General features: G+C 35.6%; 4 protein-coding genes and 1 long non-coding RNA gene across 6 annotated transcripts; 3 read left to right on the top strand and 2 right to left on the bottom strand.

Annotated features, from left to right (window-relative positions):
- Positions 1–6,613: 6,613 nt before the first annotated feature.
- On the top strand, positions 6,614–16,181 carry LOC128240157 (uncharacterized). The gene is made up of 4 exons (XR_008262061.1): positions 6,614–6,692; positions 13,166–13,227; positions 13,512–13,619; positions 14,069–16,181. It is a non-coding gene; the product is annotated as an uncharacterized LOC128240157 (long non-coding RNA).
- A 17,220-nt stretch (positions 16,182–33,401) lies between these two features.
- On the bottom strand, positions 33,402–71,217 carry LOC128241608 (solute carrier family 15 member 1-like). Of its 2 annotated transcripts, none has more exons than XM_052958619.1 (23): positions 71,132–71,217; positions 62,696–62,800; positions 62,091–62,131; positions 60,718–60,790; positions 59,668–59,809; positions 58,898–58,975; positions 57,511–57,610; positions 56,898–56,988; positions 51,611–51,688; positions 50,727–50,809; positions 50,057–50,140; positions 48,069–48,158; positions 46,539–46,583; positions 44,595–44,719; positions 43,380–43,461; positions 42,011–42,127; positions 40,929–41,096; positions 40,401–40,447; positions 38,907–39,050; positions 38,412–38,526; positions 38,024–38,155; positions 37,148–37,255; positions 33,402–36,355 (listed from the first exon to the last, which is right to left on the bottom strand). In XM_052958619.1, exons 2-23 carry the CDS (start codon positions 62,757–62,759, stop codon positions 36,116–36,118), a joined length of 2,247 nt encoding a protein of 748 aa, XP_052814579.1. In that variant the 5' UTR covers positions 62,760–62,800; positions 71,132–71,217; the 3' UTR covers positions 33,402–36,115. The 2 variants fall into 2 exon arrangements, with proteins under 2 accessions (XP_052814579.1, XP_052814578.1); XM_052958618.1 differs by having other exon boundaries at positions 71,107–71,201.
- Positions 71,218–71,262: 45 nt separating this feature from the next.
- LOC128240739 (armadillo repeat-containing protein 8-like) lies at positions 71,263–92,408 on the top strand. The gene is made up of 19 exons (XM_052957552.1): positions 71,263–71,399; positions 72,998–73,071; positions 73,533–73,604; positions 74,357–74,499; positions 75,001–75,098; positions 75,759–75,851; positions 76,605–76,761; positions 77,044–77,195; positions 77,928–78,131; positions 79,244–79,330; positions 80,001–80,165; positions 81,463–81,549; positions 82,594–82,686; positions 86,798–86,947; positions 87,428–87,523; positions 88,484–88,579; positions 88,948–89,020; positions 89,790–89,883; positions 90,599–92,408. The coding sequence occupies exons 1-19, from the start codon at positions 71,382–71,384 to the stop codon at positions 90,627–90,629; spliced, it is 1,983 nt and encodes a 660-aa protein (XP_052813512.1). The 5' UTR covers positions 71,263–71,381; the 3' UTR covers positions 90,630–92,408.
- A 758-nt stretch (positions 92,409–93,166) lies between these two features.
- LOC128241859 (uridylate-specific endoribonuclease D-like) lies at positions 93,167–96,682 on the top strand. Its single transcript, XM_052958968.1, has 5 exons — positions 93,167–93,209; positions 93,425–93,575; positions 93,955–94,157; positions 95,327–95,550; positions 96,385–96,682. The coding sequence occupies exons 1-5, from the start codon at positions 93,167–93,169 to the stop codon at positions 96,610–96,612; spliced, it is 849 nt and encodes a 282-aa protein (XP_052814928.1). The 3' UTR covers positions 96,613–96,682.
- A 2,273-nt stretch (positions 96,683–98,955) lies between these two features.
- LOC128241619 (serine-rich adhesin for platelets-like) lies at positions 98,956–117,948 on the bottom strand. Its single transcript, XM_052958633.1, has 10 exons — positions 117,823–117,948; positions 114,359–115,495; positions 112,080–112,201; positions 111,183–111,247; positions 110,352–110,524; positions 108,486–108,672; positions 104,631–104,807; positions 104,109–104,259; positions 103,102–103,257; positions 98,956–99,386 (listed from the first exon to the last, which is right to left on the bottom strand). Exons 1-10 carry the CDS (start codon positions 117,833–117,835, stop codon positions 99,330–99,332), a joined length of 2,238 nt encoding a protein of 745 aa, XP_052814593.1. The 5' UTR covers positions 117,836–117,948; the 3' UTR covers positions 98,956–99,329.
- Positions 117,949–126,018: the final 8,070 nt, after the last annotated feature.

Consider the following 126,018-nt stretch of genomic DNA (forward strand, 5'->3'; position numbering starts at 1 on the left):
TTTGGAAACAATTTTGTCGAAGTGTTTGATGAAACTAATCACTTTATCAAACTCGGGTTATAAAACGAAGGCGGTGCTCTTTAAGCGACATAGACTGCCCTTTGTGTCATTTAAAATGGTGTAGTAAAAAAAGTTATCTTTGTTTAAAGTGTTCATTTTAAGTAGAATGTTGCCTTCCAGTAGATGATTTATTTACGATGGTCACTTATTCTAAGGTCGCTACCTCAAAGTATTTGGACAGGCACGGTTTGATTTCGAGGTTCCCGAACATATTCGTTTCAACCGGGAACCAGTATGAGAGCGGCGACTTAGCCATGCCTTGCTACATGTGAACAAGATTTCGTTCTTTTAAACATTGCATCGGACCATCTTTTTCTCCTTCTATGTTCTGACACTTCTCAGCTTCTATGGTTTAGTTAATTGATATATATTTGAACATAAAGGTTAGTCCAAAAAGCTTTAAAATAACACAGCAATTACAATGAACGTTTTTGCTATTGCGCAATGTTCACAGTCATGTGAAGGATACACAACACACCAAGGTCATGGCCGCTGCCTTGACCTCTTCCATATATCTTCCTATGCCCAAGATATAAACCTGAAATACATGGTCAAGCAATATATTAAAAGAACAATTAGCAACTAGCATGGGTTCAAAGTATTTTTCGTCTGGAGATCGTTTATACTCCGTAATGCATGCTCGTATTAGGATCCAGTATATTAATCTTTAAAAAGGCCACTTCATTTACTACTTTCATGAAGTTGCCAGTGGAGTTATGCTAATGAAGACGCATAGCATGATTTCTAGATATCCTCAAGAACGAATATCCATGTCACGAGCAACACATACTTTTACCCCTTTTTCTATTTGGTCAACGATGAAAATAGTGTTTTTTTCAGCATATACAATTATTTATAAGAATAAACGCTAATGATCGTCACAATAACACAGATTGTTTGCATTTTTATTACAATCTGTTTCGTCAGTCGATCACTTTTGTAGCAGGGAATGATATACATTCTAATTTATTCGCTCACCTTTTTCGTATTTTTTATTTATTTAAATTACCTTTATAATCCATGTCAAATGCCACACATTGTATGTTGTTCTCAAATTGTTATTCCTGTTATATTGCTAATTGGGGCAGGGACAAGGGCAATAGCATATGCTTAAAGCATTTTACCAGAACAATTAGTGTTATCGACCCTAAATATCAGTGAGTAAGTTTAACCTTAGGTTGTCTCATTTACAGTTCATAATTGTTTGGCTTTATAAACTTGTAATTGTAATATAATGTGTAGTTTTTATTAATAAAACGTAGCCTTCCGACCGAAATAGTAAAATCAATTCCACTCAGGGCTTACCTGGATAGAGTAGCGACTTTCGAACGGGGAAATATTTATCGTTTGCGTACAAGGCCATGTTGGAAACGTTTCCGGGAAAACACTAAGCTGCCAGGTCGAACGACTGATTGAAAAACATGTATCCGAAAACTGTATGTAGGCTTCCATGTTTACTCTTACGGTTTCTAGTCTGAATTTGGGAAAGTAAAATGTATTCATATAAACTTCCATCTAATAGGGTATCGGGTGGTGATGTCTATAAATAGGCAACTATCAGTATCACAGTAAATCTGATGTCCATTCTGATTTTGTAAATGAAGTCAGCGTATTTTGGTAAGCCACAAAATCACATATGTAAGAGCCCTTGATTTACCCGGGTGATTGCCTTAACTCACCCCAATCAAGGTTCGTAATATATATATTCTTAAGCCAAGAGCTAAACCGGATAGACGCATGGTATTAGCTCAGTCAAGGTCTTTGGTGTCCGCTCTGAAATCCTGAATTCAGTTGGTAGGCCGCATGGGCCAACAACAATTAAGGTCCTTGATAGCCGTTTTGAAGTTCTAAAATTACTGGGGTGACAGCCTTGGCACACATCAGTCAAGGCCTCTGATATCCCTTCCGGGGTGCGGTAACCGCATGGATTTACAACTGTCTAGGCCCTCGGTGTCCTTTCTTAAGTCTTAAAATTAGCCAGTTGAACGCCTTGGTTCACCTCAGTCAGTTTTCTTTCCATTTCTGTTCTGAAGTCATTAACTAACCCGGATGACAACCTTTGGCTTAACCCTGTGAAGTTCCTTTCAAATTGTTCTTTCACCCCGAACGTAGCCAACTAGCCAAGGTATGTTCGTTTGTTTAGCCCTGAATGTAGACAGAGTATTGCAGACCACTGCCAATGTTCCTTCATTATGTCCTGATTTATTTCACGGTCTTACGCTCCATCGTATGCTATCAATAATGTTGAAAAGGCCATTGCGCTACCCTTTTATCAGTTGTGAAACAATGAATATTTTGCTAATGTGTCAAGTATAACTAATGTCCTAAAGGTATTCCAGTATGAATAGTTATCTCCAGTCCAAACCTTGCTCAGTAAAGCATGGCTAGATTATTTCATAAAAAAGGCCAGTCACCCATATTGTACTAAGTAGAGTTATTACGAAACACGAAATGCTGTTTGTTCTCTTGTAAGTAAAGTAATACGTATAGTTTAAAGTTGCGGTTTAGTTTTAAAGTCGGTTTAAACATGTACTTGTAGGCTCGCTGATACTCGCTTACCTCACTTTCATAGTGTAATCGTACATGCCATTCTAAACGTGTACACTATACACATACTTGGATGACTTCGTGCACAAAAAGAAGTACACACGTACACGTACCCGTACAAGTTGTGTTTCGCAGCTTCTTTATTTATTTTCTGGTCCTTAACAATTATTAGCTGTGTCTTATACCTAAATTAATATATAAGTAGATAGCCATGTATATCGGGCGCATATTCTATATTCGAAAAGATAGATAAGAGCTCGATATTAAAAAATACCACTTTGATGTAAAAGCACATGAGTTGATTCGGGGAATAAACATTTAAGATTATACCGCGTCTTTGAGGAGTAAGGAGGCTGAAATTGGCGAGGTTACTCACCATTGTCTATCACGTGATCCGCATATAACATAATTGACGGCATAAACACCATAAATCGTGCGGTACCAGGGGCGTAGCCAGGCTTTACTAAATGTTACGCACGAAAGGGGGAGGGTGTGGGACGAAGAATATCCCTGTAGCCGGTGGTTGGGTTCTGGGGGCCTTCCCAGGAAAAAAAATGAAAAATGGAACTTACATGTTGAGCTCTGAGGTGTATTTTGAGGGATTTATAGGTTCGAGGCTGCCCACTTTGTAGTTACCAAGTGATTGATTTAGACTCAGTAAGCTATCTAGCACAGAGAAGCAATGCTTACTTTAGCTGATCTTCCTTTTATTCTGATATCAATTTTTAGCCATTTTTAGCCATATTTTTTTCATTTTTCAAATTGATGTTACGTACATGCGTAAGTGCGTAGCGCTGGCTACGCCCCTGGGTAGATAGCGAACTGTAGACACTGAAAAAGCAATAAGCCACACCGGCTATAATTTTTAGCCTCCTCACTCCTCAAGGCTCATTCTCTATCGAGATATCAACTTGCTTGCATGCGAAATTTACGAAAAGACGTTTACTATGCGAGAGAACTTGCTACGGTATAAGAGAACGATGCATGGCGACATAACGTAATCAGACGCTTCGAGCGGAGGGGAGGAAAAGAACGACAATAATGAAAAAGAAAACAGCGAAGGAGACGATACGGCGCACTCCTCCGAGGGCGAGCAAGATGACCTGTGGGGGCTTTTTATAGATTCTGCTTTTAAAAAGCGTCAAACGGAATACAGAGACCAAGTGCAAGAATCTCTGGAGATCGAGAGTGTCCAGTTAGATGATGCTAGGAAACGCGCTTTCAACGATAAAAAAAAGTAAATACCGGAACTTTTATCGTCACTATTCTGTGGATCGAAGCTTTTCAGGCGGATCCTATTTATAAAACAATACGGCACCGACCTACATTTGCTTGAAGACTGCGGCAGTGAGGAGACCTGGAACTACGCTACTAAAAAGAGACAGTACCTGTTTGAAAATGTTCTAAAGCGGCTTAAACCTCCTGAGGATACCGCTCCGCTGGCACAGCGAGGAGGAGGGGAAGTGGCGCGGAACAAACCGGATGACCCTGAGCAAGGAGTCGAGTGATGGGTAGTAAACGAAATGGAGAGAATAAGAAACGCGCTCAAAATTTGCATCATTGGGCGTCGTTATTCAAACAGCTTTCACTAACCTTTTTATCTACCGCTGTTCATATTTTGGAAAAAATAAATATGTTTTGAACAATCAGTGTTTGTTTCTCCTTTTTGTTCCTTCTCCTCTGATTTATAGGAGAATCAGGACAACAAGAAACTAAGTGAAGACCATAAATAGTTTTGTGCAAACAAATATAGTATAAGCAATTCATTAAATTATAAAGATCAGAAAAATTATCAGTTTTACCTTATATTTTGACCGTAGACAATTTGATGTGAAATCCGCTGCCTAAAGATACAGTATAGCACTATATTTAAGAAATTAAATATGTTTTGAACAGTCAGTGTAACCATCGTTAGGATGAATAACTCATCTCCGTATTCTGCACCACGCTATAGCAGTAATTTCCCTTTTTTCGTAAAGTCAAATAATGAACTGTTATTATTATTGGTTGTCCGGTTAGCGCAGTGGTTAGTTAGCGCACTAGCTTCTCACCAAGGCGACCGGGTTCGATTCTCGACCTAGGCGCATGTGAGTTTGGTTAGTGGTCACAAAGCCGGACAAGTTGGTTTTCTCTGGGTACTCTGGTTTCCCCCACAACACAAGACCACACTCTCGCGCAACATCGTGCCAACGAGAGTGTCTAAGTATAAGTAAGCATACCTTTCTTAACAACCGTTGTAAAATATATAATGTTTAAATCAACTATTATCATCGGATCGCGTGTCATAACTTTTCAGCCCATTAAGAGTGGTCACGATGACAATGCATTAAAAATTATTAATGGAATTGTAATATAGATACAATTTTAGAAAATTGGCGCGTTTTTTTACGGGGGGGAGTGGAAGTATACTATACTACACTCAGGTAAGGCAGGTAAGGTAATATGGAAGTTAAATATGAGTGAATGTTAAAGGTAGTTTTAACATGATCAAAACTCCTTATAGACTGAAACATCCATCATGTTTGGTACGTACAAGTACGTAGGAAGTATATTATTGAATTTAGTCTTAATGGCGCACAATATAGGTGGATGAAATAAAAACAAAAAGATACTTTTCATGCATTTTAATGTTTAACTCATTTGACTTTATTGATAAAAAAGGATATGATCTGAATACACATAAAAAAGTATCAGCGATATTTTGGCGCTTTTTAATTGGGGAATTTGTGGCCACGTACCTATTAATTGAAAACCACAAAACTATATTATATATATAAAACAATATCTGCACACAAATCATATGTTTTGTTTGTTTGTTTTTTTATTATAAAAGCCCTTGAGTTAAACACAATAGAGCATTATAATAAAAACAGGGTCAAGCCCAGGAACCAAATATTTAACAAGATGACCTTGACCTTGCCAATGTTAATTTTGCAATACCTGGCAGACACCAAACGACACACAACGTCAACAAGGGCGGGTTACATAAACATTAAAACGCCGTTTTAGGTAATAAGCAAGAATAAATCACAAACAGATAAAACGTTTCCATTGAAGATATCGCTTTGCTGAGTAAATGGTTAGCAATGCTTCTTAAACTTTAGCCTTTGCTTGAAGATGTCACCACCCCCATCACTCCACCCTCCTCTTTAAAATGCCGGATTATGGCCCATTTCTGGCGGTATTCCGGATGCCGAGGTACGCAAGATTACATAATGTTTATTAATAGCTCTGTAAACGAAATTACGTATATTAATAACGAAATATTGCAAAAGAATGGACAGTTCCTGCTTAGTTCAAACCTTTCCGCAGCACATTTCGCCTCAATTGAAAACTTGTGACAAGCATTCCGAGTAAACTACAGAACTGTTCGGCATAATGAAGGTACCAAAATACAGGGAAAATTTGGCATATGAACATGGGCGATGCAAGGAAATTTGATTTTTTAACCACGAAGAGAAAAAGAACAAAATTACCTACAGTCTCACTGGGCGCTGACATGTTTTAGTACCTGGTATCAAAACAAAGTACACGTGATCACCGCCTCTGTATATTATCAAAGGGGCTGTCATAGAAAATTGCTAATTCTAAATATATGTTAATGAAAACATAAATGTTTGAACAATGAAGCGAAAAATATATATTGTATGACAATTTCATAACTTGGCCATTATTTAAGATGGGAAAAATAACGACACGTGTACAATACTTTATAAATGGTTGTGATTTAATGTACGTGCGCTGAAGAAATTGTGTATGTTATATCGTATAAACATCGAAAGAGAGGAAAGTTATGTTCACCATTTGAAAGCTAATCCATTTTCAGACACGATTACTGTCCAAGGTTAAACCTTGCATAAACATGTTTACATTATGTTGAGGGTAAGGCACGTCAACCAAGTATTGGGTGTTGATTGCAATCTCGCTGCAGTATGAAAAAAATCAACCCATAAGCTATATAAATAGTGGGTAGTCTGTCGAAACAAGAAAAGAAATGTGTTGTAAAGAAATGACTACAAAAGGATGGGTTTTTTTATTGTATTTTTAGTTCTGCCTTCTTCGAACGCCAGACAATGGACAAAGTGGTAAGGTAATCGTTTTTCCTTATCGCTGTCATTGAGTTGTTTAACTTAGAGTCCTCTTATGTTTTAGTTTTGTATGTATAACCAAACGGTTTCCCTTTTTGACATTTTAACAACCTGAATGATAAAAATGCAAGTACAAAATGCAACAAAAGAAGTGTGTGTATGTAAGCTTATATACTCGCACTCGGGCATTGCGCATTCGGCGAGTGATCCGATAAGATTGTTAGTCGTTTTATGTTTTTGGAGCATAGTGCACAGACAGAATGTAACCTTGGTTAGAGCTACCCTGGTTCTTTAACGTGCACCAGTGTCTAGCACTGTCACCCGGGACCCCCGTTGAACGTTCCTCCCGGATGACGATTAGTATTTGTTTAGTGGTGCGGCGGGGAATCGAACCTGCGACCCCTGGAGTATCAGTCAAGTGTGTTACCACTTGACCACGGATCCGCCACATGCAACAAAACTGAAAGTATAATCGAAGTATAATCTTAATTTAGAACGCACAACCTTATTACGAAAATTAAATATCACGTGACTTTCTGAATACCTAAAATTCTATGTAGCTTTAAATACTTATGATCTACATTTTTTAAAGAAGTTTTTGGTTTAAACAGTTTTCCCGGTAATATAGTAATAGGACTTATTTATCATTATTTTAAAACATGATATCGAAATTGCAGAAAATATACAGTTATTATAATAGTATAAAAATATTTTGGTTTTAGTGGGGTGCGAACCCACACAGGTGAAGTATAGGAAAATAGATACTTTAAAACCTGATCCACTAGACAACGAGGATTTCGATATATGATAGCGAAATTTTAACATTCTAAGGATACATTCATAACATCACGTGATAATGTAAATCAACCAATCACGCAACAACAAAGCATGGAAATTGTGGTCTTCAAAGACAACATCTGCTGAAGGGTTCCATCTTTTATCATCGTAGTTTTAACACTCCTAATGATTTACCACACTTTATTTTGCGAACCTTTCTACGATTTTTCACTAAACAACATTGATGCTATACTCCGCCCACTTATCTGCCTCATTAGCATATAGTAAGTCAGTGGACCAGTTCGGAATTTCGTTGGTATTTCCCATACATTTCTTTTAAATAAAGCATCGTGTGGACCTCGGGAATTTATCAGTTATGATATGAGACTCTAACATAGTTATACATTCACTTTTATTTTTTCTCTAATTATTTGAATTCTAAGTGGCACTGAGGCTTTAACAATAAAAGCCAATAGGGAGACGCAAATCAGCAGAAAATACTACTACGTAAAAGTTAGTGTTTATTAATGGTCTTCGAAGCAATTAAGTCGGCACACTAACTTTCTTAGTGCACGTATAGCGGGAAAAGCTCTAATGCCTTTATATTATTTAGTGCAAATGCGCGAAGTTTTAGATAACTAAATTAATAAAAACCAATTCGTGAATAAATATAAATTTGGCGGTTGCACGGTTTTCGTTTTTAAACGATAATTTGGCAATTGTAATCTGTTAAATGAGGTTTTGGTTGTCGGAGCAATAGAAGAGCAAAACAAATCGGAAAACTAATATATGCATAACCATGCTTTTTTGTTGCGTGCAAGTGCGAGAACCTTATCTTATCTTATCTTATCTTATCTTATCTTATCTTATCTTATCATCATCATCATCATCATCATCATCATCATCATCATCATCATCATCATCATCATCATCATCGTCAGCATCATCATCATCATCATCAGCAGCAGCAGCAGCAGCAGCAGCAGCAGCAACAACAACAGCACCAACAGCACCATCATCATCATCATCATCATCATCATCTATATCACATATTTCATATTCAAATATCATAGCTAGTAATTTTTGCTTTTAAATAACAGTCGATTTATTTCTTTTCAAAGAACTTGTTAACCAAACGAAAAACTACTCAATCTGCACAATCATTTACCACTATAAATCCATCATCTGAATCATATACGTGCTTCCCTAAACTTGCAAACTTTGTGTACAAATATTTTACGAAATTCAATACAAATTGTTTTCATTCAGCTAACAATTGGTTTGTCGAGTCATCGTAGCGGGTGGGGGGGGGGGGCACCCGGCGCCCTTCCCCCTAATCACGTTAATTTTTATTATAATATATGAGAATAAAAGGAATCAAACACGCCCAAAATGCACCATTTATGACAATAAATTGCAAAAATATCTTGGGGGAGTACCCACCTGCCAACACTTTAAACCAAATAAATTTCAGCTCAATCGGAGGGGCGCAAGTCAAATGCCCCCTCTTATGTCAAATCCTAGAATCGCCCCTGAATAGGGACATAAATTGTAAGTGACTGTATATTTTCTAACTACATAGAGATGAATTTTCAAATACATGCCGTTTCAAAATGTGGTCCTATATTAATTTTCTCACCTTAACATGTTGATAATTTCTCTGTGTTGCTAAAAATCAAATCAAAACTTATTTTTAAGTTTCATCTGCTGATATCATCATTTTGTGGTGACCTCGAATGTGTGAATTATTTTGCAACATTAGCATTTGTTTTCCTTATTTCCTTACTGATCTGCTGAGTTAAAGTACAAATGTATCATTACTATTTTTACGCGGGTGGAAACAAAAACAACTTGTTTACTTCATGACATCATGAAAGCAAATCTATGTTTTTTGCTTGTTTTTGTTCTGTTAAAATAAAACCTTCCTTTTAGCCATAAATGGCTCCTTTGCACCAGGGTTTTTATATATCAGCCACGCACGCAGTTTATGTTTTCATCTTAGATATCAGACACACAGAAGATTAACAAAGGCAAGAAATAAATCATAAATGTGCATTTTGAGCTTTCAAGGTTAAGATTATATATAGAACGGGTCTGTAATGCATACGAGAAGAGTTGTGTTTTTTTTTTTTGCTGAGTTATTGTGCAAACAAACAATTGCGACCTTTATCCAAATTGTTTATTTTTAATCTTTTCTTTTAAAGAAAGGTGTTGTTTTTACATGGTGAATACTTAGTAAATTAGCAATATCATTTATACAAATGTTAGTAATTTTGTTTCATAATCTATCAAGGAAATATTATTTCATATCTACTAGTACCTTCAAACTTGACCAACTAATTTTGCCTCAAGTGTTACAAAATAATAAACATTTAAATGTACATGTACAAAATTCAAAACATTTTTATTATAATTTATATGCTTTGTGGTGATTTAAAGACATTTATAAACAGTAGAAAAACAATCTTTCACTGTTTCAAACATATTGATTTTTTTTACTGTTTGAAATTTCAGCCAGCTCTCAAATAAATATTGAATGCCAGTGCTAAGAGGGCTGGGACACAATTTGAACAACTTCATTACCAAAATAATGTAACCTTTGTATACAAATTATCGCACATAGGTTATGGCATGGTGCCATCCTCTTTATTTAGATTGTCAGAAAATGTGAATGCATCTCTGAGTGAGTAGCTCAATTGGTGAAGAACTCGCCCTGTTAGCAAAGGCCCGGTCCCGGGTTCCAGCCCTGCAATTGTCGTACATTTTTCTGTCCCAATTGTACTTCAATGGATAATTCAAATTCTGACAATAAATAATGACAATTTAGCAGGTGGAGCTATGATCCTATTCATTTCATGTATTTTCATTTCTCAGTGATTGAATTTAAAGCTGCACTCTCACAGATTTACCGTTTTTACATTATTTTTTTTTGCCTTGGAAAGAGCAACTTTTGCGTAAATATCTGCATACCAATGATAAAAGATTGCTGATAAAAGATCTGATCGGGAATTTTACCCGGGGTTGGCTGGACCAAAAGTCAAAGTCCCCACTATTCCCCGGACCTGGGGGGGGGGGGGGTGGTTACATTTGACTGGTGCATTAATGTTTTATGTTTTTAAAACGTTACTAACGGTTTAAGAAAAATGAATAAAAAATCATTTTTTTGAAAAAAGATATAAAAATCTGCGATCAAATTTTTTGTCAGCAGTCTTACATAACTTGTTTCCATGCATTTACACAAAAATTGGCTCGTTAAAAGACAAAAATAAGAAAGTTGTCAAAACGTTTAATCTGTGGGAGTGCAACTTTAAGGGACACCAGATTGTACAGTTGCAAGAAAAAAGAAATAGTGAAAACCTTTGCTAATGGCGCAATATTGCTTCTTTCGCTGTTTTTTTGTGTTTTACCAATTTAAAATTAACTGTTTGTGTACCATATAAATACCTGTTGATTTAAATGTATTGTCAGTATATGAGCCTGTTCTTATCAAGTCACTTTTACATGCTAAATATTCACAATATGAACTGGGAAATAATACATTTGCTGATTTTTGGACCATCTGGTGTCTAGCCTTTCATAAACCATCTAGCTGCCAATGTGAATTTTAGATACATATTGTAAAGTTTTTTTGATAATTGTACTCGGAAATTATTGATTTTCATCACATTCAGATATATATATCTGTATGAAATATTATCTGTCATGACTAATTAATTGCAATAGATATTTACACCCAAGGATTGATATTTCAGCCATTTTGGTTCTATTAAAGGGAATTAAACTAATATAAAATCATTTCCTTATTCCCAGGAGACTTAAGACAGCTTTTTCTTTTAACAGTTAATTTTCCCAATATCAGCATTTTCACGACACAAAATTATCCAAAATGTCTATGGTCTTTTTCCCATATTGGGCAGAAAAAGCCCTGTTACTTAATAATGTTTTAGGCAAAATGTAATTCAAGGGACATTTTCATACACTTGAGATCTGTTTTAGTAACGATACAAAAATAAGCTGATTCTTTCATCTAATACAAAAACTAAATAATGTCTAAACTAAACTGTCAAATGTGAGGTTGCATCTGTAAACTTCACCTTTGTTTAGGAAATCTGTGAATATAACTTTCACCACCCAGAACAATAAGTATCAATATAAAAAGTAAAAAAAAATTCTAGTTACTATTTCCTCATGTCAGGGACAATTCAATTAAAAAATCAATGGAAAAAACTGTTAAATACTATCATGTTGTTGTTTTTTCTAACTTTTAATAATATTTATTCCCTGTGGTCGGTCGGTTTGTTGGTCGGTCCGTTGCAACTTTGTCCGGAGCAAAACTTAAAAACTACTGGATGGAATTGGATTAAACTTCGTACAATGGTAGAGCATAATGAGAGGAAGTGCCGTGTACAATAACCATAACTCTATTCTTGCTTAATACTGAGTGATTGTCCTTTGTTACTTTTTTGGTCTGGAGTATAACTTGAAAAGTACTGGATGGAATTCATTGGAACTTCATACAATGGTAAAGCACAATGAGAGGAAGTGCAGTGTTCAAAAACCATAACTCTACTTTAGCTAATTACTGAGTTATTGCCTTTTATTTGTTTTGTTTTTTGCTGTCAATTTTTTTTCCAGACATTAACTTGCAAACTACTATATGGAATTTATTGAAACTTCATACAATGGTAAAGCGCAATGAGAGGAAGTGCAGTGCATAAGAACCATAACTCTATTTTAGCTAATGACAGAGTTATGCCCTTTAATACTTTTTTCTTGTCCCGAGCATAACTTGAAATCTATTGGATGAAATTTAATAACGCTTCATACAGTGATAGATCATGATGAAAGGAAGTGCAGTGTATAGGAACCTCAATTCTATTTCAGCTAATTACAGAGTTACTGCCCTTTGTTATTTTTTCTAGTCCGGAGCATAACTTGAAAACTATTGGATGGAATTTAATAAAACTTCATACAGTGATAGATCATAACGAGAGGAGGTGCAGTGTATAGGAACCGCAATTCTATTTGAGCCAATTACAGAGTTATTGCCCTTTGTTACTTTTTTCTTGTCCGGAGCATAACTTGAAATCTATTGGATGGAATGTAATCAAACTTTATACAATGGTACAGCACAATGAGAAGGAGTTCAGTGTACATGAATCATTACACTATTTTAGCAAATTACAATGACAATAGTCCATAAAATAAAGTTGTCATTTATAGGTTGGCTTTCCAGATAGTTGACTGCAATTTCATATCAGGGCGGCGTTCGGAGGTATTAATCACCTTCAGTGATGGCTCTAGTTACCTTCCAGGTGGCCCCGCAGTGCCGGATGAATGCGGTGGTTTTGTCTTTGCACAAAATATAGCGGGGAATGGGCCTACCAAGAGTCCCTGGGGTGCGGGGGCATTTGGCAGGGATTTTACCATTTGTTCGTCCCTGCAGGGCGGAGATTTTAGCCGGGGTCGGTTTGACCAGAAGTCAAAGTCCCGGCTATTCCCCGGACCTGGGGGGGGATGGTTACAATTGACTGGTGCATAAATGCCAGCTTCACCAACCCAACTCGAAGCCTTTAGTGAATGTCCTTATGAAAATAAGATTTTTAGTAATTACATCAACCAGGTATAGTGGACATTTTTTAGTAATCCAATTCCTTAATAACTTATTAATAATTTGTTATTTTTTGCAACAGGTTGGAGATGGGGATGGTGACAGACCAGCCAGCCGAACTCAAATTGGATTAGATATCATGTGGTAAATTATTAGTATTTCACAATCACTTTATGAAAATGTATCCAAACAGTAGCGAGTTTGAATCTTTTAAGTTTATCTTTTCTGTTTGTTTCATTCCTAAATAACATTGTTTCATGCTGGTTGTAAATTATTTCCGGTCACGGCCATGAGATTATATCATTTTCTAATGAACTATTTTGTTTGCTTTTTTTTATAAATTTCAGGTTTTTGACTTATCCCTCAATACTTCTTAATACATTTCAACATTCTGTAAAAGCACAAATGTTTTGGTTCTTTTTTTATAGCCACCTGGTTGCTGAAGCTCGACAGGACCTTTATGGACAAAAAATCCTGTTCAAGATAGTTCTGTCTGGAATTCCATACCACCTCCAGAGAATGGAAAATGTCTTCAAGTAAGAAGAGATTCTAAGCAAGTGCATTTCTGACTCCTCCAAAATGCTTCTGTGTAGTCAATTACCTTGGAGTTGTTTAATACTCATTGCAAAATATTCAAACATAATATATTTCATCTATTTTGTCTTGATCTTTGAATCCATCAAATTACACTATGACTATCATTATGTGACTATATCAACGTTGACGTCATTTGATGTTGACGTCATTTCCTGTTCATTATATTATACATACAACCTGATGAAGGTGAATGGCCGAAACGTTGTTTCATAAATAAATAATTTGTGTTGAAGTTGGACTTCTTTAATTATCACCATATGTGACTATATCAAATTTATGACTACATAAAGAAGTGTGTATGCCTCAAATGATTGTTAACTAGTATACCTTCACAGTAGTAGTTAGTACTTTTATTCTGTCAAAAACATTGCATTTATGTTATTTGCAGATTCTGATGTGCCAGCAGCCTGAAGTGGTCAAACAATTTGAAACTGGATGCATCACAGAATCCCATATTTCAAGAGAATGCAGATGTTAGTCACCCCTGTCAAACTTGTTTGTGTGAATAATACAAAATGTGACATTTACAGCAAATATGTAATAATTGAGCAACGTATATACAATTGCAAAACTCTGTTCTGTTAATTTTGTGCCATATTTAGCATTTAAAACCAGATACTTTCAGTTTTTGCTGGTTTGTTCGGTTTCTTTTATTCATGATGACACAGTTCGGTGTATAGTAGTTATGGTGTTTTAACTGTCAATGAATCCAAGATCACTGTATGTTGTTGAACTGATATATATATGTTAAACATTGAAGATCCAGCTGTCAGTACAGAAAACATTGATTGTGCTTTAGAGAACACTGAATTTTATCAACATAATTTGACACTGTACATATTGCAAGCATTTTTTCATATCTATATAAATTAATAGTAGATAACTTTAGCCTTATTTTGTGCATATTAACATATGTGAATAATTTAATATCCTCATGATGTCATTCTGTATAAATTATATAATATAATCATTTTAATTGTTTCAATTATTTTCATATATAAATGGTTTTGGAACTGAAATTTGGTCTTGCTCTATTGGCTGGTACACTCAACAAATATAAAAAAATACATGAAATAGTGCTTTAATAGTGAGCTCAGCTAACAGTTTTTCACTGGGTTCTTATTTGGGTGTGTTCCAACAATATCACTGACTTGATTACTTTTATTGGATATTCTATATAGGTGCTAAATTTAGATTAATTTTTAATTTTAGCTCTGTTGAATGTTGATTGTAATTGCAATTTATCATTTCTTTTTAGATCACCCTGTGAGTTAAACATTATGTGAGGGTTAGAAATCATTTGCTTGTAATTACACCTTGATAAGTTTAATCTTTAATACACTGGGTCTTGAAAGTCCCATGATATGAACAATTGGTTTTGACTATTTTCATGCTGCATTTAGAATATACCTCATAAGAGGTCATTACATATTGGGCCTTTAAAAGTTAGAAAATTTTAACATTAATTTATTCATACAATTTTATTTCCCACCAGATGTAAAAAACAACAACTTTTTATCAAAAAGGTCACTGTTGGTGATCTGTAAAAAATACATGTGTTGCTGCATATTTAACTGTCACAGGTCTTTTGGTTTATACCTGATTTTAGCAAAGCTGTTTACAATATTCATTAATTGAAATTTAGATAATTTTGATCATTAGACATGATGTTTGTCAGATTTGTCATTGCAAACACAAATTATTTTAAAGTTTATTGAAAGCATCGTTAAGATAATTCTGTAATTAAAGCAGAATTGTATTTGCCCTTAAAATCTAAACAACACATTTGTTCATAATTAACATTTTGCAACTTTTTTGGCGGGGGTGTGGTGTATGTTTTTGTAACAAACAAATGAGAATATATTCTGTATTCTCACTGAGATATTTTGCAGACAATTTTCCAGAGCTGCTTGGCTACATATTGTTCATATACAATCATAATTATTAGTAATTGATTAAATGTTTTGCCATGTTTTACCATCATATTTAAATAGATTTTTGCCCATTCAATTCTAGTTAAAATTGTAATTACCCCTGCTTGTAATATACTTCAGTGCAACATTATTATTGATATGTGATCATTTTTAGCTTGACTATTCGATGAATAAGGAGAGCTATCCTAGTCACCAGAGTGTCAGGGTCAGCATTACCACTTATGTTAAAGTTTGCGTACCACCTCAAATATTTCAAATTCAATTTATGTAAATAGCTCAGCACATCATGTATTGCATTGAAATCTAATATAACAGTGATCAATGCATGTTTCTCCAAAACTTTTCAGTCTATACACCGAAAAGCGGCGGAATAGTCGAGCGAGCTGTCTCTGTGACAGCTCTTGTTTTTATTTATTTTCTGTTTGTAACATATTCCTCAAATGCGTTTGTGTACTTGATCTCAAATGCATAGTAGCTTTATTTAAGTTAATTAGGAAGAATAACTCTAAACTTCATATAAAATATAAAGTAATGCATTATATATAATGTATACACTATTATTGAAGATTGTTGCGTACCCCTGCGAAAAGCAGTTCCTGTTTTCAAGAACAGTTCTTGACAGTTCTTGAACAGATGGGAACAGTTCTTGAACTGTGTTTGAACTTAAGTGTTCTTGAATTGTTCTTAAAATGTCCATGAACACATTAAGAACATGCCAAGAACTTAAGTGTTCTTGAATTGTTCTTAAAATGTTCCGTGAACACATTAAGAACATTTCAAGAATTTGAAAGGTTCCTTTATTGTTTATTAAACAAACAATAATGAATGGATTAAGAACATTTCAAGAACTTGTTAGTGGATACTCACAGTACAAGAATTGATAGTGCCTTGAAAAGTTCTTAAATATTTATTGTTTTATATATGGAACATTTTAAGAACAGTTCACCCAGCCACAAAAGTCTCCTGCTTCATAGGAGTCCCCTACTTTTAATATGCTTCTTCTGTACTTAAATAGAACTTCTTAAAACAAGACCTGTGCTCCAAATGAAGTACCAGGGACTTCATGTGTACTTATTTGAACTGCAGGTGAAGCCCCCACCAACTTCTAATGAGCTTCTGAATATGTGTCAGTGTGCTTCATTTGAAGCACCAATGCTTCTAATGGGCTTCATTTTGATAGTATTTTGTACTAGAGACTTCAATGCTACTTCTCTCACTTTATATTTTTGTTTAAAAGATCAGCTGATACTTCATATGTGCTTCTGCAACTTAGCATTTATATAAATACAGGACATGTCTTTAAGGAGCTTCAAATGTGCTTTTGATACTCTGTCAAAGTTGTTATAAGTCATATCTGCTGACTTGGCAGATTAGTAACAATGAAAATACATTTTAAAAAAGACAACATATTTGAAACAATAAAGATTTACTTTGATAAAGATTTTACATTGTTAAATACAAATTCTGAAAAATATTTCCACATCACTAAATTTAAAATAAAGTACATATATATGTACAATTTATACATGTACAGTGGTCTATCGTCAAAATAAAGATCTTTCAAGTAAATTTAAAATTAGATGGACTATTGCATTTATGACGCAATTTACACACACTGAGTAGGGAAGATTGAATTTATCAATGATACACCTCGGTAATAATTAGGCTCATACTTTGAGCCAGACTTATGAATAGAACAAATAATACTCCCAGATGATTTTTCAGGAAATTCACCCGACTCAAAGACACAGTTAAATAATATTGTTATAAACGTCATATCCTTAGTAAATTTGATAAACTGGGCAAGTATAGCATTTGACCATGGAGCTTTATCTTCGGCAAGGACATTAATCGCTCGAAGAACTTTTTCTTCTTCGGTAAACTGTGTATTTGATGCATCATCTTCAAATTCGCTCCGATTTCCAAGCTAACGTAACATAAACGTTTCGAAAAGTGTTCAAACCAAGCACCAGGAGACATCTTATCGCTTATATTGCATTTTGTGGAGCCATTAAGTATTTAGGAGTAAAACTCCTTACACTTCTATCTTATCATGCCACAGGAGTCGAGATTGGTCCCAACCTGTGGGTTTGTGTAGTCTTATATCAGATAAACAGTCTTGCCTGAAACCAGGTTCTTAACCTGTTTGTTTAAAGCTGCACTCCCACAGACTGAATCATTTGGCAACTGTTTTTTATTGGAACGAGCCGATTTATCCGAAAATGCATGAAAACCAGTGATATAAGACTGCTGACAAAAATCATATCGCAGATTTTTATATTTAACTTGAAAAAATGATGTTTTATGCATATTTCTTAAACCGTTAGTAATGCTTTTATCCATAAAACATTAATTTTCGAACGGAAGTATGAAAATCTGCGATCTCATCTTTTATCAGCAGGGTAATATCACTGGTTTGCAGAAATTTACGTAAAAATTGGTTCATTCCAAGACAAAAACTAAAAAAGGTTTGCTAAACGGTAAATCTGTGAGAGTGCAGTTTTAAAACATAATCTTATTATCCGGTTTAGTCTGAATTGTGTAATTGACATTTACTTGGTATAAAATTTCATGCATGTTCTTGTCTTTATCTAACGGACCCTGATGTCCTGCATATTTGGCTCGCTTAATTGAAGCAGCAGTATTCATACCACGCTAAAAAACAGTACTCAAATTGGAGAGGGGTGGGTATTTGGTGGGCGTTACGCCCATTATCATGGGATGTTTGGCAGAATTTCACTGGTTAAATATTTTATAAAATAACTTTAAAAATATTCATTGTAGCGCCATCACGAATACAGAATGGACTATAATTTGATTATTTTCATAGGATTGTGGCAAAGTAAGAAAACGAAAGCCTACCATCGGAATGATCAACTTAGTACTATTTTATTCAAGTCATAATACAAGGGACCAACATTTTACCTCGTTACGTCGATGCTGGAACATGAGTCATCGTTTGGTCCAAATTGATGCATCAAGCTCATTTTTGATCAAATTCTGACAAAACAATAGTTTTGAACAAATATCTTTTCACAAATAGCGTAACCTAAGTTTATCATCTTATATTTTGTTTTTATTTGCAGCATAATCCGGGATTGTAATCATACTAATGCCCTTGTCAATTGTAACCACTGCCCCGTCCACCCCTCGCCCTCGTTCCAGGGGTATACCGGGGACAGCGGAGGCAACGGGCTGTGTTTTTACCTTTCAGGTGGCCTCGCAGTGCCTAGTGAATGTGGTTTTGCTTCATATTGAAAATAGTCGGGATTGGGCCTCACATAGGTATCCGGGGTTGCGGGGCCATTTGGCAGGGATTTTACCAGCAGTGTGTCCCTGCAGGTCGGGTATTTTACCCGGGTTTTGAGAGGCCGGAAGTCAATGTCCCCGCTATTCCGGACTTGGGGGGGGGGGGGGCGGTCATATACAATTGGCTGGTGCATAAAACATCTAAATAACCAAAGTACTCTGAAAAATACCCTTGTTCTTTTTGTTTTAATAAGCACATGTCATTGCATTTCCTGTGATAATAAAAACAAAATTTAGTCTATGTTATATGGAGTCTGATGTTTGAAGATGCCTGTGTAAGTGATCATTTTTTACAAATCCAAAATCAATCCTAAGTATTTCAAACTAAATACAGTTGCAAATGATGTAAAAGTGATTCAGGTAGATTTATATCAGTCATTTCAAACTTTTTCCTAAAAGCAGGGTTATTTCTTATTATGAATGATCGTCATATTAAAGTACGTTTTAATTATATAAGAAATTAGATTTATCCTTATAATGTTTGTACTAAACACGGATGAATAAATAGTATGTATTCCGACATTTTCCCGATGTCCATTAGAGGTTCAGTTCAAGATGGCATTAAAATGGGTTTAAGGGCAATTATATTGAACAATCTTTCTTATTTGTATTGAATATAAGGAAAACTTTATTTTTCGCTCTTCGCTCGCTTCAGTTTTATGAAAACTGACAATTTTTTTATTTATTTTTTTCACTCGCTCGATCCAATTTTTTGGGGCAAAAATCCGAGGAACGAAACATTAATTTGGTGTGGCCTTATTGTAGCTAGACATTCCAAGGAGCGTACCTGAAGCATTTTGAACTGTACGCCCGTACACTTGAGCGAGATGTCAACATGTGAAGGTATTTCTTTATTTTGGTCTGAATATGTTATATGTGGTGGGGAAGGGTGGTGTCCCCTGCCTAAGGATTCTTTTTTTCTGTTAGATCTAGACCTTCGCAAGCTCGAATTTTAAGCAACTATTGCTATGTGTGTTTCCCGTTTCGATTGTTATCGAATCGGACTCGAATAGCTTGTAAGACATGTATCAAAAGACATTAAAGAACACATGTTGTTGTTATTTTATTTTTTATTTCATTCGTACAATATTAAAATACATACATGTTACCAGGTTAAACTTTACACGAGTGTAACATATTGAAGCAGCAGTATCATTCAAACCGTATCATAACAAAATCGTCTTTCATTAATATCTGCTCAAAGCAAACGAAAGGCATTGAATAGGAAGTGTAGTTAAATAAAAATAAAAACTCAGTAGTAATATATATTAATCAATGATTAATCAAATTTAAATGTATAACTACACAATGTCAATGGGTCTTAATGCAAACTTGTATTGTTGCTGGTTTGTTTAAGTCTTTCAATTATGAGTTACTGAACACCACTCTTACATTTGAACTACTCAATATTTCAATATTCTTTACTCAGATGCTTGGTTGCATATTAAATTAAATCTATTAAGATCCAAGCGCGCGCGCGTGTGCGTGTGTGTGTGTTCTATTGTGTTTTAATGGAGCCTGACCTTTCAAATAAACCTTGAAACCATGGCAATTGTATTTAATTTTGTATATTTATATATCACATAATAATTATGTTAAAAAGCATGTTCAGTCGAACCCCGTTGGCTCGAATTTGCGTGCCTTGAACACCTCGTTGTCTCAAACTGGATGTAAATGACCGATTTCTTCATACTTAAGGTAAACATTCCCGCTTGACTCGAATTTTGCGATGCTCGGGGTGTTTTCGCCGTTCCCTAGGGATCGAGCCAACGGGGTTCCAATGTATTTTATTTCAGAAAAATAAGATTATACAACTGAAAAAGTTGAAAATACCATACTCACAGTTAGTTTATGATTACTATTGGCAATTTTCCTAGCATGCAATTGTTAATTATCTAAAATATATTATGTTCAAATTTATCCAGGAATGGCACTAATTCAAAAGTACTATTGTAAATATATATATATTCTTCTATATGTTGATTTTAATAGGTTTTCAGAGATCTTCTGTGTCTTATATGTCATCATCATCATCATCATCATCATCATCATCATCATCATCATCAAAAACGCATCCTCCATATTTAATATTGATCAGGTTGTGGTGCATTCACTAGTGGAATGCGCGTGCGACAGTCGTGCGATTATGGCCCAACAGTCATGGGTGACTCGTGTGTGGCTCGCACATCCGTCTCACGACTATATAGCATGGCCCGGTCTGTTGCATGCCATTTAATCGCGAGATTTTTTTCAGTAGAAATAAGTTCTGTGTCGCCATACAATCGTAATGACATTTCCATGTCCATCCTCCTGGTAAAGGTCTGCAGCGTGGAGGCCTGTAAAGCGATCACGCAGGAAGTATGAGATGCTGTTGTCATCGCAGGTTCAGGTTCAGGAGAACCCGATCGGCTCCCTTACAGGTCGCCCCTCAGCGTGCCGTTGTTGAATATTCCGGCGTCAGATGCGGATCCGTCTGCGCCAACGTCCGCCCACAGGAACGTTAAGTTGCCGTCAACCACTCACAGCAGGACTATTGAGAAGTACTCTTTGTAATTGAAGTGCCTGATGCCGGTGTTCTAATGTGCCACGATGGCCACATGTTTGCCATCGATGGCCCCACAGAAATTCGGAACCGGTCTACCTATTGATGCCCTCCATCACGCATCGTCTCACCAACGCACTCATTACCGATGGCCTAGGCAACCTCCGATTATGTTGTGGGGGACACGGACACGGGGCCAGGTTGTGAGAACTGTTCCCTGAAGCCATATAGCGCGGGGTGATGGCCATCTTCAGCCCAGGCTCGAGAGGGGTGCGGCGGCTTCAAAGTGAACCATCACAAAATTTGACAATTTTGCATTGACATTCTTAAAGCTTTTAAATAAATTGCGACTACATAATTGGCTTGGTTGTTTTTTGAGTGTTTAGCTCGTCATTTTTACAAAAAGTCTAAAAAAACTGAACAACTATTAATGCTATAAAAAACAATTCCACAACTTGTCAGTATGTTGGGCTCCCAAAATTCAAATATTGGAGGCACTATTTTCACCTTTTATAAACAATAACAAAAGGTTTGAAAATGTTAATATGTTTATTTCGTTTCCAGTTACACAAATATCGGTGAGTTTTAGTTGCCATAAAACTTGCAAATCCAATGTGCATCTGGCCCAGTTTATTAAAGTGCAGACACATTTCTAGCATGAAGCAGGAAAGGAAGGCAGTATGAGGAAACAAAAACCACCATCCTTTGATACAGAGCGCGTTTCTTGTTTTTATCTATCTAAACATTTGTGAAACCATTCTGATCTGGTAATCCCAAAGCTTTGTACCATGTTCATTGCTCATTACCATTTATCTCAGGTGACCATAACAACGATCGAATAACCAGGTGTTCTCAAAAGACAAGCCATTAATAGTAGTGAAACAAACTTCAAATGAAGCAAAGGGCTTAACTTCTTTCTAGTGAAGGAAACTAAAACGTGTTGTTTTTTTTAAAAAACAGGAATACAAATACAAACTGTATTCACAAACGCAGTAACTGTGCGTTTTTTTTTTTAACAAAACATACTTCCTTGTCTTTATAGAAAACCAAATTCAATGAGGCCACGATTTCGCTTGCCATAATCGTTTTAATTCATAGGCAATTGTTTGTACATCCCACGTTTGAAAGTGCATGGGTGTAACATGTTTAGATAACCGACTTAACCAATTGTATTCTGATGTATAATATTAACTTGTATGCAAGGCTAGAAACAAACTATTTGTTTGCCATTTTGCCTGAGATTTAAATCCCAGATTCTGCTAAGATGTTTATAATAATAATAATAATAATAATAATAATAATAATAATAATAATAATAATCATTTAAATTATAAAGTTAATTATAATCATCATTCGTTTCGTACTTTTATTGTATATACATGTATATATTTTTTGCATTGAAAATGTGTAGAAAAATTGTTGTGCATAAAGCCAGAAAGTGGTTATACTTTTAATAATAATAATAATAATAATAATAATAATAATAATAATATAATAATAATGTACTTATACATATAAGTGATACATATCATGGTAACAAATATAGTTGCTATTAAATATGCACATGTAAATAACATTTTTTATCGATGACAAGTTTTGTTTTATTGTTCTCTATTTTGTTCCAAGACATCCTATTCTATATAGCCGTTTTACATTGCATTGAGTGATGTGATAGTTTGGAGTTCGAACATTCAACTACCTTCTACCTACCTACTGTCGAATGCACGAAAAAACGTGACTTTAAGTGTGTTTGTCACGTAGATACAAATGTGTACATGCATTAAACTACTTCAGGGTGTGATTTCTTCACATGTGTACCTTTAAATCATACAACAAGACAAAAACTGAATCCCCAACTACCAACTGGTTGATCCCCAACTACCAACTGGTTGGTAGTCGGATTTTTGCGAATAACCAACTGTAAATGTTCGAATATCCATAGGCGAATTTACAAAACATACACATCACAAAGATGTATCTGTGTACATGCATAAAAAACATTGGGCGTGTGATTTCTTGACATGTGTACCTTTTATCCATAAAATAAGACACCATCTGAATTCCCAGCTACCAACTGGCAACTCATCGATTTTGCCATTGTTTTCGGCCCAACTTTATAACCTACTGTTAAGTAAGGAAGATTGCATTTATCAATGATATACCTCGGTAATTATTAGGCTCATACTTTGAGCCAGACTTATGAATAGGACAAATAATACTTTCAGACCATCTATCAGGAAATTCACTCGACTCAAAGACACAGTTAAATAATCGAGTTATAAACGGTAATGTCAAACCCATAGTAAATTTGATAAACTGGGCAAGTATAACATCTGGCCCTGGAGCTTTATCTACGGCAAGAGCGTTAATAGTTTGAAGAACTTCTTTTTCTTCGGTAAACGGTGTATTTGATGCATCATCTACAATTCCCCCGATTTCCCAGCTCATTTTCTATTCCACTGTGGACATTAAAATTTACATAAACGTTTCGAAAAGTGCTACCAAGCACCAGGAGACATCTTATCGCTTATATTGCATTGTGTAGAGCCATTAAGTATTTAAGAGTAAATCTCCCTCCTCAGGCTTCTGAGTATTGATAACAGAACCAATTAGCTTTTTTACCTTATCAGATCATGCCCCAGGAGTCGGGATTCGTCCCAACCTGTGTACTTGTGTAGTCTCATATCAGATAAACAGTCTTGTCTGAAACCTGTTTGTTTAATGCTGCACTCTCACAGATTTAACCATTAGGCAACTTTTTTGTTCTGTTGTCACGAGCCAGTTTTAATGAAAAACAGTGATATAAGGCTGCGGACAAAAATCAGATCGCAGATTTTTATATTTAAGTTACGGAAATATGAACTCTGCGATCTGATCTTTTGTCAGCAGGGTTATATCACTGGTTTGCAGAAATTTACGCAAAAACTGGTTCATTCCAAGACAAAAACTAAAAAAAGTTGTCAAAACGGTACATATGTGAGAAGGCAGTTTTAAAACATAATCTCATTATCCGGTTCAGTCTGAATTGTGTATTTGACATTTACTTGGTATAAAATTTAATACATGTTCTTGTCTTAATCTAATGGACCCTGGTGTCCTGCATATTTGGCTCGCTTAATTAAAGCAGTATTCATACCACGCTAAACAGCAGTACTGAAATTGGAGGGGGAGGGGGGGGGGGGAGCGTTACGCCCATCATCATGGGATGTTAAGTAGAAATTTACTGGTTAAATATTTTATAAAATAGCTTTAAAAATATCCATTGTAGCGCCATCACGAATGCTGGATGGAATATAAATCCAGAAGATTTTGGCAAAAAAACATAGCTTACCATTGTTAGTTTTGTAGCAAAGATAACTAAATATGTTTGAGTTTCGGACCGTAATGAGCATATAGTTTTGTAAGTAAAAAAATCAAAACCTATCTTGGGACATCATAACCGATTTCTTCATGAAGCAACACATTTTGAAGAAGCTAAAAGATGAAACTACTTCAAATTAAGAACACATTGAGGACTTCATAACCCATTTCTTTATGAAGCAACACATATTGAAGAAGTTACAAGATGAAATTACTTTCAATTAAGAACACATTGAGGACTTCATAACTGATTTCTTCATTGAGCAACACATTTTTAAGAAGCTATAAGATGAAATACTTCAAATTAAGAACACATTGAAGACTTCATAACCCATTTCTTCATGGAGCAACACATTTTAAAGAAGCTACAAGATGAAATTACTTCAAAGAAAGAACACTTTAGGGACTTCAAAACCCATTTCTTCATGGGGCAACACATTTTGAAGGAGTTACAAGATGAAACTACTTAAATAAAGAACACTTTGGATATTTAAAACCAATTTCTTCATGGAGCAACATTATGAAGAAGCTACAAGATGAAACTACTTCAAATAAAGAACACTTTGGGGACTTCATAACCGATTTCTTCATGGAGCAACACATTTTGAAGAAGCTGAAAGATGAAATTACTTCAAATTAAGAACACATTGAAGACTTCATAACCGATTTCTTCATGGAGCAACACATTTTGAAGAAGCTACAAGATGAAATTACTTCAAATTAAGAACACACTGAGGACTTCATAACTCATTTCTTCATGGAGCAACACATTATAAAGAGCTACAAGATGAAATTACTTCAAATTAAGAACACATTGAGGACTTCATAACCCATTTCTTCATGGAGCAACACATTATAAAGAGCTACAAGATGAAATTACTTCAAATTAAGAACACATTGAAGACTTCATAACCCATTTCTTCATGGAGCAACACATATTGAAGAAGCTACAAGATGAAATTACTTCAAATTAAGAACACATTGAGGACTTCATAACCCATTTCTTCATGGAGCAACACATTATAAAGAGCTACAAGATGAAATTACTTCAAATTAAGAACACATTGAGGACTTCATAACCCATTTCTTCATGGAGCAACACATTATAAAGAGCTACAAGATGAAATTACTTCAAATTAAGAACACATTGAAGACTTCATAACCCATTTCTTCATGGAGCAACACATATTGAAGAAGCTACAAGATGAAATTACTTCAAATTAAGAACACATTGAGGACTTCATAACCCATTTCTTTATGGAGCAACACATTTTGAAGAAGCTACAAAATGAAATTACTTCAAATTAAGAACACATTGAGGACTTCATAACCCATTTCTTCATGGAGCAACACATTATAAAGAAGCTACAAGATGAAATTACTCCAAAAAAAAGAACACTTTAGGGATTTCAAAACCCATTTCTTCATGGAGCAACAAAGTTTGAAGAAGTTACAAGATGACACTACTTAAATAAAGAACACTTTGGATATTTTAAAACCAATTTCTTCATGGAGTAACATTATGAAGAAGCTACAAGATGAAACTACTTCAAATAAAGAACACTTGGGGGACTTCATAACCGATTTCTTCATGGAGCAACACATTTTTATGAAGCTACAAGATGAAATTACTTCAAAGAAAGAACACTTTAGGGACTTCAAAACCCATTTCTTCATGGAGCAACACATTTTAAAGAAGCTACAAGATGAAATTACTTCAAAGAAAGAACACTTTAGGGACTTCAAAACCCATTTCTTCATGGGGCAACACATTTTGAAGGAGTTACAAGATGAAACTACTTAAATAAAGAACACTTTGGATATTTAAAACCAATTTCTTCATGGAGCAACATTATGAAGAAGCTACAAGATGAAATTACTTCAAATAAAGAACACTTTGGGGACTTCATAACCGATTTCTTCATGGAGCAACACATTTTGAAGAAGCTGAAAGATGAAATTACTTCAAATTAAGAACACATTGAAGACTTCATAACCCATTTCTTCATGGAGCAACACATTTTGAAGAAGCTACAAGATGAAATTACTTCAAATTAAGAACACATTGAGGACTTCATAACCCATTTCTTCATGGAGCAACACATTATAAAGAGCTACAAGATGAAATTACTTCAAATTAAGAACACATTGAGGACTTCATAACCCATTTCTTCATGGAGCAACACATTATAAAGAGCTACAAGATGAAATTACTTCAAATTAAGAACACATTGAAGACTTCATAACCCATTTCTTCATGGAGCAACACATATTGAAGAAGCTACAAGATGAAATTACTTCAAATTAAGAACACATTGAGGACTTCATAACCCATTTCTTCATGGAGCAACACATTTTGAAGAAGCTACATGATGAAATTACTTCAAATTAAGAACACATTGAGGACTTCATAACCCATTTCTTCATGGAGCAACACATTATAAAGAAGCTACAAGATGAAATTACTCCAAAAAAAGAACACTTTAGGGATTTCAAAACCCATTTCTTCATGGAGCAACAAAGTTTGAAGAAGTCACAAGATGACACTACTTAAATAAAGAACACTTTGGATATTTTAAAACCAATTTCTTCATGGAGTAACATTATGAAGAAGCTACATGATGAAACTACTTCAAATAAAGAACACTTGGGGGACTTCATAACCGATTTCTTCATGGAGCAACACATTTTTAAGAAGATACAAGATGAAATTACTTCAAAGAAAGAACACTTTAGGGACTTCAAAACCCCTTTCTTCATGGAGCAACACATTTTAAAAAAGCTACAAGATGAAATTACTTCAAAGAAAGAACACTTTAGGGACTTCAAAACCCATTTCTTCATGGGGCAACACATTTTGAAGGAGTTACAAGATGAAACTACTTAAATAAAGAACACTTTGGATATTTAAAACCAATTTCTTCATGGAGCAACATTATGAAGAAGCTACAAGATGAAACTACTTCAAATAAAGAACACTTTGGGGACTTCATAACCGATTTCTTCATGGAGCAACACATTTTGAAATAGCTGAAAGATGAAATTACTTCAAATTAAGAACACATTGAAGACTTCATAACCCATTTCTTCATGGAGCAACACATTTTGAAGAAGCTACAAGATGAAATTACTTCAAATTAAGAACACATTGAGGACTTCATAACCCATTTCTTCATGGAGCAACACATTATAAAGAGCTACAAGATGAAATTACTTCAAATTAAGAACACATTGAGGACTTCATAACCCATTTCTTCATGAAGCAACACATTATAAAGAGCTACAAGATGAAATTACTTCAAAGAAAGAACACTTTAGGGACTTCTAAACCCATTTCTTCATGGAGCAACACATTATAAAGAGCTACAAGATGAAATTACTTAAATAAAGAACACTTTGGATATTTAAAACCAATTTCTTCATGGAGCAACATTATGAAGAAGCTACAAGATGAAACTACTTCAAATAAAGAACACTTTGGGGACTTCATAACCGATTTCTTCATGGAGCAACACATTTTGAAGAAGCTGAAAGATGAAATTACTTCAAATTAAGAACACATTGAAGACTTCATAACCCATTTCTTCATGGAGCAACACATTTTGAAGAAGCTACAAGATGAAATTACTTCAAATTAAGAACACATTGAGGACTTCATAACCCATTTCTTCATGGAGCAACACATTATAAAGAGCTACAAGATGAAATTACTTCAAATTAAGAACACATTGAGGACTTCATAACCCATTTCTTCATGGAGCAACACATTATAAAGAGCTACAAGATGAAATTTCTTCAAATTAAGAACACATTGAAGACTTCATAACCCATTTCTTCATGGAGCAACACATATTGAAGAAGCTACAAGATGAAATTACTTCAAATTAAGAACACATTGAGGACTTCATAACCCATTTCTTCATGGAGCAACACATTATAAAGAGCTACAAGATGAAATTACTTCAAATTAAGAACACATTGAAGACTTCATAACCCATTTCTTCATGAAGCAACACATATTGAAGAAGTTACAAGATGAAATTACTTCAAATGAAGAACACATTGAGGACTTCATAACCCATTTCTTTATGGAGCAACACATTTTGAAAAAGCTACAAGATGAAATTACTTCAAATTAAGAACACATTGAGGACTTCATAACCCATTTCTTCATGGAGCAACACATTATAAAGAAGCTACAAGATGAAATTACTCCAAAAAAAGAACACTTTAGGGATTTCAAAACCCATTTCTTCATGGAGCAACAAAGTTTGAAGAAGTTACAAGATGACACTACTTAAATAAAGAACACTTTGGATATTTTAAAACCAATTTCTTCATGGAGTAACATTATGAAGAAGCTACAAGATGAAACTACTTCAAATAAAGAACACTTGGGGGACTTCATAACCGATTTCTTCATGGAGCAACACATTTTTAAGAAGCTACAAGATGAAATTACTTCAAAGAAAGAACACTTTAGGGACTTCAAAACCCATTTCTTCATGGAGCAACACATTTTAAAGAAGCTACAAGATGAAATTACTTCAAAGAAAGAACACTTTAGGGACTTCAAAACCCATTTCTTCATGGGGCAACACATTTTGAAGGAGTTACAAGATGAAACTACTTAAATAAAGAACACTTTGGATATTTAAAACCAATTTCTTCATGGAGCAACATTATGAAGAAGCTACAAGATGAAACTACTTCAAATAAAGAACACTTTGGGGACTTCATAACCGATTTCTTCATGGAGCAACACATTTTGAAGAAGCTGAAAGATGAAATTACTTCAAATTAAGAACACATTGAAGACTTCATAACCCATTTCTTCATGGAGCAACACATTTTGAAGAAGCTACAAGATGAAATTACTTCAAATTAAGAACACATTGAGGACTTCATAACCCATTTCTTCATGGAACAACACATTATAAAGAGCTACAAGATGAAATTACTTCAAATTAAGAACACATTGAGGACTTCATAACCCATTTCTTCATGAAGCAACACATTATAAAGAGCTACAAGATGAAATTACTTCAAATTAAGAACACATTGAAGACTTCATAACCCATTTCTTCATGGAGCAACACATATTGAAGAAGCTACAAGATGAAATTACTTCAAATTAAGAACACATTGAGGACTTCATAACCCATTTCTTCATGGAGCAACACATTATAAAGAGCTACAAGATGAAATTACTTCAAATTAAGAACACATTGAGGACTTGATAACCCATTTCTTCATGGAGCAACACATTATAAAGAGCTACAAGATGAAATTACTTCAAATTAAGAACACATTGAAGACTTCATAACCCATTTCTTCATGGAGCAACACATATTGAAGAAGCTACAAGATGAAATTAATTCAAATTAAGAACACATTGAGGACTTCATAACCCATTTCTTCATGGAGCAACACATTTTAAAGAAGCTACAAGATGAAATTACTTCAAAGAAAGAACACTTTAGGGACTTCAAAACCCATTTCTTCATGGGGCAACACATTTTGAAGGAGTTACAAGATGAAACTACTTAAATAAAGAACACTTTGGATATTTAAAACCAATTTCTTCATGGAGCAACATTATGAAGAAGCTACAAGATGAAACTACTTCAAATAAAGAACACTTTGGGGACTTCATAACCGATTTCTTCATGGAGCAACACATTTTGAAGAAGCTGAAAGATGAAATTACTTCAAATTAAGAACACATTGAAGACTTCATAACCCATTTCTTCATGGAGCAACACATTTTGAAGAAGCTACAAGATGAAATTACTTCAAATTAAGAACACATTGAGGACTTCATAACCCATTTCTTCATGGAGCAACACATTATAAAGAAGCTACAAGATGAAATTACTCCAAAAAAAAGAACACTTTAGGGATTTCAAAACCCATTTCTTCATGGAGCAACAAAGTTTGAAGAAGTTACAAGATGACACTACTTAAATAAAGAACACTTTGGATATTTTAAAACCAATTTCTTCATGGAGTAACATTATGAAGAAGCTACAATATGAAACTACTTCAAATAAAGAACACTTGGGGGACTTCATAACCGATTTCTTCATGGAGCAACACATTTTGAAGAAGCTACAAGATGAAATTACTTCAAATTAAGAACACATTGAGGACTTCATATCCGATTTCTTCACGAAGCAACACATTTTGAAGAAGCTACAAGATGAAATTACTTCAAAGAAAGAACACTTTAGGGACTTCAAAACCCATTTCTTCATGGAGCAACTCATTTTGAAGAAGTTACAAGATGAAACTACTAAAATAAAAACACTTTGGATAACTATTTTAAAACCAATTTCAACATTATGAAGAAGCTACAAGATGAAACTACTTCAAATAAAGAACACTTTGGGGACTTCATAACCGATTTCTTCATGAAGCATTGTATAATTATGCAGATGACAAATACTCTTTCTGTGTGTGATAAAATCCTGATGTTGTGATGACCACTCTTGAAGAAGAAAGTAACATTTTGATAAACTGGTTTACTTCCAATCAAATGCAGGCTAACCCTGACAATTTTCGGGCAATTTTAGTTGGCTCAAGGTCTGTTAAAGAAATAAAACAATTCAATATATTTAATCACACCATTGTTTGTGAAGAGCAAGTGAAACTTTTAGGTGTTGAGGTAGATTGTTTATTAAATGTTGATGCCCAGATTTCTAAAATGTGCAAAAAAAGCTGCTAAGCAATTAAATATTCTTCAAAGACTAAGCAAATTTTTGACTACCAATACTAAGCTTATTATCTTTAAATCTTTTATCAGATCCAATTTCAACTACTGCCCTGTCGTTTGGCATTTTTGTAGCAAGACCAGCACAGAAAAATGGAAAAGATTCAATACAGAGTTTTAAAAATTGTTTTTAATGATTACACCTCAACTTACGAAAATCTTCTTCATAGTGTTCAATTGCCAACATTACCTTTGAATAGGTTAAGATACATTGCTATTGAAACTTACAAATGTCTGTATGATATCTCACCAGAATATGTTCAAAACCTTGTAACTTTTAAGAAATGTAATTTTAATCTGAGATACGAACACTGTGTAGACGTTCCATCAGTAAGAACAACTAAATATAAAAAAACTCTTTCCGCTTTGAGACCAGTCAGGTATGGAACAGCCTCCCAAAGGAAATAAGGGTCTCCCAAAACTACCTGGAATTAAGAAGGCTGATTCGCACCTGGACAGGTCCCTCTTGCAAATGTTCAATGTGTAAATAATACCTTTTTGTTTTAAAAAAATAGAAGAAATTGAGAACTATAAGATGTTGCACTGAATATCTTTTATCCTTTGTCTTAACGGAAAAGGAGTTTTGTCTGCAGTGGGATGGCTTACACCGACTGGACAAGATATGGGATTCAAATAACAGAAAAGATTTTAGCGGACTTCTCTGACTTATATAGCAACTTATTAAATTAAATTACATGGGCTTATGGTTGTTCAAGTTTATATAACATCTGTCGAACACATACAACTACTTGTGTTTTTCTTTCGGCAAGTATTTTGTTAAGGTGTTACGACTTTACTTTTTCATTATTTTCAATTAACATTCTTCTACAGTGATAGGTGCAATATCAAAATAACATGATACGTATCATACCTCCTCTAAGCAATACTTGCAAAGTATTTTTCCTATCATGCTAGATTAATTATAAGTTTTTGTTGTATTTTTTTTTTTTACAAACTACACGTCGATGTACAAAGCTGCTATTCACTTGTAAATTTTGCTACTTACAATTTTGCTCCTTCAATGTATATGATTACCCTTTAAGCTATACTGTTGAAACAACTAACCATTTTACAGTGGTATATCAACTACTGGAACCGTGCGCGTGTGGACTGGCCGTACAGCCGGGAAAACTTGTTGGTGTTATCACTGTTTACGATGCTCTAATCCTATTTTCTGATTTGTATTTGTATGCATGCTCCAATATGTGTTCGTTTTAACATATGTACTTTTATTTTCAGGTCACAAGCTCATTGTTATTTGATATGTTAAGTATGTTTGTTATTCATGTCAGAAAATAGCTCATTGAGCTAATGTTTCTTGTTAACACATACCCGACTTTAAATAAAGATTCTTGTATCTTGTAACTTGTATCTTGTACTTCAAAACCCATTTCTTCATGAAGAAACACATTTTAAAAAGGCTACAAGATGAAATTTCTTCAAATAAGCAACACTTTGGTGACATCATAACCTATTTCTTTATGAAGCAACACATTTTGAAGAAGCTACCAGATGAAATTTTGCCAAATCGGTTTCATTGAGACGGATAAGCATTAAGGAAATAACTACTCTTCATCTCTTAACATCTTAATCACCAAGAGGACTATTGTTTTTTTCCTAAAGAAAAACCCACATCAATGCATTTTCTGTTAAGTAACATGTTTATTTGGTTAATACTTTAGTACTTTTTGACATTTTTGTTATTATCAAACAGCTCATTTTACTGTGTTATTTAATACCAAATTCTTCGCTTAAAACTCCAACTGTACTTAATTTCTGTTTTGACATGATATAAAAAAACATATATGGTGAAAAGTTTATTTCAGATAAGAACAAAAATAATAAACAATGCACAAAACTATCAAGCTTTAACAAGACAAAAGAACTTCAACTTTGTAAATGCACAAGAAAAATTGCACTAACTGAACGTTTCACAACCAGTAGTTTAAAGATTTAAATGAGCAATATTAATTTCAAAAATATGACATTTCATTAACCAAACTTCATTTCAATTCATTTGCAACTCCAATACATAAAAATAGTGGTTAACCTTCGTGAAAGCTAAGACTGATGGGGTTTTTCAGCATATTAAAGGGACTTGCTCATGTTTTTGTATTACGCACTTTCTGTATGACGAAATTAAGTTTGACAAATCATTAGAATTGTTAAAACTAAGATACCAAAAGTTGGAACCCTTCTTTGCTCAAATACCGACTTTGAAGACAACAAGTTTCAAAGCGTTAATGGTCACTAAATTACAGCTTGGTTGCTGCTTGATTGATTAATTGACATAATCTCATGGAGTCATCCATGTATTGTTAAAAAATCAAAATATTCATTACTTTTGTGTTAGTCTTGGTAGCCTAGTGGTGAAAGTGTTGGTTTTCTATTTTTTTCTTGACTTGACAGACGTGCTTTCGCACCCCACTTAATCCAAAAGTATTTTAAAATACTATAAAAAAATTTTTTTCAATTATTGCAATTTCAATATTATAGAGTAAAAAAATAATAAAATAAGTGTTTTCAGCGGCAGTAATGGGAAAAATTAATTTTGGGTCCAAAAACATGAGCTAGTACCTTTACTACTAACTTATAACTTGCACGTCCTTATACCTGTCCATTAATATAAGAAATATTTCAAATATCACAAAAAGCTAAAATTTATGTATATACATTTAAAATTGTGCAAAGAAAACTACTTTATAATTTTAAATAAAAGAAATCTATATACATATTTCTATAAAAAAAACACATGCAAACAAACACAAAAGTGACTGGACAAATAAACATTAACATTTAATACAAAATACAATGTATATATTTGTGACCATAATATTTAGCCAGCTTACTATATTGACTCAAAACTTAAAAGCAAAGATTTTAAGGTCGAACAATGGTTTTATTTCGTTTTCATACTCTTTGTTAATTGACATATACAACCAAATAAAAAATATGGTTTGTAGAAAACATGGGATTACTTGCATTAGATCATTTTCACCTGTGGCCAGGGTTTTCGCAGATTGCATTACATAAAAAAAGTGAAATATAAATATTATACACAATAAAAACAAATTAACAGTACACAATAAAACACAAAATGAGATTCTTTAATCTTGCAGACTTGAAAATACAATAATTAAATGCAACCATGTATTTCACACAACCTCATTTCAAAATTTGAGAAAAACTACAGCAGATATAACCATCATTTTTTTTTTGCTGATGAATGAATGAACAATACCAGTTTATTAAATAACATTGTGCATTGTAAATATCACGTATGTCACTTGTGCACCTCAGCTGTAAACATGTAATTTAATAAATCTTCCTGTTTGTGTGTGCATATAGGTATTAAATAACTAGCAACTGTTCCAATTATAAGACTTCAATACGGTTAATCATAGAGCTCTTAGTTTGTCATTGAAAGGCTTTTATGAGTTGAGAATGTTAAAATTACACAGAATCAAAATATATCATACCAACTAAAACTGTTACAACTGTTCAGTAACATCAATGGCATGATGGAGCCAAATTTCTTTTTAAGTTGCAATCTTACCAATATGCTATACACTGATAATAGGTAACATTCACATTGCCTAGTACATTATCATTGCCTAGGCTAGTACAATTTCATTGCCTAGTACTTTTTATTGCCTAGGCTAGTACATTATCAATACCTAGGCTAGAACATTTTCATTGCCTAGGCTAGTACTTTATCATTGCCTAGGCTAGTACATTTTCATTGCCTAGGCTAGTACATTATCATTACCTAGGCTAGTACATTTTCATTGCCTAGGCTAGTACATTATCATTACCTAGGCTAGTACATTTTCATTGCCTAGGCTAGTACATTATCAATGCCTAGGCTAGTACATTTTCATTGTCTAGAAAATTTCTTCTCCTAGAATATTTTCATCGCCTAGTACATTTTCATTGCCTAGACTTGTATATTTCCATTGCCTAGGTTAGTACATTTTCATTGCCTAGTCTTGTACATTATCATTACCTAAGCTAGTGCATTTTCATTGCCTAGGCTAGTACATTTTTATTGCCTAGAAAATTTCTCCTTATATATTTTCATTTTCATTGCCTAGTATATTTTCTTTGCCTAGTTCATTTTCAATTTCTACTACATTTTCATTTCTTAGTATATTCTCATTGCCTAGTACCTTTTCATTGCCTAGTATATCTTTATTGCCTAGAACATTTCAATGCCTATAAATGTATATTGCATAGAACATTTTTAATGCCTAGTACATGTTATTGCCTAGAATATGGTCAATGCCAAAAACATTTGTATTGCCTAGTATATATTTCATTGCCTTATACACTTATATTGCATAGTTAATTAATTGCCTAGAACAATTTCAATGACTGGCATATTTTCATTGCCAAGTACATTTTCATTGCTAAGAAAATTGACAACAAGAAAAACTGTGTTATTTGCCCTATATTTAAGATCTTGGTGTGGTCTAGAGAAGCTTCTTAATATGAAAACATTTATCTTAACAAGAAAAACTATTCTTGAGGTGTAATGGACACTTTTCTGAGATGTAGAGGAACATTCTCGCTGTTGCTTGTATAAGTGTCAACATTACGATCAGTGATCGTATTGTCCAGCCCATCTGTGGGAATGGTGAGCTCGTCAGGGAGTTCGGTGTACAGAGAGTTTGGCTTGTAATTGTAGAAGAACGACATGATCATGAAGATGACGGTGTCGATGAACATCAGTATGGCAAATAGGTAGAATTCGGCCATCTGAAAAATGTAAGATAATATGCAAGAACAGACTACTCATGTACAAGGATATCAGAAACAGTTTATTATATCAACATTTACAAATTTAGTTTATACTAATTTTGTTTTAAGTACATTGTGACGAAAGCTGATAGCTTATAGAATCACTCTCTAGTTTGTTTCCTGGGAAGAAACCAGTACTAGCCTCCATTTTGAGAGGTCATGAGAAAGTACCCCTGGTGGGGATTGAACCCACAACCTCTTTCGTGAGAGGTGGACACCATTACCACTAGACCACTCTCACCCTGTCAAATTTCCAAACAGCCTTAGAAAAAATGTTCCAAAAGGTTATAATTTTTGTCACCTATTAACAATTTCCAGGCTAAATCATTTTTTCAGCAAATGGGTTTGTATTCAAATATTTTCATACAACAATCAAAACAATGCAAACATGTGTCTGTCGGGTTTTTTCAGTACAAAAAGGGGCATAACCCAACATGTTTTAAAGCCGGAATTTTAGCACTTGCGTGTTGTCACTTGCTGCATGCATACCAAGTTTCATTTGAATATCCTGAACAGATTTTGAGAAATGGTCGAGGTAAGAGTTTTTACAAACTGACACCACACCGCTGATGATGAAACCGAAGCACTCGCAATACCTTGATTTTAGTTTTTTTAAAAAGACAACCGTCAAATGAATACGCTTCTTATTGGAAATGGTATAAGGTGTTGAACGAGTTTTGAGTTATGGCCAAGTTTCAAACCAACGCCGACAATCACATCAAGGCAATTGAAAAGGAATACAGTTCTTACCTGAGATGGTATTGCATGTATGTTGGCCACAATGATGACCACCAGATCCCCCAGGGCTGTAGTGGATAACCACATGGCTTGGACCACTGATTTCATTGAGTTAGGGGCCTGAAATGATAAAAGCATGGTGTACTTTTGTTTCAGAGTATGAAAAAAATAAAACATTTTTATTTACTTGTCATATTTTTTTTATCCAACAAGGATTTTGAGAAATTGGCTATTTTGGAAGAAAAAATGAAGAAAAGTGTCAACAGTCAAACACTAAGTTGAAAATTTCACTTAAATACAGGCCCTATAATATGTCCCTGTAATACAGGCCCTGTAACATGTCCCTGTTATCAAGGCCTTGTTATACAGCCCCAAGGCAAAGTGTAACTCTGAAATTAAGGGCAGCGTAAGCAGATGCAACACATATCAGTTTTCTCAGTCTGCCTATGAGCATAACTTCACAATTAATGAAGCCAAAAGGATAGGCCTTGTAAAAATGAACATAACGCTGGAAATCATCAAAATAAAGTCCTGCCATAGAAACAAGAGCTGTCATACTGTTATATATACATAATATACTGAATATACAAATAAAGGCCCTGCCAACCAAAAATATGACCTACTCCACATTGATAAGAATGCACTGAGGAACTAGTCATAGCATGAACACTGTGTTTCCTTATACAGACTTATTTCTTGGAAAAAGAGGGAAAAGAATTTTCTAAACTAACCAACCTTAAAGTAAGCAAATGAAATCCCTGCTACTGAGAAGAGAACTTAGCCCACTGTAATGAGAATGCTTGGAGGAGCTAGCCATAACATGGACACTGTATTTCCTTATAAAGACTTTTTTCTTATAAAGCTAGGAGCAGCTTTAAAATAACGAACCTGAGAGTAAGCGAATGAAATCCCTGCTACTGAGAAGAGGACCTCGCCCACTGTGATGAGAATATACTGGGGCACTAGCCAAAGCATGGACACTGTGTTTTCTTTGAGGTCAACATACAGTGTCAATGACATCTGAAAGAAAAAGAGTAATGTATGCAATGACATGTGTGTGACAATTGTGATAATTGCTTTTTGAAAACAGCCCAGTGATTATTGAGTCTGTAAACAAAGTCTACATGCATTTCTTTGTCAAGGGATTTAGAGGGAACATTAATTTAATACATTACAATGGAAAAAGATGAAGATAGAAAACTATAAATCTTTGTGGAATATTTATAGGTGAATTAAATATTAGAAAGGCAAAGAAACATAAACAAATAACACGTACATTTTTCTCATTTCCGGATATAAATACTGTGTAGACGCCCCCTGAGTTCAGTTGTACACTGATACCCATGTTGATCCACTTGTCATTAACAAGGTCTGGCACGAATATGCCGTACCTGAAGATTGAGAGGAAATATAAATTTGTGACTTTGTCAACAAGAAGTGTGAAGGAAAAAGTGACATATCTTTTATGAGGTATCTTGTCTCAGAATCAAGTAACTTGCTACCTTTAAATTCTTATTCAATTTGCTACCTTTAAATTCTTATTCAATTTTATACAAGTTTGTTTTGTACTTGTAGCCACATCTGATGGTTAAATTCCAAAGTAGTTAACACAATGATAATAATACTCAACAATTCAGAAACCAAGATGTGTAACAGCAGTGAAAATATCAAAAATGTTATGTTCATGCAAGTGAAATAACAGCAGTGAAAATATTCAAATGATATTTCACTAAAAAGTCGAAAAATAAGAAAACCTATATTTGTAACTTACTTTGAAGGTTCCATGGTAAAAAATTCAGAGACATTGTACTGAGAGATGTTGTAAATGACGCCCATTTTTCCATACTGAAGATTATCCCTCGTGTTGGTAATCAATGAGATATGATTTACTATAACGTCTGTTGTTGAAAATATGCTGAAAAAAAAACACACACATATACATTTTTCCCATCAATCACAACTTTTTTCAAGTCAGTTAAAAACAATTGCTATCTCTGGATGTGATTAATATCCCCACTATACCACCTTGAAATAAGAAGTATCACTGGGAGTGATGTATGTTCCTTATGTCAGTGAGAAAGCATCAATAAAGGTTATTGTTTTGCATTCTGCTGTATAGAAATAATAACTATAGCATCTGTTAAATAAGGCATGATTTTTTTCTCCAGTTTTTAAAAGCATAGCTAAGTTTTTTATCAAGTTGACCTCAAAAACCTTATAAATAGATTGAAGTAAAAAAAAAACAGGCAATTTATTTTTGACTATAATTATATTATACAAAAAAAAATGTTTCTTTTGCATATCACTTCTCCTTTAAACAGTAAATAAATGAATGATGTAAAAAACAATACACCAAAAACATATGGAGATATGAAGAAAAATAGACTTGTTCCAGTAAATGAAAGTATGATTACAATAGCAGGGTAATAGGGTAATAACTCTAAAAACACCATGCTTTTGCACAGCACTTCACCTCCAAACAGTCAATGTGTTAGAAGTCAATACCTCAAAACATATGGAGTTATGGAGAGATATAAAAGAACAAGACTCTAAACAAACCATACACAAAATAGTTTTTCTTTGGCACAACACTACTCATCAACAGAGTTAATATGTGTATTAAGATTGAAGTAAATACCCCAATAAGGTAATTTTTATGGAGTAATGGAGAAAATTATACTTTTACCGGCTGTCCAAGAACGGACAAATGGACGTATGGACAGAGAGATGGGAAAAGGTGATTTCTTTATAGTCACCACCACCACATAGTGGCGGTATAAACAAAGTGGTTTGCTATGACCTTGAAATCAACATTGCTTTGAGTTTAAGTCTCAAAACCTCCAACATCAGAGATGTGATATACCTGGCAGCGGAAGGGCTGAAACCATTTCGGCAATTGGGGCACTTTGGGGGTCTAGGGGAAGCTCTTTAAAGGGCTCTCCTGAATTCCAAATTTGAGGCACACTGGAGTTTGAATTCTAACTACCAATAAAGTTACAACCACAATGTATGAGATAACTTTTTTAATCAGATAAAAAAATATACATGTATTTTTTTTTCATTTTTTTTATTTATATATATATATATTTTTTTTTTTTGGGGGGGGGGGGGGTCCCAAAAGCCATTAGATCCTCTTAACATCCGTGGACAAATCACCTCCCTGCATCATTCACTGATCAAGTTGTTATGACTCATACGTTTTTAGTCAGGGGTTTATTTGAAATAATATAGTATATTGAAACATAAAACCACATCGTAAATGTACCTTAGTGCAGAATCTCCATTTTTTGGTTTTGATCTTTGGTCTGGGAACTGTAACAAACACAAAAGAAAGATAAAATATAATCTTTCGAGTTTGTTTTAAGAAGATTTTAGCTGTATTAATGGATACTCATACCCAAATACCTTGTTAAGACAAGTACTAGCAAAATTGAAGAAAAGATTGATTTAAATTCATTAAAATAATACTGGTACTTAGAGTCAATAAATACACAATGTCATGTATTACAAACAAATAATAAGATTGTAACCGTGTATTTAATAGTTGAACGCACGAATATAAAATGACTGGTGGGTCCTTAAAGATTTACAGTGATCAACTATAATCTCATAAGATAGAAATACTGAGTTTTCTGGAACTTTCTTTCAAATTAAACACGGTAAAAAAAAATCATCCTTTTCAGTAAATTAAAACAATTGTAGTTATTGTGGAACTGCTTATTTGGGAGTTAGAATTCAGAGAACGAAGATATTAGTTGTATACATACTTATTAACTTGATAACAATATTGCACCTGTCCAATTTTCAATGCTTTATCCTCAGTCTCGTACACGATCACCCTGTAGGATGACTTATCAGCAAAGTTGAATACTTGTTCCACTTTTTTGGAATCAGTTTTACCACACAACGATTCTACTTTCACCCTGTAGTGGCCATCAGGTCTGTCTAGGAAATCACTCATCTGAAATTGCATAATTCAGTTATATATGTTTTATGTGAATGCTGGCTCTTAGCTTCCACATTTAGGCCTGTCAAGTAAATCACTCATTTGAAATTGTAGGGTCATGGTTAGTTTTAAGTGAGTTGAACGGTCGCTTACAGTTTCCACATTCACCATATACCAGTAGTCCCAGTCAGGCCTTTTTAGGAAATCACTCATCAGAAATTTTAAGGTTATGTTAAGTTTAAGTGATTTATAAAGCTGAACACTCGCTCATAGATCACACTTTTACCCTATAGTCCCAGTCAGGCCTGTTGTGGTATAACGCACAAATATTAAATGACTGGTGGGTATTAAAAGATTTAGTGATCAACGATCATCTCATAAGGTTTAAATTTGGTGTTTTATGCACCTTTCTTTCAAATAATAAATGGTATCCTTCATAAAAAACTTTTTTTTTAATTAATTCATCCTTTTTAATAAATCAAAACAATTTTATTAGTTGTGGTTCATCTTATAAGGGAGTAAGAGTGCATCTTAAAACAGTTCTGCACTCACTCCTAGGTATGGAATCACTCGAAGGGTTCTTGATGAAACAGGCTCCTGGCATAAGCTAGGGCATGTGTATTAAGCCATAAGGGGTATTACTTAACATACCTGTAAACGGCGGACATTCACTTTGTGCACAGTGGAGATCACTTTCACTGTACAAGGCTCAGTGTTAAAAGATGTGTAAATTTCCTGTCCCTGGAGCCATATTCATAAAGCTTCATAGTGAATATTTTAAACTTAAAAAAAAAATACTACAGATATCTTGAATTAAAAACATTTTTTCATCAATTTTTTGATTTTTTTCATATGCATTTATTTGGACGTTTCTTTTAGTTGACCCTGCTTCTAAGTAAACACAAGCCAGTAATACCAGCCCCACTTACCTGTAAACTGAGGACATTTCCTTCGTAAAAAGGGGAGGTCACTTTCACATTACAAGGCAAAGTGTTAAGGAAGGTAATTCCTGTCTGGCCAGCCCCCAGCGCAGGGTCTTCAGCTTTCTGAGGAATAGAAAAAATATATTCAGTCCTACAGCAACATAATTTATTTCACAATAGTTATGATTTATTCACATTTATCGATCCAATCAATAAACTTCTCCTTAAATCTAATGTGCTAAAGTGCACGTTCCATCAACATTAAAACGGCTTCAACAATTTTATATACATTCCAATGAATAATGTAACCTTTCAATCCAATATGAGGTATAGTTAATCAACTTTTACGTGTTTGACGAGATACAGAGACATTTGCGGTACCAATACCAGACAATTGAAGACAATATATGCCAGAACTCGCTCAGTATTGACCAAACTCGGCCAATATCAACAAAACTCGGCTTATGAGTTTCCTCCATTTTGATTGGCTACAAAACTCACTCAATATAGGACTTGAGAAATGGACCATTTTCATTGGCTGTTGAAACTCGCCTAATATGAGAAATATGCTGAAAATTAGTTTAAAAGATCGCCATTTTGTTTTCCGTTTTTCTGACTGTAGTTTGTTTAAAAAAAATTGTGCTTGTTTAAACATATTTGGAATGACAGAGTAGCCTATTAAATACTTCAACCACTTTGTAGGGTTTGATATTACAGTTGTATTTAACCTCTTGGTGGATTTTACGATAATTATCTTTATGAAAACCGAAAGATGAAAATTTTGAACTTTTGGCAAACGAAAGACGAAGAAAAGACATACAGGCTTAGACCAATACAGCTAGCCTCGGACAAATAGCTACGATAATATGAAATCATGTAATTAATAACATTGTTATTCACTTGTAAAACATTCCTTGTTTCATTAAAGATTTTAAACTAAATTTGGGTGGACTTTCAGGTGAAATCCAGAACTAAAAAATATATTCTTCTATTTATCTCTGGTACTATCTGGAAACTATCCTAACATCTGTATCTGCATCCCTCCGCCGGCCCAACCTCAAAGAAGCCTTATTGCAAGCAAAAGTGCCGCCGAACAGAAGTAAGTGTGCTAAAAAGGTGGTAACAATTAACAAAGCCAGAGTTATCAGCCTTGCTGTACATAAGCATATATATAGTCTCTGGCAACAAGTGTACCAAGTTTCATTTGAACATCTCGAAGAAGAGTTTTTGAAAATTATTGCCATGCTAAAAAACTGTATGCCAACATAAACAAGGACTACAAGTTGTCAACAACAACAATGCCAACAACGACTTCAAGGCTTTGGCAATACCTCAACTATTTCACAAAAAAAAAGACAAGCAACAAGTGCCCTACATCAATCTTCATCTGCACAAGGCCTGCACACACAAAGGCAAGTGAGCTGATATAAAGTCCAACAACCATCCGCTGTAGGGGTCTGAAAAAAAAATATACATGTTTATTTTCCATAAAACACAGAACTTACAAGCATACAATTTTTTTTATCTGAACAAGTCTTGACTTTTCTCTTACATAGATGTACAAATACCAACATTCATATATAAAAGTTTTTAAATCTAGTTATCGAAATTAGTCCTTTGGATTCATGAACAAGTCAAATTCATATACAGAAAAAAAACTTTATGCGACCTACCCGTTTTCACGACCAACCCACTAATGAGGCCGATTTCTTTCAAACCCGATCTTTTTCCTCTATCATTCAATGGTCATAAACCCCGAAAAAAGGGCACCAGCTGTTATTCAGTAATATGACAACTAAATCCAGTCACTTTTAATTTATCACATGTTAAATTGATCCGTTAATGAGAACGCAGGCAATTTGTTCATAGGTACTATACATGTCTGTGTTCACACCTCGCTGACACGCAAAACAAAGAAGTTTAGTACACATGTCCCGGTTTAAGGATAATCACAACCACTTTACGACAAAAAGTAGCCGCTTTACAATAGAGGTCAAGATAAGATCATAAGAGTGAAAAACACAAAGCGTTTAGAATATTGATGGGTTTTTGAGTGATTTAATGCTTTTAATTGGATTTTCGGGGAGACTTACTGTGAAAATATAATTACAGGACATTGCAACTATGTTGTTTTAATACATGTTATTTTTTGAACAAGTTTTGATGTAAATTAATAAATGACATAATTTTCTATTTATTTTCTCTACTTGAATAGTATTCACTATAGCCTCATATGACCAATACCCAGTTAAACATGTACATGTACATAGTAAAAATCTAATGAGTTCCACCACTTGACCATTCACAAACCTTATCAGCACAAACTCAGTAATGAGACCACCCAGCTATTAAGACCATTTTCTCAAAGTCCCATAGGTGGTCTGAATCTGAATAGAGTGGTTTTACTGTACTACTGCTTGGTATTAAATTTTTTAACAAGCCCTGCTGTATAAAACCCAGAATTTAGCAAGCCCGGAAAGCATTTTTCCAGTGTTGGGCTTGCGGGCTTGTGTTAATTTTGACCACTGTTAATCTGAAGCAAACATGATCAAGCATATGTGTAGATTATAACAGCTAACAAGCCACATACCTGTTGGGTATCCTACACTTATCCAGGAAGGGGTAGACAATCTTGTCAAGTATCGGAATCATTATGAGGATCAGTAGTGGGTTCAGTGCCTGCATCTGGTCGGGCTTCAGTTTGCCAAATATGCCCTGAAATTTTTTGGGGAATTATCTAAATGGTAAAAAATGTAATTTTTTTATCACTTGTCTAGAAAGGGGAAGACAATCTTGTCACGGACTTAATCATGTTTTAAGGATGAGAAGTGGAGTCTGTGTCTGGTCTGGCTTCAGTTTGCCAAATATTCCCTGAAATTTTTTGGGGAATTATCTAAATGGTAAAAAATGTTATTTTTTATCACTTGTCTAGAAAGGGGAAGACAAGATTATCACGGACTTAATCATGTTTTAAGGATGAGAAGTGGAGTCTGTGTCTGGTCTGGCTTCAGTCTGCCAAATATTCCCTGAAAATTTTTGGGGAATTATCTAAATGGTAAAAAATGTTATTTTTTTATCAATTGTCTAGAAAGGGGAAGACAATCTTGTCACGGACTTAATCATGTTTTAAGGATGAGAAGTGGAGTCTGTGTCTGGTCTGGCTTCAGTCTGCCAAATATCCCCTGAAAATTTGGGGCATCATTTAAATGGTGATTTATTATCTATTTATCACTTGTCTAGAAAGGGGTTGACAATCTTGTCGGGTATTCCAATCATTATGAGCATCAGTAGTGGGTTCAGTGCCTGTATCTGGTCGGGCTTCAGTGTTCCAAATATGCCCTGAAATATTGGGCAATGTTGATTAATTTTCTCTTTCGAGGCGACAAGATGTAACAACTTTGTCGAGGATTGGAATAATTCAAAAAGGGTGAGTAGAAGGCTGAGTGCTTGCATATGGTTTGGATTCAGTATGCCACATATGCCTTAAAATGTAGGGCTTGTTTTATCATTTATACTTAAAGATAATAAAGTTGAACACTTTAATAATCTTGTCAAGTATCAGAATCAAGATGGTTTGTAGTGGGTTGAGTGCCTGCATCTGGTCAGTAAACAGTGGCATTTTTACAGAATAACAATTCTTTAAACATTTTTTTTTCAAATTGCAATCTCCTTCCTTTTACATCAGTAAACACTTGATTCTGGATTTTTCAAGTATAGTTTATACTAGTGTCCTTTACAGTGTGTGTATACCACATGATAAATTACGTCATATATGCTACGTCGGAAGGCAACATTTTGCTTAAAATGAAGACTTAAATCAAAGATAACTTTTCTTGTACAACACCATTTTAAATGTAACATAGGGCAGTCTATGCCTTTTAAAGAGCACCGCATTTGTATTATTACCGAAACTTGATAAAGTCATTAGTTTCATCAAACACTTCGACAAACCTGTTTCCGAAATCATGTTTTGACAGTGCTCCGTCAGACGACCGTATTGTGAAAAGGTTTGTCGAAGTGTTTAAAGAAACTAAACTCTCAATCAAATTCTGGTAAAAGACCGAAGGCGGGGCCCTGTGAGCTGCATAGACTGCGCTATGTTTCATTTAAAATGGTGAAGAAATAGTGAAGTTATCTTTGTTTAAAGTCTTTTTTTCACATCAAAATATTGCCTTCTGACGTAGCATTTATGACGCAATTTATCACGTGGTATACACACAATGTTTTAGCTTGATTGTAATGAAAGCAGATAGAATCACAATCCATCTGTTTTCCTGGGTTGAAACCAGTACTCATGTACTGGTGAGAAGTTTGAAAGGCCATGAGAAAATACCCCTAGTGGTGATGAAACCCATAACCTCTTGGGTGAGGGGCAGACACATATACTACTTGACCACTCTCATCCAAATTTCATAAATTGATTTTTAAAAGTCTATTGTTAAAATGTGTTCACTAATCAAAACAGATTTGATTAAATGTGAAAGCTTAAATGAAAAAAACAAATATTATTTGAGAAAAAACCCAACACCATTACCATGCTGCCATCCATGTGTTCCGCTTGCAGTGTCCACCTTGATCCCTGCAAACAGAAATGTATGTATACAGGTATTGCAATATGCTAGCTTATTCATCTCAACAGTATAGGGACTTACAACTGCTGGGAAATTTGGGAATCAACTACCAACCATTCATGGAAATGAATATCAAAATTATTGAAGATAAAAGTCCATACTCATTCATTACATCAAGATCAGATAATCGTTAACTTTAAACTTTTCCAAAATATTATGCTGATAAGCTTGTAAAAGAAGTATGGTAAATATTTGGTAAGATCAGTGATCGAAATTAACGCAAGCCCTGCACTGGTAAAATGTCTTCCGGGCTTGCTCAAATTCTGAATTTTATATAGCAGGGCTATTTGATGCCAAGCTATAGTATATGAATTTGGGCTTGTTCATCTTAAAGCCTAATTTCAATGACTGTAAGATATAGCCAAGTTATAGAGTAAACAAGATCAACTTGATTATTAAGACAATTCAAAGTAATCACTCATTTAAGTTAGCACGGGCAATCAGGTCGGTTATTGAACTTACCTGAGATATCACACTCTTAAACATTGCTACAAAGTTAGTATATCATAAATCATGATAAAGCTATAGTACATCGATCACAGCTCATGACTGTACTTCCAGGGCTTCCATTAAGAAAGTTTGGAAGAATCAGGACTAAAACGTAAAAAAAAGAGTTTTCCTCCAAAAAAAGGGCTAAAACATCCAAAAAAGAACTAAAACCTCCAAAAAAGAACTAAAACATCCAAAAAAGGGTTAAAACCTCCAAAAAAGAACTAAAACACCCAAAAAAGGGTTTTCCTCCAAAAAAGGGCTAAAACCTCAAAAACTGAAACTCTTGAAGTACAGAAACTTCCGTATTTTGGGGTAAAACTTCCAAAGTTGAAAGCTTGTGAGTTCAGAATATGAAATCCTGGTGTCAGTGTTACTTTAATAGCCACATTTTCAATTATTCTTGAATTAAAATTAATTATTAGAATACACTTTATAGGAATTATACCAAACTACTTTTTATCCCAAGTTGTACAACAGTGGACAAATAACTAGTGTTTGGGGGATTTAAACATCCACCTTGTAGATAAAAAAAATCCTAAAAAGATGGAAAGGAAGTTCATACTTTCAGTTTCAACTCTGGCTTGTTAAAACTCACATGTACCAACAAAGGTTAAAAACATGTTTATATATTTAATCTTTATATGAAAGACTTCCAATCTGAAAACCAGGTTCTACAAGACAATATAATTTATGTTTATAATACTGATTCCTTTATAAAATCCAGAGCCAGTTATCAAGAATCAAGATCAAGAATCCTAAAAGAAATTCCATATCTTGGAGATATTTTAGAACAAAGGACCGGACTGTTGACAGTCTCGAATTCTCGAGGAAATTGCCCCATGAGTTCTCAAGATATTAAAAGGGCACTTTTATTAATACCAGCTTTTTTTTACAATTCATGAGGAACTACTAGAGTAAAAACACACAGTTTTGTGTTTTACCTGTTGATTATTTAATGCCCAGAAAAGAGGCAGAGGTAGGAACATCAGCAGTACACGTAACAGACGCCTCACGTCCTCGATAAACCAGTTCTGAAAGAGAATCGGTGGTTGAGATTAGCACAAGCCCATGAGCCCTGTACTGGTAAAATGCTGTAACTAATATATAAATGTACATGTAGTTATCAATGGGTAGATATTTAGGGGCCAGTTAGCACAAATTCAAATTTGTCTAGTGCTTTATTGGTAATATTGAAATATAGTTTTATTTGCCTTATTTACCCTGTGCCATTGAATTGGGTTTATGTTTAAACTTTTGGCTACTAAGCTTGTTTCTGTAGTATTTCATATAAATATTGTGCCTCTTAACAGGTTTTTTGTTTTTTATTAATGGGCTTGTTTGCATAGTTTTCATGTTTTTGAGTTAAGGTTTCTTAAAATGTGCAAGATAACATCTTTCGTCTTAAACCAAAAATATGTGTATGCTCATTCTTGACAAAGCCCTGTAGGGCAAAAGTGCAGCAAAGTCCGCCAAGGGACATAACTCTAAAGTATTTAGGCAAGAGTTGTGGGCATTTCTACAAATGCAAACTATTATTGAAAACATGTGTATTAAGTTTCAGGTGAATATCTTGAACTATTCATTCAGTTATGCCCAAGGGTAAAGTTCCTGAAGAGTCCACTGAAACTTTGGCAATAGCTTGGACATTTTTCATAAATAAAATTATTCATAAATAAAATTATTTGAAAATTCAAAACAAGAGTACTGCAGAGTAAACACACCACTCATGTGCTGTTTTATTTCTGAAAAAGGGGCATCACTCAACAATTATCAAATCCAGAGTTACCCGCCTTGCTGTATGTATGTGCATATTGTCTCCAGTTTCAATTGAATATCTTGAACTATGGCCAAGCTTAAAAATTGAACACAGCGAAGACTATGTCAAAAGTGACGCAAAGGCTATGACAATACCTCAACTTGTTTCCTTTGAAACACTGACAAATAGACAATTGAAAATGATCAAATAAAAAAACGTAAACATATGCTGTACTAGCGTGTTTTTTTTGGATAATTCTTGCTAAAAATATAAGAATATATTACAGAACAGAGTAAATACTCTAAATTATATCATCAGAAACTAAAACAGAGTTTAGTGGAGATATATATTTGTGATTAATTACTAGCATTCTAATTAACAAGTTGGGGTAATTATTTGGAAATAAAAACACACATATTTAATACAAGTTTGGAAGCATGACATTATATACTTAACATTAAATGTAGCAATGATTATAATACAAGTTCTGACTGCATATGATAATTACTCTATATTTGTGGCACAGCTCAAGCAACACACATTACAACATCTAATTTTTCAGAGGGGAAGTGACATTTGCATAATAGGGTCAGGAAAAAATACAACAATTATCTTACCAGTAATGGCTTATATTTCCTCCTTTTGATTGCAAAAAATAGTTGTAATGCTACTTACATGTAGGTCAAAGCTTAACAATATAACAATTTCATATGCACTTATTTTTATGAATAAAACATGGAAACTAATAGCTTCAATTACCAACAAATTGTGGAAATAACAATGAACGTATTTTAGTAATATCAAGGTTGTTTGTGTTGTGGAAAAATATTTTATTTGCACTGAACCTTATTTTTTGTGCATTTATATTCATCACTACTTTGCGAGATAACATGAAAATAATCATTACCTGACAATTGATATCAGTGGTTGAAATTAATACAAGCCCGCAAGCCCTGCACTGGTAAAAATGTCTTCTGGGATTGCTCATATCAATTCCGAATTTGATATAGCAGGACTTGTTAAAAATATTGATGCCAAGCAATAGTATAAGAATTTGGGCTTGTTCATCCAAAAGTTAAATTTCAATGACTGAGATATATGTACAAGTTTCCAGTGCTTTAAGGCAAATGTAAATTGTAAATAAATGTACAAACTAAAGATCTTTTATTTTACCTCAAACTTGTCATCAGCATAGTACAACCAGTGTGGTCGTTCTTCTTCATACTTGGTTCTTTGAAACTTTCCAACTATACCAGACTGAAAATTAATCATTCTTGCGATGAGTATGAAGAACAAAAAAAATTCTGTTACAAAGTGACGTTCAGATGATCAATTATAATTGAAAATTGATTAGTTGGGCATGAAATTGGCTGTTTGTGTTGTTTTTCTTCTTTCCTCTTGATTAAATGTTTGCCAACTTTCTCATTTGAGTTTATTCATACGTTAAGAAGTGTAACAGTCAGTTTTATAAAAAAAATATGGAAGAAAGCAAAAACAACAATAAATAACTTTAAACCTACACATGACAGCCGCAGAGTTAAAGATTATAAGTTATTGTACAAGAATAAAACTACAACTAATGCATTGTCAAAATATGATTGTACTATCTATAATTGGTTACTTAGTGGAACTGATTATTGATAGTCAAACTGGAACTGATTTCCAACACTCATTAACATTTTACTGTCCTTGTACAGTTTTATGAATTGAATATATCAAACAAATATATATAGGGACATATATATATATACAGTTTCAAATGTTTTTCCTATCACATCACAATTGAATAGATCATTTCGGTTTATGACTAAGATGTCTATTGAAAGGTATGTCTTTTACTTACAAAGATACATTTGAACGTTTTTCCAATCACATCACCGGTGGGGGGAACTCTCGTGTACTGGTTTCGCCCCATGAAGAACAAACCTGAAAAATGGAATAAATACATACAGGACAATCGCTAATCATCATCATCATCATCATCATCATCATCATCATCATCATCATCATCATCATCATCATCATCATTATTGTGATATTAGGGCCAGGGACCTTATTCATAAACCCTTTTAAGTCATTTCCTATCTTAATTAAATTTCTTAAATTTTTCATTGTCAAATTTAAAGAAATGTATAAGTGTTTTTAACATATAAGAAATTTTTTTTTATTTAGGTAAAAAAAAATAATGTATTTTCGGAATTCTTTATTTCTTATTTCATATATGACTAAAGAGATACAAAAGTTAGGAAATGACTTAAGAATACTGCCCAAAGTCTTCAGGCCACTCACTGAAATAACTTCCCCAGCTCACACCATCAATCGCACAGGCCCATATAAAATCATCATACTGATGTAATTTTTTTAAATAAAATAACAAAATTCACACTTTGTACACTTATAGAATTTTGCGGAAAATATATGGAACATGGTGAATTAAAATGGCCAGGCCTGCCTGGTCTTTCACATTAGGAAAACAGCAGTTCCGAGGCAAAAAGTGCAGACCTTGGGCATTGTACATTTTGGCTAATGAAATGACTGAGATTAGACTCCTTAAAGTAGAATAATGATTGAATAGAATGTAATTACAACATTTAATTTTGTTCTTTAATAAAACTTAGTTAGTATACATTGTATATGCATCAGACTTAAGCACCTTTGAATCCTCCAATCAATGTATTTCCTTTAATTATTCAGACTCAATAACTATTGAATCTGATTGAAACTCACATATGGACAGTAACATAAGTATTGCAGGAACACCAAAGGCAAGGAGATAGCAATCATCCTCGAAGCACTGCACATCAGCTGTAAGGAATGTTATAATAACATAATTTAGTAAAAAATCTACAGGATAAGAAATGGTTGTCACTGGCAACTGCATATTGAGATACACATACATTATGGAATATTCAGGTTGAGCTACACTAAAACTATGGAAAAATCAGGTTGAGATATATGGAGGCTATTCGTTGCCAAAAGTCCAGACATGTAATTCCCACAATGTGCTTCTTAATCGTACTAAATATCTCTTACATTTGTCAATGTAGACGTGCTATTTGTTGTTTCTATTCGTCAGTTTTTCCGTATTGATTTGTCATTTGTCATTAAAGTAGTCAAAATGTATATTTGTCAGATCTACCCTGTATAAACTCACTAAAACATAGATCGTATAACTTGCTTTAACAATATGATGATGTAATTTAGAAAGCCGAATCATGCATATGTAAAACTGCAATCCTCTAGTCGACACTCGCATTCGTAAAATGAACAGTTAAGAATTACAAGGATAGACGATTTCGCCTATACCTTATAAGGTATATGTCACCAAAAGAAACGAAGGTGAATGGGCGGAGCTAACGAATCAGATTTTCTTTCGTTTATTTCCGTCGAATCAAGCAAGGGAGATAACATCTTCGCCTACCTCCTGTAAATTCCCGGTTGTAAGTCCGAGTACTCTCTCTTTATTTCACAAGAAAAAACTAAAATTAACTTCATCCTTTATTTCATTTTGACGTTCAATGTTCCTAAATTGGTTATAAATCACCATTTTATTTAGTCAATTGCAGTTGGGTGTATCTGAGCTGGGCTCACGGACCCAGATTTATACTGCCACTGTCAGTTGTTTTTTTACTTATAAACCCAAGCAAGCAAAAAATTTTCATTTATTTTATTTACAAGTGGTCCATGGGCGGGTCGTTCAGTGTGTGGGGGGGGGAGCTGTAGGGTCTGTGTCCCCTCCAGTTGGCCCGCAAGTAAACTTAAAGGTTAATTTTGTTGTCAATAGTTCTCAGAAAAAAGTACTTAATTACGTCATAATGCGCCAATTCAGACTAAAAATATTTAAAATATTCTAGGGGGAGTACCCCTAAACCCCTCTTCCCTGATTTTAAACATATTAATGTCATGCCCACTCGAGGGATCATGTCCAAAAAGTTGTGCCCCTAAGTACCGCCCCTCTAACGCAAGTCCCTGTTCAAAACCTGCTCCAGCAAATCCACGAAACTTTTGACATCATAATTATATCCACCTAGTTTTGTCTGATGTTATACATTTACTATCTTAATAAGCATGTATGGTGTAAACGTGTAATTTCAATACATCATTGAAACAAAATATCCATGTGGATGGAAGAACAGCCCTCCAACCCACTTGTGTCCCCCAGTTATGAATTACAGGATCTGCCACTGTGAACCATAACAATCAAGTGGGGGATTTCAAGAACATGAAAAAATAGATATCGTGAGTCTTAGATTAGAAAAACAAACGCACGATTTTTTCCTCCAAAAGGGCTAGGTCCGCTTCACCTAAATGTGAAAAAAAGCCCTGACTGTTGAGTGTGGGTGGGGTATAAAAGGTAGCAGCAAGTAATAATTGTTTATTAGCAATAAATTGACTTCATCATTAAAATACTTTATTAATTACCCATAAAATAATATTCGTTACAGTATAATGTACGAGTTATATGAAGTTGTAATCTAAGTGTATTTTATCCATACAGTTCCAGCTACCAGGTAAGAAACCTCTGGGGCATCTTAGTGAATAATTTCAACTTAATGAAAATTTAGATTTTTTTCTTCGTAAATTTTAAATGATCTAATATTACTTGCAATCTTAAACATTGCAAAAAGGCAAGAAAGTGTCCTCTAATGGTAGAATTTAAAATAGTGTTTATAGTAATTTAAAGCAGCGAGTGCACTCTCACAGATTGACAGTTTTGACAACCTTTTTTTTGTCCCGGACTCGGCTGATTTTGGCAGCAATGCTTCTATACAAATAATAAGATTACTCACACTAAAACAGATCTAAATTGTTTGGAAAACTGCCGACTTTTTTCATTTTTCTTAAAACGTTACTGTAGTATCACTTTTAGCCATAAAACATCAATTTGCAAACGTAAAACTGAAAAACTGTATCTGATCTTTTGTCAGCAGTCTTATACCACTGGTATCCAGACATTTACGCAAAAATTGGCTAATTCCAAAACAAAAAATAAAAATAGTTGTCAACACGGCCAATCTGTGAGAGTGCAGTTTTAAAAGAAAAATAAGACAATGGGACTTTTCATTCTTGAAGTATAATTTAATGCTAATGACTTACATTTTGTTGTGTTTGAGTCAAGTATCGTTTTGCATACATCTCATTTCATGCCGGTCATATGTGCGTATTTATTACTATTATATAGACAAAAACATGTTGTAATATCATATATTATTTTATTCGACATTAAATAATTTATAATCCATCCTGTTTCCAAATCATAGTCCATAATGTCATAATATAGATGATTCGTAAAGTCCATAATAACATTCGCAATGTCCATGGTTCAAAGTATCCATAATTGGTTTAAATAGAGCCGAGTGATAGCGGAAATTTCCGAAAGACGTAAGGAGGAGTTAAGACATGGTTAAGGCGGAGTTAAGACATGGTTAAGGCGGAGCTATCTATAAATAAAATTAAATTCATCTCGTAAACATGTTCAACTGCAAATGAAAAGACACCACCATACAATGTACTTTGTAGAACTACGAACTGAAATCTGTCTTCTACACACCCCAATGTAAAACCCGGCATGTGACTTTCACAGAATGACGTGTGTTTAACATACACAACTTTATAAACATGACTGAATCGTCTGTTGAATAGATGCAACGAGAATAAAACTGCAATTAGTACAATGAAAAATGAAAATGTGCAGTGTAAAATGTAAACATACAACCGATATGTTGGCGGTTGTAAAATGTAAATTGGTAAATCATCAATGTTACAAACCTAAAATACACACATACACGTCTGGACTTTTGGCAACGAATAGCCTCCATACAGATACACTGACATTATGGAATATTGAAGATGAAATACACTGACATTACAGAATATTGAAGTTAGATACACTGACATTACAGAATATTCAGGTTTAGATATACTGACATTATGGAATATTCAGGTTTAGATACACTGACATTACAGAATATTCAGGTTTAGATATACTGACATTATGGAATATTCAGGTTTAGATACACTGACATTACAGAATAATGAAGTTAGATACACTGACATAACAGAATAATCAGGTTGAGATACACTGACATTATGGAATATTCAAGTCAAGATACATTGACATTATGGAATTTGAGGTCTAATACACTGACATTAGGGAATATTGAAGTCAAGATACACTGACATTCCGGAATATTGAAGTTGAGATATATTGACATTTCGGAATATTGAAGTTGAGATACACTGACATTACAGAATATTGAAGTCGAGATACACTCAGACATTACGGAATATTGAAGTCGAGATACACTCAGACATTACGGAATATTGAAGTCGAGATACACTCAGACATTACGGAATATTGAAGTCGAGATACACTCAGACATTACGGAATATTGAAGTCGAGATACACTCAGACATTACGGAATATTGAAGTCGAGATACACTGACATAATGGAATACTGAAGTTGAGATACGCTGACATTACGGAATAATCAGGTTGAGATACACTGACATTATGGAATATTGAAGTAGAGATACACTGACATTACGAAATATTGAGGGTGCGATACACTGACATTACAGAATATTGAGGTCGCGATACATTGACATTATGGTATATTGAAGAAGAGATACACGGACATTACGGAATAATCAGGTTGAGATACACTGACATTATTGAATATTGAAGTAGAGATACACTGACATTACAGAATATTTAGGGTGCGATACACTGACATTACAGAATATTGAGGTCACGATACACTGACATTATGGTATATTGAAGTCAAGATACGCTGACATTATGGAATATTGAAGTCGAGTTACACTGACATTACGGAATATTGAGGTCGCGATACACTGACATTACGGAATATTGAGGTCCCGATACACTGACATTATGGAATATTGAAGTCAATATACACTGACATTATGGAATATTGAAGTCGAGTTACACTGACATTATGGAATATTGAAGTCAAGATACACTGACATTACGGAATATTGAAGTCGAGATACACTGACATTACGGAATATTGAGGTCGCGATACACTGACATTATGGAATATTGAAGTTGAGTTACACTGACATTATGGAATATTGAGGTCGCGATACACTGACATTATGATATATTGATTAAGTAGAAATACACTGACATTATGGAATATTGAATTCGAGTTACACTGACATTATGGAATATTGAAGTCGAGTTACACTGACATTATGGAAAATTGAAGTCGAGTTACACTGCCATTATGGAATATTGAAGTCAAGATACACTGACATAATGGAATATTGAAGTCGAGATTCAGGTTGAGGTACAATGACATTACAGAATATCGAACTTGAGGTACACTGACATTACGGAATATTCAGGTTGTGGTATATATTGAAGAAACACATCATTGTTCACACCAATTATATGAGAATAATCCATGTTTTTTAATTAATTAATAGGCGCATGTGTCAGTATGTCAGTTCAGCTTCAGACCTTGCAATATAGCATTTGGTTGGTAGTTACCAAGCTGGAAAATTGGGTTTTCTCTTGGCACTGTTGTTTTCAATAACAACACAAGACCACACTCTCTTGAAAGCAACATTATGCCAACTTCAGTGACCAAGCATAAGTTAGAACTTTCACAATTAATGTAAAATTAACTAGAGCTATCACGAAATGTGATTAATACCCCAGAATGCACCCCTGATAGGACAGATTAATATTCAGAAATTTCACCTGAAAATGACAATGCTGTGGATACAGTTATGGTTCTTGTAGACTGCACTTCCACTCATTGTCCTTTTCCATTGCATGTAGCTTAATTAAACTCCATCTAATAGTTTTAAAATCAGGAACCAAATGCAATGCTCAATAACTTATATTTTCAAGTTATTGTCCAGACAAGGAAAAATTGCAATGGACTGACCAACCAACCACAGGGTGACTCCAATATAACCCCTTCAAAATTCATTTATCGCGGATATAATGAAGTTAAAACTAAAGACATGTATAACATACCTCTGAGTACAGGTGTCAGCAGGATGGATATAGTACTGCCAAGGTTGATCATGAAGTAGAAGGCAGAGAAGAAAGAATTCTGCCACTTCTCCTAAAATTCACAAGTATCGAAATATATTCTTATGACAAGCATAAGATACTTCTATAAAAATATTGAAACTGTTGTTATGGAGTAGACTGTTCAAAAGCAACACAGGGGTCATTAAAGGGGCACAATACAGTTTTACACTCGATAGATGCATACAAAGAAAGTAATTTAAATGCATTATCATGTTTAACTCTTTTGACTTTAATGATTAAAACCCCCATAAAAGCATATATAGTAATACTGCATTTTCCTTGAGCACGAAATTTCTCAAGAGCTGTGGATTGGTCAAGTCTTAGTTCCAACCTTTATTCCTTTTTTTATCAATTTACTGACGAAAGATTGAAATTATCTACCTAAGTAAACACGTCGAAGTATTCATATGTGACTACCTAAACAGACTGTAATATTTCTTGTGTAATCTACAGAAACTCTTGTAACAATTATAATTATACCTGCATATAAATTAAAAATTATTATTATTTAGTTTTAAGCTAAGAAATGTCCACCATTAGTAGCCATACTGACCTGTCCAGGAACAAACTGGTCAGCTCCAAATGGGGCCACAGAGGCTTTAATCCCTCCTGTGCCACAGGCTATCAGGAACAGCCCTATACTTGGACCAATACTGAAATAAACAAAAAAATACTTTAGAATGTAAAAACAGCTTATCAGCTTTGATGTTAAAATAAATTCTCCTTTTTATTTAGTTTTAATGCCCTCAGTTATCAGGAAAATTACAATTTCATTATGTATGTTGTAAAAACTGTCTCTTAAAGGGGTTAAACACCTGAGGCCCCAATTTCTTGAAGCTTACCGTAATCATGTTATTTTATAAGGGACTTAAGAAGTGTCGAGAAATTGGGGCCGGATGATACAATTACAAGAAAAAAGGAAATGGTCATAAATTACATAAATTTGACATCTTTGTGTACGGCACAATAGTAATGGTATTTCTTGTCTTATACAGCAAAATAATCAATAACAGAGTCATTAATACCTAATTCCTTTCGTAAAAAGGTTTCCACTCATTGTTCACATATACCACACAAATACGTGGTCATAGTCCATCTATATGAATATACAAGTTATGGAAAGCAACTGATCTAAGTTCTAGAAAACAAATGATCTAAGTTCTGGAGGAAACTAATCTAGGTTCTCGAAAGTAACTGATTTAAGTTCTGAAAAGTAACTGATTTAAGTTCTGGAGGTAACAAATCTAAGTTCTGGAAAGCAACTGATCTAAGTTCTGGAAAGCAAATGATCTTAGTTCTGGAAAACAACTTTTTTAAGATCTGGAAAGCAACTGATCTAAGTTCTGGAAAGCAACTGATCTAAGTTCTGGAAAGCAACTGATTTAAGTTCTGGAAAGAAACTGATCCAAGTTCTGGAAAGCAACTGATATAAGTTCTGGAAAGCAACTGATCAAAGTTCTGGAAAGCAACTGATCTTAGTTCTGGAATGCAACTGATCTAAGTTCTGGAAAGCAACTGATATAAGTTCTGGAAAGCAACTGATCTAAGTTCTGGAAAGCAACTGATCTAAGTTCTAGAATGCAACTGATCTAAGTTCTGGAAAGCAACTGATCTAAGTTCTGGAAAGCAACTGATTTAAGTTCTGGAAAGAAACTGATCTAAGTTTTGGAAAGCAACTGATATAAGTTCTAGAATGCAACTGATATATAAAAGTTCTGAAAAGCAACTGATCTAAGTTCTGGAAAGAAACTAATCTAAGTTCTGGAAAGCAACTGATATAAGTTTTAGAATGCAACTAATCTAAGTTTTGGAAAAATTCTGACCTTAGTTCTGGAAACTAACTGATCTAAGTTCTGGAAAACAACTATTTTAAGTTCTTGAATTGATCTAACTTATGGAATCATAGCTTATCTAACTACATGTAAAAAGCTATGACTTACACTTCTGGTGGAGGCACTGCAGTTACAGCAAGAACCAAACTCCCAACAAAGTACACACATGAAACTATCAGTATGGTCCTGAAATAAATAAATGTAGTTATAATACATTAAGAAATAAATATATAGTGCAGAATTAGGTCGTACCAAATTGCTTTTATGTTTAGCATCAATCCTTAGTATGAAAACCTATCTAGCTAACCTGAAAACATAAATGAACCCCTGTATCCTAAATGAGTGACATCCTATGTAGAATATAGGAGCCTCCTATGTCCATTTCAAATTGTCAGATAGATTTTCACTGCAAATTGAGTTCAAATTAAACTTGTATTTCAGAGTGCTGATCATGGGAATCACACAGAATGCATGTTATCTACACTTGGGTTCTGAGGTCAGAACAAAAGTAAAAAGAAATTAAAAATATTTGGCAAGATCATTGATCATATTAAATGTGTTTTGTTTTTTTTTCCAATCGGAATGGCCCAAAACCTATCTGTCTGTGGACGTTAAATAAGAAAAGAATTTGGTATGGCCTTACATAAAAACTTTTTGGTTGATCATAAAAAAGTGTTGGTTAAATTCTCAAAAAAGCAATATATAGCAGTTTACAAAAAATCTGTCTATCAACTACTTTAAAAAAAGGTTTTCTCTCCAAAACCAATCATAACAAGCCCCTTAATTTGCTAAAAAAGTCTTTTGGGTATGAATGAATTGAGTCAGAAGGCTTATCAGTCCTTTTGTCTTTCAATGAATGATTATTTTTTTTAAAGTACCTGTATCTTCCAAGATATCCATCAGCTACAACAGCACCAATCAAGGGCATAAAGTAGCACATCATTGACCATGCATGAAAGATGGATGTCGCCGGAGCGTCCCCAAACCCTAGCCATCTTGTCAGGTACAGCACCAGGATAGCTGTCATAAACAATTAAATCTATAAGTGTATCCACATACATGTATCTCATAATAGTGCATGAACTATTTCTTCCGATATATAAATCATTACAGTAACCAGTAGCCAGGGATCAGTATGTTAATTTTTAACCAGAAGTACAAACATTAACATGTAAAACTTGCTGCGTTTTGCTTTTTAAATCCATCTCAAAAAGAGTCCAATAACATAATAGAAATATGACCTTGGTTTCAAACAGCTGATAATTGTCAATCCTGAAAATGCCTGGGTGTCTGTTGCAGTATGAGGGATTCATGTCAAAAACAGGGTAAAGGAGTTTAGACCCCTTTGGAAAGTGTTTCCAGAGTCATTTATATTCATTCAAGAGCAGTTCCTACTACTTGTCTATTAATGCATACATGCCAATTTATCACCCCGGTGGGGGATGGGGGGGGATCCCCTGACCCATCCCCTTCTTTTTTTTCTCTTTTTTTTCAATCTAGCTCAAGTGGAAAGCATCCATTATACTATGCATAGGAAATTCCATTAAGGACCATGATGACTAAGTCTTAAGTGATGAAATAAGAGTGTGTTTCTGTATTTATTTTTATATCATAAATGTTGATATTGCAATAAAATCAGCTGCGTGAAAATCCCCTGGTGTTATATCAAAATCTCCTGGAATTCAGACCTAAATCCCCAGGGAAGCCTCTCAGAAATATGCCATGTATGTTAATGATGCAAATGTCCGAGCAAAAAAATCTTTATAACTGTACAATAGTCTTAAGTTAACAGCCCTTAAACCAGATTTCCTTAAAACTGCTGAATTTCATACAATCAACTGTCTTTAATAACGTAAATTAGTTTGATTTTATCATTTACAAATACAACAACAAGTATATTAAATGATTAAAGAGGAAACACAACCCACCTCTCATCCCATAGTAGGAAAATCTTTCACAGAACTCATTGGACAGAATAAAGAACACCGAGTACGGATAATTCTGAAATAGAAGGAATTGTATACAGAAAAGCATGAATCACTAGATTGCTTTTTTTTTTTAAAACACGCTTGTCTCCCCTTTTGTGTGGTCGTAGGTGAGAAATAATCAATGATGAACATGAATTTTGTACTTTTGGACTGTAGACGAACAATCATTGGGGTCATCTACTGGTCATTACCAACCTGCATACCAAGTTTGAAGTTCTGGGGTGTAAGCATTTCCAAGTTATTAAGTGGAAACAAAGTTTGACATCCAGACTGAAAATAAAATTATATAGTAACCTTATCTTTCAATAAACAAGCTTAAAGGGCAGTCAGGTCAAAAATAATGCAAGCCATGTTCTGGTGCAGAACATGAAGAACTACAGGTTAAAGATGCACTCTTACTCCCAAAAAAGATGTACCACAATTAAAACATTTTTTTGTCATTCACTGAAAAGATTAAATAAATATCGAAAACATTGGTTCTTATGAAGGATACCATTTTGAATTTGAAAGAAAGGTGCACAAAACACAGTATTTCTATCTTATGAGGTGATAGTTGATTACTCTAAATCTTTTAGGACTCACTCATCATTTAATATTTATATGTTTATACACGGTAACAATCTTGCTATTAGTTATCAATATTTTCCATAAATGCAGGTTTAATTAGGAAGTAGAAAAGGGTTCATCACTCAAAATGTATGTTTGTAATACACGTGCATGTATTGATTTTAAATGCGAGTGTCACTTGAATTCAGATTACATGCAATAAAGCATAATCAAGGTGCAGAGAAACATGATACAAAACAAAGTGACACTCTTATTCAATATCATTGCATGCACATGTATAACAAACATAAATTTTGACTGCTAAACATTTAACTACTTACTAAATAATGCATTTATGGAAAATTTTATTTACTGATAATAAAATTGTAACCTTGTATTTAATACCTGAAAATGCAAAAATAAATTAATTGATTGGTGAGTGCTAAAAGATTTACTGTAATTTACTATCATCATTCTCAAAGGTACTGTGTTTTCTGCACCTTTCTTTCAAATTAAACATGGTATCCTTCATAAGAACCATTGTTTTTAACATTTATTCATCCTTTTTGACATAATAAAACAACTGTTTTGATTGAGGTTAATCTTTTTGGGAGTAAGAGTGCATTTTTAAGCCAATCTGTCGGCCTATCATTGCTGATAAACATCAACAATCATTGTGGTAGAATTCTCATTTAAATAAAAACTGCAATGCAGTGTTCATGAAATGTACTTTCAAGAATACCAACATCGTAATTCACTTGTTTTACCTTAGTATTGGATTCCTTATCCTTTTCAATCAGGTCTGATTCTGAAAAGAAATAATATCTTTTAAGGTGGCTGCATTTGATATTCGTTGAGTATTAAAATATTAAACAAAATTTGATTCTGTTAAAGAGAAAACACATTTAACAACATAAATACATTAAAGCTTGAGCTCTTTATAATAAGATAGTCTTTTGTTTTGAAAAGTTGGCCCTGCTTGGTTTTTCGAAACCCATATCCTCATACAAAGCCGTCAAAAAAAGCACAAGCCCTTGAACCTGCAAATCACGAGCCTGCTCAAATTCTTGGTTTTATACCAGTCATAGAAATTTTTGGATGGACAAGCCCAAATTCTTATACTATTGCTTGGCGTTACATTTTTGAAGAAGCCATGCTATATAAAATTCAGAATTTGAGCAAGCCTGGAAGACATTTTACTAGTGCAGGGTATACAGTAGGGCTTGTTCAAAAATGTAATGCCCAGCAGTAATAAATGAATTCGGTATTGTTTATCCAAAAGGCTAATTTCAATGACTGCATATATCAGTAAGCTAAATCAAAATACATTATTGATAAAGTAAAATGTACAGTTGTGAATAAGTAAACTTACTTGAGGAGGTAGATGTGGGCTCGTAGCCATTAGGTGGGTTAACACTCCCGTAGTCATGCTCCATCTTGCTTGACTGTTATGATGTCTGCTTAAATTTATGTCATTCTGAAATACAAGGGTTGACAATTAAACTAAATTTACCAGAGATCTCTAAGGGACACCACAAGTTGAAATCATGAGTCTCTTCTGAATTCAGGGGTCCATTTAATCTCCTGTGCTGTATATCCATTAGTAAAATATTTTGTGTCAGTGACGTCAAATAATTTTCTGCTGCAATTTAATATGTATTTTGTAAACTTTCTGCTAAATAATGATGGGACACCTGACTTGGAGGTTCTGGTTCTCCTCCATGAAATGTGGTGTCCTCGAGATCCTTGGATACTTTTAAGAGATGAATGCTGAAATCTTCAAACATTACAAAAGCATATCAATGGCCTCACTTCCAAATGTTGAAGCTACATTAAATCCCATGTTTTCAGAAGCATTGTTACGTTTTTAGTACTTAACCTTGGTAATTTGATCACACATTTTTTTTTACAAAAGTTACAATTTTTCTATTTTACAATTTCTGAAGGTTCTGACATTTTGATCACATGATACAACACCATTCTCACATTGAACTATTTACTCGGCATTTTGCAGTTAAATGCGGCTCACTGTTATGATTTTAATGATGTAAAAATTCCGAAACAGAAGAATGCAGCTTCGGCATTTTGAAGTCACAGAGGCCAATGATTTATAATATGGCAATCCAATAAGATGGGCCATGGTCCTTGTCATTGAAGCCACAATAATGGGATTTCAGGGAAACTCTTATCAGTTTGACATTTTAATGTTTCCCTGTAGCCGTCATATTTGTTTTCATGAATTTTATTGAATCATGAAAATGGCAAAGATTATTAAATAGTACAATACATGTATGTACATAAATGATAAAATATAAAAAATATTGAAGTAACAAATTAATGGTACACAGCATATAAATAGTTAATTGCAATACTGTATTAAAGGGGCTGTACTCTGTATGATAAAATAGCGAAAAAAAGAGAAAATTGTCGAAAACTGACATAAACTTGGCATCGATGTGTACAATGCATTGAAACTTACCAACTGAAGTACCACATAGTTTGCAATTTATTTAAGTATTAAGCAGTTATTTCGTATTTTTCCATTAAAAAAGATTACTGGGTATGTCTACCAGGTAGAATTCATTCCTTATGCGTATCATTGGCTAGTTGGTGTTATCACGTGATATTACCGAGGTAGCTGTAGTTGTGTGCGAAATTAACCTTTTTACCCTGGTTGCCAATGGGGCTACAGACACTGAGATTTCTGTAGCCCAAGCCAGATTTCTGTGGCCCAGAAGTTTACAGAAAAAACACGGAACATATTTGTGAGTAATTTTTATTTTTAAAAAGACAAAATGATACACAAACGGATCTGAATCTCATTTTATTCAGTAATAGATGTGACTGGATGTGATTTAACATGTTTTTGCATATTGCAAAATGCTTTTTTCATTTATTTGTTGCCAGAGTTGAGGGTCCTGTCTAGCTAAAGAACTTCAGCGAGCACATACTATTTCCTTTTAATGTGAAGTGAACATCCAAAAAAAAATATCTACATTAAAGTTATAAGAGGCCAGAACTAGGTCCTGTCAAACTGTGGTTTGATAATTATAATAACTGTTTTCTATGATATTATTCAAAACGCACCTCTTTTTCGTACTGTTGACCATTAGCCTTCTTTGGCTTGGTATGAACTACATTGGTAGTCTGGCTACACTTTCCGGAAATAGGTACACGGTGTCGAGGTAAATATCATCCCGACGATTTTATTTTCATTGCCCGTCGGGCTATCTTAAAGAATTTTTTCGTAGCCCGTGTCATTCTTTCGTCACCTCGGGCGATCGGGCTACCGTTAATTTCACACACTGTAGCTGTATAGCTTAATTATGTCACCCTATTACAGTAAGCCGTCATAGCTCAGTCGATACGACGCTAAACTGCAATTTTGGCGACACGGGTTCGAACCCGGTCTCCAACACAATTTTTTTTTTCATTTTGGTACTTTTTTTACAATTATGATATCAAAGCGTAACACATTCTATTAGATAATTGTCCTGAGATTCGTAACAGAAAAAAACTTTTTTTGGTGCCAATCTGGTGTACAGTCCCTAAGTTATCAATTAACAACAATCTAAATCTGTCCATCCCGTTGTCACTCTCCCTCAAATTATTTGTCGTTGACACAAATATGGAACAGCCATATATTGTACCTCTTTAAATGTCCTCAACATCTAAGTCAAATATTTTCAACACCTTTAAAATTGGTCAAACAACACTGTCACTGCAACAGGTTGTACTCAGGTACTGCGGCCGTACGGTAGATACAGAGGGTGTTTTTCACACCTTCACATTTCAACAGAAAATTATGCCACTTCACATGATGCATGTCTATTTGTTTTAAATACAGAATCATACTACGTAAAAACATTTTGAAACTTTAAAATAATTAACCACTTTTACTTTATTGTCGTATACCGATGCTTTAACCGTTCCCGATTTTCTACTGCCATTTCAATTAAATACATCAATTGATGTGAGTATCGTCCCTTTGAAAAGAAATGGAAACAAACATATATCGGCTTGAAATGGACTCCCGAAAAAAATGTCAAAAGCCTATTAAATACTGTTTATAAAAAATCTTTAGGGAAAAAAGTGCGTCCTATAATCAATGATTTACGGTAAATCTTTCACAGCCTTGGCTGGCGATTTTAATAAATGACCAGAATATAGATTATAAATATTACATGTACATATAATTAAGTAATGTAAAAAGAATACTACATATAGATAAGCAAAATAAATATCTACTTTGCAAAACAGCTTAGGGAAGCTTTAAATAATGGGCATGTATTTCCTTTTACACCTGAGTTGCTACTATTTCATGTAATTATACTTTAAACAAATTTAGGTGACATTTCTGATTTCATAAGCACACTCTAACAACCATAGGATGTTATATCATTCATGTTAAATTGCTGCAGAAAATTTAATTTCAGTACTTTCTGCATTCATTGTATTGTATGTTTATATGCTATGAACATTGTATGATGTTTTACTCAATAAACTCATTATATCGTATCGTATCCTAAAATTAGGTACGAAATGAAAAAATGCAATTTATATAAAACATTTTAGGAATAATACAAGAATATGAATGTTGTATTAATTATACTGTGTTGAGCACCTTACTTTTAACAGTTTACTGGTATAACATATACATGTGTTATTTAACTGGGTATGCACATTAAACTAGAGGTAAATTCAGACCAGAATGATATGTTTCATGTTTCCTTACATGTACCCTCAGTCTCATAAAATATGCATGAACTATTTCAGTTGAAAAAGGGGGATGTAAATTATGTGTATAATCAATTACAGCCTATTAAAAGGCATTTTCATAATGTATTATGCCATGCTGTATAATAAACAATATTACAAAATTTTATAACTTTGTCTTTTTCAGGCCACTGATTTCATACTATCTTTTTATAGAAACTAAATGACAGTTTTGATATTTTTGAATACAAATTTGTTTTTTACTTCGACTGGCTCATAGATCTATAAACACAGATTGGTGCATGAATATTATACTCCGGTGTTGATCATAATAGAAAGATAATAGATAATATTTGCATGACTTTCTGAACATATAACCACTATGACAATCTGCACCACTTAAAGCTACTTCTTGTTGAATAATGTGTTTTGATGAGATGAGCTAAGTGTAAAATAGCTATATTTCTTTTAGTCATTGTATGTATTAAATCTTTGAAACATCTCTGCAACAGTTACTGTACATTTAATCATGTATTTTGAATGGATCTGAAATACTGTCTATTTAACAGTAATTGCCAAGTTTGACACAATAACGATTGATTTGTGAATTGTCTTCATACAATAAATCCAACCAGTCATCATCATCATCATCATCATGGTCTTCATCATCATCACTGTTGTCATTGTTGTCATCATCATCACCACCATCACCATCATCATCAAAGACATGTCAACTTTGTTCATTTTTCATGTCAACAATTGTCACACTTTTGCTACGAAAACGCATAATCATTAAAGGATGTAATTACCTTCGAAAGCCATAACATTCAACTTAATTTACCCACTAGTGCCCTAATTATGGGATATCAACAGCAGCATGCTTGATTAACTACAGAGACTGAATGACAGCTGAGTGCACTAGTTTTAATAATATATTATATATATAAATATATCAATATATACATGACAAATTGTTGTCGCATTTTGTCGCAAATGTTGAGAGCCTGCAGGAAAACTGTGACACGCACAGTACACTCACAGTGTAAGACACACTTTTCATGACCAAAATAATGAATTTCAGTCCACTTTCCGCGGGTGAACTGTGTCCGCCGACGAATAATGATCGAGTCCTTGAGGGTGAGTGGATAAGGTATGTTTTCTATTTTATTCTTGTCACTACCGGCATGGATTCACTCCCCACTACGGCCAAGTTCATTTTCTTAACTTTAATTGTATTCTCTTTCGCAATTTCGATATCAAAGGGTAAAATAATTATCATATATCAGGAGGCAGCATTACCCGGAAATCTCATTTTTGGTCCAATAAGTAAATGAGCATCTCTTTGACAGCAACGTTGACATGGTATTTAAAGTGCAATATTTAAAAACTTAAAGAATGTCAGAATTACAATTGGTCTTGTATCTGTTGTATAATTGAACAGTATTATACAATAATGATACATTCAAATGGATGACATAGAATGGTTTAAAACTAAAAAGTGTTCTCATTCTGAACAAGATTTGCTTTTACTAAGTTGGTACCAAAGAGGGTTCAGACCCTATACAGGTCAAAACCATGTCAGATTTTAAATGAAAGAATTGCTCCCATTTGTCCAAAATTGGTGAGAGAATTTTAATTTCTAATATGAAAGGGATATTATGCAGTGAAAATCAATTTTTGCAAAACATTAAATTGATTATGATTATATAAATTATTCAGATAAATATTTCTTTGACTAAAATGAAGCACTTGTATTGAATTAAACCAATGATACAGCATTATTCACTACTTTTTATCACTAATGGGGCAATGATGGCATTAAAGAATTTCTGGTCTTTTTCTTAATGTAAAATATCTTGAAGAATAACAGATATTGTGCAAATCTTGGGGTTTTATGATGATATCAAATTTATACAAATACCTTGGTGAAAGTTAATTGCAAAGATGATATTTTGGGAAGTTTTTCAGAAATATTCTGATATATTGTAGATGCTTATTAAATGCAGATTGAAACCTGAGTAAACAAAACTAATTTGTGTCACAAAAACTCTAAAACAATGAAGTGTGTAGCCCAAATCGGTGCAAAAATTGATGCTGAAATTGAATTATCCATGCCGAAATTCAATTACCAATAAACGAGGTCATAGGCAACGCCGACACTTTAATACGAAAAGAAAAAGTCACAAAATAAGACTGAGAGCAAATGTATCAGGCATTTTTAAATGTGATCAAGACAAACCGCTTTAATTGCCTATTAGAATTATTCCTGCTATATATATAACAGTCTTCCTGAAATTCGCCAGTCCACCAAACATGTCTGTCAAATTTTGTATGGTACTGGCAGCTCTTTCGTAATTGACAGTGCGGTTGATCAGCATCTTTTGAGACGACTAAATAGTGAAAAGGTACCTAAAAGCGAAATGTCTGTAAAAATTGTTCGCTGATTGTTTGCCTTAGGCAGATTTCACGTTTTGGTGACCAAAAAGTTCCCGGCGAATATTGATTTTTAAAATTTATTGCAGATTTGTGATTTCAACATTATCTTTTACAGCAATTTCTTATCTATCATATTTTATAACATTTGCAATGATTTATTCATGCATTTTTATAAAAAAAAGAATTTTGTATCACCATACCATTTGTGCTAGTGTTACAATATTGCCGGTAAAAACTTGTTTTTTTTTAATATTTTGATCCAAAGAAGTATTTTGTCTTGCACTAAATGGTTCATTTATCTATAAAACAGAGTGTACAGACAAAAAATAAAGATTGTTTCGTTTTTCTCAAATAAATTTATTGAAACAAACCCTAATTGGACAACAAGACAGAAAATGCTTTCTGCAAACATAGGTTTTCTTTTTATATCAGATCAGATAAGCTATAAACATAAATGTTTTGTTGTGGTAATATAAATGTCTCTAGTATGGTGCAATTATCATTACCTTTGATATTAAACATATATATTATAAATTGCTAATTGCAGTATGTGCTAGTGTTACCACAAAACAGAATGAGTAACATTAGCAGTATGTCACATTAGCAGTTGGACAGAATGTTTCACAACAAATTAAAATACAGACATACCACAGACTGTTTGAGCTTGATACAGTATAAAACAAACTATATAAATGATTGATAAACACGGTCAATTGATAATCACAAAAATTCTTAATTCTGTCCAATAAATAACGATATCAAACACAAAAGCGGTATGAATTCAATATAAACTACGTACCTAATGAATGAATACTTACAAACGATAGTTTACAGACGACATTGTTATGTTCGAATAATTGACTCTGGGAAAGTCATCAAATTTCAACGATTTTCTTGCTTTATTAAGCGCTTGTCTTAATGCTAGCGTGACATAATGTTAACCTTACATCGAAGGACAGAATGAGCCAAACTTGGATTAAGTTTTTATCAACGGTATTCACCACTATTTTTATCATTTCAATGTCAACTGTGAACCAGTCCAATATAAAAGTAATCGCTACCCGGATGTTAACCCTCAGTCGGTGTAAATTATTCACGAATAGAAAAGGTGCTATCGTCATGCTAAAATGGGACAGAATCGATTTTGAGTAACATTAACACATTTTTAGACCTAAAAAACTTTATGATCGGGAATGACCAATTTCTTGTTACATGCAATACTGTTTTTATCCGACACGTAGTCTTAGTTTTCAGTGATTTAATAAAGGTGTGTTTAGGCTTAAAACAGTTAGCAGTGGATCATGTCTGCTAATGTTACACAACAATTCGAGGACAGATTACCGTAACGTTATCACCATGCGCAATTACCGAAAATTTAAGTATATTACGAACGAAATGCAATCATTTTAGATATATTATTGTTTTAATTAACATTTCTTGCAAACATTATTCAACAGACAAGAATAAAATACTTACCAGATGTTACTGAAAAGCATCCTCAAAAAAGTGGTATATTGGTACCGGGAAGATTTTCTGTCTTTTTTGTCCTAAATATCGGCATATTTTTACATTTTTTTACCTTATTTAACACAATATTTTCATTATTTTAATACAAATCACTTCTATTAGGTGTTCTTATTGGGTTGGGAAAGGCAATTGCTGTATATATGACGTTGACATGCAATAACAATAAATGAAAGCAAATGGGCCAAATAATTGCCTTTTTTGTGAAATCTGCCCTTAGTGATAGTTAATTGATCCAAAATTGATATTTGATGTCACATAATATCGCCAAAAGTCATCCATTTCTGACATGGAATCATGATAATGATTGCCGGGAATAAACGAGTAAATTTATACATCTAACCATAATGGCATTTTTTTTAACAACTGTTTAGATTGGACACCCGGAAAACACCTAAATGGTGCTGGAGTTAAAATATTTTAGCAAGACTAAGCGTGTTTAATTTTCTTTTAAATAACAAGTTAATGTAGTGTTTATATAGTTGTTTTGTGAATTAAATCAGGAATGCATTAAAACCAGTTGATATTCATTTTTTTACACTTTTTGTATATTATTTAATGACAATGTTTTTTCGGACAGGCAAATATTTTTTCAGACAGGCAAATATTTTTTCTGCAGGCAATTTTTTTTTGGCAAGCTAAAACTTCCAACTTCCAACTTGCAACTTCCAACTTTTTACAATTGATATTAATCGCTGTCAATCAATAAAATAATATTAAATATTCATATTGCATGTACATTTCTGACCCTAGTATTTCAAACTGTAAGTGTAAGAGAACAATACCCTTTTCCTCCCAGGTTTACTTTATACACCAATTTTTCAAACAGCAGTGTTTATTTGTGAAACTTGCCATTTAAAGTGCGGTCAGTCATCACCCAAAAAAATTGTCAGAACACATATATTGTCATTAATAACATTTCATTTCCGAAATTCAAGCCATTGCGGTGGTTGCTACTGTCACTGATGATTATGTCATAAAATAACATTATCAAGGCGATTATTTGCATCAATCAAAAGTAAATAATAATCTAATATAAACTTTTGTGTTTTAACTTAAAAGATGGAATATTTGAATTGTTATTTTTATCGAAATGGAATACAATACCTCAGAACTGTAATGTAGAACTCACTTTCAAAGATTTGTTGACATTTCCGGATTCTTTTTTCGTCTGCTTTTTATGGACGCTTGTTAGTTAACAGCTTCTACGTGACGTGGAATATTTAATTTATCGAATGGTAATTATGTATGAAATCGTTCAAACGCTTAATGGTTTAATAAGTGGACTGTAACCTATAATTAAAGCGTCTGTTTACACTGAGCAGAAAATAAACTTTTTATTATAAAGTTTAATATCTTGTTTTGTCATTCATCAGACTGCGATGCTGTTCACGTCTATGGTAGATATTCTATAATACCAAAATTCCTTCTGGACATTTTGATCATATAGCGCTGAGCAGTGGTCACTGACAGCAGTTTGTTCTTTGTTTGGAAAGATGTAAACATTTCTCCAAAACTTTGAGATTTTCTGATTATGATCGATCATAAGATTTCTTATTGACATGTTCTTCAGCTTGACAAATACTCGGGATAACTGTATCTAGTATTGCGTCTCTTTGGGGTTTCACTTTGACCCGTTACTAATGATCAATTAATATATACAACATCATACATGGCATATCCCCCGGCGGGGGTAAAATTCCCGGAATTCCGACCTTTCACCTGGTCCCCCGCCGGGGAATCCATATCCCCTGGAATTTAAAAAAAAATAAAAAAATTGTTGTTGTTTTTTAAACTTAAGCTCAAGTTTGACAGTGGAAAGCATCAATAATGTTATGAGTGTAAATTCCATGAAGGACCATAATGACTTAGTCCAAATATATATATATAATAAGAGTGTTTCTGTACATATTCTTATATCATAAATTTATATAGATATTTTGCTAAATTTCGCTGTGTAAAAATATTTCGCTGTGTAAAAATCCCCTGGTGTAATATCAAAATCCCCTGGAATTCAGACCAAAATCCCCTGGGAAGCCTCTCGGAAATATGGCATGTATGACAACAGACAAGCATTGACATTTGCTCTTCGAAGCTCTTCATTAAAGTTTGTTTGACTAGTGAGTAGTGCAGGTCTCTGAAAGTTGGCTGATTGATTCAATTTTCAATTTAACATGAGCCAGTATAAACAATTGATGAGAAGAGCATAGACTTCATAGAATTTAATGCTTGAGAATCAGATAATCAAAAAGTTACCCAAAACTTAAAATATTAATATAGATTCATACAAACTTGACATATTTGGCAGTTGAAACCTATTATTACTTCAATTAAGCAAATAATTCCTACTTTTTTGTGAAGTTCAAATTTTTCAATGCCAGACACAAAGTGCCCTTAGCAAAAAACTTTCCTTTTTTACAGCATGCTGTCCTTTTAAAAAACCTGGCTTAAACCCAAAATTTTGCCAACTTGTCCTCACTGAAAATATAAAGGAGTGTATAAAGGAGTGGAATTATTTGGTTGCTCTCTTAGCTTACATGTAGAAATGTTCTGTTTTATGTTTACGGTGGTGTGTAAGCTTATTTATACTCCCTTGCCCATTCAGTGAGTGCTCCAATAAGTCATTTTATGTTTTTGGAGCATAGTGCACAGACAGAATGTAACCCTGGTTAGAGCTACCCTGGTTCTTTAACGTGTACCAGTCTATAGCATTGTCACACGCCCCCCCCCCATTTATTGTCCCTCCCGGGAGACGATTAGTATTTGTTTACCGGTGCGGCAGGGAATCAAACCTGACAACCCTTGATTGACAGTCAAGTGTGTTGTTACCACTAGACCACGGATCCGCCACATTTTTTTTTATGCGTACCAAATTGAGTCAAGCTTATATATACTCAGTTTTTCTTCATCTGTCTCTCTCCTTGGCTAACATAAAGTGACAGTGGAATTTGTAGGACTGTATACTGTTTACTCTCATAGAGGTATTCCCATATTACAGGAAGTGGATGGACAAGGCGGTTGGTTTGATGTTCTCCATACTGATGAGCCAGAGAAATGGCAGGATGCTCTAGTGTAAGTGTGGATGGCTCTCATCCTAGTAGTGTTGCCATCACCAATTCATTTTGAAATCTGCTTGAGTGCATCCCTTGTATATACTCTCATATTTCACAATTTTTGGTCTGGTGCAAAATTATGAGAGTCCCAAACATTAATTTGTGCACATATTACTTAAAAACACTCCATCCCAAGGATGCATATATTAAGTAATAATCACGGTCCATGGGGCAAAAATAATGAGTATTTTGAGTTTATGTAACAAGCCTGAATCATTACATTATTTAGGGCTTAAAATGTAAGGTTCTAAGCCCATGCTTTTTGCCCTGCCTGTTTTTATTATTATCCTTAGGGACATGCTAGCCTGCACATACTCCAACATTTTTTAAACCTTTTTAACAAACTTATTCTTTTTGCATATTAACAAAAAAAAATAATTTATTCTTGTTTTTAATTTTTATTTTATATTTTAATTACAGCTGGATCAAGAACTCCGTGATTGGAAACAACAAACAGAAACTCAATGCAATCAACCATGGTGTAATACCAAGGTATGTTTCTTAACCTTAAATAATACTGGATGTACAAAAACATTATAGAACTTAAGATTAAGGCCTTGATTAAGAGCAAGGGAATTTTGCATTGAGTTTATAATTATACATATTTGAATTCAGCCAGAATATTGAACTATCACAACTATGGCCTACTAAATAATACAAACTTAAAAGATCATTTTTAATACCAGATTTTGTGAAATCATTATGAAATTCCTTAGTTGTTAACCAGCCTTCGACAATGGTGATGCAACACAACAGACCAGGCCCCAATTTCTCGCAACTTCTTAATTCTCTTAAAACAGGATTAAGCTAAGCTCACTATTTTTTTTTCAATAATATGCACAATATTTACTTCTTGATGAGTGTTTTATACTTTAGATAGGAATTATCTTTTTGATAATCACATAAGTATTTTTCATTTAACAAAATTCAATTTAAATATGTATTTTGGCCAATTACAATAAGCTACTTTAAGCCTGTTTTGCTTAAGAAGTTTCGAGAAATTGGGGTCTGGACTAATGCTGCTATCAGCATGTCTTAATTTGCCAGAAAATATATAATTACTCAAAATAGATGATGAGTATGGTCAAACTCCATACATTTTAGGCTTTTAAAATGGTAAGTAGATGTTGGAGTACCACAACAGTTCAAACCGATACTGCCGTAGTCTTGGCCTAGGGCAGGCCAGAAAATATCATCAATTATTACCCTAAATAGTCCAAATTTATGATGAAACTATATTTTAGGCTTCTACAATGGTTGGTTGATAAAGATGCACCACAGCAAATCAGGACAGATGCTGCCGTTGTCATGGGATCCATTGCCAAGGGCACACCAGAAAATATCAACACGCTGGTAGAGGAGGGGTGTGTCTCAGTATTGCTGAAAGGTTTGATGTAGTATTTTTTTGTTTTACTGAAGTGAAATACTGTGTAGTTAATTTTATGTGAGACTTTAAACTAGTGGCATTTTTCACAAACAGATCTTAAGTACTGATGTTGCAAATTGTAAAACCTCAAAAAATTGATGGAAACACACAGTTCATTTAATCCTAACATTGAATATTTACAATCCCCTGTCTTCAGCGTGATTCATGAATCCCCTTGTCTTCAGCGTGATTCATTAATCCCCTTGTCTTCAGCGTGATTCATGAATCCCCTTGTCTTCAGCGTGATTCGTGAATCCCCTTGTCTTCAGCGTGATTCATGAATCCCCTTGTCTTCAACTTGATTCATGAATCCCCTTGTCTTCAGCGTGATTCATGAATCCCCTTGTCTTCAGCATGTTTCATGGATTTTCATGCCCAACAATTCTAATCAATCCATAAGTGCTCCTATAGATGATTTAAGATTTCATCATACATATACTACAATCATACCTTTCATTCCAGGCCTATTCAGTACAGACCTGCCTTTTATTGAGGCATGTCTGAGATGTCTGAGGACCATCTACATGAGCAACAATAACTGTGTGAATCTCATCTATCAGGTACTGTGTCATCTATCAGATACTGTGTCATCTATCAGGTACTGTGTCATCCCTTTGGTACTGTGTCATTTATGAGGAACTGTGTCTTTAATCAGGTACTGTGACATTTATCAGTTACAGTGTTATATATCAGGTCCTGTGACATTTATCAGTTACAGTGTTATATATCAGGTACTGTGTCATATATCAGGTACTGTGTCATATATCAGGTACTGTGTCATATGTCAGACACTGTGATGTTTATAAGGTACTGTGTCATATATCAGGTACTGTGTCATTTATCAGGTACTGTGTCATATATCAGGTACTGTGTCATATGTCAGACACTGTGATGTTTATAAGGTACTGTGTCATATATCAGGTACTGTGTCATTTATCAGGCACTGTGTCATCTATCAGGTACTGTGTCATATATAAGACACTGTGCCATTCATCAGGAATTGTGTTATTTATCAGGAACTGTGTCATTTATCAGGTACTTTTCTTTTCAAGTTTGAAACAGATATGCTCTTATTTATTCCTTTCACATTTCAGTACCAAATATTTTCTTGAATGTACCTATATTTCAATGTTTAATGACTTTATATTGTTTGAATATGTTACAATATCTTTTTCTCTAATTTGTATATTCCTGATGTTTTACTATGTGATCTATTTCAGGACCCAAACATTTTGGCACACATGGTCAATATTCTGCCCCAGTCCTTGTGTACACAGGAGTGTGTTGCCAACATTCTAGCAAATGCTTGCAAGGTGAGATTACAGTCAGACATGTGTTATAGTAACTGGCCTACCCAATATGGTCAATATTCTGCCCCAGTCCTTGTGTACACAGGAGTGTGTTGCCAACATTCTAGCAAATGCTTGCAAGGTGAGATTACAGTCAGACATGTGTTATAGTAACTGGCCTACCCAATATGGTCAATATTCTGCCCCAGTCCTTGTGTATCCAGGAATGTGTTGCCAACATTTTAGCAAATGTTTGTAAAGTGAGTTCAAAACCTTAACCACAACCGTATTTAAATATGCTTGGCCATTGGGCAACCTTTCAGTTGGTTCTAGGCTTATGTCAAACATCATCCAGTGTTCTTATCTGTTATTATCTTGACCTAAAAAAAGAATGTTGAGGGATGGTCATAGACTTGTTGTCATTTTCATCAGCAGTGGCAGTGGCGTTGTTGTGCTTGGCAATAACTCAAAAACAGTTTAAGATATTCAAATGAAACTTGGTACATATCTTTCATAAGTGTTGGTGTAAATGAAATGAGTCCAAAATGAAATGAGTCCAAACAATTGTCTAATTTCATAACCTTGTTGTTGAACAGTGGCCAGTTGTCAATCAAACAACCAGTTGACCAATAATTGGATTACATTTTGTAAATTAATATAAGCAAATGGTTCCTTAATACAAAAGAGCAACTGGAAAATTGCCGCTAAAATATATCTGTATGTTGTAATAATTGCTATGGTAACTACTCAATTGTAAGGCTTTTGTATATATTGCAGTGTGAAGACCACCAGGCACGGCTATGTCAGAGTGGAATTATCCCTGTACTGGTTGATCTGCTGGCGGGAAATGTTTACAAAGTCCAGATGCCAGTCCTCAAATGTTTAGCTGTTATTGTAAAGGACAGCGAGGAAAATTGTGTGGTTTCTTATACAGGTAATTTATTGTGGAAATGCTTTCCTCTACTTAATAATGTTTTTAATGACATTTTCCTATTGTGCAGAATTCTTATTGGTTGCTCTTCCCTAGAGAAAAGTACAAAAATTAATGTTATTATTTTTTGTAGCCTAACTTAATCTTTTGTTATGAAAAAAGCCAAAATTATGAATATTGTTATATCGTTAAAATTTCTCTTAAAACATGATACCATTCTTCCTTTAGAATTTATCCTTTGCTTCCATGGATTAACTCTGTTCTCATTTTCAATTCCAATTTCAGCAATGCACAATGATATTCCACTACCAGATATCTTAGTCACACTTCTACACCGAGACAAGACATCTGAGATGCAGATAAGTGCCGCTAAAGTCCTAGCTTATATGTGTGGGGGTGGGGCACTGAGTCCCCAAGACCCCAGGATAGCCATGAAGGTGAGATATATAAAATTGTATGTTTTGAGAATAAGCGATCCTCCTGAATGCCGTTATCAGAGAAACCCTATGGATCAGCCATTACTAAAACATTCTAGTCCTGCAGCTGTTATTCAGATTATCTTAAGGATCTACTGTTCTTGGGAGATCTTCAATGATCAGCTGTTGATTAGCTTGAGATCATCTTGAATCAGCTGTTATACTGGAATCGTTATATCTTCATCCTTCTGGCCCAAATTTCTCGAAACTTCTTAAGCTGAATAGGCTGAAGTAGCTTTTTTCAATTAGCCAAAATACATATTTAAACTTGAATTTAAAAATAGTTTATTGTGATTATAATAAGGATAATTCATGTTTAAAGTCTAAAAACCGGTTAAAGGAGTAAATAGTATACAGACGATAAATCCTGTTCTGGTTGTACAGTAAGCGCAGTGGTTAGCGCACTCGCTTCTCACCAAAGCGACCCGGGCTCGATTCCCAGCCTGGGCACATGTGAGTTTGGTTAGTGGTCACCAAGCAGGACAAATGGGTTTTTCCAGGTACTCCAGTTTCCCCCACAACACAAGACCACACTCTCGTGCAACATTGTGCCTATTAGAGGAATAAGTATAAGTTATTACAACTTTCTTCACAATCGTTGTAAAATATATAATGTTTAAACTAATCCTGTTGTAAGGGACTTAAGAGTTTTCAAGAAACTGGGGACTGGTTATTGTTTATTATCCATTTCAGACTCTACCATGTCTTGTGCGAATGTGTAGCAAAGATCGTACACTGGAAGAGAACGTAGATGGTGCTGAGACTCTCGGCTATCTTCTCGAGACAGATGCTGATCTGCAGAGAACCGCTGCTGTATCTGACCACATCATCAAGACACTTGCAGACTATCTCAAGTACACGGATGTACAGCAGATAAATAGGGCTGGCAAGAGGAGTGTAGGTTTCAAGTTTTATTATTTTGTTTCACCTATATAGCATGGTAATGACATTGGATTACATTGTCCAGTGGCAGAAACATCATCGCCGGCATCATACTTTTATTTCCGATTAATAGCTATTTAAAATCTTGTCTTAGAGTCTTCAAACTTGGTATGCACAATTTTCATGGTCAGTAGAAGACCAATTTGGTGACCTTTACTAGAATAATGAAGAGCGATGGCAAAAGCAACACATTTTATGTTTACTTTTACTTTCTCTTTACATATGCTTTACATTATATAGCAGTGATGATTTAATACACATGTTAACATGCATTTTCTATTCATTTAAAAAAGGGTTGTTAGTACTGTGGTTTGATCTGGGATCAAAACATTCTGGATCTAAACGCTGTATTCATAACCCTTTAATTATATACTTTACTGAATAATTAAACCACTTAAAAGACAAATGTTTTCATAATAAATATGTCATTTTAATGACGCACTATTTTATTTTATGATGTTATTTTTTAAAAACGTGCAATTATACTTGTTATGACGTGAAGTCAGAAGAGTGGAATACGGACTACTTTTTTTTGTGACATTTATTGTGTTTGGATTTATGATGGGTGTATAATTAATATTTTTTATTTAATTGTCAAGTTGCAACATCATACTTTTGAATAATGCCTCGCAACTCTTTTTTTTTTTTGCCTGTTTGTAAGTTGTTTTCTTTACTTCAGTTTTTGACTGGCATATGGTATATTTTATTTCCTCAGTAAAATGAACACATTGTCACAAGCCGTATTGTGTTTATATTACAGAAAAGGGAATGGATTTAAAGTTGAAGAAAAAATGTGTCCACTGCAGCTTCACCTCTTTCAAGGATATTATCTGGAGTATTAAGCAGGCTGCATTTACAGCCTTCACTTTTTAATGTTCAAAGCTTCACTTTTTTTCCAGGATATGAACTGAAATAGGGAGATGCAGCAGGTTGCATTTACAACCTTCACTTCTTTATGCTCAACAATTCACCTTTCTTTCCAGGATATAAACTGGAGTAGGAAGATGAAGCAGGTTGCATTTAAAGCCTTCGCTTCTTTATGTTCAGAACTTCACCTTTTTTTCCAGGATATTAATTGGAGTAGCGAGATGAAGCAGGCAGCATTTAAGGCCTTCGCTGCTTTGGCTGCCAATGAAGAGAGCATCAGGAAACAGGTGGGTGATTTTAAGGAAGAAAACGAATATTTCTTTCATGCTTGTCAGTGAAATATGTTATTTTTACAGCTGTTATTTTCACTGCAGTGAAAATCAGTGCTCTCATAGAGTTTTGTTTCCATGTAGCTTAATAACAGTAATAGTGTTTGCCATGGCAGGTTAAACATGTCTGAATGTGTTTGATTAAACAGCTGCAATTCAAAGGTGAATGTGGCTGCTTTCCAATGACTTCATGTGATATCATAATAAATGAAAATGATTCCATTTTTTTTTAAAGCTGCACTCTCACAGATTGACCTTTTTGACAACTTTTCTTTTTTTTCTTGGATTGAACCAATTTTTGCATAAATATCTTGAAACAAGTGATATAAGACTGGTGATAAAATATCAGATTGCAGATTTTGATATTTACATTTGAAATTTTTTTTGCCTTAAAGCATTACAAATGCTTTAAGAAAAATGAGTTTTTTCGGCATAAAACATCAATTTTCTATTGTTAATATGAAAGTTGCAATCTGTTCCTTTTGTCAGCAGTCTAATATCACTGGTTCTCAGACATTTACGCAAAATATTGCTCATTTTAAAACAAAAATTTAAAAAGTAGTCAAAATGATCCATTTGTGAGAGTGCAGCTGTAAGCATGTGAACTTTTAATGTTAACCATTTTCAGGTGATAGAAACAGAAAATCTAATGGAATACGTGGGGGTAGGATTGAACAGCGGGAACATGAAGCTTGCTGCTGCCGCTATTCGATGTCTTCACAGTCTGTCACGGTCGGTACAGCTTCTCAGAACCACAATACAGGACCATGGAGTGTGGAAACCTCTTATGAAGGTATGGTGTTCAATTTAGTTGTTATCTTTGTGATGAAAATAGAATAAATGTCATTTTAGAAGTAATATCCAATGTCTACACAGTGTCACTGAATCACAATACAGGCCTTTTTCTATAGCACCCACGGATCGGATCGTCGGATATATGATATATGATATTTTTCCTAATCTGGAGAAAAAAGATCAGAGATCAGAATGCAATATTAACTGTCATGATTTATTGCAATAGATATTTACACCCCAAGGATTGATATTTCAGCCATTTTAGGTATTTTGAAAGGGAAAAGAAACATGTATTTTAATAATTTCCTTATTTGCAAGAGATAGAAAAGCTTGTACTTTTAACTGACATTTGCCTTATTTTTTAAGGTAACGCGGCGATTATTTTCTCTAAAAGGCATTTTTTGCAATGCAAATATTCCCAAAATGTCTAGGTTTTTTTTACCGAAATGGGCAGAAAAAGACCTGCAATAGAAACCCATGGCCTGTTCATAACTCTCATGAATGCACTGACTTTCACTGCCTCGATTTACATATCTTCATATCATGATGATTAAATATAATTGTCTATGGGCCCAAAATATTGGTGATAATCAATTACGATCATCATCACAAATAATTTTTCCTCAAACTTTATAATTTTTCTAAAAAATCATCTGTAGAGTCATATAATTGTATGTCTAAAGTGCTTAAAAAGTGCAAAGAAATTTGTGCTAGGATAATGTTCAAGGAAAAGTTCATTTTTGGGTCATTTAATAATCAATATTTTTGGCCATTTTAAATATATATATTTGACATGACTGATACTTCATACCATGATTTTTGATATTTGTATGGAAATGTACTTTCAATTATTTTCAATTTGATGATTGATTATCATAGTGTCCTTTTTGATTTGATTATTGATTATGCAGTTTGTCAAATTATTCAACAGTACTTATTGTGACCTAAGACTACATTCTTTGTTAAAACAAACTATTGTGTTTCCCGAAGGGTCAGATTTTTGTTTCCATTCTGCAAACATGTGATATACATGATCAATATTTCATGGATAAGACTCAATATCTCACCGAAACATGTACAGTCAAACCCTGTTGGCTGAACTCCCAGGTATCGGCGAAATACCTTTAGCCTCGAAAATTCGAGCCAAGCGGGAATTCTCACCTTCAATATAAAGAAATGGGTCCTTAACATCAAGATCAAAGCCAATGAGTAATTCGAGCCAAACAAGTTCGAGCCAACAAGGTTCGACTGTATATGGAAATATCAAAATTATGTGTTATGTTATATGTTCACAGATAATCCAGGAAGGTCCAGAAGAGTTACTGCCCATTGCTTCATCAACTCTTTGTAACCTTCTTCTGGAGTTTTCTCCCAGTAAAGAGGTACGAAAACATACAATGCAAAAACATATATTTTTAGCTCATTTGTTGTTATGTTGTTGTTTTTAAAAATCAAGTTATTGTTATAGCCTTGGTGTGTCAGCATTATTGTGCAAAAATTCTAACTTTTGCCTTAACTTCAAAATTGTTCAACATATTTGATTGAATGGGGTAAGCATGTTGTCTGTTTTAATAGTCAAGGCTCATATTGAGCATCTAACAAAACAATGTAATAAACAATATGAACATTAAAACATGTTTAAAACAAAATAATAATGACAATGGGTTAATAGGTGGAATATACAAGATTTTTTTTTTAAATTAAAAGATGGAGAATAAGACATAATATTATGCTTTTACATTATATAATGTGAACACAGAATTTGGCTTTAATAATTGTCAAGTTATGCCCCTTGTTACTTTGAAAAGTCATGCAAAAACTTTGGGCAAATGTGTAGGAATTAAGGCCCACTACTCTTCCTTTAATTAGTGTAGATTTATGCCTCTTATTGAATCAAACGAACAGATAAGTGTTGGCATTCCCTTCGCAGCACTCTTGTTGGTCATAGTTGTCTAAGTTCTTACTTTTAAAACATCTGGAGCTGAAGATTCAATATTTGAAAACAGAAAAAAAAAATTCAGCTGAAAAGAACTCATTCAGGATAAAATAAATGATAGGGTGCAAAAACAGTTACTAAATTATCGTGCTCAGCACCCCCATCAACCAATAGGCTTGAGTTTGGCCTGAATTTCCATGTACAATGTAGTTGTAATGGCCTGTCCTGCCATGGTCTCTGGGGCATTCACCCTTTGGAAAATACTATTTTTTTTAATTCAGTTCTCCTTCTTGAATGACTCTATAAGCATTTTACAGCATATCTAATACTAAAAAAAAAACATTTCTGGATATGATATACTGGCCATGATTTGTGAGCGAAGATGTACAGTAATGACATGCAGTGCTTAGCCTGTGCATTAGTCCATTAATTCTTAATAAACATCTTCTCTGATGAGGGCATAAATGCATGTATTTCTCCTATATTTCAGTGTATCTTGGACTGTGGAGCCATCAACATTCTGGTTGGTCTAGCAGGCAGACAGGACCCGGGACTGAGGCTTAATGGCATCTGGGGACTCATGGTAAGTGTAGACTTTCATGTATCCCCCCCACACTTAACAACATCTGAAGACTGATGGTAGGTACCAAGTTTAAGGTATTCCCCCCACACTTAATGACATATGAAGACTCATGGTAGGTACCAAGTTTAAGGTATTCCACCCACACTAAATGGCATCTGGAGTCTCATGGTAGGTACCAAGTTTAAGGTATTCCACCCACACTTAATGGCATCTGAAGACTGATGGTAGGTACCAAGTTTAAGGTATTCCACCCACACTTAATGGCATATGAAGTCTCATGGTAGGTACCAAGTTTAAGGTATTCCACCCACACTTAATGGCATATGAAGTCTCATGGTAGGTACCAAGTTTAAGGTATTCCACCCACACTAAATGGCATCTGGAGTCTCATGGTAGGTACCAAGTTTAAGGTATTCCACCCACACTAAATGGCATCTGGAGTCTCATGGTAGGTACCAAGTTTAAGGTATTCCACCCACACTTAATGGCATCTGAAGACTCATGGTAGGTACCAAGTTTAAGGTATTCCACCCACACTAAATGACATATGAAGACTCATGGTAGGTACCAAGTTTAAGGTATTCCACCCACACTAAATGGCATCTGGAGTCTCATGGTAGGTACCAAGTTTAAGGTATTCCACCCACACTAAATGGCATCTGGAGTCTCATGGTAGGTACCAAGTTTAAGGTATTCCCCCCACACTAAATGGCATCTGGAGTCTCATGGTAGGTACCAAGTTTAAGGTATTCCCCCCACACTAAATGGCATCTGGAGTCTCATGGTAGGTACCAAGTTTAAGGTATTCCCCCCACACTAAATGGCATCTGGAGTCTCATGGTAGGTACCAAGTTTAAGGTATTCCCCCCACACTTAATGACATATGAAGTCTCATGGTAGGTTCCAAGTTTAAGGTATTCCACCCACACTTAACAACATCTGAAGACTCATGGTAGGTACCAAGTTTAAGGTATTCCACCCACACTAAATGACTTATGAAGACTCATGGTAGGTACCAAGTTTAAGGTATTCCCCCCCACACTTAATGACATATGAAGACTCATGGTAGGTACCAAGTTTAAGGTATTCCACCCACACTAAATGGCATCTGGAGTCTCATGGTAGGTACCAAGTTTAAGGTATTCCACCCACACTTAATGGCATATGAAGACTCATGGTAGGTACCAAGTTTAAGGTATTCCCCCCACACTTAATGACATATGAAGTCTCATGGTAGGTACCAAGTTTAAGGTATTCCCCCCACACTTAATGGCATCTGAAGACTCATGGTAGGTACCAAGTTTAAGGTATTCCCCCCACACTTAACAACATCTGAAGACTCATGGTAGGTACCAAGTTTAAGGTATTCCCCCCACACTTAATGACATATGAAGTCTCATGGTAGGTACCAAGTTTAAGGTATTCCCCCCACACTAAATGACATATGAAGACTCATGGTAGGTACCAAGTTTAAGGTATTCCACCCACACTAAATGGCATCTGGAGTCTCATGGTAGGTACCAAGTTTAAGGTATTCCCCCACACTTAGCAACATCTGAAGACTCATGGTAGGTACCAAGTTTAAGGTATTCCCCCCACACTTAATGACATATGAAGTCTCATGGTAGGTACCAAGTTTAAGGTATTCCACCCACACTTAACAACATCTGAAGACTCATGGAAGGTACCAAGTTTAAGGTATTCCCCCCACACTTAATGACATATGAAGTCTCATGGTAGGTACGAAGTTTAAGGTATTCCACCCACACTTAATGACATATGAAGTCTCATGGTAGGTACCAAGTTTAAGGTATTCCCCCCACACTTAACAACATCTGAAACCTGATTGTAGGTACCAAGTTTAAGGTATTCCACCCACACTTAATGACATATGAAGACTCATGGTATGTACCAAGTTTAAGGTATTCCACCCACACTAAATGACATATGAAGACTCATGGTAGGTACCAAATTTAAGGTATTCCCCCCACACTTAATGACATATGAAGACTCATGTTGGTACCAAGTTTAAGGTATTCCCCCCACACTTAATGACATATGAAGACTCATGGTAGGTACCAAGTTTAAGGTATTCCCCCCACACTTAACAACATCTGGAGTCTCATGGTAGGTACCAAGTTTAAGGTATTCCACCCACACTAAATGGCATCTGGAGTCTCATGGTAGGTACCAAGTTTAAGGTATTCCCCCCACACTAAATGACATATGAAGACTCGTGGTAGGTACCAAGTTTAAGGTATTCCACCCACACTAAATGGCATCTGGAGTCTCATGGTAGGTACCAAGTTTAAGGTATTCCACCCACACTAAATGGCATCTGGAGTCTCATGGTAGATACCAAGTTTAAGGTATTCCACCCACACTAAATGGCATCTGGAGTCTCATGGTAGGTACCAAGTTTAAGGTATTCCACCCACACTAAATGGCATCTGGAGTCTCATGGTAGGTACCAAGTTTAAGGTATTCCACCCACACTAAATGGCATCTGGAGTCTCATGGTAGGTACCAAGTTTAAGGTATTCCACCCACACTAAATGGCATCTGGAGTCTCATGGTAGGTACCGAGTTTAAGGTATTCCACCCACACTAAATAGCATCTGGAGTCTCATGGTAGGTACCAAGTTTAAGGTATTCCACCCACACTAAATGGCATCTGGAGTCTCATGGTAGGTACCAAGTTTAAGGTATTCCACCCACACTAAATGGCATCTGGAGTCTCATGGTAGGTACCAAGTTTAAGGTATTCCACCCACACTAAATGGCATCTGGAGTCTCATGGTAGGTATCAAGTTTAAGGTATTCCACCCACACTAAATGGCATCTGGAGTCTCATGGTAGGTACCAAGTTTAAGGTATTCCACCCACACTAAATGGCATCTGGAGTCTCATGGTAGGTACCAAGTTTAAGGTATTCCACCCACACTAAATGGCATCTGGAGTCTCATGGTAGGTACCAAGTTTAAGGTATTCCACCCACACTAAATGGCATCTGGAGTCTCATGGTAGGTACCAAGTTTAAGGTATTCCCCCCACACTAAATGGCATCTGGAGTCTCATGGTAGGTACCAAGTTTAAGGTATTCCCCCCACACTAAATGGCATCTGGAGTCTCATGGTAGGTACCAAGTTTAAGGTATTCCCCCCACACTAAATGGCATCTGGAGTCTCATGGTAGGTACCAAGTTTAAGGTATTCCCCCCCACACTAAATGGCATCTGGAGTCTCATGGTAGGTACCAAGTTTAAGGTATTCCCCCCACACTAAATGACATATGAAGTCTCATGGTAGGTACCAAGTTTAAGGTATTCCACCCAACACTAAATGGCATCTGGAGTCTCATGGTAGGTACCAAGTTTAAGGTATTCCCCCCACACTTAATGGCATCTGGAGTCTCATGGTAGGTACCAAGTTTAAGGTATTCCCCCCACACTAAATGGCATCTGCAGTCTCATGGTAGGTACCAAGTTTAAGGTATTCCCCCCACACTTAATGGCATCTGGAGTCTCATGGTAGGTACCAAGTTTAAGGTATTCCCCCCACACTAAATGGCATCTGGAGACTCATGGTAGGTACCAAGTTTAAGGTATTCCCCCCACACTTAATGGCATCTGAAGACTCATGGTAGGTACCAAGTTTAAGGTATTCCACCCACACTAAATGGCATCTGCAGTCTCATGGTAGGTACCAAGTTTAAGGTATTCCACCCACACTAAATGGCATCTGGAGTCTCATGGTAGGTACCAAGTTTAAGGTATTCCACCCACACTAAATGGCATCTGGAGTCTCATGGTAGGTACCAAGTTTAAGGTATTCCACCCACACTAAATGGCATCTGGAGTCTCATGGTAGGTCTAGAGTTTAAGGTATTGCACCCACACCTAATGGCATATGGGGACTCAAGGTGTCCACTTTAAGATATTTCCCTTGCAAATAAGATAGTTGTTCAATGATTCCATTAATAGTAGTGTTAGAAATTGATGCGTGGTGACCCCATATGGAAAATCACTTATTTTAATTATAAATGATATATACTCAATTAAAGATATTTAAAAATAGTCTTATGTGTATGAGCTTAATATTTCCAATTTCAGAACCTAACATTTCAAGTGGAACAGAAAGTGAAATCTTGTGTTGTGGAGGCCATTGGAACAGAACAGCTTTTCAGGCTTCTGTCTGACCCGGATCCAAACATTGTCATGAAGACGCTTGGACTATTGCGAAATCTTTTATCTAACAAACTGGTAAGCTTTAGGAACCAGTTTCAATGTGTACATTCTCTTAGGTGAAAAGTATGATTTCAATGAAGAAAATACAAAAATGTAAAGGTATGGTAGGCTAGGTGTACAGGTGTCCACCTCCTCCCTATTTTTCATGTATTACATGTACCTCTTAAAATGGACAGCAGTTCGTCCTTCCAACCAGGAAAAAAACTGGACTGTTAGTTGGTAATATGTTATTACATTGTACATTTTCTTGCATTTCAGCACTGTGCCTTTTTATTACAGACAAATGTTTATTACATTGCACAATTTCTTGCATTTTAACACTGTGGCTATTACATTGCACAATTTCTTGCATTTTAACACTGTGGCTATTACATTGCACAATTTCTTGCATTTTAACACTGTGGCTATTACATTGCACAATTTATTGCATTTTAACACTGTGCCTATTTATTACACACAGATGATTATTACATTGCACAATTTCTTGCATTTCAGCACATAGACAGTATAATGTTGGTATATGGGAACCAGATAATGCAGGCTGTTATCTTCATACTGGAGGGAGAACACCCACCACAGGTCAAAGAACAGGTACACATAGAAATATAGTTCTTTGTCAAGGAGGTACAGTGTGTTTTTAAATTTCTTTTAGCTTGACTATTCTATGGAAAAAGAGGCTTTACTACTCGCCCCAATGTTGGCATTGGCGTCCGGTTAATGTTTAAGGGCAACTCGGGATTTTCACTTATAACTCCAATACTTTTCATTCAATTCATTTAATTCTGCACACAATTGTTCTGACAGGATCAAAACACAATGAGGTTAGCTCACTCCATATTATCCTAAATACAAATTATGGCCCCTGGAACTTATGTTAAAGTTAAAGGGCACATTGGGTCCTGTTAAAGTTTAAGGGTAAGTCAGGATTTTAATTAATAACTTCCATACCCTTCATTCATTTGACTTCTTCACTAAATTTACAATTAGGTTACATACCTCTATATAAACCCTAAAAACAAATTATAATCCTCAATTGACTTATTTTATTACTTTGGACAGGCACTCTTTATATTTTTAACAAGGTTTTTTATGAAGTGAAACCTAGTTATTAGAATGACATGCGTCCTTGTTCAGGCGGGCTGGAGGGAGGACAAGTCACTGTTCCTAAAAATAGAAAGAAAACAGTTGAAACTGGAGTTCTTTTGTTAATCATTGAAAACCTGGTTTTGTCGCATTGCAAGTTTCTTGTTTACTTTCAATATGACTCTTTTATTGCTTTTGACAGGCACTTATTACAACATTATTGTATTAATTTAATTAATTATTTTATTAACAAATGGCGTATAGTTGAGCATGCTGTCCTATGACAGCTCTTGTTTTTGTACAATTTACCAAGATTTTGATATGGCTGTAACTGTGTGTTTTTTTGTTTTATTTTGAGCAGCTGTTTATGTTATAGAATTAAGTACTGAGTAGATGGGTGGTTAAAAAATACTTAAAAATACTTTAAAGTTTGAACGCAGTAATAATGCTAGTTTGTTACTGTTCCAGACCTTGTGTATACTGTCCAATGTTGCGGATGGCGACAAAGCGAAGGACTTCATCATGGGCAATGAGGATGTACTTAAAAAGCTCATGAACTATATGGTAAATACCCCTTGTACTGTTTTTACATGAATTCATTCAGGCAATAATAAGCCAAATGAAAGATAAATTGTTCATCAATCATGATACAATGTAGGTAAATAATTGCAAAAAAATTAAGTACATTCAAAACCTGTTGGCTCGATATTCCAGGGACTGGCCAAAAGACATCGAGCCTTGTAAATATAGAGCCAAGCGGGAATGTTTACATATATTAAAAAAAATATTTTTGACCTTTTACATAAAGTTCGAGCCAACAAGGAAATCGAGCCAACAGGTACCTTGCGACTGTAATTATTGAGATTTGTGCTAATACAATTGCATTTCAGCATATGGATGATAGAACATGCCATTATGTCCTATAATTTTAGTTACACCTGAATGTGAACCTCCAGATAGCAGCCACCACGTGTATATCGAACCTGGTCTGGAATGAGGAGGAAGGTATAGTACATCCGTTATGGCTCTTTCGACATCATCATACATACATGTTATATATCTGGGGCCATATTACAGAAGCATGTTAAGTTAATATTGAACCTTTTCCATGAGTTTAACAATTTCTTTTCAGGTAGAAAGGGTTATGCTTAGTGTAGATTCTGCAATTAAAATATCGATACTTAAGTTTAAAATGAAAACTCCTTTTTAAAAAATTAGTTTTTTGAAGAAATATAACAATTCCAAATTTTACAGTTAAGTTAAAATATGATAAAAAATCTTAAGATGCTTCTGTAATACGGACCCAGGGAGACTTCCTCGCAGGGTTTTGTTCAACAAACCATGGAATTTCAATGTTAGCCCAGGGTTTATTTAATGTGTCGATAGAAACGTGGCAGTATCTCATACTTCTTTTTGGAAGGTTTCCCAGGGCATTTTTCTCAGAAAACCAGAGCACTGTATTGAGTATATATGTTGTAAGACAATGGATAAATTCCAGGGGATTTTCATCCCCTGCTAGGAGACAATGGGCGATTTTTATCCCCCACTGGGGGGTGGGGTTATTGCCTAAAAAGATTGCAAAATAGGTCAGGTCATGTTCAATATCAATTGAAATAAATAACAGAAAACACCAACTGCAAAAACTTACCAATTATATTTTTGCAGTGATTTATTTTATGTTTAAGATATCAGTAAAATACAGTCCCTTCATTCAAATGATAGCAAACTAATGTTTATAAATCAGTTACCTTACTTAATTCATTATTTTTCCCAGGAGCCTACACCAGGCAGGCTAAGTTAGGAGAGATGGGTATTAAAGCACTGCTTCAGAAGCTCCTTAGTACAACTGACTCTGTCCTCTTTGAAAAGTGAGTATGAATTTCAAATCTCTCAGTTTTGAGATGATTATTTTTTGTTGATCTTACCTACTTAAGAACTTAATACCAAATTATTTATTTGTATTTATCCCATTTGTGAAATCTTGCAATAAGGTGGAAATGTTCACAATTGAGGTGGAAGGTAACCCAGGGATGCTAAATTTCCGCTTTTCAGATTGCTTTTTTTTTGGCAACAAAACTTCAAAATTAAAATTGTTACCTTTTATCTGATTCATACAAAAAATGATTTCTTTTGTGAATAAAATTGATAGGGATACTCCTTCTAGTTGAAGTATGTGATTTTAAGCCATCTAAATCCATTTCATAATATTCTTTCTTTACAAAAATGGTCTTGAAATTATTCCATGAAAAACAATAGTTATACAATGAACATGCTTTATTTTATTTTTTTATTTTAGCTAGTCTGTTTTTGGAAAAAAAATGTCATAGGCTTGGTGGTGTTGTCTTCAGCAGAGCCGTTGTGTAAACATTTTAACATTGGTACACCTGTACACCTGTTGCCAGATATGATACACATTTATTGCAAAGCCCTACAACTCTAGCTTCAATAAATTTTGAGTTGTGCCCCTTGTTTGAATGAAAAAAACAGATGAGCTTTGGCGGATGCTCCGTGGCTCTCTTGTATTGTTCTCAGATTTATTCAATGAATGACATGTATGATAATTATCTTTTGAAAACATTTCAGGGTGAAGACAGCCTTGCAACAGTTCACATGACAGAGAGTGGTGTACAGACTTGACCTTTGACCTTGACCCAATATCTTGACCTTTGACCTTGACCCAATTAATTGACATTTGACCTTGACCCAATTTCTTTAAATATTGTAAATCTCAAGGGTTTCAAACTTTCATCTTTTTTTTTTGTTTTTGCAAAATTTTGTATACATTAACTTAATCTAACCTAATAGCAAATAGTTCATTGTGATTATCATAAAGATAATGTCTTTTTTAAAACCTCAGAACTCTTCAAAATGATAATATGACACACACTCCTGTTTTTAGGGACCTAAGGTGATGGATAAAATTTAGGCCCTGACGTAGATGGTAAAAACTTATATTTTGTGTTTAACAGTCTGTGGAAAAAGAGTTTTGGGTTCTTAAATTCCTTTCAAACTTTGTTATGTCATAGGAATATTCATGTAGAATTTCAAAGAAAACCTTTGTTTACCATTGAATGTTTAGGAGTGCTGGAATTGTGCTTTATTGAGTACTACATGCATATTTTACAGTGACATTGTATCAAATGTTGATGAATTAATGTGAATGGTATTGTTAGGACTGTTTTGAAGACCATATGTGTGTCTGTATAATTAATATGACAATAAAAGAGATATGTACAAATTGTAAATTTGATGTCATATAATTTATGTAAGAATGAATGTTGTTCAGTATGTTGTTTAGCATAAATACTTACATTTGGAAAAAGTTTTAGGAAGATTTGTTCTAGTGTAAAACTAAAATGTGTTCAAACATTAAAGCTTTGTCTTATTCACAGGTTTCCAGCGCTATTACTTTTCCTACTTTTTCCTGCCTTTTCCTATCTTTTTACTACCTTACTCTTCCTGTTTCCTACTTTTCCTACCTTGTTCTACATTTTTTTCTACCATTCACTACCATTTTCTTTATTTTCCTGCCTTTTTCTACCCTTTTCATACCATTTTCTACCCGTCCCTACGTTTTCCTAGCGTTTTTTTTAGCTGTTTCCAACTATTCCTGCTATTTTTACTTATCCTACCCTTTTTTAATAAGCCTCCTTCTTTCCTACTTCTTGTTAACACCTCCTGTTAATCATACTTTTTTATGGAAAACTCAATTGTGCTCGCTGAAAACCTGATGAGTCCAAAGCGATGCATATAAGTTGATTTAAACATTGTATTTAGGGATTGATCGAGTTTTTTTCTTGCGTTTATGCTGTATGAACGCAGTAGGGTACGCGAGCAAATTCCATGAAGTGCACTAGCGACCAATACTTATATTTAGATTAACAAAAACATAATATTTGCGATTGAAAATAAGCATTATCTTCTGAATTTAAGTATTTGTTCTTAAAGAAGTGCAACCGACAACATACGTTTGTATAAAGGAATAGCTGTTTTTTGTAACGTCGTATATTATTGGGTCAATGACGTCGCGATTATCCAATCGGAGCGCAATATTGAAGAAACAATTACATCATAACTACTTGCGGGTTATTCAATATGAACGTCAAGTTTTACCTATACAAAAAACACGGCGAATGTATATATAAGATATATTTTCTACTTTTTTTTGTCTAAAAAAACTTTACTTTCCTTCTTTTCTATGAGTCATTAATTGAAAAAAAGCCTATTTACATCTCTCTCCTAATAGCTCCTGATTTTCCTACTTTACTATGGGACACTTCACCTGTTAAGACGTAAATTTATAGCTTATCTTTAGTTTAAATGGTGTTTATTGTCTTATTTATGTACCAGTTGAACATGAACATATGTGAACAAATGTTTTGCTGTAATAAATTTCAGAAGTGAAAACAAGACTTGTTTTGAACCCTTGTGGTTTAAACAAAATATGGTACAGTTTATCAGAGGATTTCAAAAATAACTTGACAAGGATGTTCACTGTGAAAAATGTGCGCGTCGAACGCAAGATTCACGGTCAGTAGGTCAAAAGGTCAAGGTCACACTAAAGGGTAATTGGAAAACATTCCTTGTATTTTGGCTTGACAATGCTGTGGCATGGTCAAGCATTTCTGATGTTATAACTTTGGCACAAATGTTCAGCGTGAAAAGCTGGTGTGTCAAATGCAAGAGCCATGTCCTACTGGCATCTAAGGTCCAAGGTCAAGGTCAGACTTACGAGTCATCGACCAAAATTTCTTGTTTTTTGGCTTAGCCATGCGCTTTGGAATTAAAAAAAACTTTGCACATATGTTAACATTGAGTATCAACAACTTTTTTCAATGTTTTATCCTTTCTCTTCAGCGGTAGACTTAACATTGTTGGCGTTTTGCTGACAACGCCAATTGTCCGTTTATCTGGCGCATTCAATAACCTATTCGTGATATTTTCAAATACCTTGAACACGGAGAGACAACATAGCAGAAACTGCAATAACCTGTCCTTGGCTTGTTCCAAATTAGGTGACAATTTAAAGGCTCGTGACTATACAAATGGTTGTGATAAGGAACCTTATATTCTGAAAGCTGACCGAATTTTTTATTATATGAAAAAGTTTCTGCTTAGACGAGTGATTGTGGTTTAATAATAATTATGATGATGCTTCCAAACTTACTGAGTGGTTTTCTCGTGTGCTTTTGCGGTAATAAATATGTTCATATCGTTTAATTAAAAATGTAAAATAAGAGAATTAGTTCTTATTAGCTTTGTGTAGTTGAACGTAAAAGCGAGGGGGGGGGGGGGGGTTCGTTTATATAGAAAGCGTATCATCTGACAGAATTTTAGAGTAAAACTCATTAAAGAAAACACTTAAAGGTTATTGCATATAGATCTGATGCTAACTTTTATCAACAAAAGCCATCGGAGCGCAGGGTGCAGTTACAGCTGGCCAGCTATCGGACCTTATGACGTCACTTTGGCACAGTGACGTCAATGCCGCCACGAGCGTTAGAGTGCAGCTGCAGGGTCATACATACACGGGGTCAACTTCGGATAGGGCAACCAGCCCGTGAGTAGCAATGTTCAGTTCTTACGCTTACCTTCCGTACCATACAATTCATCCTCGGCACCCCAGCGTACGATAAAAACTTATATAGGTTATGATACGCTGGGGTGCCGAGGAGGCATACAATTGTTTATGTAAAGTTTATTTGAAAAGAATAGCTTCGAAACGCGACACCTAGGGAAATTAAATATCTGTCAGAGCCACGTCTTTGCGGTATTCTGTCTTGGTCTTAGTGTGTGCATCTCTGTGTGCGCCAATGACAAAAAACTTTTGTTCCTTTGTTTTACGTTAATCTATTCTGACGAATGTCTCGCTGATCACGTCATAATAATAATAATTCTGACTAAATCACTTATTAAGTTGAACAATGTTTTTACGGTAGGTTGTTTAGCTACGTTAACGACCAGTACTACTTTTCACGCCCGACCTACGCGGCGTTACTTAGTCTCCTTGACAATTACAATCACGCGGTTGGCTCCGCTGAGCATACATCAGCTCAAGAATCACAGGAAGTGACGTCATTCCTCGATGAAATCTCCAAGACAACTGTTATGCAGAAGGCACATGACTTCCTTAGCCAACACGGTAATGAACTACCTATATATAGAAACGAGTGTTTTAATACCACAATGAACACTATATATTCGTTTGTCTAAAGCCTTGTTATTTTTTTGAAGTTGTATACATGACCTTTTGATTGACCAAATATGACCCATAATTGAATTTAAGCTATATGCCTACACAGTATTTCTGATCAAGTTTCAAGACGATTATTAAAACGACAAGAAGACAATCAACATCAAGAACGATTTTCTCAGATTATTTGAAAAGTTCTGATTTTTTTTTCATTGTTAATTCGGAAAAAAGTAATTATACAGTTTTCTTAAGATAAAAATAAGAACTGTTCACATTGGATTTACTTTAATCGGCCAATTAAATCGCAGCTTTAAATTTCTTTAGCATGAATCTCGCGATTACAAACTAAACACGAATAAATATGGCTGCCTTAAGTTGAGGCGGATCCGTGGTCTAGTGGTAACATACTTGGCTATTAATCCAGGGGTCGCAGGTTCGATTCCCCGTCGCATCACTAAAATACTAATCGTGTTCCGGGAGGGACGTTAAATGGGGGTCCCGTGTGGCAGTGCTATACACTGGTGCACGTTAAAGAACCATGGTAGCTCTAACCAGGGTTACATTCTGTCTGTACACCATTAAACCTAAAATGACTAACAATCTTAACGGAGCACTCGCCGAATGGGCAAGACCCGGGTGCGAGTATAAATAAGCTTACATACACACACTGAGGCGAAAGGAGTCCGCCCGGTTAGCTCAGTCGGTAGAGCGTTGGGCTGTTAATCGGACAACCAGGGTTCGATTCCCGGGCGGACCAGGTCTCTTCTGTTGTGATTGGTTATGAAATTCTTTCTACGACCATTTGCACTGTACCACTGCCTCTGGCATGTACAGAAGTTGTCAGTTCCTTGCAGAAGTGAAAGCACCTAGTACTGGTTCACCGCCCAGGATAGGTGTGCGGTGGTTGAACTGTCACTCTGGAACCCTTCAATGTGCTCACGCCGGGACCCGGAGTATAAACTACTAACACCACCACCCACTGAGGCGAAACAAATTGACTGTTTCTTCTGCGCGAAATGACATAGCGATCGTACTTTGTTTAACTTGTTGACGCGAAGGTTTTGCTTGTTTATTTGCATACAGTTATAATACAGAGATAAACACATTCTGATCTGAAGGTTATGTGGGACCTACTTGGAGTGATTTCGAAACAACACTTCGACAGATATGGTTCGCTACGTACCCACGTCATGGGGGCACTTACGACAGTTCCGGTTTTGAGCACGTGTTTGTCGGGGAAACGGACAGTAAAGGCGTGGTCGGCTTCCACAACTGGATACAGTTCCATCTACAGGAACAGAAGGGCAACCTGGACTATCTGGGATATATATTCTCTAAGGCGGTTAGTACGGAAACATTTCTTAAAGCTGCACTCTCACAGATATACCATTTTTACAACTTTTTTATTTTTTGTCTTTGAAAGAGCAAATTTTTGCATAAATATCTGCAAACCAATGATTTCAGATTGCTGACAAAAAATCATATCATAGATTCTCAAATTTTCGTTCGAAAATTAATGTTTTATGGCTTAAACCGTACGGTTTAAGATAAATGTATAAAAAAATCATTTTTAGAACTTACATATAAAAATCTGCGATGTAATTTTTGTCAGCAGTCTTATATAATTGGTTTCCATGGATTTTCGCAAAAAGTGGCTAGTTCCAAGACAAAAAAAAGTTGTCAAAACGTTCAATCTGTGAGAGAGCAGCTTTAAGTTTATGAAGTTCTGCCCGCGCCAATCGGCTGCATTATGGCTCCACCCGCTTTGACACCAAAACGACCCAGAGTATGATGCCCAATTTAGTGAAAATTTATCAGTTCAAATAAATGGTGGCTGTTTCTGTCGTTTCGCAAATTAAAACCATCAGTCACAGTTGTTTTGTAAACGAACGTAGATTTATTAACTCAACAAAATAGACAAGAAATTATAAAAGATACAGTGTTTGTTTAACGTTGTTTCTGTTCATCCTCATCTTGTTTGATCAAAACTTGTAGTACCTATTCTCATAAACTTCTATTTCATATTGAACATGTTGTATTACTTGTTCATTCACCATATTTGTGTTTATATATGAAGTTACGAAGACGACATACCCAGTGCACGTCTTAGTAAACCATATATTCTGTTCCGTTCTGTTCCGTCCGTATTATAAAGAGAGTTCTTGTTTCTTTGCAGCCAAACACCCTGGGCGTTCATTTCATGTGGCTTCATAAGACGAAGGCGCTGGGGTCGTTCATCTATGGCACAAGCCCCGAATTTGACATCGCGATGTTCACGGTGTGTTACCTGACGCATAAAAACCAGCACTGCAACTTCTCCGTGGACGGACATAACATGGAGGTTCTCACGTATGAGATGACGCATGGGGGCGGGGGTCACCTGGGAACAGGATACGTTAACTAGGGGACCAGTGTATGAAAACTTCTGGTGTAATAAATGGCTATGAATGTTCATAAAAGTATCTGGATAATAATCGAATGTTCACTTTTAGGCTCACCTGAGCACGAAGTTCTCAGGGTGAGCTTTTCTCATCGCCCACCGTCCGTCGTGTGCCCGTCGTCCGTCAACAATTGCTTCAAACGACATCTCCTAAACCGCATTTTCAATTTTGATGAAATTTCACTTGGATTGTTCCCTTTTAAAAGTGTTCAAATAAATTCCATGAAGAACATGGCAACCGAAAGGAAATAGTTTTAAAGATATTCTTGATATAAACCATGAGGCCTAGAGCTTAGATATTTGGTATGTTACATTGTCTAGTGGACCTACAAGGTTTGTTCAAATACTCTTCTTGCCTGAAAATGCTTGGCCAACCCATTTGATATTTTCTATGTAGCTTCATAAAGTGGTCCTCTATCAGATCTGTTCAAATCGTGCCCCTGGGATTCAAAGCAAGTATTTTCTTCTTTTTTTGAAGTTAGAGGAATGACATTTCGACCATGTGTACAGTTTGGATAACACATATCAATGTTATGCTTGGATAACCTCGAATATAACCTTTTGACCTAATTTCTTATTTTAAATGCTACAAAAATGAATTTAGACACATATGCAGTTTTGCAAACAAATGTCAATGTTGTCCTCGGTTATACTATACTGCGACCTTTTGATACACTTTCTCATTTTAAAACGACATCAAACTAATTTGAACCATGAGTACAGTTTTGAAAACAAATATCAAAGGTGTACTTAGCTGACCTTGACTTTAACCTTTTGACCTACTTTCATATTTTTGAAGCAACATCACTACATTTTAAAACACTGTGTGCAATTTTGCGAACAAACATTAATGTTGTCCTCGTTGGCTATACTGTGATCTTTTGATCCATTTTTGAAGCTAAAATTTTGGACCAGGTTAACAGTTAAGCACTAGCCGCATTGTCATAAACTTCTTTAGTCTCATTTAAAAAAGATATAAAACTTTCACTCAGGCGAGCAATAAAGAGCTATCATGGCCCTCTAGTTTTCAATTTTCAAGAAAATGCTAAAATTGTATAAGTCCATCGTTTGAACCCCATCTGAAGTTCGTTCTGTGTTCTAGAATTTTATTGCATACTTATCTTGATTTATATTTAAAGGCTTTGAAACGGGACTTCTTTTTTTGTTTAGTAATTTGTTGTGTTTTAAAAAATAAAATTAGAAAAGTCTGTAGTTACCTAATTTGCTTCATTTACTCATTTTCCGAATGAAATTCCCAGATTAGTTCGGCTGTTTCTGCAAAACAATAACCTTTTCTTTCAAGCTGGCCAATATTTCGACTTAACTCTTAGTTAATGAGCGGAAACCGATTTAGTTCACCTTCACCCCACATATCTTAATTTCAATTCCCATGGCACGTCTACACATTAACTTGCTATGTACCAAGTTTCATCACTATGTGTCTCCTAGTAAACGTTATCGGGCAGAAGCCCTTTTTCATTTTAACTTACGGTGAACTTCACATAAACCAAAGGCATTTCGAAGGTACATATTGACATAAACGTCCTGCACATCAAGTTTCATGAACAATCGACATATTTTGCCGTACATAATGGCAATAGTTTGGCCAATAATTCCTACGTCGCGAAGTCGACAACGTATTTTATTCAAATTCACTCTCTTAAGAAGAGATTGCATTCATCTATGAAGTCCCGTGCCCATACTTTTGAGTCCTTGCTTCATCTTTTGGGGGAAAGTAGTGCTTAGTATTAATACACATTTAAAAAACCGAGTGGATGTTCCTACTGATACTGATCAAACACATCATAAAATGAAGCCTAATGGGTATTTTACCACTGCCTTGCAGTGAAATGATAACGATCAAAAGCTATTTACATTTTTGACAACCTTCTGATTCCGCCGTCTGAATAGAAGTTCCATCTTACAGACGGAAAAAAAACTCGGTATACTCAATATATTGGGTAAATTGTATAACCAGTCTGGTTTATCGTAGATATACCTCGTTAAGGACAAATTTAATCCATTTGGAAAGGACCACTTTTATTACCTCGCTTATTTCTTTTTATTAGCACATGACAGTGAATCAAAGCATGGTCATACCATCTTTGACAATTGGCTACTTTTTATCTTCATAGATTTTGAAGGTGAATGGTTTGTGATTTTAAAACACCGGATTTGGTTTACCGAATACACAGTGATTACGTTCAATACGTCATGGGTTTTAAGTTACTTTTAACAAACTTTTATATCTAAACATTTTAACCCTTTCACCAGATGATAAACAAACAATCATTGAAAGTGTTGTATTTTATAAAACGGATATTTTCATTATATTGTCTCGTATACATATATATCAAAAACATTTCATATAAAATAATGAAAAAAAAATCAATATGTAATTCCAAGCAATATGACAAAGAACTGAATCATCACACAACCGCTCCTTGCAGTACTTTCAGTGCTTTGATTTTACTATCCTCAGCATGTCAAAACGTCAGAAAACAAAAGAAATTCAAACACTTTCTTGTTGACCTCTTAAAATGCCTTGACAATTATTGTTTATGTTTTCCGGTTTCGTTGTTTGTTTTGATGCAAAATTAAACTAAGATTTGTAATTGATTTTTCTACATAATACCAAACATTGCACGTTCTTATATATACTGTTTCCTTCACATACTACTCTAAAAGTAGTATGGATTGTTTGCAGCGGGCTTCAACTTTGGTCTCTCAATTTCAAACTGAAAATAAAGACGTAATGTAAAACGTGTAACGATTATAACGTGCGTTTGGCGTAATGGCGCCAACAGAAAATCAACTTGATATGTGAATTACTAAATTTAGGGAATTCAGCTTATGGAAGCAATTTTAGAGGGAGGGGGCCACAAATAGTGTACATCCAAACATCGCTTATAAATGAACTATGATGTATTTCGTACTTAAAGACCCCTTTGGTGTCATTTAACTCAATGAATTAATATCTTCAGAGTTAACTACTTTAAAGCTGAAGAAAACAAGTATACTATTTCAAAATCATGCAGTTCAATTCAAGGCTTTCATTTTAAGAATATACATATTTGAAAGTTGTCGGCAAAACGTTTTAGAAGAGGGCCGCGGAGTATATGTTACTGTTCTTTTCAGTCATTACCTCGACAATGATTTATCTAAATGTATGTGCCCTGTCATAAATGTGCGTATTGTTTTATTCGCCGATAACATCGACATCGACGCTGACAACATTTACAATTACACTGACAACATCGGCATCGACGCTGACGACATTGACAATAACACTGACAACATGAACAACTACGGTGACAACATCGACACTAACACTGACAACATCGACATTTACGCTAACAACATTGAAAGTTACGCTGACATATCGACAAAAACGCTTACAACATCGTCAACTACGCTGACAACATCGGCAAATATACTGACAACATCGACAACATCGGCAAATATGCTGACAACATCGACACTTACGCTGACAACATCGACAACTACGCTGAAAACATCGACAACTACGCTGACAACATTAACAACTACGGTGACAACATCGACAACTACGCTGAAAACATCGACAACAACGCTGACAACATTGACAACTACGGTGACAATATTGACAAAAACGCTGACAATATTGACAACTGCGGTGACAACATCGAAAACTACGCTGACAACATCGACAACTAAGCTGACAACATTGACAACTACGGTGAAAACATCGACAACTATGGTGACTTCATAGACAACTACGGTGACAACATCGTCAAATACACTGACAACATCGACAGCTACGCTAACAACATCGACAATTATACTGACATCATGAACAACAACGGTGACTAAATCGACAACTACGGTGACTACAGCGACAACTACGGTGCCAACATCGTCAATTACGTTGACAACATCGACAACTACGCTGACAACATCGACTACAACACTGACAACATCGACAACTATACTGACAACATTGGCAGCTACACTGACAACATTGACATTTACGCTAACAACATTGAAAGTTACGCTGACATATCGACAAATACGCTTACAACATCGTTAACTACGCTGACAACATCGGCAACTATAATGACAACATCGACAACTATACTGACAACATCGGCAAATATGCTGACAACATCGACACTTACGCTTACATAATCGACAACTACGCTGAAAACATCTACAACTACGCTGACAACATTGACAACCACGGTGACAACATCGACAACTACGCTGAAAACATCGACAACAACGCTGACAATATTGACAACTACGGTGACAATATTGACAACTACGGTGACAATATCGACAACTACGCTGACAACATCGACAACTACGCTGACAACTCGACGACTACACTGACAACATCGGCAACTACGTTGACAACATCGACAACTACGCTGACAACTCGACAACTACACTGACAACATCGGCAACTACGGTTACAAAATCAACAACTACGCTGACAACATCGGCAAATACGCTGACAACATCGACACTAACGCTGACAACATCGACAACTACGCTGATAAAATCGACAACTATACTGACAACATCGACAACTATACTGACAACATCGACAACTAAACTGACAACATCGGCAACTACGCTGACAACATCGACAACTATACTGACAACATCGGCAACTACGCTGAGAACATCGACAACTACGCTGACAACAACGACACCTATACTGACAACATCGACAACTATACTGACAACATCGGCAACTACGCTGACAACATCGACACCTATACTGACAACATCGACACCTATACTGAAAACATCGGCAACAACGTTGACAACATCGACAAATATACTGACAACATCGGCAACTACGTTGACAACATCGACAACTATACTGACAACATCGACACCTATACTGACAACATCGACACCTATACTGACAACATCGACAACTACGCTGACAACATCGACAAATATACTGACAGCATCGGCAACTACGTTGACAACATCGACAAATATACTGACAACATCGGCAACTACGTTGACAACATCGACAACTTTACTGACAACATCGACAACTACGCTGACAGCATCGGCAACTACGCTGACAACATCGACACCTAAACAGACACCATCGGCAATTACGCTGACAGCATCGACAACTATACTGAAAACATCGACAACCAAACAGACAACATCGATAACTACGCTGACAGCATCGACAACTATACTGACAACATCGACAACTATACTGAAAACATCGACAACCAAACAGACAACATCGGCAACTACGTTGACAACATCGACACCTATACTGACAACATCGGCAACTACGGTGACAACATCGACACCTATACTGACAACATCGGCAACTACGGTGACAACATCGACACCTATACTGACAACATCGACAACTACGCTGACAACATCGACACCTATACTGACAACATCGGCAACTACGCTGACAACATCGACACCTATACTGACAACATCGGCAACTACGCTGACAACATCGACACCTATACTGACAACATCGGCAACTACGTTGACAACATCGGCAACTACGTTGACAACATCGGCAACTACGTTGACAACATCGACACCTATACTGACAACATCGGCAACTACGGTGACAACATCGACACCTATACTGACAACATCGGCAACTACGGTGACAACATTGACACCTATACTGAAAACATCGACAACTACGGTGACAACATCGACACCTATACTGACAACATCGACAACTACGCTGACAACATCGACACCTATACTGACAACATCGACAACTACGGTGACAACATCGACAACTACGCTGACAACATCGGCAACTACGCTGACAATATCGACACCTATACTGACAACATCGGCAACTACGCTGACAACATCGACAACTACGCTGACAACATCGACACCTATACTGACAACATCGGCAACTACGCTGACAACATCGACAACTACGCTGACAACATCGGCAACTACGCTGACAACATCGACACCTATACTGACAACATCGGCAACTACGTTGACAACATCGGCAACTACGCTGACAACATCGACACCTATACTGACAACATCGGCAACTACGCTGACAACATCGACAACTACGCTGACAACATCGGCAACTACGCTGACAATATCGACACCTATACTGACAACATCAGCACCTACGTTGACAACATCGACAACTATACTGACAACATCGGCAACTACGCTGACAACATCGGCAACTACGCTGACAACATTGACACCTATACTGACAACATCGGCAACTACGCTGACAATATTGACACTAAGCTGACGAAATCGACAACTACGCTGTCAACATCGACAATTTTGCTGACAGTTACGCTGACAACATTGACGCCAATAATTTGATAATGCCTCGACTTTTTTGTCTTATTTTTTTATAGGCGGGCTTAAAATCAAAATCAAGATTCATATGCAAGAAATTTATGTTAAAAGATATACTACCTTTTCTGGCAAGTTCAGATTAGACAGAGATGACCCTGGTTTGATCTCAGTGTACGCCCCGGACATGACGTCACTCTCGTTGTCTTGATAACCGTAATTTACGTGGCTGTCTTCGATCGAGTGTTTCCTTTTCCCGTCGGGTTGGTATAAGTAGGTCTGTAATGGTATTAACGTATAGCTGATAATATTAAAGACAAACTGTAATAAATAGCATCATATAAGCTCTTTTTAACTGGCAAGCCATTGTGCATAGATAATGACAAGTTACAAGGTTTTGGCCCAAATATTAGGGATGGTATTCAATATTCATAAGTAAATCTTATAGTCATACGTCATTAGCTTCATTTACTCTAGTCAGTTATTAATAAAAAGAAATCCGATTAGCTATATCCTTCTTAGCATCACTCTTACAGATATACCATTTTTACAACCCTTTTTTGTCTTGGAAAGAGCAAACTTTTGCATAAATATCTGCAAACTAATGATATAAGATTGCTGACAAAAATCAGACCGTAGATTTTCATATTTCCGTTCGAAAATTAATGTTTTATGGCTTCAACCGTTACTAACGGTTTAAGAAATAATGCATAAAACATCATTTTTGAACTGAAATATAAAATCTGTGATCGAATTTTTGTCAGCAGTCTTATATAACTGGTTACCATGGATTTTCACAAAAATTGGCTCGTGTCAAGACAAAAAATAAAAAAGTTGTCAAAACGTTCAATCTGTGAGAGTGCAGCTTTTAGAATCCGACCCATTAATTATATGTTTTCATATAGCTGGTAACCCTATCAAACGTTATAAAACAGTATTTATTTCATGAAAATACATTGAAACACATATTAAACTTGTATCATCGTAAAGATTGAGGCGATAGCTGAAAGCTAATATTAATACCTCTAGCCTTTATTGATATGTAACAATACACAGTGCCTACAGTTAAGACATTACTTATTTCTTACTTAGTCTAACATACTAATTTTTTAGCATATCCACCTACTCACCGGATTTCCAATACTATCGGTGACCACTCTGTGCTCTCGACCGTGAAAGAACGCTGAGGAAGAGGACGGGCCTTCACTCAGCGATCGCCGGGCCTCAGTGGGAACATCGTTATAGTCAGGCCCTGGGCCGAAGTCGGACAAATGGCCTTTTCTGAGGGTACAAGGAAATCCATGTTCATTCAATACCGTTTAACTTGTCGGTCTTACTTTTATTCATTTTTTATCATGTATAAACTATCCTTAATATTGGAATAGTATAATTCAAAAGTCCGCAGTTTAAGGATTTTATTAAAATATTTGTCAAAGACATTGAAATCTATCATATCAAGTTGTTATTATTGAATTATGGACTCTGGGGTTCAGTTGAATAATTGATTTTATAGTATCTGTGTCAATTGTGTATACGTGAACAATCTTCTTCTTTTTATTTAACTACTGAATAGTTAATGATTTCTCAGAATGCTTTACAAACAAGCATGTTTCGAGCTGCGAATAATTTTATATCAACATAAACAGACTTACCCCTCCTGGTTAGACCGCCTACAGCAAAGTATGACCAACAGTACTATGGCAAACAGTAGCAACGCCCCACCCACTCCCGCGGTAATGCCGATTATATAGGGCAGTGACAGGGCCAATTTGTCTGTTTTATCCTGGCAAAGATCCCCGCTGTAGATGTGCTCATCTGTCTCTGGACATCTGGAAATGATGGCATGTTGTTTTAGGCTTGTATCCCACATATACTAGAGGAACCAATTATAAATACTCCACCTAATCCCGCTGTTATCCGAATATTGTACGGCAGGAATAAGGCGAGCCTTTGTTACCAGTTTCGATGAAAATCTGGTTATAAGAATGATGATTTCGATGGTCGGGCGGATGGGCGGGCGTCAAACATTGGTTTCCACCAAATAACATAGGTTAGCATCGATGGTTAGAAATGAAATGGGTGGGTAGGTGACAAATGTAAACACCTAATGATGAAGACAAGTCCTTTCCTTACACAGATCGTCGCTATAATTTTGACAATCTTCCTCTACACAGCTTGAAACTAAGAATGACTTTCTTGTTGTCAGGTCATACAAAGTCGAAACTCGCTTTGTCGAAATCTGTTATCTCGATTTTCTGGTTATGTCGATTGATTTTCGATATTTTTCGGTTGAGTTGGATTTTGGTTATGTCAAATGTTCGTTATCTCGAAGTAGTCCTGTAATCCCAACTACTTCGACATAGCGAGTGTTAGCAGAAGATGGTTTAAGCATAGGGCATAAATAGGTATATTCCCCTGCATTCCAAAGAGCGAAGTATCCGAGACCAGACATAAAAACCTTGTACCATGATTTTCATAAGTTTCACGAGGTCCCAACGACTTCGACATAACGAGTGTAGATGGTTTAAGCACATGGCAGATAAGCATACTTTACTGCGTACCAAAGAGCGGTACAACGAAGCCAGACGTAAAAAAATGTACCATGTTTGAAAGTGTTTTCTTTGTTTCCGTCTTTACTTCAACTCCTATATCGGAACTCTACCCAGAATGTGGAGCTTAGCTGTGTTCAGATAAGGAGATAAAGCTTAGCCGTGATCTAACAAGGAGGTGGAGCTTAGTCGTGATCTAACAAGGAGGTGGAGCTTAGCCCTGATCTAACAAGGAGGTGGAGCTTAGCCGTGATCTAACAAGGAGGTGGAGTGATCTAACAAGGAGGTGAAGCTAAGCCGTGATCTAACAAGAAGGTGGAGCTTAGCCCTGATCTAACAAGGAGGTGGAGCTTAGCCGTGATTTAACAAGGAGGTGGAGCTTAGCCGTGATCTAACAAGGAGGTGGGGCTTAGCCGTGATCTAACAAGGAGGTGGAGCTTAGCCGTGATCTAACAAGGAGGTGAAGCTAAGCCGTGATCTAACAAGAAGGTGGAGCTTAGCCCTGATCTAACAAGGAGGTGGAGCTTAGCCGTGATTTAACAAGGAGGTGGAGCTTAGCCGTGATCTAACAAGGAGGTGGGGCTTAGCCGTGATCTAACAAGGAGGTGGAGCTTAGCCGTGATCTAACAAGAAAGGTGGAGCTTAGCCGAGATCTAACATGGAGGTGGAGCTTAGCCGTGATCTAACAAGGAGGTGGAGCTAAGCCGTGATCTAACAAGGTGGAGCTTAGCCGTGATCTAACAAGGAGGTGGAGCTTAGCCGTGATCTAACAAGGAGGTGGAGCTTAGCCGTGATCTAACAAGGAGGTGGAGCTTAGCCGTGATCTAACAAGAAAGGTGGGGCTTAGCCGTGATCTAACAAGGAGGTGGAGCTTAGCCGTGATCTAACAAGGATGTGGAGCTTAGCCGTGATCTAACAAGAAGGTGGAGCTAGGCCGTGATCAAACAAGAACGTGGAGCTTAGCCGTGATCTAACAAGGAGGTGGAGCTTAGCCGTGATCTAACAAGGAGGTGGAGCTTAGCCGTGATCTTACAAGGAGGTGGAGCTTAGCCGTGATCTAACGAGAACGTGGAGCTTAGCCGTGATCTAACAAGGAGGTGGAGCTTAGCCGTGATCTAACGAGAACGTGGAGCTTAGCCGTGATCTAACAAGGAGGTGGAGCTAAGCCGTGATCTAACGAGAACGTGGAGCTTAGCCGTAATCTGACAAGGAGGTGGAGCTTAGCCGTGATCTAACAAGAACGTGGAGCTTAGCCGTGATCTAACACGGAGATGGAGCTTAGCCGTGATCTAACAAGGAGGTTGAGCTTAGCCGTGATCTAACAAGAAAGTTGGAGCTTAGCCGTGATCTAACAAGAACGTGGAGCTTAGCCGGGATCTAACAAGAACGTGGAGCTTAGCCGTGATATAACAAGGAGGTGGAGCTAAGCCGTGATCTAACGAGAACGTGGAGCTTAGCCGTTATCTGACAAGGAGGTGGAGCTTAGCCGTGATCTTACAAGAACGTGGAGCTTAGCCGTGATCTAACAAGGAGGTGGAGCTTAGCCGTGATCTAACAAGGAGGTTGGGCTTAGCCGTGATCTAACAAGAAAGGTGGATCTTAACCGTGATCTAACAAGAACGTGGAGCTTAGCCGTGATCTAACAAGAACACGGATAAAACAAATCATTTTCGTTAAAATTGCACGCTATTTATTGATCTTTTTGACAACATATTGTATAGTACATTCGCGCTAACGTGCTCATGTATAATTTGAAAAACTGGAGTTGCGGTTGCCACAGATGAAAAATGAAATTGGCTCCATATTAAGAACAAGAAGATTCCGTCTTTTTACATCTTTCGTCCAAAGCTTTTAACTAATCAGCAGTTTTACAACGCATTCAAATGCCATAAAGTATGTCAAAATAAATACATAAAAACATCTTCAGATGCCCTAAATCTTTCCTAAGTGCAACATAGTCAGGTAGAAAACATAAACATGGACGTTTAAATACTCATTCTGTAAAGATCTCTTTAACTTACCGAGGCGTAGATTTATTGGAGTACCATTGAGACAAATCCGGCAAAAACATGATTGCTCATTTTTGCTAACGTCTAAACATGTTACGAATCCATGCGTATTTATTACATGGAATGTTATGACCCGGCAATAAATACAATCGCTCGTCTCCAGTTACGCCCTAACACGCAATGCAAATATGTAAATATAACAGCTGGAATATCGGACGGCACCTAGCTCACTTACCCCACAGCGAAAGATTTAACACTCAAAGAAAACATTTTAATTTATTACAACTTTCGCATTGTTACTTGACATATTTTAATATGCTGACACCGTCTGTACGGTTTTAAAACTATGGTGGGATATAACTGCCGTAAGATGACCTGTTAACGTTCGCGAATTGTTTCGTTTTAACCACTGTTAACTGGCTAACTAGTTAATATTCGCGTTACTTTTTGGTAAGATAAATATCATAAGACGAAAAGCAGGCTTGAAAGCGCCCAGAGCTGCCACCTATTTCCTCTTTAAACCTGTACAACATTATATAACAGGTTATCTATTAATGGTTTGCAAATTTCACTTAATGAGTAAGATTCTAACTGGTTAACGTAATAACATTCGTGTTACCACTTAGCTATAAATGCACTTTTGGTTCCAAGCAGTATCTGGTTAACTAGTTATGGTTTGCGAATTTCACTTAATAAGTAACATACTTACTGGTAAACGTAATACGATTCGTGTTACCATTTAGCTTTAAATGCATTCCAGAATCAGGCCCTAACATGTTAACTAGTTATTATCTTACTAAAATCATCTCATTCTTTCATCCTTTCGTTCTATTCTTTAAAAAAATATTCATGTGTATTTCTAGGAAAAAGTAATATTCCCGATATATGTTAAAATAACAAATTTGTTACTGGTCCTATTCTAAAAACAGCGCGGAAAACACTGAAATACCTGCACATTGTGGCGTTCCTGGGTTCATCGTAGTAACACACTCCGCCATTTTGACATTCCTTCAAGTGGTTGGTAAGGTAACATACGGGTGTACATATGATGCTGCTGTTACCACGCGGGTTACAGCTATACCCAGGGCGACATTCTGCTATACCCTCGTATTTATCACAAGGTTCCGCATCAGTTACTGTAGGAAAAATATAATATAACTGAAAGTCAGATGGGAAAAGTTCTCCATTAGATTCGTCAAAATTATGAAAACAGAATTGAATTGCTTCACTGAATACAAATAATACAGGTTTTTACCTTTTACTTATTCAACAAATCATCAACCAAAATTATTCGATGTAGTGTAACTTAATAGAAAGTCTGGACTAAAATTTGTATATTATCCGTTTTTATATCCATAAATGTAAATAAACGCAGGGTCAGAGTGGTATTGTTGCATAGCTGTTCGTATCTTACTGAAGAGGTCGTGGGTTAAAGCCCCTCCATAGTTACAGTGGTTGGGTGAGATTGGTGTCCGCATCTAACTGAAGAGGTCGTGGGTTCAATCCCCTCCATGGTAAGAGTGATTGGCAGAGATTGGTGTCCGCATCTCACTCAAGAGGTCGTTGGTTCGAGTCCAACTAAGGCGAAGGAGGTCTGGTGGCATAGGTGTCCGCATCGCACTCAAGATGTAGTAGCTCGAGCTAAAGTAGGGTGAGAGTGGTCTTATGGTATATGTGTCCGTATCTCAGTCAAGAGGTTGTGGGTTCGAGTCCCACATTGGTGAGCGTGATCCAGTGGAATATGTATCCGCATCTTATTCAAGAGGGTGTGAGTTCGAGCCCCACATTGGTGAGCGTGATCCAGTGGTAAAGGTATCCGCATCTTATTCAAGAGGGTGTGAATTCGAGCCCCACATTGGTGAGCGTGATCCAGTGGTATAGGTATCCGCATCTTATTCAAGAGGGTGTGAGTTCGAGCCCCACATTGGTGAGCGTGATCCAGTGGTATAGGTATCCGCATCTTATTCAAGAGGGTGTGAATTCGAGCCCCACATTGGTGAGCGTGATCCAGTGGTATAGGTATCCGCATCTCACTCAAGAAGTTGTGAGTTCGAGCCCCACATTGGTGAGCGTGATCCAGTGGTATAGGTATCCGCATCTTACTCAAGAGGTTGTGGGTTCGAGCCCCACATTGGTGAGCGTGATCCAGTGGTATAGGTATCCGCATCTTACTCAGGAGGTCGTGGGTTCAAGCCCCTACATGGTAAATGTGATTGGCAGAGATTGGTGTCCGCATCTCACTCAAGAGGTCGTTGGTTCGAGTCCAACTAAGGCGAAGGAGGTCTAGTGGCATAGGCGTCCGCATCGCACTCAAGATGTCGTAGCTCGAGCTAAAGTAGGGTGAGAGTGGTCTTATAGTATATGTGTCCGTATCTCACTCAAGAGGTCGTTGATTCGAGCCCCACATTGGTTAGCGTGATCCAGTGGTATAGGTATCCGCATCTTACTCAAGAGGTTGTGGGTTCGAGCCCCACATTGGTGAGCGTGATCCAGTGGTATAGGTATCCGCATCTTACTCAAGAGGTTGTGGGTTCGAGCCCCACATTGGTGAGCGTGATCCAGTGGTATAGGTATCCGCATCTTATTCAAGAGGGTGTGAGTTCGAGCCCCACATTGGTGAGCGCGATCCAGTGGTATAGGTTAAGTTATCCCCCTCTCATCCCAGATGTAGTAGGTTCGATCCCAACAATGGGCAAGCTCTTTGGACATCCCAAAAAGGGTACAATACTGGTTTCTGTCCAGAGAGTGATTCATATCAGCTGACTGTACAATCGAGCAAACAAAATAAATTAAAACAAAGACAGCAATAAATTACCGTCATCAAAGGCTTGAGTGATAATTGTTCTGTTTGCGTCCACTGTGACATTCTTGTTTATTAATATGATTTTTTTAGTTCCGTCCAGACGATTAAACGTTTCATTCCCGACGTTTTCTAACTCTGTACCGCCGTAAAACTTCATTTCAAAGTCGACGATAATACTACCATTCCTGAAAGTAAATGTTTTCATATTAAAAGAACAGTTTAACACACTTGTTATATTACAACCAACACATATGTATGTGAAACTTATGTATTTGAGATAACTTTTTAAAAAACACTATGAATACAGTTAGGACAATGCGAATAAAATGCAGATGTAAGATGGTTAGGACTGATGTTTAAAGCTGGTCAAATTGTCCAGGAGGTTGACGCTAAAACATCACTGTTTGATTTTAAATGTTACTTATAGTTATTTTTACTTAAGTTACGAGGAATATTGTTAAGGCTAATTAATCGTACTTAAAGCTGCACTCTCACAGATTGAACGTTTTGACAACCAGTTATTTTTTGTCTTGGATTTTTGCGAAAATCCATGGAAACCAGTTAAATAAGACTGCTGAGAAAAAACTAGATCGCAGATGTTTATATTTAAGTTCAAAGAATGATGTTTTATGCATTTTTCTTAAATCGTTAGTAACGGTTTAGGCCATAAAATATTAATTTTCGAACGGAAATATGAAAATCTACGATCTGATTTTTTGTCAGCAGTCTTATATCATTAGTTTGAAGATATTTACGCAAAAATTTGCTCTTTCCAAGACAAAAATAAAAAAAAAGTTGTAAAAATGGTATATCTGTGAGAGGGCAACTTTAAGTGTTTCTTACCGAAACCTTGTTACGCTAACTTCCTTAAAGCCATTTTTAGTTTCATTGGCAAACAGCCTGTTCATCTGGGTTAGAGAAAGAAAACCACATTTCAGGTTTGTGTTTGGAAAGACAGTTATAAAGATATGCAATACGAAATATAAAGAAAGGATAATTATTTGTAACAACCATATCCTTGTTTTCTTTTTGTTATATGCATAAAAGGATATAACGGACAGCTTATTGCGGTTTTTTAGAAAAGCGCTCCAAATTGTATGCGATTATATCGTGTTTTTTTAGATAACAATACCGGAATTGTGTCCCGGCCTTTTGCGCGCTGATTTTTGATCGGACGTGAGAGCCGGCTTAATTTTAATGCAATGAAAAATATCGAATTGATATATTCACCGTTTGAAAGGGTAATATATATTTTTTCACTGGTACACCTCTATAAGCTACCTAAAAGCTGATGAATTGCGTACCTCATCAAGTACTTTAAACTGTACCTCATCAAGTACTTTAAACTGTACCTCATCAAGTACTTTAAACCGTACCTCATCAAGTACTTTAAACCGTACCTCATCAAGTACTTTAAACCGTACCTCATCAAGTACTTTAAACCGTACCTCATCAAGTACTTTAAACCGTACCTCATCAAGTACTTTAAACTGTACCTCATCAAGTACTTTAAACTGTACACAACCAAAACTCAACTAACTAAACGATTCAATGTCCAATGATATCGAGAAGGGCCCCTTTAGACCATCTTGGTCGTAATTCAAAATAAAACATACTTTGATTATTTCGGAACAAGGTTTTGTCAGAAACACATTTAATGTGTACATGTATTTGAAGTTTATTTTTCAGATTAATTTATTTTAAAAGTTTGATTGACAAGCTTGAAACGAAATGCCAGACCTCCGATTCGAAATCCCTAGCAAGTTGTCTGAAGTAATTTGTTGAACGATTTTGCAGACTCTCATTGAAGGGCAGCTCGTCTCCTAGAGTGACCTCTAAATCGACGACTAACACGAGCGAATCTGAAATATTTTCAGGATAACGAAGGCCAATTTAATTTGATTATCTTAAGAAAATATATGTTTGAAAATGTAGCTTTCTAATGGATTGGTAACCATTACTGATCTTAAGCGTCTAGACGGAATATGGACAAATAAGGTACGTTGACTTATGGACTGGTTACCCTTGTCTCAAACGACTAGACGGATTGTGTACAAATAAGGTATGTTGACTAATGGACTGGCTAATCTTGTCTCAAACGACTAGACGGATTAGGGACAATTAAGGTATGTTGAGTGATGGACCGGTTACTCTTGCTGGTCTTAAACGTCTAGACGGATGAAAGATAATTAAGGTGTCTTGACTAATGGACCGGTTACCCTTGTCTGAAACGTTTAGAAGGATTATGGACAATAAAGGTATGTTGACTAATTGACCGGTTACCCTTGTCTGAAACGTTTAGAAGGATTACGGACAATAAAGGTATGTTGACTAATTGACTGGTTACCCTTGTCTGAAACGTTTAGGAGGATTATGGACAATAATGGCATATTGAATAATTGACTGGTTACCCTTGTCTGAAACGTTTAGGAGGATTATGGACAATAAAGGTATGTTGACTAATTGACTGGTTACCCTTGCCTGAAACGTTTAGAAGGATATGGACAATAAAGGTATGTTGAATAATTGACTGGTTACCCTTGTCTGAAAAGTTTAGAAGGATTATGGACAATAAAGGTATGTTGACAAAAGGACTGGTTACCCTTGTCCGAAACGTTTAGAAGGATTATGTACAATAAAGGTATGTTGAATAATTGACTGGTTACCCTTGTCCGAAACGTTTAGGAGGATTATGGGCAATAACGGTATGTTGACTTATGGACTGGTTACCCTTGTCTAAAATGTTAAGATGGATTATGGACACTTTAGGTACGTTGGCAAATGGACCGGCTTCCCTTGCTGGACTGAAACATTTATAAGAGGTGTGGGCATTTTAGGTATTTTAACTGATGGACTGATAACCCTTGTTGATATGACACCTTTTGGAGGATTATAGGCAGTAAAGGTATGTTAAGTAATGGACCGACTACCCTTGCTGATCCGAAACATTTTGGAGGATGGTAGCAGTTAAGCTTTTATTAACTAACGGACTGGCTACCCTTGCTAGTCTGAAACATTTTGGAGCATTGTTTCGCAGTTAAGGTATGTTAACTTATGAACCGGTAACCCTTGTTTATCTGAAACCGAATGTAGCATTGTTTCGCAGTAAAGGTATGTTAACTAATGGACCGGTAACCCTTGCTGATCTGAAACCTTTTGGATTATTGTTTCGCAGTTAAGGTATGTTAACTAATGGACCGGTAACCCTTGTTTATCTGAAACCGAATGTAGCATTGTTTCGCAGTAAAGGTATGTTAACTAATGGACCGGTAACCCTTGCTGATCTGAAACCTTTTGGATTATTGTTTCGCAGTAAAGGTATGTTAACTAATGAACCGGTAACCCTTGTTTATCTGAAACCGAATGTAGCATTGTTTCGCAGTAAAGGTATATTAACTAATGGACCGGTAACCCTTGCTGATCTGAAACCTTTTGGATTATTGTTTCGCAGTAAAGGTATGTTAACTAATGGACCGGTAACCCTTGCTGATCTGAAACCTTTTGGATTATTGTTTCGCAGTTAAGGTATGTTAACTAATGGACCGGTAACCCTTGTTTATCTGAAACCGAATGTAGCATTGTTTCGCAGTAAAGGTATGTTAACTAATGGACCGGTAACCCTTGCTGATCTGAAACATTTTGGATTATTGTTTCGCAGTTAAGGTATGTTAACTAATGGACCGGTAACCCTTGCTGATCTGAAACCTTTTGGAGGAATAAGGGCAGTTAAGGTATGTTAACTTATGGACTGGTAAACCCTTGCTGATTTGAAGCATTTTAAAGGATTGTGGGCAGTAAGGTATTTCAACTTATGGACCGGCTACCGTTCGCTGATCTTAAACATTTTGCAAGAATGAGGACAGCTAAATTATGTTTACTAATTAGAAACTAGAAAACAATTCTAATTAAAAATCCTCCTATTACATGGCACGATTTAAGATTCAACAACAGTAAAGCAGTAGTCGACACCTTATTGCTTCATGAATAGTTACAAACGCACCGTACATTTTTCTTCTTACCTACAGGGTAGTCTACAACATAAGACGGAGTTGTAGTAGAATGTGAAGTTGTAGGAGAAATCGTTGTTGAAGTTGTGTTTTCATCTGTTTCATTCGTATAAAGCGTTGTTTGCTCTGCTTCAGTTGTAGTCAATAAAGGAGAATATGAACTCGATGGAGAATTATATGTTGATATTGTTGTAGATTCTGAAGCAGAAACCGATGTGTCTTCTGTGCTAGAGGCTAGACTTGAGACTGACGTTGATCCAGAGGACGGAGTTGTATTTTCTGTAGTTACTGTCACTGATGTTTTAGAATAATCACTTGTGGTAGAAGACGGGCTACTCACAGATGAATAAGCCGATGTGGTAGTTTCATTTTCCGAGGTTGATGATGATCCTGATGATTGTGAGTGTCCTGTACTTGAGGCTGAACTTGAGACTGCCGTTGATCCAGAAGACGAAGCAGCATTTTCTGATGTACCTGTCACTGATGTTGTTGAATAATCACTCAAAGTTGAAGATGGGCTGTTCGCAGTTGAAGAAGCCGATGTGGTAGTTTCATTTTCCGAGGTTGATGATGATCCTGATGATTGTGAGTGTCCTGTACTTGAGGCTGGACTTGAGACCGATGTTGATCCAGAAGACGAACCTGTAGTTCCTGAAGTTACTGTCGCTGATGTTGTAAAAGAAGAAGATGGGATACTCGCAGTTGAAGAAGCCGACGTGGAAGTTTCTTTTTCCGAGGTTGATGATGATCCTGATGATTGTGAGTGTCCTGTACTTGAGGCTGAACTTGAGACTGACGTTGATCCAGAAGACGAAGCAGCAGTTTCTGAAATTACTGTCAGTGATGTTGAAGAATAATCACTCAAAGTAGAAGAGTGGTTACTCGCAGTTGAAGTAGACGACGTGTGTGTTTCTCCGCTCGATGTTGATGTTTCTAACGATTGAGTAGATGTTGGAACTGTGTTTGAGGAAGAGCTTAGTGTGCTCTCAGTTGAAAGGTAAGTGGTTACGGTTGAGACATCTCCGGTACCTATTGTACTTGTAGTCGATGCCGTTACTTCTGACGAAGCTGTTGGAGAAGATGTGGTTGATTCCGATGTCACTAGACATGTCCCACACACCATGAGAAGTACTACAATGGGGAATTTTCCTGAAAGTAATAAAGAAGAACCTCTTATGAATCTGCCAAATATACGTTTAGTTACCCATTTCAAAATATAACAATTTTTAATGCTTGTTGTTTGTCTGAATATAAGTAACTGAGGTTATTAAAAATACAGCTGATATCGAAAGTGTAGTTCACATTATGTAATTCTAAATTGTAAAAAAAAAATACTGCTGTAATTTCTAAATTCTAGTTCATAGGCCGATTGTTAAGAACTTTATCAAAGTTAACAACATGATTAACTACTTCGTTGTTAACTTTTAATCGTGATTTATTTAATTATGCTCGAAAATCCAAATTAAAAAAGATCAGCCGAAGTAGTGTGGGTTTTTTTCAAATCGTGTTAGAAATACAGTATTTTCCAGAGCAGTAACAATTAAACTGTTAACAACGATGACGTTAACAACGTTGTTAACTTTAATAAAGTTGGCCCTAAAACGTTATTTCTAAATTTTAGTTCATATAATGTTGTAACATTACTGTTGTGCATAAATTTATGACACAGCGCGTGTAGACATTTACTGCTTTAGAAGGAGGTCTGGAGTACAATAATGTATATCATGTTTTTCAATAACTTCATAATATTTATCACTAACATAAAACTGAAATCCCACTGTTTCAAACTGTGATTTGATTGTTTTCACTGTTTCGTAATTTCAGCCCGTTCTTCTACCTGAATCAAACATCAGCGCACACAGGGCTGGGACATAAAATGTTCTGAAAAGACGTTTTTCGTGCGAACAGTTTAATAATGAAATGCAATCAAAAGTCTTTTCATAGTACTTTTAGGCATAGAAAAAAATAGCAAAATTGTTTGTTTCAGTGTAAGATCGCAATATATTTCACACGAGGGAACATTTTCAGCTAATGAAAATATTGATACTTCATATTAAGTACTAGGCTTAATTATTTGGAATGTCACATTCTATTGTGATTGAAAGTTTGCCTACTGCCACTCATCCGCTACGTACCAGTACTTCATACGCTAACAAGGCCCATTCTTAACCATAAAGATTGTACTTCATGTAAGTTAACTATTACTCAACCTAAAGTCTTTTTATTTCAAACATATATGATTAGATATACTTGGTTTTTCAGTCATAAATTAAAAAAAAAACCATGCCAATTCAATGTGTTTTATAAAAGTAATATCCATTAGACAATTTTATTGCGGCAGGCAATAATCGGATATAAAGCACTTTTTACAGCCTGTTTTACCGCGTCGGTGATGCCTTGCGTCAACATAAGACTTGTATCGCATGTGTGTCCGGTTTGTTTGATGTTTTCGTGGACCCTTAATGTTTATAATAGTGGCAATGTTATGCACAAGTCAATTGTCACCCCCTCCCCCCCCCCCCCCCCCCCAGGTCCGGCCCCATTCCCAGCTACATTTTGCGCGAAGACAAAAACACCCATCGCATTCACCCGGCACTGCGGGGCCATGTAAGGTAAAACACGGCCCATTTCCCCGGCTATCCCCGGAATACCGCCTTACCTGGGTGCGTGGTTACAATTGACTGGTGCATTAGGTTATATTCAATTCTTTTTCCTCGATTGATACGAAAGCTGACAACTTATAGAACCGAGATCGAGTCCGTGATAGAAACCAGTACTCATCCATTTTTTATCCAAAATCATTTTTAAGTGTAACAAATTTATGTAGTTTATTTCATTAGGCGAAATATCTTACTTAATATTTGATTTTACTTAAATAAATAGCGTATTGTGATTATCAATTTCTCTTAAACTCCCAAAACTCTAAAGAATGAAAATATAAGACAAAATATATCAAAACAAAAATTGCGAGCTAAGCTTAGTTTTGCTTTAACGGACTTTTTTTCGAGAAATTGGGGCCTGTAATCCATATTGAGAGGCCATGAGGAGGTAACCAAGGTGAGGATCGAATCCCGCACATCTTGAGTGGTAGGCGGATAATTACACCACTAGACTATTTTCATCAACTTGTGCTAGCTTTCACCCACTTATGCCAATGTGCATTTATAACGGAATGATTTTTGTCATGGTTGCGTTGAGCGCAGTGGTTAGCGCACTCGCTTCTCACCAAGGCGACTCGGGTTCGAGTCCCGGCCTTGACGCATGTGAGTTTGGTTAGTGGTCACCAAGCCGGAGAAGTAGGTTTTCTCCAGGTACTCCGGTTTCCCCCACAATACAAGACCACACTCTCGCGCAACATCGTGCCAACGAAAGTAATTAATATAAGTTGTAAAAGCTTGTTTCACAATCGTTGTAAAGTTAAATAAAGTTTAAATAAAAAAATAAAATAAAACTAATGAGAAAGAAATTGTACGTACCTCTTTTCATCATGTTAGTTTTCCTGATAGTCCTCTAAACGAAATGCAAGTGCGAGTGGTGAACAAAAAGGCGCGGCACGAAAGTTATCTTAATAAACTCCCTGATTTCAGATTTACGACAACGCCATCCTTGTTTAGAGATTCCTATCGTTTTAATGGCTGTAATGTCAATATACTCACCCTTTTGTTTCCTTTATGAATAACTTGGTCTGAAGCGATTTATTGCCTCCATTCAATTGGTCTGACGAAGATAGCCGTACCCAAATCGGTCTACACCCTATATACACTTCGTGAGAAACTCTGTTTGTTTTCGAAACCATAAAATCATAAAAATTCCCATTTAAGTTTCACATACGCAAATACTAATGCGTAATCATGTCATTGCAATAACGCCAAAATTATGAATTTTGATCAAAATTACAAACAACAAAATCATAAAACTTATATATTTCAATTTAAAGTGACACTCTTATTCAAAAACAATACATACACATGTATAACAATCATCAATTTTGAGTGATAAACCTTCTTGCTAAACAATGCATTTATGGAAATAAAAATTACTGATAACAAGATTGTAACCCCGTTTTTAATAGCTGAAATCGCAAAAAATATTAAATATTTGGTGAGTGCTAAAATATTTACTGTGATTTACTATCATCTTATGAGGTAGAAAATCGTGTTTTTGCACCTTTCTTTCAAATTAAACTCCTTCGTAATATCCATTCTTTTCGACATGTATTCATCCTTTTTGGGATATTAAAACATTTGTGTTAAATCTAATTTGGAGTACTAGATTGGTAGCCTGGACCGCTTGGTAAGTGTTAATTGAACTGTTGTTGCTTGCCATAATCATTAATGCCAGCACGGGTAAGTCTGAATGTTTTGTACTCGACGTAAAAAAGGGAATGTATGGAAAAGGCAAGCATTTATAATTTACCAATGAAAATAACACAAAACAAATGGAACTTGAACGACAATAGAATATGCACAGTAATTGTTGATAAATCTCTGATCAAATTGGTTCTCAGTGAAGAAATAATTTTAAAAGATACCTTTTTTTAATTTGACTAGTAATGCCATGATTTATTAAACAAACAGACAAATAATGAATCTATAGGCCGTAGGTATAATGTTATTATTGTGATTATGAAATTTGAATGATCTCTTTAAATTAAAAAGACTCTATTAAGTAAATAGTTCAAGCATTTTGATTGAAAAGATTGTAACGTCAAAACAGAGTGTATATATACAGGTAAATTGTTCCATAAGGGTTGTAGTGGCCAATCAGAGCCCACTATTGGTAAACCCGCCTCTGTGTATGATAAGCCCGCCTCTGGCTAACAGTTGCATGTATGTCGATAGTTCAGTTATTGATTAGATTCAAGATCGTGTGCGTATGAGTATGAATGTAATAAAGCTATATTAAACCATCCCGTTTTGGGTCTGTTATATACATTACACTGACAACATTACAAGGGTATGATACAATAACTCAGGGGACGCTTCAGGTGTTGTGTGTTTATAGTGCTTTATATCCGATCTATTTGGGTCATTTACTTTTTGGGGTATGATGATTGTAAATTGCAGGTTAAAAAGGGGAATAAAAATAGTGGAGTTCTGGGAATATTTCGCGCGATCACTCGCGCACTAATTTCCATTACACTAAGGTCAACATTATAGTTCAATATGTCAAATGAGAAGGCAGCACTTCTCAAGTGTTCAAGTAAATCAGAAGTCATCTTGATGATTGCAACCATGTGATGCGGTATATTTTAACGGTGGCAGGTCCAATTAGTGGATAGTTTACACAATTTAGAAAATCAGAAGTCATTCGTCATTAATTTTAATAAGGTGAAGCGGTATATATGTAAACAGTAAAATGACACAGAAAAGCCGGTATCAGTAGAATATGCATTTGCGCCACGCTGGTCTTAACCCAGACTTAAGAGTGTTCGTAATCATGGTCACAGGTTAAGTATAATAACACAGAGAAGCCGGTATCAGTGGAATATGGTAACTTGCAGTCATGCCACACTGGTCTGAACTCAGACTTGAGACTGTTCGTAATTAATGGCCTAGGCTAAGTAAAATAATACAGAGAAGCCGGTATCAGTGGAATATGGTAACTTGCAGTCATGCAACACTGGTCTGAACTCAGACTTGAGACTGTTCGTAATTAATGGCCTAGGCTAAGTAAAATAATACAGGGAAGCCGGTATCAGTGGAATATGGTAACTTGCAGACATGCAACACTGGTCTGAACTCAGACGTGAGACTGTTCGTAATTAATGGCCTAGGCTAAGTAAAATAATACAGAGAAGCCGGTATCAGTGGAATATGGTAACTTGCAGTCATGCCACACTGGTCTGAACTCAGACTTGAGACTGTTCGTAATTAATGGCATAGGCTAAGTAAAATAATACAGAGAAGCCGGTATCAGTGGAATATGGTAACTTGCAGTCATGCAACACTGGTCTGAACTCAGACTTGAGACTGTTCGTAATTAATGGCCTAGGCTAAGTAAAATAACACAGGGAAGCCGGTATCAGCGGAATATGGTAACTTGCAGACATGCAACACTGGTCTGAACTCAGACTTGAGACTGTTCGTAATTAATGGCCTAGGCTAAGTAAAATAATACAGAGAAGCCGGTATCAGCGGAATATGGTAACTTGCAGACATGCAACACTGGTCTGAACTCAGACTTGAGACTGTTCGTAATTAATGGCCTAGGCTAAGTAAAATAACACAGGGAAGCCGGTATCAGTGGAATATGGTAACTTGCAGTCATGCCACACGGGTCTGAACTCAGACGTGAGACTGTTCGTAATCATGGTCACAGGTTAAGTATAATAATACAGAGAAGCCGGTATCAGTGGAACATGGTAACTTTCAGTCATGCCACACTGGTCTGAACTCAGACGTGAGACTGTTCGTAATTAATGGCCTAGGCTAAGTAAAACAAGAGATGTTTGTCAAACATTATGCCCCCTGAGCGCCAAGTTGCCAGAAATATTTGGACAATTGAATGAAATATGCATGGACTGAAATGACAGCTGATTTGTCATTGGATGCATATGAGGCAGGTCATCTACTGGTCATACCTAATCTTCATGTCAAGTTTGATGACCATAGGTCCGGGAATTGTTGAGTTATCACTCGGACAAGCTTTGGTCTTCCAACAGACCGACCGACATGTGCAAAGCAATTATATAACCCCTCTGCTTCGAAGGGGGGCATAATTAAACTAGATGTTCACTGAAAACTGATACTTCAACTCATGCATTTAGTGACATATAAATTTCTACTGTCTACTATATAAGAAAATAAAATATGGACAATCAGAAAACCTTTTTTCAGCTTACAGTCACACTGACCTTGACCTTTGACCCACTGACCTCAAAATCAATAGGGTTCATCTGCTGGTCATGACCAATAAGCCTACCTAGTATGAGGTCCCTGGGTCAAAGCGTTCTCAAGTTATTGATCGGAAACCGTTTTTCATGTTAAGGTCACACTGACCTTGACCTTTGACCTCAAAATCAATAGGGTTCATCTGCTGGTCATGACCAATACACCTACCAAGTATGAGGTTCCTGGGTCAAAGCGTTCTCAAGTTATTGATCGGAAACCGTTTTTCATGTAAAGGTCACACTGACCTTGACCTTTGACCCACTGACCTCAAAATCAATAGGGTTCATCTGCTGGTCATGACCAATAAGCCTACCTAGTATGAGGTCCCTGGGTCAAAGCGTTCTCAAGTTATTGATCGGAAACCGTTTTTCATGTTAAGGTCACACTGACCTTGACCTTTGACCCACTGACCTCAAAATCAATAGGGTTCATCTGCTGGTCATGACCAATACACCTACCAAGTATGAGGTTCCTGGGTCAAAGCGTTCTCAAGTTATTGATCGGAAACCGTTTTTCATGTAAAGGTCACACTGACCTTGACCTTTGACCCACTGACCTCAAAATCAATAGGGTTCATCTGCTGGTGATGACCAATACACATACCAAGTATGAGGTCCCTCGGTCAAAGCGTTCTCAAGTTATTGATCGGAAACCATTTGGTATTCCGACCGACCGACCGACCGACAGACAGACAGACCGACCGACCGACCGACCGACATGTGCAAAACAATATACCCCACTTTTTTCAAAAGGGGGCATAATAATACAGGGAAGCCGGTATCAGTGGAATATGGTAACTTGCAGTCATGCCACACTGGTCTGAACTCAGACGTGAGACTGTTCGTAATTAATGGCCTAGGCTAAGTAAAATAACACAGAGAAGCCAGTATCAGTGGAATATGGTAACTTGCAGACATGCCACACTGGTCTGAACTCAGACTTGAGACTGTTCGTAATTAATGGTCTAGGCTAAGTAAAATAATACAGAGAAGCCGGTATCAGTGGAATATGGTAACTTGCAGACATGCCACACTGGTCTGAACTCAGACGTGAGACTGTTCGTAATTAATGGCCTAGGCTAAGTAAAATAATACAGGGAAGCCGGTATCAGTGGAATATGGTAACTTGCAGACATGCCACACTGGTCTGAACTAAGACTTGAGACTGTTCGTAATTAATGACCCAGGTTAAGTAAAATAACACAGAGAAGCCGGTATCAGCGGAATATGGTAACTTGCAGACATGCCACACTGGTCTGAACTCAGACTTGAGACTGTTCGTAATTAATGACCCAGGTTAAGTAAAATAACACAGAGAAGCCGGTATCAGCGGAATATGGTAACTTGCAGACATGCCACACGGGTCTGAACTCAGACTTGAGACTGTTCGTAATTAATGACCCAGGTTAAGTAAAATAACACAGAGAAGCCGGTATCAGTGGAATATGGTAACTTGCAGTCATGCCACACTGGTCTGAACTCAGACTTGAGACTGTTCGTAATTAATGGCCTAGGCTAAGTAAAATAATACAGAGAAGCCGGTATCAGTGGAATATGGTAACTTGCAGTCATGCCACACTGGTCTGAACCCAGACTTGAGACTGTTCGTAATTAATGGCCTAGGCTAAGTAAAATAATACAGAGAAGCCGGTATCAGTGGAATATGGTAACTTGCAGTCATGCCACACTGGTCTGAACCCAGACTTGAGACTGTTCGTAATTAATGACCCAGGTTAAGTAAAATAACACAGAGAAGCCGGTATCAGTGGAATATGGTAACTTGCAGTCATGCCACACTGGTCTGAACCCAGACTTGAGACTGTTCGTAATTAATGGCCTAGGCTAAGTAAAATAATACAGAGAAGCCGGTATCAGTGGAATATGGTAACTTGCAGTCATGCCACACTGGTCTGAACTCAGACTTGAGACTGTTCGAAATTAATGGCCTAGGCTAAGTAAAATAATACAGGGAAGCCGGTATCAGTGGAATATGGTAACTTGCAGTCATGCCACACTGGTCTGAACCCAGACTTGAGACTGTTCGTAATTATGGTCACAGGTTAAGTATAATAATACAGGGAAGCCGGTTTCAGTTGAATAGTGTTGTGTATCTGTGTGCATGAGGCTTATATTGTGGGGTTACATCAAAGCAAGTTCGTGTATAGATTGTGTGCTGTTAGATACTTGCCACATAACCCTTTGAAATACTGTCGTATGTTAAAATGTATTTTGAATGAAATAACTTTTATTGGTTGATATTAATATTGATATAACTTATTGTAAACTTTTATTAACACTGTTCCTGTAAATAGCGCTCAATTTAACGTGTGTTTCGGAAACTGTAATGATCAGTAGATCTTTAGTTCATGTACTAATCGTTTGATTTATTGGAATGATACTTGATTTTATGAAGAAATAAATAAATAATAAATAAAAGAAATCAACTTGACCCCTCACCCAACCACATATTCACCTATTTTTCTATGTATACCTTACTTTAACATATGTTTTCTATTTTTTCGATATTTCAGGGATATGCCATACGTTGTAACACTCTCAAAATAACCACTTTAATAGGAACAGAAAGTTTAGACAGTTTGCCCGGACAAAATTCTCTTAAGTGTGCAGTTTTTATATATGTAGCAATTTTAAAAAAGAAAAGGCGTAAAATATTGAGTTTAAAGGTACTTTTATTGACGTGTTCTTTCTGGTTGTTTTTCACTTTTTGCTCGCTACAAAGTAGATGCCGAAAATAAAGCTTCTGACAGTTGCACAAGGGATGGTACGGAATTGGGAGATCCATAATATATGTGCAGTGGCCAGATCTTGCGAAATGCCCGAAATCCTGTGACCACAAGGTCCTTTATTTGACAAAATGTTCTGTCACGGCAGAAAGTGTCGAGGGTTCGTTATGACCTAGCCTTAATTAAACTATGCACCTGCCTCTTGTATTGTCAGTGTCATGTTCTATATTGCAATATCGTTCCCCTTTGTTGCTTCTGGAACTGTTTTATGTGTATTACGTTATTATTACAAATGCAGCATGGACATTGGATATTCACTGTTAAATTTATTGATGCATAATTTCTTCGATACACCTAGAGACCTAGTTTTGACCCGAGATTACCCTAAATCACACTGGTCCAATAAACGGTTCCAGGGGGGAGTGGGGCGCATCCCCCTCCTCCCCTTAATCGTCAAAAATATACGACCCTAGGTTGCACCTCCTCTAACGTCAAGTCCTGGTACCGCCCTGGGTCCTTTACATCATGCTGAGAGATATATTGAGTTTTAGATGATCGAATTACACTGTTGTATTTATGAAGCGGAAAAAGCTTTAACACTCACCCAGTTTTTGAAATTACCGTGAAATGTTCAATGAAAAAAACGTTAATTAGAAATCATACATACAATTTAAATCATTTAGAACTTGAACCTGTTTTTTAAACAAACATTTCATTATTAGCTTCGTTTAAATACTTCCAAATATTTTCTTTACTAAGTCCGCATAGAAATATAATTTTCTAAGTTTGAATGTAAATGAATTAGTAGAAAATTAATTTCCGTTTGAATGTAGCGTAATATCCGCTAGGTGGCGGATGATAGAAGGTTTCGTGCACGGGGAATTAAGTGTAACTGTCATTCAGCTTTAGGCAGTCGACGTGTTTACTTCAAATACTTTTCTTTTTTATCAAAGTTTGAAATTTTTGTGTTGAAAGTTACTAATGGATTGAACGTAAGTTACTAAATATATTATATTATATTATGTTAATATGTTTATGAAAATCAAAATAATCATGTTTAATTCAGTTTGAATATATCATTGTGTATGATTGTATGTGCACATGTACAGTTGGTTGCCCAAGTGCTTAAACCAGTATTAAATCTGAAATGCTTGAAATGATATTAGCGTTCGGAGTTGTTCTTGAAGTTAGATGTGAAGTGTGTTCATGGAAATCAAAGATGAACTCGCAAGAAACCCAATTAAGTGTTATCACATGCTATGAAACCTTGTTTCTAGATTATATAACCATCACGTATTCTTAGGTAGTACAGCAAGTGGTACGTTTATTTCAAAATGTGTTTTTCTGATAAAGAATAATTTGAACAAAGTAGTATTTTTTACATTTAAATCGAGTAACACGTGATATTTTCTTTTCATTTTATTGAAAACATTCTGAAATCTGAAAACCTTCGTCATTTTCTGTATATAAAGCCGGTGTGACGTCATGATAATTTTGTTCGAAGTATAGTGTTTATATTGTGATTTTACGTATGTGCTATTCGTATTTGTATTTTGACCGCCCTAAGGTTGGTGGTTCAAACCACAGTCGCGTCAAAACGAAAGACGCTATTATATTTTACCAGCAGCTCCCTTACCTAACGCTCGGCATTTAAATGAAAGCAGTGGTAAAATTGTGTTCTCAGTACTGGTTCAACACAGGTAACTTGTATCACATGTATCGGTGCGTTACACTGAACACGTTGAAGAACAAACAGGTCTCTTTGCAAAGAGCTAGGGTATCGCATCCGTACCTCTTGTATCTCACTCTGTTTCTTCAATGCTTTCAATGTCACTTATGGCATCAAAACACAATTTAATTCGCGATGGCGTCACGGCGGGGTCAAGCCATAATGCAACCAATGCCATTGGCAATGGGCGCGTGCAAACCTTGATAGAATCAAATAAACACAAGATCAACAATCTTGAACATAAGCCCTTTAGAAACATACTTTTTTATTTAAGAAATATTTTGAGCTTTCATCGGCGCATATTAAT

Source organism: Mya arenaria, chromosome 7 (genome assembly GCF_026914265.1).
Source record: "Mya arenaria isolate MELC-2E11 chromosome 7, ASM2691426v1".
Lineage (NCBI taxonomy): Eukaryota > Metazoa > Mollusca > Bivalvia > Myida > Myidae > Mya > Mya arenaria.

What these genes read in the sequence shown, in the direction of transcription:
- LOC128241859 (XM_052958968.1), top strand. Translation starts at nt 93,167, where the DNA reads ATGCTTCCAAACTTACTGAGTGGTTTTCTCGTGTGCTTTTGCG. An exon ending in TGACTTCCTTAGCCAACACG is followed by an intron (nt 94,158 to 95,326) that starts GTAATGAACTAC and finishes TCTGATCTGAAG; the next exon opens with GTTATGTGGGACCTACTTGG. An exon ending in GATATATATTCTCTAAGGCG is followed by an intron (nt 95,551 to 96,384) that starts GTTAGTACGGAA and finishes GTTTCTTTGCAG; the next exon opens with CCAAACACCCTGGGCGTTCA.
- LOC128241608 (XM_052958619.1), bottom strand. Translation starts at nt 62,759, where the DNA reads ATGGAGCATGACTACGGGAGTGTTAACCCACCTAATGGCTACGAGCCC. An exon ending in TTCCTACTATGGGATGAGAG is followed by an intron (nt 59,810 to 60,717) that starts GTGGGTTGTGTT and finishes TGTTTATGACAG; the next exon opens with CTATCCTGGTGCTGTACCTG. An exon ending in AAGCATTGAAAATTGGACAG is followed by an intron (nt 40,448 to 40,928) that starts GTGCAATATTGT and finishes TGTTTGTTACAG; the next exon opens with TTCCCAGACCAAAGATCAAA.
- LOC128241619 (XM_052958633.1), bottom strand. An exon ending in AGGAACGCCACAATGTGCAG is followed by an intron (nt 104,808 to 108,485) that starts GTATTTCAGTGT and finishes CATCATTTCCAG; the next exon opens with ATGTCCAGAGACAGATGAGC. An exon ending in ATCTGAACTTGCCAGAAAAG is followed by an intron (nt 99,387 to 103,101) that starts GTAGTATATCTT and finishes CTTTATTTTCAG; the next exon opens with TTTGAAATTGAGAGACCAAA.
- LOC128240739 (XM_052957552.1), top strand. An exon ending in AAAAGCTCATGAACTATATG is followed by an intron (nt 88,580 to 88,947) that starts GTAAATACCCCT and finishes CTATAATTTTAG; the next exon opens with TTACACCTGAATGTGAACCT. An exon ending in GACTCTGTCCTCTTTGAAAA is followed by an intron (nt 89,884 to 90,598) that starts GTGAGTATGAAT and finishes AAAACATTTCAG; the next exon opens with GGTGAAGACAGCCTTGCAAC.